Below are 144179 nucleotides of genomic sequence, written 5' to 3' on the forward strand. Positions count from 1 at the left end.
AGATGTTTTTAAACACAGCCCCACACACACACGATAAACCAGACTGACAGCGGATGTCCACGCACAAATACAGGCATCACACTCACACAGACATACACACACAGACACTCACACACAGTCACACATGCACACATACACAAACAAACAAACACACAAACACAACACTGTTCCACACAGTAAAATGTAAGCAGTTAGTTGAGTCGCCATGGTAACTTCTGAGGGCAGGCTGCCAATCAATCAGATCATTAGGGAGAGAGGAGTTCTGTGGCTTTCTGCACATGTACACGCAGACAGAGAGACCGTCAGACACACACACACACACACACACACACACACACACAGGTTTTCAGCTCACATTCATCAACCTCTCAATTATTTTATACTTTTGATGTAAACATCTCCAACAATTTATATTTTTCTCATGAATTTAAGTTCAGACGTTAAGTCTTTCCAACTCTATTAATAGTAGTACAATTACAGGTGGAGCCTGGGACATAGGACGCAGCTTTTAACATCTATCTATCTATCTATCTATCTATCTATCTATCTATCTATCTATCTATCTATCTATCTATCTATCTATCTATCTATCTATCTATCTATCTATCTATCTATCTATCTATAAACCCTTTGTCTCTTTTTTTCTCTCTTTTTCTTTCTTTCTTTTACTCCTTCATTTGTATTTTACATAACTTCTTTCTATCTTTCCCTCCCTATCCATCCATCCATCTACCTCTTTCTATCTATCATCCCCCTCTCTCTTTTTCTTCTTTCTTTCTTTCACCCCATTTCTTTTTACTTCTTTGTTTCTTTCTGTTTTTCTTTCTACTCCTTTTCTCTTTCTATGTTTCTACCCCATTTCTTTCTTTCTTTCTACTGCTCTCTGTATATCTCTCTCTTTCATTTATCCACCCCAATATCTTTCCTTCTTTCTTACTACTCCTCTGTCTCTTTCATTCATTCTCTATTCTCTTTATGTTCTATTATTCTGTTTTTCTTACCTTTTTCTTTCTCTATCTACCCTTCTCTCTGTGTCTTCTTTCTTTCTGTCCTTTTGTTCTTTCTTTCTTTCTCCATCTACCCTTCCCATTTTCTTTCTTTCCTTCTGTCCTTTTCTTCTTTCTTTCTTTCTTCAGCTCATTCAGCATTGTTTCAACAATTTCTTCAGCTCACTCAGCATTGCTTTCAGCATTCACACCATTTCCATTCTTGGAAATGTTTTTTCTAGTTATTTTTCCACTTCCGGCCGACTTTCGATTCGCTATGCAGGACATATTATATATCAAAACGTGCGGCTTGATCGGGATCGGTGTGCTATTACTTTTCTCAACAGTTTACGAATTTTTTGCGACGTAAGTCGCGAAAAACTGCGCAAAATTTTTGCATTGAAATCAATGGGACGGGCGGGAAAAAAAGACCAATCATTGGAGTTTAACAAACGTCTACTGCTCAGGCATACTTTCACCTAGAGACTCCATTTAAACTTTAAACAGTAGACACAAGTCTTGTGTATTGGCGTATTACTCCACGTTTTGATAGGTCATATAGTTTTTTTTTTTTTTTAAAGTATATTTTTTTGGGCTTTTATGCCTTTATAGATAGTACAGTTGAGACAGACAGGAAATGGGGAGGCAGAGAGAGGGGGGATGACATGCAGCAAATGGCGCCCGACGCGGGACTCGAACCGGGGCCGCAGCGAGGACTGTGCCTCTATACATGGGGCGCCCGCTCTAACCACTACGCCACGCGACGCCCCAGGTCATATAGTTTTTGATCAATCCATGATCAATGACCATGATCATTTTTGGAGAAATTATGAGATTATAATGGGTGTGTATTGCACGGAATGTTCGTGTCAGAGTGGGTGACATCATCGGTTAGAGTGGGAGAGATGCCAGAAAAACTCCAGATTTTTTCTCTATCCAAACTCCAAACGGCCACAATTTACACTCTACACACATAATTTCGGCCACGGTTGTAGACGAGCTCATCCTTGATCTCTTAATCTGCTCAAAATATCAGAGAGACTTACAGAATTTAAACTCTGAGCCTCTAAGTGCGGCCACGTCTGTCTCTGCTCCTCATTGAGTCCAATACAAATATTTTCTGAGAGAAGCAGAACGGCCTGATGTTTTAAAACTGCCAGCGTCGCCAAAATATTTACTGTAGAAACACCAAATCGTACCGAAATTTTCAGTAAGTCCTTAGAGCAACGTTGATCTGTGTTTTGTTCTGATAGGAGTTACCGTTTTCTCACCCTAAGCCTAAATGTGAGACCGGTGCAGAGGCAGAAAATGGCTCTTTTTCTCCACGTTTCTGTCTGTCTCAGCCTGCAGGGGCCCCTATCGCCGTGGTAACCTCTTTGATCCTCAGGCCAGAGCTCGTTAACTTCATAAACAATCCACCTGGCGCTCGTTTAAATGTTTATAAACACCGACACAGCTAAATCAGACTGACACAGGATGCAGCTACTAACTAACTATGTGTCAAGTCAGTCACACACACACACAGAGACTCTAGAGCCAGCTTCATGTGATTACAGTTACACACACACACACACACAGTTAACCTAATGTGGTTACAGCTCCTCCATATCAGTGCTTATAGAAAGATGATCATGTGTCTGTCCGATCAGCTCTGTCTTGACCTTAAGATCGTGGGTTTGATACCCATGTTGACAGAGATGGCACAACCCGCAGTAGCTCCCGTGGCCCATTCAAAATTTCCCGAGAGGAAATTTTCTAGTTTTGATTATTGTTGAGATCTTGCCCATGTTCTCTGAAGTGGGCTCGAATATCATCTTGCATGTGTGTTTAAAAAAAAACAAATTTTTTATCAAATATCTTCTTTGAGCTTGCTTCAATATTAATTCTGCATCATGGCAAATATTTGAACCTTGAAAACAATTCACTGCTACATCACAGGATCTGACTGAAACATTGTTTTTATTAAAGACTCATAAAAAAAAATCCAGCAAGACACACGGGTTCAATTTGCTTTTTTATTATTCAGAATTGAAGACATGAGCTCATGCAGATCCAACAAGAGGATGTGTGTGAATGGAAAAGCGATGGAGAACAGTCTTGAACGATTCCAATAAAATGAGGCTTCGGCCATCCGCTCGTCTAGATACAAATTTTTTTCCCCCTCTAAACCCCTTCTGATCAAATTCCCTTCAGACATCACTCTGCATCTTTTCGGTCACATCACAACAGCGTAAATACTGATTTGCAGATGTTAATGTTTTTGGAGGCTTGTATCATCCAGATGCGGGCGGCTGATCATATTAGAACCACTTAGCTACAGCATAGCACGGTAAAAGACGTAGAAAACACAAACACATCAGTTTGCAGTGAGCTCACGCTGACCTTAAAGTGCAATTTTCATTTTCGGCTTTGTTGGATTTGCAGAAGCGATGGTCATAATTCACACGGGGGCGATGATGAGGGGGGCCGACAGAGGGCTACATTATCAACTACAGTATTAGTATCAAACACTACCTCATGGTTTACATGTATTTCCAGGTCTAACAAGTTGTTGACTGCTCTATTGCATAGTCTGTAACTCATTTAATCTCTTTCTCTTCATAACAAATACTACTTGGGAATTACTGGAAAGAATAGGATTGTTATTTGTTCCATTATTATTTCTAATAATGCTCAACGATTGCCTAAACAGTTCTAGGCAAAAGACAAGCATTTCACACTGTCCACCTAGCTTCGTATACGGTTTATTGGGTTTGTGCTACTATGCAACGCTAAATCAATGCTTTTAAAATCCCCATCAATTTACTGTTAAAGTCAAAAATGTCACCAGCACAGGAAATATCTCAACATGATATCACTGCATGTGCAAAAAAGAAGAAAAAAGATGTTACTACATATAAAGGACCTAGAAGTTACATCATAATTTCACACAGAGCGCGCAGGCAAGCAGAAAACACACACACACACACAGACACACACACGCTCACAACCATAAACATAAACACGCACACAGTCTCTGCATGTACAGCAGCACGTCACGCTGTCTTTATAGGAAAATGCCCTCAGTCCAGCTAAGTTAGCTCAGCTCAAAAGATCAGATTATACACTATAATCCATGTAAAAAATAAAAATAAAACAATAAAGACACAGTCAATGCTGATGCATTCGCAACTCAGCGGGGACACAAGACAGACGTCTCAACTGAAACATATCCACTCATTAATGTTTACACATCAGACTTTTTTTTTTTTTTTTCAATATATGTATTGCCTTTTTGGATGTGAATGTGTAGTGTGTGTGAACGTGTAAAGCATTTTTCTGTCGCTGATGACTGCTTCACTGTCTTTTTGAGAGCTTGGAGCAGTTCAGGAAAAGGGGCAGGAAGGCAAACTGGAATAGATTGTGATTGAAGTCGATGGGTGAACAAGGTTTTTCACTGGCAGTCGACGGGTTGACAGGTTTTCACAGACAGACAGACAGACAGACAGTGTGTTACATGGATACAAAAGGAAGACGTCGTTATTGGTCAGGGAACCTTCTTTCGATTTCCTGCAGGACGAGCTACATCGGTTCACAGATGATATTTGATCACAACAGGACGACCTTTCACTATTCACTTCTTTTTCTCTCGGTTTTTACTGTTATACAAAAAAGTCATACAAAAATACCCCAACATTACATTCAATGAAGGAAATTTGTCAATTTCTGAAAAAAGTGCTCTTGCATAACTGATCACGTATGTCGCTTTCCTTCTCTCTCTCTCTCTCTCTCTCTGTCACTATCTCTCTTCAGGTAGTTTGTTTCTAGACAAAGACCACGAGGGAGATTCACAGTATTGGGGGTTAACAGTTGGTGGCCAGACCGGTGGGTGCACGTTTCACTCAAAGAAAAGTGCAAATTAAGTTGGGACAGAGTGTTCAGGGTGTGCGAGAGTTTAGATGCTGCCAGGGGGACAGCAGCTGCCAAGAGGGAGCGGTCTCAAAGTTGCTGCGATGCTGTCCTTCGAGGAGGACAGAGGAGACGAGAAGGGAGGAGGATACGTCACAACAACCAGGAGTGAGTGGCGGAAGGGGCAGAGTTGGTGGCGATACTGGCTCAGGGTGAGTCTAATCTAATCTAAGATTGGCAGGAATCATGTAAGACGTTGTTTTTCCTTGGTTTTTCAACATGGTCCAGCCAGAGTCCAGAGTCCTACTGTAGGAGACAGACGTGGGAGGCGTTTGGGGGAGTAGAGGGGTGTCTGGGGTATCGGGTCCAGCAGTGAGCGTGTATCTCACGCCTCCATATACTGAGGAGGAGGCTCCTTGGGTGGAATGGCAATGGCTTCCTCGTACGGTGGCAGCAGGACCTGAAATGTGACAGAACCAAAAAGGGGCTCAGTCCAAACTCAGAGAAACTCCGTTATGAGTTACACAGTTCAACTGGGACAATTTTAAACCATTGGATTTTCCTGAATTGGCCGCACATCCTCCACAACTACCTGTGATGAAACCATCAGCTATTGATGCTCAAAGATCCCCTTTTCTGAGATTTAAACTACATGGTAAGAGCAAATTAAACTGGTACCGATGGTAGCAAGTGGTGAAAATGTTTAAAGGGATCCAAAATCAATAATTCACCAATTTTCTACTCACCGTCATTCCAAGGAAGGGTTTGGAGGACTTTCGGGGTTATCAAAACGCTTTTGGAGTTCCAGGGGGGTTTCCATATAATGGCGGCGGATAGAGCTCACTTTTGAATCGTCCAAAACACACACCATGAAACATCCAAATACCTCCATACTGCTCATCCGTACTGACCCAAGTGTCCTGAAGCCACGACATGAAAAAATTAATTTGATCTCTGTTTTTAGCCTTGTTGTAGTAGTAGCTCCCAGTGGCGGCACGAGATGCACGAGATTTGCTACGAGATGTTCTCCCGTGTTTACCTCATACATCCAATGGTTTACAACAGCAAACAAACATCTCGCAGCAAATCTTGCGCATGTGCACAAACATCAACAGAGCTACTGGGAGTTACTGCTACAACAAGGATAAAAACAGATCAAATAAATTTTTTCGGAACAACTTTTTCATGTCGTGGCTTCAGGACACTTGGGTGAGTACGGACGAGCAGTATGGAGGTATCTGGATGTTTCATAGTGTGTGTTTTGGACGATTCAAAAGTGAACTCTATCCGCTGCCATTATATGAAAATCCTTTGCCAGCCGGACCGCCCTGGAACTCCTAAAGCGTTTTGCTAACTCCGAAAGTTCTCCAAACCCTTCCTTGGCATGATGGTGGTGAATTATCGATCATGGGTGAAGTATCCCTTTAATCAAAATGAAGATGTGGGAAACTGTGACTGACATCATTTTCATACTTTAAAAGTCATCTTGATTTATATTGTTCAATGACTTTTTCCCTGTTTAGTGTGCAGTTTAAACTTGTGATCAAAGAGGCTGCTGCTAAGCAAAAGTTATGTAGCCTCATGTTAAGCTGTGTCCAAAATAACTGCTGTGTTTAGTCATTCACTAATCCCTCTGTAATAGGGACAAAGTCGTCCATCAACGGTGAGCAGTGAAGGACAGTTGGGATGCTTGAAATCATAATTTTGTGTTTGAGTAGTTCACATGCTGATACTCTCACGTTGTGTAAACGTTTTCGGACAGTAAACTAGTTCATTGTATAGTCAACAGGAAGTGATTTCACACACAGCCTGAGTCACTGTTGCATGTTTCTGCCCGATTCCTCCCAGCCCTTTATGCTCCTCCATCCCTATAGAAGGCATTACTAGCTGGAAGGACAACATCCCTCTGCTCTGCAGGCCGCGCTGCCTCCTATCTACCAGAGGTCTTTCTCTGTAAATGGTGTTATAAAACCAGCCCTGCTGCTAATTCACTGAGAGAGAGAGAGAGAGAGAGAAAGTGAGAGAGAGAATATTCTCGGAGGGGATTGAATTGTGAAACAGTCAGGGAGGCCCGGCGAACACATCACGGGGAGGATTTGAAATGAAGCGGACAAGCAGACTGTTATGTAACGTGTCCAGAAGAGGAGAGAGAGAGAGGGGGGGGCAGAGATATATAGAGAGAGGAGAGAGGAAAGAGAAAGGGAGAGAGAGAGAGACGACCCTTGTGCATTTTAATGGCATTTATATAAAAGCGGGGCAGATAAGCAGCTGGGTACTTGATGTTCGAGGCTGTAAAAAGCCATTTAGACACACTGCTGGCTTTCTAATAGTAAAAATAGAAGGAGCACTTTATTCACTCTTCACTGTTTGTGGCGAGAGGAGCGTCATGATAAAACCATATCGTCACTGCTCAGGCCGATACGAGAGTCCTGAGCCCCAGATATTTGTTTTATGTAGATTCTATCTGTCCCCTGACACTTCTCTAATTAAAATTCACTCAGCTTATTCTGTGGCCTTCACTTTGACCCACTTACTTTCGCTGTTTGCTGTGTTCTGTTTTGTTTTTACATTATTGAAGTAGATTTTTTTAAAAACATGTATACTAACACTAAATTTCTGTTTTCATAAGCTACCGTATTTCCTCTAATAGTAGCCGGTATCTATTTAATAGCCGGGTCTGTTATAATGGCCGGGGGCGTGGTTTACACGAACAAATAAAGGCCGGCCCCAAATACAGGCCGGGTCAATGGGAAAAAAACAAACAAACAGAAAAAACCTGAATTTCAGTCACTGTGGATGCACTGGTCTCAGGCGGCCAAACACGGATGCAGTAACCCACAAGTGCCAGCAGATGGCAGTAGCTAGATCTGAAGTGCCACATGAACCCACGCTTCAAGGAAACAGTCACTGACAACTCGACCGAAGAGAGCTTTAGCAGCATGGCGTGTCACTACCCGATTTGCGACGCTACCCGATCTGTGACAAAACTGGTCTGCGCATGACATGGTGTTACTTTTATTTATTTATTCATTCATTCTGACCACTTGTGCTCCAGCGTTTATTAGCCTAATCCTGTCCAGCTGATCGCTGCTGTTGCGGTACCTGCTACAGTAATGTGTAAAAAAATATAATTAATTGTAGGCAGAATGAAAACTGAGCACGGTAACTGTCAAATTTGAGCACCAGCATGAAACAGAGGAAGAAATAATAGCCTCTCTCAAATATAAGCCGGTCTCCAATACAGGCCGGTTCCCCTGGGCAGCTAAAGTAAATAAAGGCCTCGGCCTCTATTAGAGGAAATACGGTAACTACACTGAAAAATGTTTTAATATATTAGTTTTAAAGAAAATTTGCTTTTTTGTTTTGTTTCGCTGTGTGTAATTTGATGATTTAAAATTCACCTTGGTGACAAATTTTATTTCTAATCCTAAAATTCACATTTAATTTCTAATCCCTATAAAAACCAGCCCAGACTCCTTCTTTATGGAGAACTGAAACCGCCAAATGGCAAATTCAAAGACTGGTAAAAATGTATGAATACATAAATAAAGCTCAGTGTCATTTTTGCAATTTTCTTTCTTTTCAAAAAACAGATTAGAAGTTTTGTTTTGTTATTTCTATTGTTGTTCCCTTGTTAGTTTTTTCATTCCAAAAAAAATCCAAGTTACATATTAAGATTTGTATTTTTTTTACTTTCCATTTTGATTATCTAATACTGTCTGGATCACATATTGGGCTGCTGCAGAGACTGACAGGGCTGCTAAAAACATTATGGATTTTTTTGGAAGTAGAGGCACGCACATCCCAAAAAAAGAAAAAAGAAAAAAAGCTGTCATTGGTGCTGGATCAGAAATCAACCTTAAGGCAAAGAGTCAGATGAAAGATCAGCACATGGTGCTAATAGCCACCCTGCTATTTTAATAAAGCAATGTTGTGGTCTACCAGAGATCTTAATCAGAAGGATCACCAAGCAGAACAAGCAGCAATAAAGAACAGGAAACCATTTGAAAACCCTGAGGGGTAGTTGAAAATAGTCGGTTTCACTTTAATTGTTAATCCATCTAGTTCTAATCGATTTTACAATTATAAAGTCCATCTAGTTTTAGTAAGTATTTTTTTCAACAGTTTTTTTGACTGACGAAAACAGGACTTCTTTCCCCCTCATGTCTGCTCTCCACCATACCTGCAGTGGACGAACCAGACCGGCACATATTCAGTATTTGTCAAAGGCCATATGATACACAACAGGATATCAGACCCTGCTGGATAAGCTCCTGCCTGTAGAGTCCGTTTCGTAAGGTGAAAAACGTCAGCAGTGAGCCGCGGCCGTGACAACACAAGGACAAAGTGACAGACAGATGAAGAGCTAGGCATTGAGACGGCAGCGGGTGTGAGACAGATTAATGTCTTATGTATCAGTGTGGAGGATTACAGACAGACAAATGGAAACCATGACTATGCTAAAGCCTCTGAGAAGCTTCGTGAGTCAACACTGAGGGATGAACGACACAGGCTACAACCAGCTGGCCAATCACACGTAGGGATGATGACCTACAGCACCTACTGCACTGACACCAACAAGTCTACGGTGACAACACTGGGAGATTTAACAGCTCCGCAGAAGGATCTGGACTGTTTACACTGCAGAGTCGGCACTACTCACTACTCTGTCGCTGTATGTAGAAACTGTGACATGACGCCTATTCTAGTAGCAGGACCACACTAACCTGAACCTCTTGGAAATTAAAGAGTTATTTGATGTGTGAAATGACCTGACTTTTTTTTTTTTTAGATTGGTACAAAAGAGATTTCAACATATATTCAGTTTGAGACTCTCTGATCTTTCTCTTTTTTCTTAATTTGAAACAGTCGATACAATTTTCGGCTGTGAGGTGAAGGTGGTGCTTTTCCATCTCTTATTAATGTGGCTTACGAATAACGAAAGCAACAGTTTAAGGTATATCTTATTACAGAAATTATTTCCCACACTGAATAGAAAACCATTCCCATCTTCTTGCGTTAAACGGATTCAGTGAACTCTTCAAGTAGGTTGAGGTTAATGCGGTTTGAGAATTTAAAAAATGAAAGATGTTTATTTTTCTGAGTCTAAATTGCTACTCTAAGCACAATTATGTAGCTATATGAAATATATTACATTACATTACAAGTTATACCTAGAATCCTTACCTTGTACATTTAGAGGTATCAACTCATTTAACTGCAATAACATGAAAAGTGAATATAGTCCTGTTTTAGTAGAGCTCTAGAGGTTGAGCCTTGCATTTGACACACAGAAGTTCAAGTTTAAGTGCTTCACATAGTGATGACAGTGACTTTTCCAAAGCTTTAGCTCTAATAAATTGAAAGCTTATAAGCCAAAACTGTATTAAAAAATCAATAGTGTGCAAATGCAATTATATCATGATCTGGGAAAGGGGGGGGGGTTCAGGATGTCCTTGAGGCGAGGAGCTGAGAGGTGCTGATGAGGAGTCGGACTCACCGTGGTGTCGTTCGTGGTGACATAAACCAGGACCTCTGTGGTGCCCCTGCCGCTCACGTATCTGTAGCAGTTCCACACGCAGCCAATCAGGTAAGCCTGTCCCGGTAGAAAAACAAAGAACACACACACAATGACCTTTAGCCACGTTGTCTCCACTTTTCATTATCACTGATGCTGCTCGCTATGATCTCATCCATTCACCAAGGTTAGGGATGATGACAGCAGAGATGCGTCATATCAATACCTCATAAAAAACGGTGATATAACAGTTATCTTTGGGAACGTTGAGATGGGTAAGGACACACAGCGATTCAATGTTTCCAGTATTTTACCAAAAGCAACTTAACAGGCATCTCCTGCTCCAGGGAGGCTGTGCCTTGCACTGAGGTTTAGGTTTGTCTGACTTGGCAGAAGAACAGGAGGTTCATTGTGTTTATGTGTGAGTAGCCTGCTGAGTCGGTACCTCTGCCAGCAGTAAGAGCAACCAACCAACCAGGACGCCACACAGACTGCCAGCCAATCACTTTACCATCTGCTGAGGTGACCTCCTCACTGTGACACCAACTCTTAACTGAGGTCAGCTTAACCACTATGCACCGCAGCGCTGCACAATTTTACCTTTAGAAACACGTTATGTTGCTAACACAGCAAACAGTAGGACCGAACCAGTTCAACTTGTTATTTTGATCAAATAAAACAGCGCATTTTTTCTTTTTTTTTAATCATTTTAAAATTAGGGTTCACTCTATAGTCATTTTTATTTTGTTTGGCTGACTGAACAGGTTGTATCTTGTATATTGATGCAATACCGGAGGAAAACATCACATTTTTGTTCTGTCCTTGAAGTAAAATGGTTATTTTGTTTGTGAGGTACAGTAACATTTTGTAGCAGAGGGGCTGTGCTGCACAGTCTGATCTTGGCTGTTTATATTCTACAGTACGTCATACCATCTCTCTTCATTCATTCATCCGAGCTCCAGTCTATTTACACCTTTGTATCTGCTGCATCCTCTCCCCTCCTATCTCGGCTCATTTCTCTCTTCAGCTCTACTTCCTTCTGTCTGTCTGCATCCGTCATTTTTGCCAAATGCAGCCGAGTAGAGGATTTTGGCTTTTGCAGGAAACTTCAGCAGGTGCTGCCTCTGTGCTGACAACCAGATGCGTCCTTGAGGTTTCAGATCTGGCCCCCCTCCCAGTCGACTCACTCAACTATCATCACTAAAGGCAACAGTAGCAGCAACTGTACTGAATATGCAGCCCATCAATAAAAACTGGGCTCTATTGATTTTGCTTGGCAAGGTCTTAGCAAGGACACATGTGGATTTAATCTTTAATTTTGTATTTTGGAGCGATGAGCAGTCCAACCACGCCACATATGCTGTGCAACAAAGCTCTGCGCGTCTGAGTGGTGACATTTATAACCCTTCTCTCTCTCTGCCAGTCCGGCAGTTTGTCTTCCAGTGGCTGCTTCCTATCATAAAACCCCGGCTCTGGCTTTGGATATCTGCCGAGAACATTTCCAATCTGAGCTTAAAGGAGAAACAACTTGATCTGATTGTACACATGACTGCAACTTCATATTCCATCTCGTTCCAGAGCCCCAGAGCGTAGCTGCGCCTGGAGAATCATCCATGCATTAAGGGGGAATTAGCTTGACGGGAGTTGGTTTCCTGTTGTCCCTGACCCGCCGCTCCCTAACTGCGTGATAATCTCGTGAAGAACATTGATAATGGAAAAGTTCACAGTGACAGATTCATTATACATGCCATATGGTTCATAGTGCGAGGAGATGTGCAAAACTATGTGAAACTTAATTGCTTTAATCACATTGCAATGTGATGAGCATATCTATAAACAAGACTAGATCAAACCCAGTATATGGCTGTAGCACGTCGTAGGCCAGTTGCATTTATCCCTTTGTCTGATTCTGCTTCTCTCTTCACTCTGTGCTCACATACACAGTATTTTAATACAGCTGGAGACAGGACTACTTTTTTTATGTGTGTCCTTTTAGAAGAGCCCATGTGTTTTTATCTCTTTGTGTCTAAAACAGTTATTTAACAATGAACCATTGTTGAATAGGATTGCATCAATGATTCATGGCTTTCATGCATCCTGAGAGTTACTTTTTTTTTTTTTTTTTAAACCTTCTACTTAACAAGTGAGAAAGTTAGAAGCTCATTCATGTCGGCTGTCAACTGACTCATGGGTGATCTCATGATCTCGGGATGGCAGCACTGACAGAAAGTAGCTCTGGTTTGTCCAAAAACAGAAACTAGATTTGTTGCTTTGCGGCTCACCTTGAAGGAGAGGATGCAGCCAATGAAGAGGAGGACTGCAAAAACTAGGCACATGTTGTTGGTGGACATGATGTCCTCTTTGTAAGGGAATGTCCCCGGCTGAAGGAAGACAGGTAGAGAGAGGAAAATGAAATAAATAGCTGTCAGATCATCAAAGAGAGTTATCAGACAAACTTTACTTTAAATGTGTTGAGTCAGTCTGCGTTTTGACTGTGAAGAGTGAAATGGTCCTCACCAGCTGCTGGAGGTAGTCCTGCACTGTGTTGGGATAAACCACCACGCTAATGGCTACCAGTGTGTTAAGAGCAAAGTCGAAGATTTGGTAGCAGAAGAATGGAATGATCCAAGCAGCGTGTTGCTTCAGAGGAGAGATAGAAAAAAACAAAGGTTGGGAGGAGAAAGGGTTTGTTTAACAAGTTCATAAAGCGGTTACTGATCATCAGTCCATCTTAAGGCTTTGCAAACATTTCTCATTTCTGTTTGTTTACCTTGTAAGCACCGTATGTTGCCATGCCACATATAAGAATCATAAGCAGGGATATTGCAGTGGCTATGCAGATATCTGCAGAGAGAAAAACACAAACACAACTGTGTGAGAACAGATAATCTAGTTTAGCAGTGAGAAAACAGCAGAAAACACGTAACTTCATTGGAACCTTGAATCCACTGATGTAATCAAATAGTCTTTATGGGGACATGGATTTATGAACAAAGCACCTTCAGTAACCTGACTATTTTTAGCGCCCAATCTGCCTTGGATAAAACATGATCGGCACGTGGGTAATTGTTATGCAAGAGGTGCTAAATTTGACTAAATTTCACACCCTTCTCACATTCACGTTGCAGCTGTGAGAACTGATGAGACCAAAGACAGGACGTTCGAACACGCACAGCTAAAGGAGCTCCAGATCATCGTCATGAAAACAACTTCCATGACGATTAAAGCGCCACACACACACACATCTAACAGTAATTATTACTGTACTGATAGACCAAGGAAATGATGACGTCCTTCTATCTTAATCCCCTTCCACACATCCTAAGCACATGTTCACACATGCACTACATGTGTAAACAATACGTGCACACAGATGATGCACTGCCATTCGCCTCAAAGGATGCAGCTGTATCATCTTAGTTTTAATTTCAGGATTTCTCTGCGTATGATCAAAGTGATGTTGGTGGGACTGACACCTGCCTATTTAAAAAACCATGACAACAGCTTAGCTCCATCCTCTCCCACTGTTTCACAATCTTTTGACTGACGCGGCACAAGCGACAACGCTTTCTAAAAAGGGGGGAGTCAGTCAAGATGGCCGTTTTAATCCGACGGAGAATTAGAGCAGTCATTTTTAATCAGAGTAGCCAGTGACAGGGTCTGTGGCGTTCCAGAGGCGACTCTGATGATGATAGCTGCCGGAGGGGAAGCACTCAAAATACACATGCACTCTGATTTGTTCACTATGGTGCAGAGCCTACTCAGCCATGTCTGTGCTGAGAGCAGCATTCTGGGAAAAGAAGTGCTGGGCAGAGAGGAGAGAGAGATTTTTTTTTTTTTTTTTTAAGAGATGAAGAAACACATGGGGTTTCATGGACATGCTGTTGTTTTTAACAAGCTCTCTCTGGCAGAGCACAGCTTGGAAATATTATATATATATATATATATATATAATATATCCAAATAATATTGTTACCAAGCCTTCAAACTGTATAATGATATTTTCAAGGACTCGGTCGATACAGTGTCTGGTTATAGCTTGAATGTTGACTGTGAGGAGGCATTTTTCCTTTTCAAACATTTTAACTCTGTTCAAGAAGCACGCAATACTATCTTTTATACATGTTGACAATGTGGTAGTGAGATTGAAACATGATCGTACTGGCTTCTTGTACTGTTTTCTAGCTCGTCACTTAGATGCATCAGCTGAATCTGTACTGGAAACAAATTAATGTCACAGTTTTGGTCTTTTTTTCTTGTTGTTTCAGCCACTTCAATATGTGTTTTAACCCTAGAGCGGCACTGAGAGGTTAGGTAAAATAAGATTTTTAAGTCTATCATCGAGAGGAAGCAATTTGCATTTAAAAAGATGCGACTGTCTAACCCCTAATCCTTCTAGATGAAATCTTAAAACTAGAAAATAAAGCAGACCTCCAAAGCAAATCTGCGGTGATTCATCTTTAATGGGTGTTTTGAACGGTAGAAAACAGCTGCAAGACACAAATGTTTTCATTCTTGATTTATCTGCTGATTATTTTCTCAAACATTGTCTGTCACCTCTTACAAAATAACAAAAACATAACCCATCACAGTTTCTGAGAGGCAGTGAAAGATAAACCAAAGGATAATGAGATTGCAGTGATATAAACAAAGACATCGCCACAAAATTTATCACACCAGTCGACAATTCATACCAAGTCGGACAGGTAACAATGAGGGGATGAGCTGCACTCACTTGCATCGTCCATGACATCAATGTCAGTCCCCAGCTCGGAGCTGGTAAGGTGGTAGCGGTACTGAATTGGGTCATTGAGAGCCGACAACAAGATGAGTAGAACCACTGCATTGATGAGCTGTAAGGAAATGAAAAATATTTTTGATAATAGTGAAGATTATTGGGTTGACCTTCAGATACTTTGTCCTATCTACATACTTTTAAAAAAATGTTTTCTATCTGTGGCAATTCTCTGACATAAGTACATAAAAAACAAAATAAATCTTATCATCATAATTCATGTAATTAACACAGATGTCAAATAAACACAAAACACCACTGAAGATCAAAATAAAAGCATCTATCAGTGCAAACTAGGAAGGTTAAGACTAAAGACTTTTAGTTACTCTTTAAAATGACACAGGTCTACTGCTGACAACAAAACATTATAATAGGGGCCATGGAGAATGATGACTTCTGTCCATCTGTCATTTAGTCTGCTCATTTTGGGCTTAAGAGTTTAGCCTCCAACATCAAAATAGACAGTTAATAGAGCCCAGGGTGACATTCAAATGGCTTGTACCTCCTAAAATGGACCAATCGGATCTAATACTGGCATAATATGAAGCACTGGTGCTGATGCAGGGTCATTGAAAGGGGTCACTGCATGCAGCATTTATCCAACCAACAACATTAAAGACAAAATTACTTAATGAGTTTTAGATTTCACCTAACGTCAGAACATCTTTATTTATAGAGGTATTTATTGCTTTTTCTGGCCTTTGCTCCATTTGATGGGACTTGTAGTTGTAGTAGTAGTAGGGTCAAAGACAGAGGGGGGGGGGGTGACGCTTACTAAAGGTCAGGGATTTACCAGGCTTACTGGACTATGTTTAAAACTTTAGGTTATCCCATGCGGGTAAAAACAGAAGCAAACCCCTATATTTAAACCGGTACAAATGTAGGACAGATCAAACAGGATGGACTGGTACAGTTATCAATTCAACATGAGGGGGGGAAAAAAGTGCAGCTTAAAGCCAGGGAAAGTAAAGGCATGGTTTTGTTAACACGATTAAATTTGATTAAAATGAGACAGAATAGAGATGAAACAAGTCTCCAGAGCTAATGCTGGTGACAAATAAACAGACACTGTGGTTTAAAAGTGCTACTTCACGTCTGTAACCGAGGACATCCTCAAAATGGCAATTCACAAATGAACCCACAAACAAAACAGAAAACAGCAGCTAGCTAACTTAGCTTTTCGCTGTTAAACTCACTGACGCTTCATATTTTGTGCACATTTCGCCGCACATACCACCATTTTTAGCCATTTGTGAAGACATACAGGCTTGACATCGAGTGATAAATATTGTAAAAATCGGACTTACCATATACCATATCCCCAGGATAATGGTGCCCGTCCGTACATGGCAGCAGAGGCAGCAGCTCGTCGAGTACCACCGGTCCCACGGCGAAATCATCTTTTTCTTTATAGCTAATATGTTATTATCCCGCACTGGATTTCAAAGCTGTTTCATGAATGCTGTCGAAATAATTTGTTCAAGTGGTGCGAGGTCCGGAAAAGAAAAGAAAGACGAGGGGGCAGCCAGTTGACGTCCTCGGTGCTGCTAGGACCGCCACATCCGAGGAGCCTGTAGTGTTTGTGTTTGAGCCGCTGTTTCGCCTGTTTCAGCAGCGAGTGGAGTGAAGCGCTCTGCTCGGCTCCCCTGGCAACCGCACAGAGCGCAGAGAGAGAGCCGTTAATCTGGCTCATCCCGAGTCACGTGACCACCGGAAGGTTTTTGACCAGGCTCCAGGGGCTGGATGGTGATGATGATGGACCTCAAAATGCTTCACAAACACACACATACACACACACACACACACACACACATATACATGCATACAAAATGTTTATGTTTTTAAAGTTTTCTCCTTTAATCACAGTGTCTGTTTTCTTGTTTTGTTTTTTTCTTATTGGATTTATCTTCGTTGTATGTTATTGCCAACAATAATTTTGAAAAAAACAACAACAACAAAACAGTCATGACAAATGTGTATTCACACTTGGTGTAGAAATATAGGCTACTTGAATGTACATTCATAAAAAAAACACACACACAAAAAAACTAAAGGTCCAGTAAAGTCCACAACAAACACAAACACACACACACACACACACACACACACACACACACACACACACACACACACAAAGACAAATCTCCGTTTTCGAATAAGGACCTGCACGTCTGTATGTCTTGTCCACCCCTGGATTTATCTCCTGTTTGGGCTCAGGGTAAAACTAGTAACTGGGCCCCCGCTGACCCCCTCACAATACAACACAGTTTCATTATTTATTTCCTTATCAATGCTGACCAGGCCAATTACTATAGGTTATTTTTTTGAAAAATTAATAAAATCATCAGTAATGTAGGCTACAGTGAGAGAGCTCAATGCACTGCAACTGAAGAAAACACTTTTAAAGATACAGTTGTGCTACAAATTCAGAAAACTGACTCTGCTCCCCTCTCCCCATAGTGATTGGCAGGTTATGGGAGGTCCAACTCCCCAAAATGTGGTCTGAAATACTGAACTCTGTGGATCTGTGATGGACTGGAGCCCCTTGGAGCACCATTAAGGCTTTCAAGCTAGGAGAGCATAACCACAGAGCTGAGGTAACAAGACCTCTCTTACCCTGCTCAGGTTTTATTGTGATCCATCCCCCCAGTGACTGAAGGTTGTGCTGCCACCAGCGAGAGCCCAGCCCACTAGAAATAGGTTATTTTAAATCATTTTGAAATTGTACTTTGGCTTTTTAACTGATGTCCTGTTTGGTCGTTTTGGCCTAATGTGGCTCCTAACTGGTCCAGGTTTTAGAACCTTTTAACTTTTAATTGCTGTGTTGTGACATTTCTTAGGACACACAAAAAAGTGAGAGACTGTGGGTCACACTTTTGTTGAATGTTTTTTGACTATTAAAGTTGTGAAGATGGTTGCCTGCGTTAGCGGTGTTAAGGAGTTTGGTTTATTATATCATCAGTATGGCACGGTTCTATTATTGCTAATATTTAGCTTTCTTTGTAAATTTCAAGTGATGGCAGATGAAAGTCAAATGCCAGTAAATGCAGCATTTAACAGGCAAACTGTCTGCTGCAGGTTTACTGCGTGGTTTGTTGGGTTGGGTTTGTGTTGATCTGATTGATAGTAAGTTAACTTATTCATATGCACTACAAATACACAAGACCTTCATATAATAATTAAATTAGACACATCCCTGCATTCAATTGTTGTTTACTCAAATGTATACAGGGCCATGTATTATTCTGGCATAACACTGCTTTACGCTCTGCACAGACCGGGGGGAGCACAAGGAGTCAGTGAGGCCTTCAGGCCCCCCTCACAGGCTCATCAGGCTGTGCTCCAATGCAGCTGTTTGAAGCCTTTTTATGAAGTGAGTCACAGCCTCCTGAAAGTAGGCCTTCAGTCAAATCCATTACAGAATGATACAGCCCAATTTATTCTTGAGATTTAGGAAGATGTCATGAATGTTTTTCATTTCAGAACTAGATCAAATAGCTGGAGATCGGTCTGTTTGTGGTGTTGGAACAAGAAACTCTCCCCATGTCCGTACAAACATCCTGAACCAAGCCTGACAGATGGACCAGTGACCACAGCTCTAAGCTCTGGTGGGTGGACTGCATCACCATCACATTAGGGGATTTTCCTCCCCTCGCCATGACTTAATAATGACGAGACTGCCACCTCTTTAAATGCTGGAGTGCAATCAGAACAGATGATGTCAAAGTGATTTTTCCTGTTTTAATGACAAGTCAAGTTGTATGTCATGTTGTCATTATTAAACAGACACATTTGTGTAGATATAGAAAAGGCTTTAATATAATGACCGGAAGTCTAAAGCCCTTTAATCTCAGACCTCAGGCGTGCTGGAGAACAATAAATCCCACTGCTAGGGTTTGGGTGCACTGATACATCAGTTTGGCTGTATAATGTCGCCACACTCCACTGACTTGTTTCACATCATAGGATTATGTGGGTTTTAGACACAGGGACTTTAGATGGATCTTTAAAAAAAAAAACACACAGGAAAAAAAAACGCATTAGCAAGTGATTCTCATAGCAGGGCTTTGAGCAAAGCGCAGTGCCATCCATTTCAGAGCGACCTTCATATCTGCCTTTCATACACACAAACCAGAAAAAACATTAATCATGACAATCCGCCAGCCAGTGAGGAATGGAAAAAACGTGATATCTCTGTGAAGTGAAGGTGAATGGAGAGCGAGCCAGAGATTGTGAGAGATTAAAAACTGGTAAATCCGAAATGAACTGAGAGATAAGGGATGGAGAGAGATGAGGCGAAGGAGGTCAGGCTCTGTAAGCGTGCCACGCGACTGCCTCACCACATTGACTGGGGCAGCGGTTTGGCCTCAGGAGGGTCACTGCAGCCGGAGCCTATCACAGGCCTGCTGACACAGATTGCACCAAAGAGCACCATGGTCAGATCTCATTGTATTAATCACAGATTTAGGATTAGTTTGACAGAAAACGTGAAATCAACATGTTAGTGGACAGGGAGAAAGCACCATCTACTATCAGTATTGCATATGGGGACTTGTGCTGAATGAATATGCCTATAATTCAGATGTAAGGTTAGCTAGGCATGAAAACATGATTCAAGAAAAACAAAAATATGCAAACCATAGTTGAAACAAAACAGAACTCTTAGGACAAGGTGATATCAAGCATTTCTTATTTATTTTTCATTTTAAACAAACAGACATAGAAATATCATATGTATCTCCTCAGTAAACAAAATGATTCACAAAAACCATTTCCTAGAGACAAGTATATAAATACATTGATTGAATCATCTTAATCATCATTAAAAAAATAACCCCCAAAAAAAGGTGCCTGAAGCCACAGCAACAAATCATTTTGTTCTAACATTTCTACTAACAATCATGTACCACCACCAGCTGATCAATACCATGATGCACTAGGGCTTTTTGCCTACCAGCAACATACATTGGATGACCACAGAAAAGCTGCAATTTGTCTCCTTAAAAAAAAAAAAACGAACAAAAAACTATTACACTATTTACACTGAGTGGTACTCCAGGACCAAGTACTAACAGTTAAAGCAAGAAATCATTCATTTAATTTCATGTACACAAGTACTATTATCAAAGTCATGCAAGATGAAATTTATTCTGACATCAAAACTTGCAATTAGATGGAAACTATAAAAAAGGACGGCAACGCTATATATCTACAAGTTAAGGCAATGGAATTAAATTCCTTTTAAATATGTGTAATTGTGTGTGTTGTTTGAAACCAACTTTGATATGGAATTAAAGCTGCTCCATTTCATATCTCTATATTATATGTTTTCAGCATCAATTTACATCAAAAAACATACCACCCTCCATCATATTAAATATCTTGGAAGTCAGGTACAAACCAAAAAAAGAAAAGAAAAAAAGAAAGGTACAGATTTCACATTCCGCAAAAAAGGTAGTAAAAAACAATTAATTGACATAAAAATCAATTTAACTTTTTGCACAGTGCAATCACAGAACTGGAAAAAGCCCTTACAATCTGTACATATGGCATGGCTTTTTCTAGCACAAAAACTGGAAGAAAATGTCTTTAAAAAATCATCACAGAAACCATTAAATCTCTAGAAAAGTCAACGCACAGTCTAGTCAGATACAGACGCGATCAGAATGCTAAAAGTAAAGGGACAATACTTAGCAGTGCTACTGATTTATGGAACAACAAACCCTCCTCCTTTTCTTCACATTACAGTGCCCCCTGGTGGTTCCTATCAGTTACTGTGCTCTCTACATAACAGTCTCAGTGTTGATCCAGAACTTTCTTACAGCACAACTTCTCAGGTGTCAGTTTATGGCTGAATAAGTAGCCTCAGTGTCTTACAAGTCTTCTCCTTAAACAACAATACTTTTTTTGACGTGGAACTCAACCTGTGTCCACAGCTGCCAAACCTTTACAAACTAAAGCCCATGCACTCAAATACAGTAGATTTTTTGTGAGTCTTACTTTCAAAGGTCAAGATTGTTTTTTGTGTGTGTCTTTTTTAAGGTCTTTCCACATGAGCTGTAGGTTGGGAGTATTAAAATGACTCTTGTTCATACTAGTGGTGTAGCAATACCTTTATAGCGCCAGCACTTCAGGAAACGGGTTACAAAATACACGGTGCATTCTAAAGTTCAGTCACAACTAACAGGATCGCTGTTGTCCTGGCAGTCACATGGAAGTTGATAACTTGTGTTTTGTCCGGCAGCGAACTTACATGCTACCATGGATCAGTAAGAAAATCGATCAATTTGGCAAAAAGTAACTTAACTGAAGACTATTAGCTTTGGCTGAAGTTCAGTGCATCTGCGCATAAACCCAAAGGTGTTTTGTCTCTTGTCTCTTCTGCTCTACAAAGCTATTACTTCACAGCCAGAATGAAGAGGGGAGATAATCACAGCAACTCCTTCTACTTATGCCAATAGAAATCAATAGAAATCAATTCAAAATAGTAACACAACAAACCTTTAAGGTGGATTTTCAAACCAGCAATGACAGCTTGTTCACACACATTTCTGTGGGCACCAGCAAGACAAACAAAACTACAATTACTGCCTTGCAGTTGTATGCCTCTGCCAATCACAAGGCCAAAACCATGTCCTTCACATGAACACCAAATTTGTGCCAAATTTGAAGACGTTGTGCCCAGGCATTACTGAAAAACAACGTCCGCAAGAATGGTACGTATGGATATACCAACGGACAATCTGAAAACGATAAAAACAAAAAATTCAGCTCTGGCCATCGCCAGTTTGGTGGCCTAACATTATAATAGTGCAACATATTGGGGAATAAAAATGTGTGTTACCATCCATCCATTATCTGTACTGTTTGTGTGTGCAAGGTTACAGGGAGCCAATCCCAGCTAACAAGGACGGGGCTGAAGTACAGACAAAGAATCCTAATACGCTCACATTGACATCTATGGGATATTTAGAGTCACCAATCAACCTACTTTGGACAGGAAGCTGGAGTAGCTGTAGAGAACCCACTCAGGCACAGGGAGAACATGCAAACTCCACCCAGAAAGGCCCCGGGCCCAGGAATTGAACCCAGAACCTTTTCGCTCAGCCACCCTTGTGATACCATTAAAACTTAAAATTTACTGAAAATAAAAATAAAGAAAAATCATCTATGTTTCTAAAAAATATGAACTTATATATACTAAAAAAAAAAAATAATAATAATTTGATGCCATTTGTTTTTTGAAAAATAATAACATAAACATGTACTTTCACTGCAGGTTTATCTGTCCTGAAACGCCACTCTCGTTGCAGTGTAGCAAATAGTGCAAATTAGTTAGGATTTCAGTCCACAGGACCACATTTCACCACTATATTCAGCCAAGCAGGTGATATCTACCGCTTGTTTCCGTTTTCGTTTCGGTAAATGATAAACTGTACTTGTATCAAATGTATGAAACAGAGTGTGTACCTGGTAATTATTGCATGTGACACATTTAACAATCATTTGCATATGTTTTGTTTGGACCTGTGATGTGACTTCATGTTTCTCTTCTGGCTTTCCTCTTCTGAGAGGGTTTCGGAGGATCCACAACCTGCTCCGGCTTCTCTGCAAGCAAATTCAAAAATAAAATTTAAAATAAAGAAAGTTGTATTTAGAACCATTTCCATATAAATCTCACAGTACAATCAGTATAGTGTCTGATTGAGCCCTGAAGAAAAGTATGAGAAAGTAAAAAGATTGACTACAGCTTGAAGTCATCATTATGAAACAGTTGGAACATTAACTTATTATCAAAGACTTTTGATTGAGAGATTGAGAGTCAGAACAGGTGAAACCTACTCTGAGAGACGCTGGGATTTTGTTTTTTAGAGGCCATCACTGGAGGTTCTTGGGGTTTGGGCACGGCATTGACCTGGGGTGCTGTGTTTACCACCTACAATCAAAAAAAGATATTAACAAAACTGGGTAACAATAATATGACAGTTTTTTTCTTTTTTAATGTAGTGCAATATACTAATGTAACTGAAATTTGTCTTCCTTGCCTGAGGCTCAGATGCAGCCTCCTCTTCTGTTTTCTTCTTCTTCTTTTTCTTCTTCTTGGATTTAGCAGCTCCTCCAGATGGATCCTCTGTGTCCTTCTCATCCTCTGATACCTGCCATAAAAAACAACATTGACATCATTTTAGTTGAAAACGAAGACTACCAGATTCTGGTAAAAGAAATGGCCACGACAGGAAGTAATCAAGAGGTACTCTAAGGATAAACACTGAAATACAGACTTGCTAAAGCCCATTTCACATGTCATTGACACTTCCAGGTCCTGATTTAAGACACTATGAGTACATATTTCTGTGTGGTTGCTCTGAGAGTTGATAACAACCTTGTTGGGGAGAGGCTGATCCTTCGGTGGAGAGGTGACGACCGTCATCGACACAGGAGGCTCTTCGTAGTTTCCCCAGTGCTCTGCTGGGGCATTCCAGTCAGAGCTGGGATCCGCTGCTGCCATCCCATCTGCAAAATTCACATCAAGATGTGTGTTCAGACAAATCCTGTATGGTGTTCCTCTCTTTTTGAACAAGCGGCGGGTTGTTAAGGAGGGTGTGGTACGAGGGAAGTTTTGCTGCAACACTTACTGAATGCAGACCATTGATCGTCAACATCTGGGGGGCCCGTACACTGCATCTCAACTGAAGTGGACACTCGTTCTATGAAAGACAGAAAGGAGGTGAATCAGCTAAACCAGCTACGACTGACAACAGATATAAAAAACCTTGAAGATGAGGTGATCAGCTGGCATTTATTCAAACCTGTGGTGTTGAGTCTTCGCATGGAGAAGGACACAGGGTTGAGTTCAGTCTTACGTCCTTCAATGCCACTCCATGCTACTGGAAACACAGATTTACATAGATTTAGCTGGAATACTGTCCTGGTAGTATTTATATTCATATCCCCAGATATCAAAACTGGAAGCATCACAGTAAACACAGAGTCTTAACTTGGTTGTTATAAACCCCCTGGGTGTGTCACTTTATAAATATTATATAAACAATTGATATTCAGTGTGTCATTTTGACCCAGCAGTTGTTATAATCTTATTAGGGTTTCATCACATACTAACACCGCCACCTTTTTAGTTTAAGTTTTAATAAAGCATCTTTAGAACTTCCTTTGCACATCGATCTTCATTTTCTTGCAGCACCAGTTCAACCCAGCAGATGGCTCAGTTGGACAGGCTCTTGTAAATGACTATGATCAGATTTTGTTTCCCCCGCTTTCTTTTAAAACATTTTTTTTTAACGTTTTTCATTTTGGCAGTCCCAATGGCACCATGTATTTGTTGTTTCTGTAGCCTGCTTTGACTTGAATTTAAATACAGTGAGAAGTAGGACTACACAGTCATAAAATTGACTATGAGGACTACACCGTTCACCTGAGGTGGATGTAGCTGCCTTCAAAACATCTTTAAATTCTAACTCATTGTTTCATTTCAAGTCCAATATGCTGAGTAGTGCCACAGCAGTAAATTTTACAATCTAATGTTTCCCTACTGTTCTGCTGTGTTATACTCTACTGCTGCTTTTTCTATTGATGTTTATTTATGTGGTGTAGAAAGGTCTGCCAATGTAATACCTTGCGTCTCCTGTGTCCAGTGCTGGGTCTCAGCTGCCCCCCTGTAACGTGAAGCTGTGGACATGTTACTCCACTTGGTTCCCTCCATTGCAGCCATCTGACCTAGGAGCTTCATGGAAATGTCAGGCCAGTTTACACCGTTGACTGACGGCTCCTCTCTCCAGCTGGAGGACACTGAGGAAGAAGACATACAGAGAGTCAGAGTGTCTAAGTTTCAGCAACAACCTTTAGGCCCCATTTACACGACAACAGTCATGTCCATTTCAACAGATGAAAACGGCAAAATATTTCATCGGATGTGCCTTTCGTTTAGACGGCGACGGCGTTTTTGGGGCTTGAAAACGCAAAAAACGCAGTCTCTGCCTCCCCGTTTCCTGTCTGTCTAAACTGTACTATCCATAAAGGCATAAATGCCCCAAAAAATATGCTAAAAAAAGAAAACACAAAAAAGTGAAACCACCCTCCAGAGTGGAAATCTTAAAAACACTCCGCCGCTGCGTCCCCATGTAGGGTGCAAACGCAAAAGTCTGCTCTGCGTTTTCATCAAATAACAACAAACATGTCGGATACCACAGACTTTTGCGTCACCGTATGCACGCAGATTTCCACCCCAAAAACGCTCATCTAAACGCAAAATAAAAAGTGAGAACACAGCGCCACTTTTGCGTTTTCTGTTCAGATCGTTTCCGTGTAAACATAGCCATAGTCAAACAAATTGTGCATTTTAATTAAAGTCAGCTTAATCAATTTTTTAAAAATCGCTAAACAATATCAACAAAGCCTCCTCAGTCACACAGTTTCAGCTCGGTTTTATTACCTCCACTGGTAGCATCCACCTTTCCGGTGGTTCTTGAAGGCTGTGACTCTGAAACAAAGTGGACATAACATTTTAATGATCCAAACTTTTGATCACTGCTCATATTCTCCTCTATATTTTAACATCAACAACATTATTGTGTTATTGTTAGATGAATACCATGGCTTCCTCTGTTCTTCTTTGTGTTTGTAGGTGCTGCGGTTACAGGTGCTATCACATGGCTTTTGGGGGCTTCCACACCTCCTGAGCTACCAGAGTCCTCGGGGCCCTTGTCCTTCCTGCGCTGCTGCCTCTTCTCTCGATTACTGACTTTGGTCTCCCACGCACCTGGTGGACACAAATAACTATTAACCGAGAACCTGGCCCACAGCTGAAGACGTCAACAGGTTGCAGAGACTGGGAAATGTGATGGGTATCCACTCACTGGGTATAAATAAACTGTCAGTTTGAAAATGAGAAGTTGTGAAATTTCCCTTGATAGTCTCACCATCATCAGGCTCCTTGGCATCAATTGTAGTCACAAACTGAGCCGGTTTCACGTCTGTTTTGGTTTTCTTCTTGTTCTTTTTCACCTGCGCTGGGGCCTGTACACCTTGCACCTGTGGACAGAGAGAAATAAAAGTAAAATGAAAGTGAAGGATGGGGTTATAAAAAGCTGATACTAATGGCAATCACGTAGCCTTGCCATACAGGAACAATTGACAAGGACGGATAGGCTTCCGTTATATTTCACTGAAAAGGAAACTGTCTCAAAAATTTTAAAGAAACCTGAGGATGACTCAGAAGTCTTTCTGGCAATGCTACCCACACCCAACACCCAACCGCCAACAGTTTGAGGCCCCCTTCATGTTGGCAGCAGAAGCTTGAACATACCTTCTCAGTTTTGATCTGAGGGGATGTCTTGGAAACCACCTCAGTCACTTTAACTTCCTCCTGAGCAACAGTCACAGGCTGCCCGTTGGACTGAGACTTCTGGAGGAGGAAGACAGACCGCAGATTAACCTCATGTTGCTGATGAAATCAGTTCACCCATATTACATTTTACTTTCAAGATTTTTACACTTATTTAAACACACTTTAATTCAATTGGTAGCAACATGATGCTGAAAAAAACAAACAGTTATATTAACTTTCATTTTTCAAGACTTTCACAATGAATCAGAGTTCACAAACCAACATTTGAACTGGAATGTTGATGTTTTACATGAATCAATAACTCTGCTCTAAAGACCACTAAAGACAGGAGTCAATCGGTGATCAATAACGTTAACCCTTGTGACACAGGAACTTCAAAACGGCTCTTGGACTCAAATGTAAACCAAATAACAGCATTTTCATACCAATCCTTTGTGTTGTGTTTGTGTGAAAACCTCGTGTCAGTCAATAAACAGTTCATCATCCACCAGAGCCAGACAGAGCTGCTGCTCCATCTTGTTTTAACTAACGTTAGTTAGCCTAAACTATAATTAGCGACTTGGCTTGTCAGTTGGTAACTAGTTAGCATGATAGCCACCGCTTTTCCACGAAGTATTATTTTCTTTCATCATCATATTTGTGATTTGGGTCTTTGGTTTGCTTCATTTCATAGCGTTTATAACAAGGCACACTGTAAGGTTTGTGTGAATTAATGTGTGTTAAGACAACCTAGTTAGCTAGCTAACCAACTAACTAACTAACGTTAACGTAACTAACTGGCGTAACCGTTGAACCGGTTCTCTCTGGATGTAAGTTAATAAATAATATTATAAACTGGGTTCAGTGAAACACTTGTGTTGTTTGTTTCTGGGCTCCGCCGAACAGACGCACTTGTTTTGACTGACACACCGTGACTCGACAGTCGGTCTGCTAACGCTGCCTGCTGCGGTACCTTTTCCTTTTCCACCGTTTTCTTTTTGTTCCTCTTCTTCTGCTGCTGCGGCTCCTCTTCTGGTTTCGTTGCTTTGACAGGACCGGCCTTGGCGACGGGCTCACCGCCGCTTTGGGTGACAGCAACCGGGGATCCTCGGCGCTTTTTCCCGACAAACAACAACAGACCGCCGCGGCCACAGACGGCGGCGGCCCAGGACAGACAGAGCAGCAGGAGCAGACCCACCGCGGCCGTGGACAGGATAACCCACGTCGGGTACAGCTCGGGCTTCAGTCCCAAATCCACCCCGAACTGGGCCTGGATGTACCCCTGCCCCGAAGACAGGAGCTCCTTCAGCCGGCTGGACAGCAGCTCGGCTTTCTCCAGCGCGAAACCTTCCCAGTCCCCAGCCATGTTTCCACCAGCTAGCTGTTAGCTACCATTGCCTGCATCCGTGTGCTAACGTTAACGGAGGAGTGGCTAATCTAATCTGTCTACTGGAGAAATCTCAGTTTAACTGCAGTTAGCCGCTGTATACGTACAAATACTGATTTACTGTGGCTGTTTATAAGTAAATACAATGGGATAGAACCAAGGACGTTGGGATTGCCAGCAATTAATTAAAAAACATTTTCATAATTTGTCACAAACGGTGGTGAATGTACAGAATGATTCCTCACAAATAAATGACAAGAATGACATCAATTTTATAAAATATTTTATTGTTACTTAAAAATGACAAAACGGAAACAAATCACTGTAGAAGGCAGTACCGTCATCTGCAGACTCAATAAAATATAACCTATATGTATCATCCCATCTGGCAAAAAGGTGTCAAACAATCTCTTTGTCACTGGATTTATATATATCCTTGCACCATACTTTCCAGGTCAAAATGGCCATAAGAAATCCCTCTATTCCACTTTGTAAACTACACTGGCTGCTAAAGTAACTCCCTAGTTAAATGTCGTTTCATCCTGCAGAGGTTTTTCTTTGCCAACTACAACATAAACCAAAAATAAATAAATAGTTCAAAAGTAACAGTATGTAACTTGAGTGTCATCTCTGTTTCAGAAGTCAGCATCCAATGTGAATTCACCGCCCATCACGCTTGACATAACTCCAAATCTCTGATACTCTGCCACTCGTTTCTCAAAAAAGTTGGTTTTCCCCTCTAGTGAAATGGACTCCATGAAGTCAAAGGGATTTTCCACTTGATAAACCTTGAAAAAGAGGAGAAAATAAATATTATTTCACACTACTAACCAAAAACCATTTGTCTAATCATAGTCATAGTAGCTAATTTGTGAGGGGATTTATCTTACACACCAAGGCTTCATGGGATCATGTTCTTCAATAGCATAGCTACCATAATATAAAGACATCAAGTTAAAAAGACCACATGGGTTCCAGTTAATTAACATTTAAATTACCTTGCCCAGTTTGAGGTCAGTGAGAAGACGGTCTGCCACAAACTCAATGTACCGTTTCATTAGACAACAGTTGATTCCAATGAGATCCACTGGCAACGCCTCTGTCAAAAACTCCTGCAACACCAAACAGGATGTTTACAGAAATGTTATGTCCTATGAAGATATCAGCCTTTTAAAGGGGAACTATGCAAGTCTGGTCGCTTTTCCGCTGTTTTGCTAACCCTTTTCTCAGCCATGTGCATTGTTTTCAACAAAGCTGGCGAGAAAACAATCCATGGAGCGGTGGATAACGTTATATATGATGTTACGACATGTATATTTGTGTGGTCTATTCTGTCATATACAAGAGATTACGGGTTACGTTTGCATTTGTGTTGCAGTGCTGCGGAGACACCGGAGCTGGGACACCGGGTCGGCAGCGCTGATCTTGCAAAGTTGGTTTTCAGCCAAATGACACTAGGTGGAAAGCAGAGAGCCTCCATTCTCACCGTAACAAGTTACAAGTCATTTATTTAACCATTACAGTTACTCCAAAGCTGTGTAATTGAGGTTAAAATGTAACATAGTTCCCCTTTAAAGTCACAAAGTACAATCAGAGAACAAACAAACAAACAAGCTTGTGAAAAATAAGCATAGCTGATGTATGCTTTGTGATGTGGTAGTGTGGGTTGAGTATCATACTTCCAACACTAGCTGACCTGCTCAATGCTAACAGCTTTGGTGATGATGTCCTTCACTCTGTCCTCTGATGGCTTGTTCACCAGGTAGCTGTACAGCAGGCAGGCAAAGTTACAGTGGAGGCCCTGGGAGACACATTGATACACATATCAGGGTAGGTGACATTGAAACAAGGAAGATCAACCTAGAAGCACTATAGCTACTTTGGTAATCTCTGTGACCTAAAGTAAACCGGAAAAACCTGCACTGCCAAACCTCAAGTGCTACACAAACTCAACAAAGAGATACAGTTCAGAACCATTTGCCACATCATTGTATGAGCAAAACATATCCAGGTTTATTTTAGTAAGTAATATTAGTGATTATCTAAATTTCACCCCAGCACCCAGCAATATGTAATGTAACCCGAGATCAAGTATCTATATATTATTGTTTTTTTTACACCTGTCTTTCAGCTCAGTGAGTTTGGTAGACATTTCAGTTCATTTTTTCATAGTTTGTGAGTCCCTCTCACCTCATCCCTGCTAATCAGCTCATTGGAGTAGGTAAGCCCAGGCATCAGGCCTCTCTTCTTTAGCCAATAGATGGCAGCGAATGAGCCGGAGAAGAAGATTCCCTCCACAGCTGCAAAAGCCACAAGTCGCTCCCCTGAGGACAGAAAGTCAGCGTCAAAACTACTGTTAATCCCCAGTAAACATGAAGCTCCCCTGGGCAAGAATTGTTCTTTATATTCACTCTATGATAGGATGTTTTTAAGATCATGTCTTTCTCACCAAATGTGGCTTTGTCGTCACTTATCCACTGTAGGGCCCAGTCCGCTTTTCTTTTTACACATGGCATGGTCTCAATAGCGTTAAACAAGTAGTCCCTAGGACACATACAAGTAATAAAAAATGTTAAAAACCTGAATGACCATGAACTATGAAAACTATTCACATGATATTGGAAGCCCATAGTCTTTTGCATATAACATATACTATGGCAGGACCTCTGAATGTGCACAATAAAAATAAAGGAAAAAAAGATGCATGTTGTACAACAAAATACATTCAGTGGATATAGTTTTTATAGACACTGTACAAAGCCTGCTCATGAATGAAACTGTTGTCGTCCTATTTTGGAGCCATGTCAAAGCTGAGGCAGCTGGGAGTGCAACAGAAATCCCCACAGAGTTTTGTAGGCTTATCCTGTGTTGCTCACAGGTGCAGGTCTTACAGTTTATGGTTGTACTACCTGCTCCAAGGAGACCAAGGCCTAATCTTTACCATCTAACCATTACACCATGCTGTCACATTTAATGTTTTCATCTATCACAGAAAATGCAAAAAAAAAAAAAATATATAAATTATACTATTATTATATAATAAACGAGATACAAAACTGCTTGAATCTTAAGTTAAAGTAAAGAGAAAGCCACTGTGCCACCCCAAGACAAATATGCAACTGACCTCTTCTTCAGGTCCCTAATGTAAGTGTTGAGGAGCATGCTGTACATCTCTGAGTGAACCGTCTCTATGAGGATCTGGAAGCTGTAGAAGGAGCGTGCTTCAGGTATCTGTACCTCCTGGCAGAACCTCTGCACCTGTTAGATGAAAGACAAAATGCAAAAATGTAACCTAACTATTTTAATTTGGCTGCCAATTGCATTTAACTGCCATGCTCTGAATCTTGGAGCAACCGTCTGGTGGGTGCACAAGCCACAGAGCAGCTGAGCGACATCTCACTCTCACCAGGTTCTCATTGACGATGCCATCGCTAGCAGCAAAGAAGGCAAGGACGTGGGAAATGAATCCCCTCTCTTCATCTTTCAATCTGTCCCAGTGTGCCAGGTCTTTGGATAGATCAACCTGGAAGACACAAAATGAGTTGAATATGTCTGCCTTGCAGATTGTTTTGGTTGGTCCAATGATGAGGTAAACATTGAATAAATAAATATGTGAGGAAATTCACCTGAAAAACATAAACATAACACATGCTTATCGCAATTTAATTTCTAATAATTTCACAACCAGAAATACCAAAAAATATTGAAACCTACCTCCTCCACTGTCCAGAAAGAGGCTTGTGCCTGCTTGTACATCTTCCAGATGTCAGGGTACTGGATGGGAAAGATGACAAACCGCCTGGGGTTTTCCCTGAGCAAAGGTTCGTCCTCTGTTTCTGAACCATTTCGACAGTCTGGATCTTTGTCTTTGACACCGTTCTGCAAAAGAGCCAGAGCCAAGTAAATAACCAGAAATATCTTCACCTCACTTTTTTTTTGTATTCTTCAAATGTATGTTTTATTGTTCAAAATTAAGCTTCAGTAGATAGATAGATATATAGATAGATAGCCTACTACACACCCTACAACTAATTGTCAGGTTGGGTATACAGCTTATTTACGGAAGGAACCTTTAAAACTCAACGCAGTCACTGCGCATGCGCATCGTCTCGTAACAACGAAGGATATTTCCTCCTTATCTATATAATATGGGCTTCTTAAAAATGAGTCTTCACACTGAAAGCTATCGTCTTATCACCAACACTTTGAGTCGTTCAAATTGGAGCAGTGTCAGTGATTGTGTTAAATTCAACATCGCCATAACGTCACTGAGTTAGCCACAAGCACACGAAGCTATATGTAATACTACGTTAGCGTTAGACACACACACTAAATGCTCTTGTACTTCAACACAGCGAAGCCAACCCCGCTAAATTAACCTCTTTAGTTTGAGGACAGGTTACTGACCGGTTGGGAAGTGACAAGTACACAAATATACTCGTTATTCTTGTTCAACTACCCACAGTCTTCGTGTGACTGATAACATGGTGGTTATAGCTGTGTATAATCTGCTGCTTACCATTTGGTTAAGGTCATTCGACGGACGATGTATGTTCAGGTCCGTGTCCATTTCACTGTTGGACATATTTTGTCTCTTTCAGCTCCTACTCTGTGCCATGACCTCACGAGGCTGTAGCTTGAGGCTTTGTTGGCGAGGCCATTTAAACTGACACACACCGAGCTACACACTCCGCCTCCAAGTGCTCATATGCAACATTGCAAAACCACAAAGAGAGGAAGGAGGAGACAGAAATGACTTTCACACATGCAGTCATTGTCATGGAGGAAAAAAAGAGTGAATGAAGTTAGATAGTCAGAGATTACACATTTACTTATAAATTCTTTTATTGGACAGGAATGTAATTTGGCATTTTTGTCCTTGTACAAACAGCATGCTTACAGATGTATTGTAAACATGTAGGAATGTTGTAATCATGTCTTCAGGGATGAGCCTAGCATGAATTCAGAGGTGGATCTCAATGTGTGTGTGTGTGTGTGTGTGTGTGTGTGTGTGAGCCAACAAAATAAGACGGCTACGCTGGGATGTTATGTATTCCCAACCGGAAGACGTCGTTTGTGCAAGCCCAGGCGCCGTTTTGGTTCTTCAGCATAAACACTTGATGGAAGGCCATAGGTGGATCATCATCAACCTGTGGAAGAAAATGTTGAGGAAACTGTTAATGCTACATAAGGCATTAATGTATTTTAATATACATGATGACATATTTCCTTGTGATAAAAAAAAAAAAGAAAGACCGTAGAGTACAAATGAGTCTGAGGTATAGAAAATATAAAGAAATTAGTCAACACAGTTGTACAGTTGAAGTCACAAGCATCTGTGAAGTCATCAAAACTCTTCCACAGATTTCATGCTGTCAAACTACAGTTTTGGCAAGTCGGTAAGGGAATCCATTTTATGGACAGTTTACAGACAGATCCACAGAAAACTATTTTGTTTGACTGTTTTGTCAGATTGTTTATTAATTGGTCCTAATGTTGTATTAATACCTTCCCAAATTTAAAGTTAAATAACCAAAAATATACCAGTACATAATATTTGTATGAACAGTCAAAAACTGTTTGTGTCCTTTGTTTCTATATAAAAAAACAACACCTGTGCCCCCTTAACTTGAGACTTTAAGAATCGCTGGCTCGCTCTTACTTGGCTCCCCCTGGCGTTTGGAGTAGCAGAGCACAACCAAATACATGGCTCTTGCAGTTCTTTCAGACTAAAACGGGTGACTCTTTCAACCTGAGGAATACCATCCCAACCATGAAGCACACAGGCATGGAAGCATCGTGTTTTGTGGATGCTTTGCTGCAGGAAAGGTTGGGGGGACATAAAAAAAACTGACAGCGATATGAGGAAAGAAAATTATTTGGATATATTGAACGGACATCTTAAAGGGATAATTCAACATTTTGGCAAATTGGCCCAATGCCACAATCCCTATAGTTTTAGGAGTAGGTTCGTTACCTTTAATTGTCGGTGCAAGCTATTTTTAGAACGGCAGAGCTGCTCAGAGCTACGCTACGGAGGCTAATGGGATTTCTTGGTTTCCCTCATCAAACACACAATCCAAGAACTCCAAAACGCCCTCGTGGACAAGTTGTGACCTGCACATTCACCACGCTATGAAATAATAACGGAACGTTACGAGTAGAGTTGTTTTGGCGGTAAATTCATGCAAAACCCCTGATGCGCGTTCCTGTCGGGGGCAGTTTTTCGGCAAGCAGTCTCTGCATTGGCCTCGAAAACTACTCTGTTCCGTTGTAGCATAAACCAGCCGCCTCGCTTTCACCCACCAGGTGTTTGCAACTCGGGGCCAAGGAGGAGAACCCCGGCTCGGTCTACGGAGCACCAAGACTGCTGACATTAGTAAGATCGAGCTGCCCCGTCTGCCTCGGCTATCTCCGGTGCGGAGGAGATTCTCACTCACTGCTGTGGCTGCAGCTGATGGATGACGTGGTGTTGTGCACCGTTTGTGTAGCGACAGCGATATTCGCATTTTCAGTGAAAAGAAAAAAACAACAACTTTGTCCCGACTGTGTCCCGGGTGTTATTATCATTCTATACATATTTTACGTCCGCGGGAGGACTTGAGATCTTGAGCCCTGTCGCGTGTGCCGTAAATCTTTTCATCCATGGTTTGACCCGACCACTGCCTCCCGGTTTCACTATTTAGAAATAATCTTCACACCGATGGGCTCATTTGCTGTTGCAGGTCACACAGAGACTTTTGCATATCCAGTTAAAAGTTCCTTGTAGGGGCTTTAAGACAGATGGTTATTATGAATAAATATTACGAATTGTGCATAGATGGAGTAAATTTATGACTTCAACTGGACATCTGTGGAGATTAAGTAAAATCTACCAACTTACCTGCAACTGTCCAAACACCATGATGAGGATACAACTATCTATCGTGGGCTGGAAGTCTTGCTCTGTGATAATGTGTTTGATACGCTTGAAAGGCAGGTTCTGTGGATTAGAAATAATATCATTGGAATATACAGCAACACCCAGCGACCATCATTATAATAAGAAAGACAAAAGAAAAGGTTGGATGGTGTTCCTATGCAGGAAAATGAGAAATGTTTTAGGTATGTTTGAACATACTGTATTTTGACACATCAGTGGAACAGAAAAACTGGAGGCCTATATTTCCATAGTTTCTTTGTGGACTGTAATGAATAACAACCATGTAAAGAAGAGATACTTACAGCTAGTTTGCCTGAGATGGGTTCTCTTCCTTGAAAAGGTGATCCTTCCCACGTCAAACAAGCATCAGCAGACTAAGAAAACAGGTTTGTTTACATCACATACATGAACACATTAAAAAAAAACATGCACTGTAGCATATTTAAAATGAACAGTAAAGCAACGTACATAAAGGTTTCCCAGTGCCATCCTGTTGGTATTGTCAAACTGGTTGTAATATTCTTGGACAAAGCCCTCTCCAATCTTCTGCCATATTTCTTTCTCACAAGCCATCTGTGAAGCCTTGGGTCTGAAAGAGTAAAGAGGTGTGTCATAGAAAGAGTTGTGGTACACAATCCATTCTCTAACGCTAAGATTTTCGAGCACCTGAGTTGACCTTATTTGTAGCGAGGGTTGGCTCAAATAGGTGCAGCAGCAGTTACTGGTGGGACTTTAAATGGCAACCTCAGCTCTCACTGCTGTAGGGAATATGCTGAGGACATGCCGGGACAGGTTTAGTATCATTTTAATTTAAATAGTTGCAACATAAGTGTAACTTAATTTTAATATTGTGGAGAAGGGGAAACTGCAATAACTCTGCTTTCAAAAGATCTCTACAGGTCATGCCAGTGGAGATGCCATGGTATCTGCAGAACCTATGAGCTTTTCCGCTGCAGGAGACACCAGATGACCAATCACTTATGAAGTTTGGGGTGACAGTCTATATTTTGTTTTTCCTAATGCATTATATAATATCTTCTATTTTTTTTTTTTAATGTTTTTGATATGTATATTGTGCATTTTAATTTGTACTTTCTACGTCTACACTAAACTATAAATCTATAAATAAGCAGACAAGTTTTTAATTTTTTATGGTATCATCTGACACGTCAATTTTTATAACGGGATTGAGGAGGACCGGCAGAAAGTCAGTGTGTCATTCATTAGTCATCTGAAGTACACAACAGCTGCAAATTCATATAGCAAATAGAATTGGTTTTGGCATGTTGCTTTAAATATATCATAAATTACAATTGATTTAACAGTAAAAATCCACAGCACAGGTCTATGCACTCATCTTAGGGCAGATTTCTCCAACACAGCACGTTATCACCCTCTAGTGGAGGCACTGCAACTTACTGTCAAAGTTAACACACTGACCAGTGACCACCTAGGAAAAAACTGACCTGCCAATTCACACAGTAAGAGCTGACAACCCCCTCGCGACCCCGTCAGGTGAAAAAAATAAATAAATGAAATGTAATAGCTTTGCATACCATTGTGATGTAGTCTTCATCTTCCATCAACAACACCACACATGGAAACTGAATAACTAAAATCATGTTTTACATAGCTCTGTATACTAGAGAGACACAGTGGGTAACGTTACAGCTATGTGCCACTTTGGGACTTCCTGTCTCTTTTCACTTTGTCTCTAGCGTCTGATTTAGAGCTGCAATAGTTAGTCAATTAATCGATCATTTCAATCGATTTTCAACCAGATACTCCAAACAATCACTCCTTAAACTCACTCATGCATTATTCTGACACTTTTCTTTGTCTCCTTTAGATCATAAACTGAATATTTTACGTTTTGGGGTTAGATACAATATGTACAATAACGTTAATTTCAATCCATCACATATAGGTTTTAAAAAACATAGGGGATACCCTTATCTGTTTTCTGACACTTAAAGAATCGATTATTCGAATAAACAACAAGAAGATCTATAAATAATGAAATAATAACTAGTCCTAGTTTTATTGCTGCGGTTAGGCCAAAGACAAACACAGAGATAACTCGTTTGTATCGATAAATTCGTATTGTGAAACTATCATGAAGTCATAGGACGAGTTGTCGATAATGGTTTCTATAGTTAGCCCATATATTATCTATCGATGTATTTTCCTATGAATGGGAAAGCTAAGATTAGAAACACTGGCCCGGGTGCATCAAAAGTTACCACAGACGGTTCAGCACCGGGGCCCCGTCGCCATAAGTTGACCAGAAACGTTAACTCACGGCTAACTTCACTGTTAGCTCACACACACACTTGGCTTTCGTTTACGTTGGACCGCTTTGTGAACTTTCACTAAACTCTCCGGACTAAACCCATGCTAGTACAACTAGGGGCATGTTAATAGCTTAAGAAAGAGTTAAAGCGAGAAGAAAAAAAGGAGAAAGCTTACTTTGTCAAGTTTTTATCTTAGTTTTTCAAGCAGCAGACAGGCCGGCGTGGAAATGGACAGAATCACACCGAGGTGGATGATGGTGTTCCCGCTTCCTCTGGGTTATGACAAACTCAACACGTCACCTTCCAACTGACCAATGAGGACCCTCCTTTCACGAGGCTACCCGCTGCCCAGAGTTTTGCCTGTCAGGACCTCTTCCTCCTTGACTCGGTACATGGATCTATGATAATATAATACATCAATGACTAGGTATCACCATGCCGCCATTGAAATCTACTAAGATCAACGTCTCTTAAGGACAGGTTGGTATTTACGTCTTGAAGTCGTGGGAGCGGGCTCAGAATTTGAAGGTAAGGGCTGCCCGAAAAACTAAACTCAGGGCTACAAATCGCGATAAATTCATACTATCAGAGAGAATGGGAAACCCTTTCAAACACAATCTATGCCATTGAGTAAATACCATAAACTGGTGATGGTGAATACCCGTGACCATGACTAGGAGAAATTGCAACAAAAATAAAAAAATTGGGCATGCAACAAAAAACCTTGTGTCAAATAAATCTTTAATGATTATATTAAAAACAGTAAAACAAAATCAACTTGTAAATGAAACATTTTATTCCTAACTATTTTGGCAAATAATGATTTGAATAACAAATCACAGCTGCGACCATTACTCCTTGAACTTTGTAGGAAGGGTCAGGACTACATCTCAACTGACTCCATCACAGCTTCATCACTGGCCCAGACTTTGACTAATGCAATTTATTAATAGTGTGCTTTTTTTTCTTTTCTTTCTTTTTTTTCCATAGGTGCCATTTAAAGATGTAGCCCCACATCAATAGGGCGACTGTCATCCATAGCCAGTAATGTCAGGCTTGCACTAGCGTAAATATTTTGATGTGGAAGACATTAAATCCGTAACTGGATGAGATCAATATTGCTCGGGGAGGGGGGACGAGATATTATAAACACAGATTAATTTAACTTTCAGCGTGCAGGTTTTTACAAACGCCAGTAACAGGAATGTAATTTATAAAAAAAAACGCTGGGTTAATTCCTTGGTGTAATACATCTTCAGATCTTTACAGCTCCTCCTGTTGTGCCTTCCTTGCAGTAGGATGACGTCCTCTTGACTTGTCACACTGAACAGCTGACATTTGTTTTCCTCACAACTGGTGAAAACAAGACTGACAGAAATGAGACCCATTTAGGCACTTTTAAAATCATTTTGCTACAATTCAGTGCTTGTTGCTGCCAGGAAAATGACACTCCAAAAAATGAAGAGTGTCTTCACGCTCTTGACTTCCAGTGACTTGTTCAGAAAGGCTACTATTGCTTTGTTGAGGCCGCTGTACCAACAGATCCGCTTGCAATGGATGGCAGTAAAAGTTGTCTCTACAGTTTCATTCAAACAGGCCTCTGAGGTTAGAACCACGTCAAGTTAAATGTTCTAGCGGGTCACTGTTCGGGCTGTGATGTGAAATAATCATCTGTCCGGAAAACACTGGGGACCTCTCGACGCTGATGTGGTGCTGGTCTTCTTGGGCTGGCCGGTTTCTGCAAATGAACAGACACAAATTAGTCTTATTTCCAATAATTGTAAAAAGTATATATCTGACTGTATCTATATGGTGGTCGTTCACTGTTTATGTCAATATTAAAGGGATAGTTCAACATTTTGGCAAATTCGCCAATTGCCATAATCCCTATAGTCATAGGAGTAGGTTCATTACTTTTAATTGTCAGTGCATGTTGTTTTGAGATCTGTGGGGCAGAGACGCGAGCTGCTCAGCGAACACAATTGAGATAACGGTGCTCGTCCCCTGTCCCTCATCAAACTCATCAAATACACAATCCAACAACTCCAAAATGCTCTCGTGGACAAATTGTGACTTGCACATTCACCACGCCATGAAATAATAATGTAACATTACGAGACAGAGTTGTTTTCTAGAAATGCAGCCCGAACTACATTCCAGACACGGCTGCTGGGTGGAGTGATTTCAAAAGCGCAAGTAGTTAATAATTATACATGATTATTTTATAGCGTGGTGAATGTGCAGGTCACAACTTCTCCATGAGAGCGTTTTGGAGTTGTTGGATTGTGTATTTGATGAGTTTTGAGGGACAGGGGACCTGTACCGTCCACCTACTCCTGTGACTGTAGGAATTATGGCGATAGGCGGATTTGCCAGAATGTTGAACTATCCCTTTAACATGTAAATGTACAATACATAGAACTTATGGGGCAAACTGATAATGTTAAAGTATTTTTTCACAAACACATTAAGGAGCTCTTACATTTAAGAAGCCTGGGACACTCATTGTGCGAAGGATCTTCTTGAAAGCACCAGGTAGCGTTCCTAGTTCTCCCTCTGCCTGTGTGACTTGCTCCTCCATGGCACTGACATTGGCTCCCACCATCTTTACAAAGGCCTGTAGGCACAGCAGGCAGGACATGGAAAGAAGCTCATGAAAGAAAGATTCCTAGCTAAATATATTATGTGAAAATAATATTCACAAAATGTAAATGTAAAAGTGTGTCACCGTGTAATGTATGTACGTAAAAGGCCCTTTACACGAGGAATGGAAAAATAAGAAATCTATCTCTGCATTCAATACCTCACCAAAAATTAGCTATTGGCTTTTGAAAGCGGCAGCATACTGCCCTCCAGGATCATTGTTTACTTCTGCTTTTGACGGAGGAAAAAAGGAAGTGACCAACCAGTAAAAAACCGACTTGGTCATACTGGCTCTATTACTTTCTCCTCTTGTGAAGATGGCATGTCATATAGCTTCTTAATATATAAAAAACATTTTGCACAAATCCCATTTCCATCCGATCACATTATAGGTTTAGTGTTACATTCATTTCACAGTCCTTATTGGAGTAGTTCACAATCTGCTTTGGTCACAGGATCCCATTCATTGGATCAAGTGTGCAGTGTTAACCCTTTCAGCCTCTGAAAATGAATACAGCCACTTACCTCTAACTTATCAATTCTTCTGTATATTTGTCTCATTTCATCAGACTTCTGCTGGATTTGAGGTAGGTTTTCATTCACTATCTGGGAAGTATCATTACGGATCTGGAGAAAAAACAATAATAAGTATGCAATAGACAAAATGAGACACAGTGCACTCATACCAAATCATTATAATGACACTTAATTTTTCATTATTTCACAGTGTGGCCTCACTTACCATGTCCAACATCCCAACAAACTCATCTACTCTGGTCAGCATTTCTTCCAAGCTCTTTTCCAAGCACAGAATCTAAATGATAAATCAATAAGAAAACACATAGTTAAAAGTTAGACATGCATACAAACTATGCAGAGCCTACAGTAAAAACACTGACTACGAATTAAATGAACTGAACCAGCTGGGGACTAGTTTCTCTGCACTTAAAATTCAGCCCAACGTTTCACTTTAAGCTGGAATTCGATAAAATCCCTTTAAATTGTGTCAGCAAGCACCACATGGCCAAACACAGAGGCCTCTGTCTTCCTACAGAGCCAGCTAGCTCACTTTATAAATTCCCTGGTATCATGCTTATCCAATTAATGTCAGCTCAGGAGTGACAGCGAGCTAGACAGTCGGCCAAAACACAGTTCAGTGACTGCCAATCCAAGACAACTGTCTTAAAGGTAACACTTTTTGAAGTTGACCAAGTTTGTATATGAGCTTGGACCCTTTATGTACGACGTGACATCAGAAACAAGTTGTATTTGACTATAGGGCACATGACTGTGACACAGAAAAAGTGTTGACAGAGGTCACATGGCCTGGATTCAAATCAGTTACAGAGTGAAATCTGACAACATGAAACTTAAAAAAAAAAAACCCAATTATCTGCGATTTCACTTGAACTTAAGCTTGGAACATGAGAAATTAATTTAAGCTTTGAATGTGCAGCGAATTATTTTTCTGACAATGGATAATACTTTGAATCAATCCAAAACCCTGCTTTAGTGACAATAGACAATAGTAAGATGAAATGTAACTTTTCAAATGAGATTGATCATCCAAAAATGAAAGGAAACAAACTAAACATTTAAAAGAGCACCCCACCAATGTATTGTTTTAATGGGCTCTTTGCACAGCTCCACTACTTCCTGAACTTAATGCTGCTCCTTCATTTCCTGTCTTACATTATTGGACAACCTGATTAATCCAGGTGTGTCTGACCATTGTGACTCAGACACACCTGGATTAATCAGGTTGTCCAATAATGTAAGACAGGAAATGAAGGAGCAGCATTAAGTTCAGGAAGTAGTGGAGCTGTGCAAAGAGCCCATTATCTAAAGACATTACACTCCCATTGATGGATTTCATAGAGTTTGACTAGCTGTTGATCTAACAGTTCCCAATTTCTTGTAGAATAAAGACTCTTACAATTGTGTCCTGTATTCAAATGCTGAGGTAATAACATGGCTGTGTGTTGATATTTAATAGTATGCTAATGTAGTTATACATGTTTAGTCCTTTCACACTTTGAAAGAGTGTCATAGCATTTTGCAGTTAACTTAATAGTGTGTCTGTTAATGTGAATAACTATTTATAACTGAATTTTATTCCAAATATCCTTTTTTTTTTAATAGGGAGGTGGTCCAACCAATGAGTTAAAGAACTATAACACCAACAAAGTGTTGTGCTAGAGGGGGTTTTCCACTATCTGGCAACCATGAAAAACTGTGATTAGCTTATAACGTTAAATACCTTATGTATAAAGGACTTATTAACCACAGATGAAGCACTTAATTACATACTGTAAAAGACTCTGTCGTCTAATCCGAGAGTAAAATCACAAAGGGGGCTAACGTAAAGTTGCCAGTTCGTCCACACATGACTTGTTGTATGTCTCTTGTAGCAGTATGTGTGTGTGTGTGTGTGTGTGTGTGTGTGTGTGTGTATAGTACACAAACAAACCTCCTCTCCGGCCGTGGCTCGGATGTAGCTGGAGTAGCTGAGGGCGGTGTGTCTCAGGTCCTCGTCGTCCTGCTCCGGGTCGTGCTGGTCTGTCCCGGGCTGTCTGTCTGCCTCCTCTGGGCTCGGAGGGTCGGCGTTAGCTGCTGCTGCTGCCGCTGCTGCGCCGAAGCTGGGGCTCTGCGACACCGACCCGCTGCTCAGGATCTCACTCACCATGGACAGGCTGCTGGCGCTCTGGGACACGATGCCGCTGTCCCTGCTGATCTCCGCGCTGGACTCCTCCAGAGGGGACAGGAGGCCCACCCTGTCAATCTGATGATGGTCCATGTCTCCTCTCTCTCTCTCTGATCTATCGCCTCTCTCTGCCGTGTTTTGCTCTGTCAACTGACTGCGAGGGTCACGTGTGTTGTGCAGCCGACGGCGGCTCGCAAGACTCAAAAACCTTGTACCGCGCAAGACAAAATTGGAAAACCTCAATTCATAGAGAGCCCATGCCACGGTAGACGGAAATATACTTTTTCATTATTCGTAGGATTTAAAAAATAAAATAAAAAGAAGACATGCCCATAAACCTTCAGCAAAGCAGCCACACAAAGTTCACAATCACAAACATTGGGATATAAATACACTGTAGCGCTGCATCATTAAAAATGAATTGAAGCACCATTGACAGGAAAGTCTTTCATTATTGTGCGTGAAAAACGTCCAACTAATAATTTATAATTTTTGATGTTTTTTTTTTTTTTTTTTTTTTCAGAACAGGCACATGATGATGGTGACATGTCTGATCATTTTGGAAAGTCGTTTCATATATAGTTTAAAAAATATATATTTACAATTCATGACAAACCAATTTGTGACTTGTGGTGGAAATAAATGTTGTTCAATCAATCATGAATACTGTGTGGCACTGAACTGATGTGCATTTCTTGTTTCATGGTAGATGTGCCATGGGCATCTTGGCCAGCAGATGGCAGCCAGACTTACTGCATGGACTCATACTGATGATCTGCACAGGTCTGATACAAACGCCATGACAACTTACAAAAATACCAGAAACACAAACATTTTGACATGGGGAAAAGAATCACAACTGTGGCATGGCAATGGCTGATCTGCTGGGGTATTTCTCCATTTGTTTTACAGTTCATTTTAAGTTGGCAAAGACTTTGTCAGTGTTAATTAGTCTGCCTTGAATCCCAGAACTGGCAGATCATCATCACTGAGCAACAAACAGGTAACTTTTCTAGCTAATTTTCTTACCTCATGAATGACGGCAAAGATTGAGTCATGAATTGTGGGTTTCCCTTTAAATCCACAAATGGCCGATTGTCTGTGCTGTGCATACTAGAACCAAAGCAGACCAGCTGGGTGTCATGATCTGTTAGCTGTTTAAGGTGTGTGGCATGCTGAGTAAACACAGCAGACACACATTCATTAGCAGAGAGGTGAAAGGAGAGCGTCGCTGCTGCAGGGCCTCTGACCCAGGACAAAGCTGCATTCCTCCCGCATGTCCAGGTCAGATGTATCAGCTGTATCCAGCAGCCAGGGGATGATAAAGGCTAGTTGTGTCTGAAAAGGGTTGAAATTTTCACCTTGTGATGACTAGAGCAAATGACTTTGTTTTGAAAATTGACCCGCCTTGTCTTTCCCACTTCCAGTCCTCCTGATTATAGCCTTCAAATGACATCAGTTTGTTGTATTAAACTGAAGATTTGAATGTTTGTGGTAAAGTGGCCATGAAAATATTCTTGTGATCTTGTTTGTCATTATTTTGGAAGTTATAAAAAAAAAAGAGAGTGTGATTTTACCGTGTTTGCTTTAGCACCGAGGTGAAAATATCTTCATAGCTTTTCATTAGCTGCAGTAGGGTAATAACACACCCAGTCATTTCCAAGAAAACCAAAGTCACGCCCCTTAAGACATATTTTATGGTTATGCATTCCTGGTCTCCAGATGCTGCTGCCACTGGTGAAGACATGGGACGTCAGTCAGTGCTGTGATTATTTCTTTTGTTGACAGTAGAGCGGCACTTCTAGCTTTTGTACCTGAGGCTCTGAAACCTAAAGCAGATGTCATGTGTTGTTCTAAATCCCATCAGGCATGAATTCAAACTGCAGCCATTGCATGTTGAATAGATAATGATTTTCTACACTGCATAAGTTTGGGGAAAAAAGGTGAAATTGGGTAACCTAATAGAGACAAACAGAATCACGCAAACATTATCTGCCAATGAAATAAAATTTGCACATGGACAGTAGCAAACATCTATTCTTGGCCCTCTGACATCAATTAATTTGTTTTAGAAATAGATATAGAAATAGAAATAGAAATACTAAATAATACGAAATAATTCTAGAAATAGAAATAGAGAAATAAACTATTATCTATATCCTTACGAGTTTAATAGTGTGACATAATTGTGGAAATAAAGGATAAATGGTTTTAAATGACATAACACAATCCAATAAATGCTGAACCCAAACACCACATCTCCAGTTTGCAAAATTGTGAGACAGAATAATTTATTGGAACAGATACAAGGATTTGATCACAATCATCAATGCATAAAATAACTATTAAAAAAATCATATTCTACACAGCATTTATCAGAATATAAGAAATATAGATTTACTCTTTAAAAACATCCATAAGCAACCCCAAGTTGGTCCCAGTAATAAGAATGAAAGGATCTTAATAAAAGTGGTCACTAACAGAAGATATCGGCTGTAGGCACATTCAGAACTCTAGGATACAGTGGACTCTCCTAAAAACAGTTATTTGTTCTGGTGCTTATTACATACATACGTACAAATCTTTTCATGTAAGACAAAAACAGCTTTAAAAATACAAGAAATATATACACAATACATTTTCCTTGTTTCCTGGCTTGCAGATTTCTGTTATCAAATTATCTTGTAAAAACAAACAGAAGTTACAAAATTAGTATCTGACGAAACTCACTTGCGTTCATACGTATCCGGCCTGCTGTTCCAGTTTAAGTCTCTGAGCAGTTTGGGATGTTTATGTCTCTGAGTGTGTGTTTATCAGTATTATAGGGTAATGACGGTGCCATCCTCCTCCACCCCTCCCCTGGGCAGCGCGAGACTGTGTCGTGGGTCCGTTTTCAGGGAGCTGAGGATTTTGTGCAGGCTGCCGTTGCTGTGGCGGAGGGCGGGGTTGCTACTGTGATGCGCGGGCTGAACGTGGTGGTGGTGGTGGTGGTGGCTGTGCGGGGACTGTTGGTGCGCGTTGTGCTGAAGGCTCAGGTCTCTGTGGAGCTGGTAGCTGAGGCTGCTGTGTTGCTGTTGGTGGTGGTGGTGGTGTTGGTGGTGCTGCTGGTGGTGGTGGTGGTGGGAGCCGCCGTTGAGGCTCGGCTGGGTGTGGAAGGAGGCGGTGGAGACGACGGATGAGGGACGCGTGGGGGGGCTGGGGGGCGCCGCCGGGCCTGAAGCCGTCGTGTTCGTCTGCTGGTGTGTGCGAGAAACGCTGGACGCCAGGGAGGCGTTGGACCTCTGCGACGGCCGCTTGATGCTGCTCTCTATGACGATATCCGTCTCCTCGTCGCTCTCCAGCTCATCTTGGTAACCGTGCGCTCCGGAGGACGCCACTCCCACCGAGGCCACCGACAGGCTCGGGTAACCGGTCGACCCGCTGCTGTCGGACGACTGGCCCGAGCTGCCCGAGATCCTGCTGCTGCGGACCACGTTGTTGCGCTGGTTCACCGGCTTGACCGTCACGATCAGGTTGTGGCTGTTGGCGATCATCATGTCCGTCACCTGATCCAAGGACTTCCCGGTCACCTCGATGCCGTTCACCTCCAGCACCTCGTCGTTAACCGCCAGCAGTCCGGTGCTCTCCGCCAACCCTCCGGGCACCAGGCGGGATATGAAGATGCCGGGGACTTTCTCCAGCCCGTGCGGCGTCACCCGTACGCTGGTCCCGTCTCGGATGTAAAAACCCAAGGGCTTGTCTGATCCGTGGCGATACAGCCGGACGCGGCGGTGGGACTCGGGGAGGATATCCACGTCGATGATGGAGGAGACTGGGCGGAAGTCCTGCGGCATGCCGATGCGGATTTGTGGCCTCTTGCGGTTGACGTCGTTGTTGCGCAGCGCAACCACTGCCTTCTTCTTGCGTGTTATTGTGTTCATGCCAAAGTTAGCATAGTCGGCCTCTTCTGCAAAGAAATGAAAGGAGACAGAGAACAGAAAACAATGAGTGCACACGTCTCAACACTGTTAATGTGCAACACAGGTGTTTTTGTTCCCTAATACCTGAAGGTACTAAATGTTTGAGCGAGTAGGATATGGAAAGTTAAAACAAACTGACAACAGATAAGTTTCCATACTAGAACTACAATGCTGTACACATGAACACACCTTTAAATCAAACCACCTGCCTCTCAGGCTCTTCAAACTATGCACAGATGTGCTTGAAAGGAATTTCCCTGCAGGAGACTTGTTAATCATTTATACAGATTTTATACCATGTGACATTAACACAGTTTGTATTTCTGTAGCCATAAACAAGACCCCAGTGCCTGCTGGTTTAGTGTTCGACTGTGTCCCGTTTAGAATGATGAGTCCGACTATGTATGAAAAATGACATGTGAGCATGTCAACTACAGTATATTCACATACTGCTACTACTGAGACACCCTGTGTGTGTGTGTGTGAGCATGTTTGGATAAAATGCTGAGTGTGCAGAGCATTCCTGTCTGTGCTGACAGAGGTGACCCACCCTTCTGCTACCAGGCAGCAGCTGTAGGGACTCCCAGTGCGCATTTCTGCTCTACAAAAAGGGACATACTGTATATTTACTATCTTTAGTACAAACAGAGGCCAAAAGATGAAGAATACTGACTGTGCTGTTCTTTTACACAATACTAGTGAGAAAGAGTCTCCAGTGCTCCTCCAGCTTAACACGAGAGTGAACTCAAAGGAGGACAAGACAATACACTGTGGAAAGACTGAGCTGTGAGGGAACATCAGTATGGTAATCTCAGTTTAAGCATGATGTGTCCAACCAGAGATTTAGAGCAATCAGTGAAACAATGAAAACGTTCATGGAGGAGCAGTACACCCTCACAATAAGAGAATGACTCCTTCATAACTACATATCCGCTGACAAACAAGCTCATGCACTCGCTTAGATTAGCTTAGATAAAAAAAAAAAAAGGGAGGGTAGATTGTGGTTTAGCAAAGCGTGGGCTGAAGTGAGGTGAAATAAAGTGTCACACTTGAGAAAACATGACTAAATGTGTTCTCTGAGTTGTGGTTCAGGCAAAACTAGTGGTCACATGTGTGCTTCTTGATGAAAAAACAACAACTTGATAGCTCTCTAATCTTCCCTTCTCAGGGCAGACAGGAAATCTGGACACAGCAAAGCCTGATGTGACAGGAAGTGAGGGTCCCCAGGCGGGAGCATCAGCTCCTGCACTTTCCATGGCAACAGGGATGAGTCATCTTTGCCCTACTGTGTGGGACACCTGCTTTATGAAATTATTGTGTGTGTGTGTGTTTGGGGAGGTGTGTGTCCATGCATGAGCACACTAATTCCAGGTCCTATCTTCAAAGGAGAGAACACTAAAACAAATATGGAGTCTGTGAGCACAGCCAGCTGGCCGCTCGACCCTCCAGCCTCACAGGAGTGCGGATGTCTGCCGCACAACTCCCTTTGCAATGCTGACTCGTTAATACATGTCGTCTTCATCCAGCACCTCCTCTTGTTCGCCCTGAGCCGAGTGTTGACTAAGCAGGAGTTGTGTTTTGTTACAGCTTTAGAGCAGAGATGGAATGAATCTGAGGGGGGGAAATGGTGTAAATTCTGGTATGTGCTTAATGTCTCAATGGTGTGAATCACTGCAAAGCTAGCTCTTGTGGCTCGTAGCTTGGCGGCGACACCGACCACAGTGCACATGGAGACATGGCAGTGACTGAAATGGGGAAAATGAGTGACATGACAAAAATAAAAATGATAAATGAGTGTTTGTGAAACACAAGATTGATGTCTCCTGGCACAACATGAAGCAGTGTTGTCGAGTGCTCAGTGACTTGGGCCAAACAGCTGGGCCAAACCTGATAAAGACATAGCCTGAAAAAGCCTCTTATCAACTTTTACTACTTTAAAATGATTTCATTTAAATCCTTCATTTCTTTTTGCTGAAGCGTCTGAGTATCATCAAACCTATAGCGCACGGTATCCTTAGTTTTCTATGCATGTCGTGGCAGAAGCTGATTTGATTGGATCCAGACAAGGCTTTTGCTTCAGCGCTGGAATTTCAGCCACAAGTGCAAGTGCGCCTGATGGGAACCATATTGGGAGGGAAAGTCTCATTACAGGTCTATGGTGCAACACCCTCCTCCTCCTTCCACACCCTTACCTCAGCCTGAAACCGACGGCACACCGCACAGCCCACCACATCACCAGCGTCTTAAGAAGAGCAGACGATCTTTCAGTCAGAAATCCTATGGATACAACTATAATTATGCTTTCGGCGTGTAATGTCTCACAGCTGTTTTGCAAAATCCCATAAGAATCCCATGCTGGTGTAATTTGTTGAAAGAAAGCTACAGATACAAAAACACGGGGTGGGGCATTTGATATATCCTGGGGCAACAGCTATACAGGCAGGAGTGAGATAAAGCTGGTTAAATATGGACACATGTGTTACAGCCCACCAGGAAAATTATATTTTAAAAGTCTTTGTGTGAATTCTTCTTTAGAAATGTCATTCAAATATTAACAAATAAACTATACATCTCCCCCACTGTGCTTATTCTTCTAAAAACAGTTGGACTTTGTTAGAAGAGCTGTTAACTGTACTAGAAACTTAGTTCAAGTCTTCATGTTCCCATCTACATATCTATATATGGATCAATCTATCACCAAGTCGCGTCACATAGTTCATGGAAGAATGTGAGTGCGAGCCAAGTAAGACAAAAAAGAGGCTTTCAGGCGTAAATGAACTCAGCCTCAGGTTCAGGAAACCCTGAAGTCATTTCATATTTCAAGGAAGCTAGAAGTGCACTAGAGCTAAAAATATAAAAAGTAGGCTAATCAGCAATTGTTTTGGTAGGCTAATTAATTGATCATTTCAATCCTCTTGAAATCAAAAACACCAAACATTAACTTGCTCCAAATTTGATAATTTGTTACTTTTACATTTCACATTTTTAGTTGTTTTGGAAAAACAAGCAGCCTGAGAATGTTGCCGTCTGGGTAATAGCGATTAGCATTTTTCACAAAGTGACTGATCGATTAACCAAGAAAACAATCATTTGATGAACTGATTATGGAAATTGCTAGTTGCAGCCATTATGTGCACTGTGCCTTCCATAACGAGTATATTCCCTTGGTCAGTAAAACCACTGGAGCATCATGGGATTACAGTAGTAGGAAGAGATGCCAAACAAATTAAAATGTCGAGTCATAGAATCAGGCTGTGGCAGAGAAATCCTGTCTGTCTGCAGGGTTGGGGTTTTATATCCTAGACCAGTGCATTCATCAACCTGAAAAGGGTTTTTTTCCATTGCAAAGTTACACATTATGTTCTCTGTTACTGATGCACTTATCCTTCTTGTAATATCCAATCTCATAAAGGTCATCAATTACTTCAAAGAAGCTAAGAATGAACTATCAGGTGTCAAAGCTCTGTAGACCAAACTAAACTCTGCCAAGTTTGGGACACACACACACACACACACACCCTGTCTGTGGCACAGAACTAGACTAAGTGAGCATGTTCCAGTCGATCTCACAAAGGTTATCGTAACAACTTCTGACAACCCTAATCCCTGCTACACTGAAGCATTATGGGTAAGCCAATGTGAACCCGTTGATCAAAGCCTGTCGGGTCACTGCCAGGCATCTGCAGGCTCAACAGCACCTCAGGACAAAAGCCTATTAGCAAAACCTTGTGTTTCAATTAGCCGTTAGTAATTTTTTCCATTGTTGTTTATTAGCGCACCTTATTTACTGAGCAGCGATAGAATATAAAATGCCGTAGCGTAGGCAAAGCGTAGGTGATGGCACAATCTGGGAACACCTAATGTGCATATAGTGCATATAAATGTGCATGCACACCCCAGCTGTTTGCATTTACCCTAAACCTCAGTTTGTTCTCAACTTAAGGTCAGGGAATTCCACCAAAAATCCAGCTAATAGCGAAGCTGGATGCTGACAGGGACGGAAAAACATCCACTCACTTAAATAACATTTAACATCTGTGGTAAAGAGTATCAGCGAGGGTAATGTGAGCGCTCTGACACAGCTTGGTGGATAAAGAAAGAAGGTCAGAAATTGACAGTGGGATTTCACCAGTTTTCCATACTGGAGCTGGACTGAAGCCAGACCCCCCCCCTCATAATAACCAGAACACACCACCTAATGTGGCTCCGATCCATAACCCACAGAGGGTCAGGGGGAAAGAGGTCAGAGGTGAAAAGACGGCTTCTGGGCGTCTCTTCATTCTACTGCCTGCTGTGTGGCAGTGTGTGAGTCTGTCCGTCTGTGTGTGTGTGTGTGTGTGTGTGCGCGCGTGTGCATGCATGTGCATGTGCACGAGACATCTCAGGAATGTGGAGGTAAATGTCATTGGAGATATCTCCTAACAGGTTGAAGAATTACATACGTTCACAAGACAGGCACAGACCGCTTTGAACCAGCGACTGGCTAACTGAAGCCTGCCAGGATACTGTTTGACAATATGCAAATTACACATCCCCTTTAGTTCATGACACCTTCACACCCCATACTAAATGTTAACGTCAACGAAAACTGACAATTATATTTAAATCGGTCAGGAAGGCTAATGTGCAGCATTTCCGTGTGATCGTGGTGCGTTCAAGGAGGAGAAAACTGGTTTCTTTGTGATTCTCAGTTGCTGTCGAACGCCCCATGCTGTTTTCAAAGCTTGCAAAGCAGAGGAATAAGTGGAAAAATAGTCTTTGTTCCACCAAAGCCCACCTCCAGTTAACCAAAGCTGTGAAAAGAAGGCCCCTTAAAAGTCCTACTGCTTTCCACCATTTCCCATAAAAAGGCAGGAATCTAAAGAGTTTTATGATCAGCCATTAAGGGCTCTGCACACTTGTTCCTGGCACGTCTTCTTACATTCACTACTGACTCAACACAACTGTAAACACACAGACACACACACACACACACACTGAAAAGACGATGGAAATGAACCAAAACAAAAACACTTCCATTTTTACACTGTGCCTCAAATCCTTTTTATGCTTAATTACACGTGTGAAGCAATGTGAGTAATACACAAAGAATACCATAATATTTATCAACAGGGAATTTCAATGATGTGTGTGTGTGTGGGCAATATGTGAGCACTGATCTGAAATGGTACACTGTCAAACACAAAAATGAGCTCCTGGCTCGACAACAGTAAGCTGTACCGTCGCAGCAACACAGACATCCAGACTAATGATGTTTGCAGAGGTGTGTGTGTGTGTGTGGAGGCAGCTTCATGTGTGATATTTCACACAGGGCTTTGTGAAAGTTGGGACACCGATGTATATTTGGTGTTTCTGTACTGGCAGGGGAAACATCATGCGGAGACCACAAGACGCTGGTGGAGCTAAATACAGAGATTATATTCTGTATGATTTGTGCTGCGTCTGTAGCATCAGCATGTGCCTGTGTATAAGAGTGTTAATATATACAAGATTGAAAATCTATGTGCTAAGTGGCCCGTACATATTGTATGTACCACTCCTGGCCTCTGATGGACTGAGTTACTGTCAATGCAGCTTTAGAAGTAATAAAAAGTAACATAGTATGAAACATAACAAGTAGCCTTTTAAAGTTCTGACTAAAGGAAATACACTGGTTTATTTGATTGCCATTCAAAGGCTATATTGTCAATTGTCTATTACTGTCTTCATCTGTGAAAAGCCTTGTTATTAAATGCAGTGAGACTTGGGGAAGAGGCAACAGCATCAACACCCTGCTAACAGCTTAAGCAGTGGCCCCTCAGGGCTGTGACCCCTCTGGTAATGATATTTTTACTCAGTGATCTGACCCAGACACTGGCAGTCCAGCTGAGGAACGTCACAAACACACAATCCTTTCAGACTGCTTCACAAGAACCAGTGACTGCTAGGGTGACAGCACACTATGCAAAGAACTCCACATTACAGTCGGGTATTGAGATATATGAAGCAAAGAAGCATGCATGAAATTCTGATTATATCACATACTAGACTTTGCATCTGCAGCGCCCATCAGCACAGAGTAGAGAGCAACTATGCAACCTCCAAATTTTGGATTTTTAACTTTCAGCTTAACAACAGGAAACTGAAGTGGCTGCTACACACTTAGCATGCAGACATGAAACCATATGTTCAAGTATTAAGATTAATAATTAATTTGAGGTTTCCTGACTTCTCATGTTAATAACTCATGGAAAAACCTACTCACAAAGATGATTGGCTGAGAGATTTTGGAGTTGTCACCATCCTCCTTCATCTATACATTCACTACTGTACGTTGAAACTACAGCCTACAACCTCTGGCCTGTTGCTATGTCTACAAAATATCCAGCTACAGCCCATCTATGCAAGTGACATTCCTGCACCCCAACAACCCCCCTCCCACACACGCTCCCAGCCCCCATCATGGTCTTTGGCCAAGCGTGACAAAGTGCTTAGTGACAGGACAGACCATAATCACTGGAGAGAGACGAGGTACAGAGAGAGAGGGAGAGAGAGAGAGAACAGTGAATAGTGCTCGACCCTGCTGCCTTTTGCATTAGGTCACTGGATGCTGTAGCAGTAGGCTTCATTCCTGGGCCCCACAGATTGACAAATGTACACGCACACACAGATGGAGGCTCCTCACTTTCAAAACCCATCAGGAATATACGTAGCATAAAGTAGAACGGGATGAAACAGCACATGACAGAGCAGGACGCGCAGGACGAAGCGAGGCAGCCCAGGACAATGCTGTACAGTAGGCATACGTGTCCACTCAAACATTTTTCTTTACCCTTTACTGACATTTTTGCATTTTTTGGTTGTGTTTGCATTAGAAAAGACATGATTTAATGAAATGCAGAGCGCTTTTGTGTTGCCTTCTCCTCATAGCGTGGGGTTCAGAAATAGCTGGGTTTCATGATGACTCTCCAGTGGTTTCATACAACAAATCCAAATACAGAAAAATGAGCTGAACAGCACTTTTCTCCATCTCTTTCCCATGTAACAGAACTGCAGCGAATGCTGAAGAAAAAAAAAAAAGAGGCATTTCTCTTCTAATGCTGTTCCACTTGCAGTTGCCAGGTCAAGTTTTCACCTTTGTCAAAATAAAATGCATGTAGAGCCCCCTTCCAATGAGACGCATGCATAGAAATGTATTGAATGAACCAAAACAATCAGTATTCTTGGACGTCTCCTCTCCTTCCCGGTTGGAGACAGCCGGGAAGTCTATCTGTGTGTTTAGGGGCCGACTGCTGCCAAGACGTTCAGCTAACACTAACATGGAAAAAAAATCCAGACAGAATAAAGAAGAACCTTTTTTTTTTTAAACATGCAAACATATTTCGCATTCTTTTAGGGATGGTTGAGGCAGCGCCCGGGTGGAAATTTGGAGAAGCTTGATAAACGTGCGTGGTTATAAATCGACAGCTGCTCTGAAGGTCTGAGTAGGAACTTAGTGGAAATATCTGTGATCTTGTGCATGCTCTGTTATAGTAGGCAAAAAAGAAAAGATCAGAGGAGCAGGGCTGAAAAGTCACAAAGTACATTTAGTCAAGTTGTGCACTTGAGCAGAGAGACTTTTGTATCTTACTTGTGGGTTTCAGTTTGAGGCTACTTAGCTACTTGTATTTCAACATATTTTAAAGAAAAGTTAACTTCATAACATCTTAACTAAATAAGAATTATTCATAATCTAAATATTTCTAACACCACAGTGCATCCTGCATAGGAATGAACACAAGTACAACTGCTTTTACTTTTAAGTCAACTGAGGAGTATGGTAGAAAAAAAAGGGCTTAAAGCCTTGATTTGTAATTGGTGCCGTGGCTTTAACAAAAAGAAAAAGGATGTGGATTATAAAAACTGTACAGGGAAATGAGGCAAAGCTCAAGCATACATACTGTACATGGGCTGGGTATCACTTTGCGTGCACTCCCTGCACTCATTTCACTAGCAGTTACTGCGGCACACAGAGGCCGAGCTGCACATCTGGGACAAGTTAAATGGAGCTGCCTCGTCTGCTCCGTGCTGGCTCGGTCTGTGTGGTGGTGGGGTTGGGTGGGGAGTCACACAGCACAGGTTTAGGATTCGCTACAGGTATCACCCCACCCCCCATAACACACACAGACACACACACACACAAACACACACTGGACCCCACACAGCTCCAGCAACTTTTATTCACCCACATGCAGATGCTTGGCCCAAATCACAAGGGGAACAGAGGTTAAGACTGAGAGAGGAGTATTTAAAGAAGAAGGGAGTAGAAGAGTGCATGTGCGTACATAAAGAGATTAACCTGTGTGTGTGTGTGTGTGTGTGTGTTGGGGGCTGACATGCAGCAGAGGAGGGAGCGGGTGAAACATCAAAGAGTGAGGAAGAGGAGAGCGATGGAGTAGACAGGTCTTGCATTCCTCAAAAGGAACAATCTACACTCCATCAACTGCACCCCACCACCCCTCCCTCCAAGAAAAAAAAAAAAAAAAGTGCCGGTGGGGGTTCAAACCTTCCTGCCTCCACCTCCTCCCTCTACTACTGCTGCTGCTGCTGCGGCTGCTGCTTCTAGTTTTAATCCAGCTGCCTCTCTGCTGATGTTTCCAACCAAGAAAACACATGCTGTTGATTTAAGTTCCACAAAGTCTCCGCTGCCATCTGGCCCACAGGTACCCGGGCTGCCTCCGCTGCTCACTACCCATGCAAAGATATAAATAAATGTCACTGTGGAATACAAAGTTAATGGAAATCTTGGACCCCCTTTCTTCACAAAAGATATACTGAGCAATAAACACGGGGGCAGATTTTCTCATTTCAAAGAGAACAACGAAGAGTCGGATTCAAGCGTAACCGTTAAAAAACAACAACAAAAAAAAAACGCTGCACAAGTCCTTGCGACCATATGACCAATGATACATTTCACAGCCATTCTGACAAAAGACGGGGGATAAGGGGGGGAAGCAGATTCTGGCAGCGTAGTGGCGACACAAGTCACAGCAGCAGACTTGGACTCAAGTCCTTGCCACCTGTTTGGCCTTCTGTTTGTGTGAGAAGAGTACATGTGAGCGATTAGGACGGTGTGTGTGTGTGTGTGTGTGTGTGTGTGAGAGAGAGAGGACAGACCGAGGGACAACACAGACAGAATGACCCCACAACTAGAGGGGAACATGAGATAATTCATCCTTGTGTAGACTGCTTCTCTTCCAGCATTCCTCCCGTCTCGTACACAGCCAGCTCTCTACTATGAGAAAGACATTCAGATAACAACATCACATAACAACAATGGCTGTATAAATCCTCCGCTCCTCTCCAACAATCACAAACCAGAACGTGAGCTTAGCCGCCCTCAACCTCTCCGACCATCAAATAGTGTTTAATGAGCCCCAGGATGAAAAGATTTGCCCTCTGTTGGATTCTCTCCGCATTGTTTAATGAAGAGAGCTGAATTTATAAGTCCTGTGTGAATATGATTCATGCCGGCCTGCTTCAGGAGCGAAGGAGAGGGAACATGGTTCATTTGCAGTAGCTTGTTGAGATACTTTTTATAGGAAAATCAATAAACCCACGTAATGCTGTAGCAGTGTCGGAATTAATCATGATATTTAAATGGCAGCAAACAGGTTGGGAGAATTAGGGAGAGCTAAAAATAATAAACCGACATGTAAAGAGGATGCAGCGGTTGTTGCTCTGGATGACTAGATGGACTGAAACATTACTTCACTACCACTATCACCATGATGTATAAACCACTGAAACCTGCAATAACATGTCTGGCCCTTTAGCTGTAACATGACCATAATATCATCTCTGTTTGGAAACTTTCACATCTAAATACTACACTGTGTACAGTGTCACAGCGCATCCATTTCTAAAAACCATTGTGCTATCTAGAGGTCTGGTCTGAAAAGCAAGAGTGGAAAACATGCACATTTTCATTCTTGAAAGGGAGAGAGAACAGATTTTAATAAACCAGCATTTAATTGGCCCCCAAACAGACACAACTAGAGGGACAAAAGCATTACATGCAATCAATAAGGCAGAGAATATTACCGTTATAGAAAAGTCATAGCAACTTATTTATGTACTTCAAAAGGTAATTTATAAAAACTATGGACAATCTATTTTCATGTGCACCAACAGCAGCTAAGTAGAGTGCAAAACTCACAGGCTGCTGATTTCCAAAAGACTAAAACATTTCTAGTGAGTTCATTTTGACATCTCACTGGAGCTAATGATGAGTATGCCCAGACCGTACCAGTCCACACACCTGGGACCTGTAGCAGTAAAAGATGACCACGCTATTATGTGACCAGATACAGTTGGGTCCTCGGTCGGGTCTCATTTCCTCCACTACTGCCCTTGTTTGCACCCTTTGTCCGAGTGAATCTCTTTGGCACCGACATGAACTGGAGTCACTTTCGAGCCTTTTATCGGCTGCAGGTGACAGACAACAAGCAGACTAGGAGGATTATGGTATACTGTATCTGGCTCTCTCTCTCTCTCTCACACACACACACACACAGACACACACACACACACACATACGCTGCAAGGAGATTAAGAACTGCTGGAGGATGTGACATTCAAGCAGACAGGTGAGGAAATGAGACAATCAAGGGAGCAGACAGATGTGGACTTGACAAACGGACAAATTTCCTTCTGTAAACAGGTAAAAAGAGAAACAAAGTCATTGTGCCGCCTGAGAGCCAATTTCAATTTCGCTTGTGGTAAACGGACGGTTTGGGGAGGGGTGGGGGGAGAGACTGTGTGTCTTCACAGAAGAGGTCTTGCTGTGAAGGTCTTACATCAGCCCACAGGAAAAGTGATCCTTTGTTATGAAGCTGCCTCTGGAGACATTCAGCTCATTCACACCATGGGCAAGAAAAATAATCCCTCACGATACAACTCGATTTATAAGTGGCCAGAAAAAATGTTGTCTCTGAATGCGAATGAGATAATTTTTTATCCTTATCCAAGCAGACAAAGACAAATACACACACACACACCATGTCTTCTGAGAAGCTCCGACACTCAAACGTGCATTGTTTTGCAACATCATGTGATAGTATTGGCTGAATACGGGCCTCTTGTCCACTTTAGGTGTTGGTTCCACTTCAGCATGTTCAATTCTTTGAAGAAGGATCCAGCATAACATTTCCACTGGTATGTGTTGGACCCTGCTGCTAGAGCGGGCCCCCCCCTCTGATCTCTATTCAGTCTTGGACAGGGGTCAATGAAAAACCCCTTTCCGTCCAGGTGAGGACCCCAAACCCCCCCCCCCCCCCCAAACCCTGATTCTTCGGATGAGATCGGGCAAATCCTCTGCAAGCTCGGACAGGCCTCATCCTCCCCTGCACCTGAACACACCAACACCCTCTCTTACACAACCACACAGCATAACAGAACACTTCCTGTGTGTGGTGACACAGATCCTTGCTTCTTCCTGCTCCTGCTTTGCTCCACTGACTCCATTTGTGGTTTAACTTCATCGAGTCTCTGCAGCCATATCATTGCTCCCTCTCCCTCTCCCTCTACTCCCTCTCTCTCTCTCTCTCACACACACACACACACACGCACGCGCACACAGAGCGTATCAAAACTATCTGTGGGAGAATTTCCACATGAGCTGTCAGTGTCCATTGTTTCTGCGAGTCTCTGGGACACAATTCATATCAGCACAAGAGTCAGGGCTCATTCCTCCCCTCCTCCATTCTTTTCCTTCCTCTCCCATCCTGAACTGCTGAGCTGGCCTGATTCAACCGCCGACTCGGGGGAGGTGGTGGTGGGGCTGAAGTGGGATAGGGGTGGGGGGGAGGGAGAAGGGGCAGTGTCTTCTCACGGTGTGTGTCTGTCTATTTCTGCCAGACATTTGTGAGTCAGCTCAGGAGTTTGTAAAACAGCATATTTTACCAAACAGTAGAGATTCAAGTACAAATGTTTTTCAGGACGGTTCTTTGATGAATGCACCAGTGCACCGTCCCGTTTAAAATGGGCTCATTGACAGAGAGTGAACCAGACAAGTCCACCTTTTTGTGACTATGACTAAAAGGTATGCAATAGGGGGTGTTTTTGTAATAAAATCAGAATTACTCACTTTGAGGCCTCCTCACCCCTCTTCTTAAGAGGATTTACTGTATATGAGGACACAGTGAGGAGACACTCTGTTGCAGATTGGACATCAAAGAGCTCTTGCCCAATTTCCTTTGGCATTAACACAGTGAATCCTGAATCACAGATGCATAAACAAAAAGTTGCTCAAAAAGCTACAAAGTGTAACTCTGAATCATTCAACTGATCACTGAAGACAGACCAACTCTTTTCTTTTAGTACAGCAAAGTAAAACACAAGTCAAATATGCAGTGACTAAATGAAAACTGCAGAAAAACTTCCAAGATCAAGAAATCACACCACAAACAAACCACAAATAAGACACGTGCTTTAGATCCACTTTGTTCCAGATTGATGTTAAATGAAGTTTGCAGTGGCTACTCTCAGACTCACTGGTCTGCTGATTTGTTCTAGCCAATCATAAACACTTCTGGTTTTGTTCTAGCCAATCAAAGCAGTTCAGTACATCTTATGGCTGAAGAATAGTCAGAGTGGTGAGGGGCACGACAGCTTGTCTCATTGTTTTAGTCTCATGACCTATATATGGCTATACTACTGGCTGTAATTGTTCTTTTAATTCCTCGAGCACACAACACCCACACACACACACACACACGCTGCATTAGTCCTCACAAATCAAGTGCATCATAATACACTAATACACTTAACTACCATTTGAAGGTAGAAAAAAAATCAGAATTCAATCCAATTCAGAAAATATGATAAATAACTCTGACATTCCTTTTTTTGGCTTAAAAAACAAAAAAAAACAGAAACAACAAAATGGCCTCAGATTTAGTCAGTGTGGTTTGGACCACTAGGGGATACCAGAAGAGTAAACAACCCTAAAGAAACAGTCAACTCCCTCTCAGCAGACCAGATCAGACCATTTCAAAGAAAAAACACATCCAGCATCTGCTTAACGGGTTGTGACACATAAACATTCCTCTTTAATGCTAGAGGCATGATCATCTGCTCATTGTGAACATGGAAAAACTGCATGTTGTCGTTTCAGTCCATATGTTGAACACACGTGGTACAAAAAAAAGTAGTGATACACAATAAAAAACATGCAGACAGAAGGACACAATCAAATGTTCATACACACACACACAGCCTATAGCAGCCATGTTTGCACAGGCTTTCAAGCTCAGTGGATTTAGTTATGGATGGTTCTTGCCTGGGGGACAGTGAACTTCTGAGCAGGGTCATCAAATGGGGAAAATAAATGACTTCACATGCTGCGAGGCCGACCACATCTGATTGGTTTCAGGGGGACAAGGAGTGCATTTGTGTGCATTTGCGATGTATAGTATTTATAGCAATGTGCGCTGCCAGCAGCGGTATATGACCAACAAACTCCACTCATTTCAAATCAGGAGGTTAAGTGCCTTTCTTTAAGTATAAACTAGGCGGGCTGATGGATTTATTATTGACGGTTAACCAGCAGTGAGTATGAGCTTTGTTTGTGTAGCCAAGACACCAACCTACAGTGAGCTGGGTGGCTCTGAACCTCGCCAGTGGTGAGTGTGTTTGCTGCAGATGAGCTGTCGAGAAGCAAAGTCAGTCCCTCCTTTGTAATTATGGACTCCCAAAATAACCCTGTGCAGAGGCAATGCTAGGTTAATGCAGTGCTACAGCTAGCTCTCAGGGCAAAACTTGCTTATGCCTTAAAGCGACATATTGCGTCAGAGGCAAGAAAAACAAAGTGGACGTAGGGCGATTGTTTAGAAGATAACAACTCGAGTGAGCGGTTTGGTGATTCAAAACTTTTTTTTAAATGTGACTTCCAGTGAAAAACAAGGAGGAAAACAGTACTTAAAGAATTTCAAACTGTGGGGAAGATGGTCAACAACCTCCCCCCTCCAAAAAAGAGTAAGCCAACCCAAAATAGATCCAGCATTTTGTTCTGGTCCGACATTGTATTCAAACAAACCTGAAGAGGTGATTTCCTCAAAGGACACAAATCCCTGGCTCATATGTGAATTAGTGTGAGTTTTCAGATGCACAGGCAGAGCGTGCCTGGCCTTGTCCTTCAGCAGAGCTGTAATTAAACAGGAACTGCAGCGAGCAGTCCCACAGCGAGCCGTCTCTGCACAAACCAGCAACTCCTCCCTCCCAAAACCCACTAACACCCACCCAGCGTCCATATTCCCCGCTCTCTCTAACCCCAAATCTTCACCCTCTTTCCTCACTTTGCTCGTGGCTCGGTTCTAAACTTGGCCTGGGAATTTTCCACTGCATTTTCTTATTCAACCAGTCTCAGTATTGTCTGGCTGAGGGAGGAAAAAACATTCCTTCACTGGTAGTTATCGTAACCTTATGATGTTTTATGCGTTACAGTAGGTATTTGTTGTGGTTGTTGACTTCTCAATGTGTCGTGCAACAGTCAGCTAATGACTTACTATATTTCTCAAAATTACACTCAGTCCTGCAGAACATAAGCAGCAGAGTTTCATGGAGGTGGGCAGAGTAAATTGCCACTGTGATAAAACTCATCTAGGGCTTATTACTCTCTCGTCTGTCAGGATGACTGCATGGCTGCGTATGATAAAATGGGTGAGTGGCCCTCTTGATGTAAAATGGAGACTCTAAAAACAGGCTTTGAAGGGGCTGGCAGCAAAAGGATGGTTCCTTAATTTGGAAAATGCACTGAGAAAGTTCATTTCAGCCCCATGTTTGTCTATTCAATGTAAAGTTACCAACCAGGAAGTTAAGTTTAGCATTACAGCTAAACTGGTTCTGTCCGATGGTGTTCAATTTGCTGCAATCTACTGCTAGCTGTGGCCATATATTGAACAGAAAGATAAGAGAGTAGTAGCATGTTTCCAAAAATACTGAACTAGTCCTTTCCTGTAATCCTGAAAAGATTAAGAATCACAACTTTTCTATTTGACATAACACTAAAGCACTATACAAACAATTTCTTATGGGAATAAAAAGGTGAAATGCTCCAAAATAAGGTAAAATGCTGCTGTGTAGATAAACAGCTGTCTTTATCTACATAGCTGTCCTGTCCTAAACTAGCTCTGCCCTTTATCCTTATGTCAGAAGACAAACTAACACATAAACAAAGAGGAAACCCTCACACTGTTTTGAAATTCAAGGTCATTGGAACTCATTCTGCTTTCCAGCCTGGAGAGAAATAATGCACTCGACTTGAGTATTTCAAGCTTGATTTCTCTCTTTGAAGGTTCATGCTGCTGAGGAGTGGCTGTAGTGGTGGTGGCGGCTTAGGAAGTTGTTTGTTTGTCCCTGAAGGACTGGCTATATTCATCACATCCAGCGTACAATTTCCAGAGCCTGCATCTCAGGGCTTATTTAGATGCAGGATGAGGTCAATTTCAACTCAGCCACTGGAGTTTTTGAGAGTTTTGAGAGCAGTCACAACTGAAGGACTGTCGAGGCCTTTCAGAATTGAGAGCAGCTGTGTGTATTGTTCATTTTTACCAAAATGAAGAACTGCAAATCAGTTGCATCCTTCAGGAAATTGGCACAAAGACTACAAAAATATTTAAGCGACTTGCGTTGTCTACTATCTTATTTGACAAGTTGTGACCACACAAAACCAAAAAATAGGGACCCGGCTGACTTGAGGTTTTAAATATGCTCAAGTAAATTCATCAAATGTTCATCAAAAAGCGAGGAGCAAATCAGAGGACAAACACCCCAACACAGACGCTCCTTGTCCCACACTGTCTGGAAACTTCATTGTGGGGGACTCAGTTCAAAGCCGGGGTCGTAAACCAAAATGAGAGCAGGGACTTAGGAAACACAAACACCAATATAGTTTTGCCAAACACAACATCCCCCTCAAGTTTAATTAAAACGCAGGACCTCCCCTCCGGAGCCGCTGGAACAGAGAGAAGAACTGAACATGTGTGTCAGCTGTGATTTGTGACGCAGAAGAACGAGCAATCATTAATGCATCCGCTATGAGGATATGCTTTGTTACAGTTAAAGCGAAAGACTGCTGGGGTGCAGTTACCATAAAATGACTCAGTTCACAAACACACATAAGTGTAAAGTGGATGTAATGGGACTTAGTGTGCGTGTGACCGTGTGTGCATGCTTGTATCTAGCTGCATGTTCAGAATGGGTGTGGATTTGTGCGTTTGTGCTCAGTCATGCACATGTTTGTCCCTTTTTTTGCATATATATGTGTGTGTGTGTGTGTGCCAGCTGACATGATTTACAGCATCATCCAAGCTGGTTCGCAGTGTCTTCACAGTCGGAGGCACAAAGAGAGGCAGCTCCCTGTCGGACATGGCTGCTGCTGCTCTGTCCCTCTCCTGGCATCTCCATCACACGTTAACTGTGGCTGGCATTGTGTGAAGACACGCAGTGAAAAGGCCACACACAGGTTTTATAGAGAAGCCCACACACACACACTACCTAAAAGGCTTTTATGGCAGGGAAATCTTTCCCATGTAGAGACAAGGGGCACATTTCCTACACTGGCTAGGCCTTAAACACCTCGTTTGATTGAGTGGAAGTATATGTTCAAACGGCGGTGCAGTTTCCCCACGCAGTTGCCCACACGTGTGTCATCAAAGTATCTACTGTAAATCTTACAAAAAAGCCCAAATAAAAGGCTTTTTGTCTCTTACTGTCTGTGACATTTGCTCGTGGCACCTCTGCTTGCACGGGTTTCCCCTCTTCCCCAGAAAAATTCCCGATTTCCGCTGGCTCAGACTGCAACAGGGGGATAGGAGCCAGACCACTGGATGGAGGTGGACTGAACCTGCCCACTCTTCCCTCCTTCCTCCCTTCTCCATGCTTGTCTGTCTTTCTTACTGTCAGGCTGACTCCCCACTGTCTGTGCAGCGGTTGTTTTTTTCTCCCTCGCCCTTGACAACTGAGTCATGCCTGGGCCTTAATGTGAAAAGAATGAGGATCAGTCTAAGCAGATACCTAAAACAGCATTCTTGAATTCAGCACTAGACGATTGGATGGATGGGTTGCTTGTTTGTTGAAGTCTGTCTGACAGGAATTGCTCACTGTCCTCAGGAAAAGGGAAAGCACAGAAGGGTGGAGATGTAACAAAGAAAACAAAAACACAAGAGGGAGGAAAAAAACCGAGATGTTTTTAAAAAAAAAATAAAGCTGCTGTCTTTCAAGGAGCAGTGGGCAGCACATAGGCTTGTTGCATCATGGAGATCCCTTTCACTTAAGCAGCTCTGTCGCTGCACAGCCTCAGGCCACTCTCTTGTGCCAAGCACAAAGGTAGGGGAAGCCTTGGAATAAAAGACCACACTCAAACTCACTCTTAATGACTGTGATGGTCAGTCTCCAGAGTCACAAAAGCTCACTAAGGCATGGCAATGAGGCAGTACCTTTCCATGACATAAATAGATACCGCTGGTATGAGGAAAAGGATGCTTTCTGCTCATCGTGGTGTTGGACTGAGCGGCTGGAATGCAAGTTATTCAGCCACCAAACAGCATCCAAAATACAAGATAGCAAAGATGACAAACTAGAAAACGACTGCATGATGGGCATAAATGAAATGAGAATTATCTATACCAATCAAGAGATATTTTATAATCTACTGACCGGGGACCAAATCAGCTTTGTGAGATCTGGCTGGGATAAAGAGCCAATGCTAATTACTGAGCTGGCTCTTTCTCTTGTCTACATGCATCAAATTGTGTGTGTGTGTGTGGTGGGGGGGTCACAGCTTTGACCTACAGCTACCATGACTGAGCACTGGCATGTTGACACATGTGCACAATCCCATCCAGTGGAGAGGGCCATGTGGGCAAAAGTACACACACACACAGACACAAAGACACACAGACACACACACCTCTCCACGTGTTCTCTGAGGCCCTGTGGCCATGGTGCGAGAGTGGCCAGATGTGCTGACAGGATTCCTGCAGTTAGCCAGTGTAAAATCACACAGACCGAGAGACAGAATAATATGTAAAATGGCTGCTTTACGCATCTCTATAGAAATATTTTGCATAAAGTCTCTGTAAATATGACACAGAGAAGACTATGTCTTCTGGAGCTTAGATTCCTACACTAAATATAACAAGAGTCAGCACCGAAAAATCTGCAAGTGAAAATAATGGGGGGGAAATGTAGATATTGAAAGTTAATGTTCCTAAGTTACAACAGATTCAGACATAAAATACAAATTCAACAAGTTGGAAGAACATGACAACTGGAAAAATGACATGTCTGCTTGCAATTGAATTATTTTATGAGAAGAAATAAGATTGTATGAAAATGTAAGTAAATTCAGTCCAGCAAAAATTACAAAACCAGACAAAAACCATACAAGCCCACCAAATTTCTCTCCATTTCAACATTTGGACTGTAACCACGTCAGGAACTAGACCAGAGTTTCTGTTTCTTGTACTTTCATGACTTTTCATTCAGGCCTGTTTTATCTTTTTCATACATGTCTTGCTATTTCTAATTTTAAAACTGCAGGTCAGGTCAAACTTTTGCTCATCCTACATATCCCCCCAACAACTCCATACACAGCCGACGGCTCAACAAACACAGCCACAGCTTCTTCTGAGGTGTAAGAAAACAACCGTCTCACTCATACTAAGTAGAGATAAAAAAGACTAGTCTGGATGTCAGCAATCTCCAGACAACGCACACAGACACCTTCTTGAGGTGATGACTAATACACTGAAACCATTGATGAACTTTTCACATCAGGCTGCATTCATTTTCCCTCCATAGTTTTGAGTGTAAACGACACCTTGGTATTCACAGCCTGCCAAGCTTTGTTCTGGTAACAACACATTTACGATTCAACTGATGCAAAAGAAAGAGAAAAAAAAAGCAGCAGAGCCAAGTGTGGAAAGTGCAGACAGTCAAGGCAGCCATGGCAATGTAATAATAATCGTATTTCTTTGATCTCCAGGCGACTGTGCGGTCCAAGTTGTTGAGAAACAAGCACTGGTCTGGATGTCTGCACTTTTTGAGTTTTAACTGGCAGCAGTTACTTTCTGCTGTTTTTTTCATTTATGCTGCGGTGCCACATCTCTCTTTAGTCTGGCTGCTGTTGATATCTGGCCCTCTAGTTTTTACAGGTGAGGAGAGCACAGCTGTTGCAACCCCGCCCCGCCCCGCCCCCACGTCCTCCCTGCACCCAACCATGTTAGATATGAAGCCACCCAACGCTCAACCTTGGCCCACATCGTCTAGCTCTATTTATTTAAACTTTTAGCCCTTTGCCAAACAGGGGTCTCTTCTTTTTGTCCAAAGTTTAGTCTGTGTGCACTGTGCAGGCAACTGGCACTGTCTACAAAAACAACTCCATTCCCCCCCTCAAAAAAAAAAAGAGTTGCAATAACAGGCCAGTGTTTTCTTTGGATGAAGACCGTTCTGATTTTTTTGCAGGCATAATTGCAGGTAACATTCAAATTAAATTTAACACAGCCTCATTTGAACCCAAATAGAGCTCAGCTGTACACGGACTATCATTAACATTACTACAGTAATTGCTGTAGTGTGGGAAGGCAGACTGTGTCAAAGTATGCCAGCTCTAAAACCCTTTAATCGCATTAAAAGCCTCATTCACAGGTTTTACTCCTCCAACAACTGATTCAAGGGACTAGATTAGATTAGGTTCTGTCCACTGTTTCTTTTTTTTTTTTAAACCCATTTCATTTACATTTTCTCTTCTTTTTAGATGGAGACAGGAGGAAATCCATGAACCCGGTGGCTGGTTTCCTGTCCAAGTTATCGTTGCCTGAAACGAATAATGGCCTCTTCCCTGAAATGCTTATCTAAACTCTAATTTGCATCATTTTGCACAAGAGCCATAATATGAATGAACAGTTAGTACTCACAGTAGTTTCCCTAGATAAACACGCAATAAACTCTTGACACAATGTCAGCCTGCCTAGATAAGTATTCGACATGCCTCTGCACACAGTGTGTCACAGCTGGCTGGATGGCTGACTGCAAGTTTTGAGGCAAACTTTGTCAGGAAGTATAGGGAACAAGTCGTCTGATCAAGATTTTGCAGTCAGATACTTCTCTCTCCATGATCACACGCAATCTAGAGAGCCGAAACGTCCGTGTGACCTCAATGTAGCATCTATCATCAGCTGTCCACACATGACTACACGACTACAATCCCACACCCACACATGTGACCAGACAGCGAGTCCACCTCCACACACACACTCACACACACTCACACAGAGCCGGTTCATTCACTCCTCTTTCGCCACAGATCTTTTGATGCGCCCCATTTCTTCCCGTCACTCGTTTGCCCCCTCCCCCCACCTGATTGTATTGAGCATGAGAAATGCTCAGTCAGTCAGTCCCAGCAGAAAACTTCCCGGTTTTGACATAATACAGCAAAGCTTTAAGGAGTGATGTTGATGATTTGGAGTGTGGGGTTGAAAAACAAGTGGAAGACTTTTGGCACAGTTTCATGCCAGTAAACATTTAAACTGAAAAAGTACAGACGGGCACTGACATGCGTAGTCCACACTGCACACGTTATCCCCTGTTGTTATTTATATACTGTACTGTAGCTGTCACTCAATAACCAACATCATTATTTACACTCGTTGTGCATGCTCATATATTCCTGCATGGCTCAGTGGCCCAAAGCGTGTTTTCTCTCAATCTAATTTCTTTGTGTTTACATTAGGAACACATTGCCTGTGGCTAAAGTTATTATGTAAATGACTGAAGACAAAAAGACTCCTCTCTGCTGCAGGCACCAAGAGAGAAAAGATGTTTTCTGGTTTTGAAGAAATAGCTCATCAATTTTCATTTTAATGAATGAAGTGAAGTGAAAAATGATACAGCTTAATGCAGTTAGTTTTGCATTGCTGACAATACTGTAATACGGACTGTGGATGCATATGTTCGACTTTTTAAGGATTTCTCTGTTTGATACAGTGAAATAATTATAAAAGCAAAGAGAAAACCAAAGTTAAGCTTCATGTGTACTCTGAAATGGATTCCACAGATGTTAAAAGTTGCTGGAGCAAGATAATCAGAGCAAACAGCTTCTTGTCATGTGGGAAAATTAGCCCTTAAATCTGAAATGTGACTGTGCGCAGACACAACCAGGGCTAACAAAGAGACGAGGAGCCGCACAGATGACTTAAAAATACCAATGAGTGTTAGTTATTCCAAAAGGGGACTGGGCCATTGAAACTGCAACAATGCCTTTGTCTGTTTTGGAGCAACTCTGGCCTTATATGTTTTAAATATCAGTGGATTTCCTGATTGAAAAGACAACTAGAATGACGCCTCACTGTCGTGCGCCTGTGCCAAGATGCAGGAAATACGGTCACAATCTCTGCTTCCTGAGTTACTGCATTGAATAATGGCCAGAAGTGTTTTTGCAGAACATTATGATGTCACAGTGTAATTGACCTTTCACCATCTGGACAGAAAATGTCATCACTTCATCATTTTATCCCATTAGATATTTGTGTAAATTGTGTCAGCGTGTGGATCCGTGGGTCGCGGCCTTGACCGTGTTATGTGAGGTCACAGTGACATTTTGAAGAATTTGGCCGACAAAGTCTAATCAGCTCATCCTTGAGTCCGAGTGAATGTTTGTGCAAAATCTGAAGATTGAGCTCACGGTTGGAGAAACATGAAACATGAAAACATAAAGCCTCCGTCTCTGGCTGTTGCAGGTGCAGAGGCACAAAAACATCACAGGTAGAATAGAAACCACAAAATCTAAACAGCTATTCTGCAGTCAGAGGTCGTCATTAAGATGAGCTGCAGCGTTTTTGCCCAAAGGGTGAAAACATCAGGTTTCATCGGGAGGATTATCACTGTATTGCCACACAACTGGTGCACGTGCTCAAGTGATCTCAGCAACAATGGCGACCTAAGCCCGGAAGGGGGGTGTCAGGTAGATAAAAGACACACACACGAAGGGAGAAAGTATCCGCACACAAAGAGGCACAAGGACGGTCATAGAACTGGTCTTGTCGTGGGGGGACAGAGGGCTGTGTGTGTGTGCACAACTTTGATGTACCGCTGGACTTTCCTTTGCTCTGACTCAGCCTTGGAGACCCCTCCTCTTCTAGTCCTCCTTTTATTTCTTCCACGTTCCCTCGCGTCCCCCTTTGTGTTTTATCTTTAACTCTGATGAGAGCCTTCAGAAACAAAACACTTATTGTACAATGTCTTAACATATCCATGAACGTTTTGAACACTTTGTTCCATGTGGCAGCCTGCACTCAAAGGCAACTTTCACACATTGTAACAACTTCTTTGTCCTAGTGAGATCTATTAATTTTCTTGCCTTTAAACTTTGTTGGCTGAGCTGGCTGGGGGAGCAGTCCAATTAAATGTTGCTTTTTCCTTTTTTTTTTTTTTACACTCATATCCATATGAAAGGCCAGTCCAGTTAAAGCTACGCAGAATGTCTCTGCTATCGCTGAAGGGTGAGTCACACTGTCTCTAAATGTGTGTCTATGTGAAGCCCGTTCTTTCATCTGGGGTGGTCTGCTGGAGGGTCTGACACCGTGACAACAAGAGCTCCCTCACTGATGACCTGTGCTAACAAGCTGGTACTGACTGATACAGTCATCACACAGACATGTACACTTTCTCGTGCGTGTACCACACTGGGTGTATGGAGAGCCCTTCTGAGACATGAGGTACTCACTCTGTCATACACAAAGACACACTACACACACACACACACACACCTCTTTGTCTGGCAGCGAACAATAGACTGCAGTGAGGCCTTAAAACGCTCATATGGCTGCAGCATCGGTCACAACAGTGCACATTCCCCTAAACCACATCACCATGTCAGCGTTGTGTTTACACCACAACAGTACAAAATAAGCTCCTTCCTTCTTAAGTGCAACCACATCTCATCGCAAAATCCCCTCTGGTGTTTTATGGGATTTCTCCAGGCCGACTCTGGAGCACCGGCAGAGAGTGAGGATGGGATGTGAAGAGAATGTGACAAAGGTTGTGAGACAGAAATGCTTGTTATACACACGATCTCATTGAAGTGAGACGTGCTGTCTGGACTTTAATGGTGTCAGGCAGGACAGGACAGAGATGAGTGAAGAGAGGAGAGCGGTGACATCTTGCTACAAATGCTGGGAGCTGGGATGTTTAAGCCACCAGGATTTCAATTACAAGCCTCAGGAATTAATTGTGATGATGCGTAACATTAATTAACAAAATGCCTTAACTTGTGATTTGCAAACATTACACACTCAGGGTTTCACACATTGTCTTGCAGCAGAGGGCGGAGGTAGGCCATCATCAACATTCATTTGTTGCCAAAGTTGGTGGATAGTTAAAAAAAGGCCTGTAAACCAACACTAAAGAATTTCATCTTTACATGACACATCTTTGGCAAATGTCTTATCGGCAGCAGACAATGAGCGAATTCAGCTGCAACCATAGGAATGTTCAAGACAGCGAGTTGCACAATAGAGGAGCCCGGTGGGGCCTCGTGAATATTCAAACTTTAATTCTTACGAGAAATCTGCGACAAGATAATTCAACGCACCGTGGTTAGCTTTTGTATCCGAGCCTCCACACGACAATTTAAACAATACCTTGGAGTGTACGTGTTCATTACACAAACCGAGCGAGGGGGCATTCCACGAAGGATTGAGGGTATGAATAGATGTGAATGGTGATAGATTCATTTGTATGCTCGCTGGCTGGCGGGCTGGCAATCAAGACCCCACTCCAGCGTTGGGATCAATGAGAAATAAGGAGACTGGGACTTGGGCTACTATTCAGCGTGCCGTGGTGTTGTCTTTGTACAAATACACACTCGCATGCGCGCACGCACACACAAACGGAGGGAGCTCAGTAAGGAGTCTCTTCTTTCATACAGATCTTTTGTCTCTCTGTAATGTGTGGTATGTCGGGATACAGGCTTTGCTCAATGACCTGATTTCTATGGGGCTGCCGAGGCACTGGCTTGTGTGTGTGTGTGTGTGTGTGTGTGTGTGTGTGTGTGTGTGTGTGTGTGTGTGTGTGTGTGTGTGTGTGAGTGTATGTGAGTGTGTTCATCTGCCTGCGAGCCCTTCCTCTGGATAAGACACAGGACTTAGCCAGGCAGACAGACACAGGCTGAGAGCGATTCAGCCAATAAGAGAGCCTCGCAAGAAGTAAACAAAAAGGCCTCGAGTTCCCATAGCGGGAAGACAGACATAATTGGATGAGGAAATATTCAAGCTTGCACAATAATTGAAGCCTGTTAATGTAATAGATGGTTGTTTTATAGATTTAACAGTTGCAAGATATTTGGAAAGGAGTCTCCATCCAGTGGTTGTTACAACCTGTAGGATCCTGAAGAAGGAGAAGACAAGAGGACGTGGTGTTGTCTTAACCTACCTTGTCTCTGTATGAAGATCCTGAGGAGAGGGTGAGCCGTTGACACCGCCTTGCAGAAGTTGTCGTCGTTGTTGATCGGCAGCAGGTCTCCGTGGATGTCGGCGTAGCCAATCATCACCTCCATGTTGGCGATGCGGTGAATGTGCAGAATGAGTTTGTAGAACTCCTCAAACTTGCCGGGCTTGACCCGGTCCACTGAGAACCGGCGGAACTCGGCGCCATACTGCAGGAGAAAAACAAAGACCAGAAAGACAAGGAGAGAGGACATTAGCAGGACAGTCGACTCGGCATGACAGCCAAACAGGAAGAGGAAACCGGGATGTCCGACCTCGTGCGTTTATCTAAAAACATCGGACTGGCACACAGAACTGACGGGGTGGAAGTGCACTGAGCTCTGTCACCGCTGTGGCCCTGACCTGATGTAAAACATGACGCAGGGGAAGTAGTTGCTGCCAAAACAAGGTCATTTTCTCAACATTCACATTACACTCATAAAGCTAATGATAGCATAGCGAATGTTTAATCAACATGCACCTGGGCTCATCTGGTGAAAAAACCTTAAATCAATAATTTAGGCTGCCTTGTCTAAAACACGTCTGCTAACATCATAAAAACACTTTTCATCATCAGATGGAATATTTATCTTTTTTTCCGAGACGAGATCATCAACAACACTTTCATGTCTGCGCTGTAACTGTGAGTGAACCAGTAGCTGTTTCTCAAACAGGTGGGAAGCAGCAGGGATGACTCAATCTCTGCATCAGCACCTCTGAGGCTCAATTAATCAACACTTTAAAATATGTTGTTTGTTCAAAAGCGAACACAAATGTTTCCCGAACAGCGACAAGACGAGACGCATCAGGATCTGTGTCGCTCTGCTGCCACCTCAGCATGAATGATTTCCTCGAGGAAGCCCTGCAGCTTTGTGTCACTGGAAGATTGCGTCATTGCAAAAAAATAAACTTCAGTCGCACATCACTTGTTGCTTTAACCACAGAAAACCAGGAAAAAGGAGGGGTGAGGGGGGGCTTGTTGTACAATAGAACAATACAGGTAGATGAGTAAGCTGTCGTCGTGGCATAAATAAATGACAGTGGCGGCTCAGTTGTGCCTCCCACCCTCCCCACAGTTTACACACAACAGTGCAGACTTTGGGACAATTGTGTCACAGCTTTCCCGGCTAGATGGCCGAGCATCCAATGAGAGCATCGGCTAAGGGTCGCGGTGGGGTCATTGTGTGAGTCAAAGACAAGCTGTGGACGTGAGGAGGAGGAGGAGCAGGAGGAGAGAGATACGACCGAGGCGCACACACACACACAAAAAAAAGGCTCACAGCTCAATAAAGCACACAAACACACAACGGCTGTGGCACCAGCGCCCGAATCACAGTGGTAATTTGTAGACTAAAGATGCTGCTTGTTACTGTAATCATCGGCTCACGGCGGAGGGAAGCTGACAGCGGAGGAGAAGAAGTGGAGAGATGATCTGAGGGGAGGAGGGCGAAGGGAAGGGGTGGTGGAAAAGTGCTGACAGAGGAGCAGAAGAGAGTAGCAGTGCACCGACTGGGAGGAGAGAGGAAGAGTGGGGGATACATTAAGCAGCTCTGTAATTAGAAGATGACATATGAATTCAAGAGGGGGCATGTTAGGAGACTGGGGGGGGTTGCTGGCTGGGTGGGTGTGTAGTTACTGTAGGCAATAGAAACATACTTCATGTATGCTCTCCTGCGTTTTCAAAGTGTGGCATCAAACTTGGATTCCAGCTCCTAAAACTCAACTCAACCTAAATTCAAAGACGACTGGAGAAGCTGACAAACAGGTTTGTCTGAGTCCAACAGGTGTAGCTGACGTTTCAGAAAGTGAAACCTGCGCACAAATGAACTGAAATTAACAAAAAAAAGTAAGAACTTCATCGTGTTACACTTCATTTGACCAAATAATAATTACACGTCAGCGTATCAGCGAGCTCAGTCATCTGAATCTGAACCTTCACTCCACGTAGCGATCCGTCTGAACAGTCTGTTTTCACGAGGCAGAACTTGGCCCTCAGGCGCGAGCAAGTCTGAACACGGGGTGATTAATCACAGGCTTAAAACCCCAAACCTAAGAATACATCACTATGAACGTGACTTCACCTGTCCCGTCGGCCTATCAGAGCAGAGCGAGGTCAACAGGTTGAAACACGTCGGGAAGACTCCAAACTCTGACACAGTTGAGAAAATGGAAGATAACCGACATCTGTGTTTCACCAGCGTTGGTTGGTTGTGTGTCCTTGCGTAATTTTCTGTCTATCAGGGACAACTCATCTCCAAGATCTACAGACTGGCTCTCAGCATTGTAGAAGACGCATACATGGAAAAACATCATCATTTACTGTAAGTGAGCGACAAAAGATCTGCTGAGGAGGTTAGGCTACTTTTCAGAAATGAAAAGAATTTGAATATCTGGTAAGGTCAATGCAAAAAAAATCCCACCCAGCCCCCGCTCTCCCTATGAACTGTCTCTGTCTGTGATAAGAGCTTCAAGTGAGTGAAACCAGCTCCTGGCTGAGGCTCCAGGACAAGCAGCCAGACACCTCCAGTGTTATCCCTGATAAGCTTATCACTGGAACAGTTTCCCCCCTAGAAAACCAAACGTGGACCAACGAGAACCAGACACATAAAACGCCTCAGGCTGACAAGAGATCTGGATGTCTATTTTATTTAACTACTGTTGTTCACCTCTTTTCAGTTTTCCACAGTTTGACAAAAGTGGGGGTTTGATTTTCCTCATCTTTTAACGTACCTCTTGATTAATCGATTAATGGTTTGGTCTATAGAAAGTATTTACTAAAAAAGTTGCTCACAATCCATCTTAAAATGTCTTATTTGCAGTCTTAGATATTCAGCTTTGAATCATATAGGACTAGAAAAGACCAAATGTTTACATTTAAGATGCAGGAACCAGATATTAAATGCAAAATGATACATTGATTGTCTAATAATTGCTGTTTAGTTTTCTGTCAAACAACTAATCTTATGTGAAGCTGGTGTTAATTAGTGTGTTTTTATAGCTGGATTGGAGTTAACGGTTTCAATCAGTCATCAGCTAATCATCCGACACACACGTCAGCTCATGGAGTGAGATGAACTGTTCAGAGTGGGATCTGACTGTAATTATGAAAAGTCCTTCTCTTGAGAGTGACACGACGAGCCGCTCATAACAAAACCTAGAGGCAACAGACGCAAATGACGTATGAAGAGCGATGAGCTCTGCGACGTGATCCAAAAAGGGAAACATGTGACGTTGTCGTTGTATGACAGTGAGTCAGCTCTGCAGCCTCGGATGCAACGAGGCTGTTAAACCTGCCCGTTCTCACTGAGCAGCCCCAGGCCTCAACAGTCCCACCCACAAACAAACCCTTGGTACTGTAACTACGAGGTGGTGGTGGTGGTGACCACTCCTGTCTCTGTGAAACAAAAAGCTGGGACTGCCCCTGCTTCGGAGCAAACAAAAAACAAAAACTCATGACTGATAATCGATGTGTCATCTTTAATGACGTATGAACAGTAATGGTATGTGTACGGGACATACTTTGGATGAGCATCCTAGAATAGATACCATGTCACCACCTGCCATCACACACCATCACTGTGTCTGACTGTTATCCCCTGTCACAAACAGTCCCAGGCCACTGCCCCTCCTCTCCCCTCCCCTCCCCTCCCCGCCGGCCCACTGACACTGGACAGCCTAAACTAAAACTAAAAGTGAGTCTGTGATTCTTGTCCATCTTAATCTGGGATGTCATCAGTGACTCATCCTCTCACGTTCACATATATGTCCAGAAACACTGGTGTGAAAATGCACATTTACAAACAGCCTATATCACTACATGTTGTCACCAGGAAAATGTTAGTTACAAGAAATCATTGAGAGGCACTGTGGCACAGTCATTATTATCACTGTGGACACAGTGGCACGTGTGTGTATGTACAATACCTCAGTGTAGTTAGACTTATTACACACCAAACTAGGCCTATTAGAAAACTTTTTTTTTTGGGATTGCAGCCATTTAGCTCAACTAAACCTCCAGGATAATATGTATAATCAACATCTAATTGCTCTATGTTAACTTCTATAAAACCTGGTGCTCCCCATTACATAAGCATGAGACTGTAGTGATTTACTTGCTGGTTAAGTTGATTTATGCAGCTGTTACACTGTCAGCCACTCACAAACTAGTCTAAACAACGTGTGGGGCTGAAACTATGTAGCACACAACAAAAAAGCCCCCATCAAACCCGCAGTGAATGCAACTATTGTTACAAATCCTCCACATTTATCAGATCAAATGTTGTTATTGTAACAAATAGTCAAGAGCTGGGGTTGATCTAAAAAAAAAAAAACACACACACACCAAAAAGGAAAAACAATGTCAAACCAGTTTTTTCCCCCCCAGCAGCTTCGTGACACGGAGGGAAAGAGTCAAATCAGCACAATCTGCATTCAGTCGGAAGTAAGAGGAAAATAATCACTGCAAATTACACAAACATCCACAAACTGCTGCGTTCACGTCCCGTTTCGAGAGCGAGATACGCGTTTTAGTCACCGCGAGGGCAAAAATATGTGTGGTTAGCTGCAGAGAGTTGGTCCGACCAGCTCCAGCTCCAGCTCCGTTACGGGACGACCATGTGAACTCTTTTTTAAATTTCTATTTTCTCCCCAAATTCACATTGTGAAAAAACACAGCCAGCCCTCGACACTCACCTTGCTTTTCACTTCCACGGCGTTAGACTCCACATTTCGCAGAGGTTGTGACTTATTAAAGCTCCTATTCATTTTTGCGGTCGCAGTTTAAAAGAAAAAAAAAATGAAAAAAAAACACCCAGCCGCCTTTGCCCGCAGAAAGAGGGGCTCTCTGGTCCCGGGGTTTCTGCTGCTAAAAAAAATCCTTCTGCTCCGTTTCCAGCAGAGAAGTTCGTATTTTTCTTTGGTTTGATTAACCTCCTGAAGTTTCTCAACGAGCTGGTCCCGACGAGAGGGAGGACTTTACTGGAGAAGAAGAGGTGAGAGACTCGCCGCCTTCACTTAGGAGAGTGAGTTAAGTTTTGAAATGACATCAGCCCTCCTAAAAAATGGGATCTAACGATGCGTTCAAGGGCTGCTCGTAATCTCCAGCTCCTTACTGTTGGACCCTGCAGTAGCCCATCGTTAGAGATGACTAGACTTTAAAAAAAAATAAAAATAAAATAAAATAATAAAACAGTGAATAAATATACAATTCTACTAATACGCATATATAATATAATGACAACTAGCATAATACAGTGTGGGCGGAAATTAAGTAAACAAATCAGCCATTCTTCCAACTTCTTTTATAGGCTATGTGGCATAGAAATTACCACTATTTCCCAAGGCATGTCTATTAATTGATATAAACCAAGACTTACATTTCTGCAACCCCGTCTATAATCGAGTTATCTGTTTATGTTTGGGTCGTTTTTGACACTTTCCCCACAAGATAAACCGTTCCTGACAGCACCTGAAGGTAGCACCATGCACGCTGGTCCTCCGGTGCGCCAGAGGACGCATGTGTTAACACAATTACACCTATCTGACACAAACTACAGACAGGTGACGTGAACAACGTAGATTACACGCAAGGGAAAAGTATAAATTTGCTGTTTCTGTGAAAAATAGGAAACAATTTGATCTGAGCGACTTTGACAAGGACTGAACTGTGTTGGCAAAGGTCACTGGGTCAGAGCATCTCCCTGAGACAGCAGGTCCTGTGGGCTGCTGCTGCTGCTGCTGCTGCTGCTGGTACTGGTCCAAGGAAAAGCCCCAAGACTTTGTTCATTATGTTCAAACAGGGAAAGAAAGCAGACACTTATAATTCCCATTCAATATGACACATCAACTCCTGATGATAGTGGTGAGTAGTGGTCAGTGTTTTTCTTGGATGACTTCATATGATGTGAAGATAACAGCTATTTATTAAAATTTTATTTATCATAATTATCATTCATCAATATTATCTACTGCTATCTGCACAATTATCCACACAGACTAGGTGGCTATGTAATTGAATTAAAGTTGATTACCGTGCTCTGTTCATATAGGCTACATACAATCGTTTGTGCACATGATGCACTGTCCTCTCTGACTTAATGAGCCAATCTAAATATCTTTGATTTTTCAAAATGCCACTAACCAGCTGTCACCAAAACATTTCTTATACATGTTAATGTTGATTCCTTTGAGGCCTCACTCTTTCTGGTGGTGGACACCCCAAACCGTAACCAACACCCTCAGTGTAAAGCTCCATGATGTGTATATCTCTGACTGCTGTCCTGCTTTACTACATTCCTGGGCCCCTGAAGCCGCCTGTACACAACAGCTGCAGATTACATTGCCCCCCACGAACTGCAGCTACTGCTTGTTTACTCACTACAGGAATGTGTTGACTAAGTTACAAACCCTCTAGGTACACTGGAGGCTTTCATTGTGCCTGTACCAGAGTGCCCCATGTAGTGGTAGTTTGGTCTCTGTGTTCTGGATCCAGTGATATAGCACAGTGATGGTAGGGGTCAGGGTTAGACTTGGGCTCGTTGTTGGGAATACATTATTTTTTACTGAGCAAAAACATTGTGTTGAAGCATTTTTGTTTTACATTTCCTAAAGGTAAGTAATAATGGTGTATAAATGGAAATAATGCTCATATTTGATGTGATCATACGATCAACAGTTTTTCAAGTGGAAAACATGCGTTTTTCAGCTTTATGATGAATGGACTGAAAGCAGTGTGATTACTGCATACATAATTAAATTACCAATGTTATATTTTCATGTGTTAAAGTTGTTATTATTGCTCACTAGTTGAAGGCCTAAACAGCCACTTGTTCGAAAGGTACCGCTTTAACACATGAGGCTCATAATTTTAGACATGATATCAGTTGGTGATTTGGGATTACAACGAATGAAATGTGAAGAAAATGCATTAACGCTAATATGTATGAAACATTGTCCATGGTGCACGCTGAGTAGAAATTAGGTAAACAAGCTTATAGCGCCAACCTTAGGCCTGCATGTGGTATTGCATTATATGTCCACTTGCATGCTTTGAAAAGGGAGGTGTTCAAACCTCCCTTTTCAAAGCATGCAAGTGGACATATAATGCAATTTTTTGTGCCAGAAAATTAATGCGAGGTAACATTTTGTTCTTCTGACAGACAGTATTTTCTCAGTTATTTCAATGATGCTGATTCAAGCAGGTTTGCACAGTTAAAGGGCCAATTAGTAATATTTGAATTGTAAATACTACCGATCAGTCAGTTGGATAAAGTTAACCTATAGGATAAAGTTAGGCAGGGTTGCAGTGAATGCAGAGTGGAGATGTTTCATACTCTTACTGCAGACTAGAAGAAGTAGATATGCCTTTGCTTTTGATTTGAAAATTGATTGAAACCAAGTTCTAGTTTCTCTGACACCGACAGTCTCACAGAGATTGATGGCCAGGGAACACACAGATGAAAAATATTCTACAGCAGATACCCTAACCCTTTTGATCAGAACTTCTTGCTGTGCTGTAAACATCTCCCCAAGGTTGTAGCCGCTCGTTTGATTAAAAGTTGTAAGTAATTTGAATCACTTGTACCTTTGAGCCAAGGGGATCTGGTAGAAGAAAAAAAAAGAAAAAGAAACTCAAATCCCAGTCCCAGTCAAACATACACAAAGAGGTATCAGCTTTTTGTTTCAGTCATTCATGTGTCCCAATAATGCATGAAGTAGACATGAGAGTGTCTAACACTTCACAGTTCTACTCCCAGGGTCCTATATTCACTATAGTAATATACACACATAATGGGGCCTGGAAAAGATGTTGTAAAGATGTATTTGGACTGTAAATTTGGAATGTATACCTGAAACACTGATACACACCTGGTCACAACATTACAGGGAAAATAAATAGAAATAAAATCATGCCATCAGATAAAATACAACATTCAAAACTAACAGTGAATTTGAAACTACTACACAACTTTGAAACTCTACACAAGAGTAATCAATTTCAGTACAGTGCACAATCATAATCAGACAGGGGGCGGGCTTAATTAGATTTTAGATTAACAAAGTCCAGACAAGCATTCATTCAGTATGACTGCAAATCTTTTATAATTGCTTTAAAACATGACACAAGAGACTGTAGTTGCAGCAACAGTGTTACTTCACTTTGCAATGATAGAAGTCTGAGCTGTGATGGTAATACGCCCAACATATATGTATTAATAAATCTAAACCGAGGATATTACAGGGTTTTTGATGGTTAACAAGAAGAATAAATATGATTCTTAATTAAATTGTCCCTGGGTAATTTTGTCACTTTTCCTTTACCTAATGAAGTGTACCCACAAATGACCAGCAGAGGTCATCATATACCCACACAAAGCTAAAACTGTAGGTCTCAATGTAAAGGGCTTTGTCAGACATAGAGCGCTGACATAACAATTACAGCATGATTTTTTGTTTTGCTTTGCTTGCTCTGAATCACATGTGACCACGCAGCACGTAGACTATATGTGTGACTAAGGTGAACGTCCAGTGTATTGTTTCCTTAGTACAAACAAGAACCTGCACTTTTCACCAAAAATCTGACTTGGCAATTAAAAGCAGAGACAACAGATAATTCAGTCAGAGCAAATATTTCTCTTGAATCTGAAAAGAGAGATGATCAAAAACAATCATAATGAGCTGAACCAATGGAAGATAAATGTGAGGCGTGGGGTTTTGTGAAAGAGTGGTTTACCAATCAAATCCTTTCATTTCCATCATGAATGTCCCTCCTGCTTTTAAGTACTGATCCTAAATCGATGGGAATATGAACGAGTGAATACATGACCTGAGCTCATTAATGCTGTAATGAGAGACAAAGGCAAGGAAGGTACAGAGAAGGACAGGGGTGAGAGGAGGAAAAGGAAACAAAGAATTGATGGAAGACAGCAAAAAATATTTTCAAGCAAAGCAAATGAGTCAGAAAAACAGAAATAAAAGGAAAAGTAAATGTCAAGAGGAGAGTGAAGAGGAAAGGCGAGTGAAAATATAAAGAGAGGCTGAGTGAGTCATTGCATTCAGTCAGGAACTCTCACTTTCCTCTTAAGATGCTGTGTGTGCTGCTGAGGAGCCCGGCACACAGTCACTTTATACTCCGAACTCGCAGCACTGTGTGGTTTTAATCCAGCTCCACATGTCTGAATTCAGGTGGTCCTCCCGTGGAAATGTGAGAGGAGAAGATTACAGTGAGATGAAGAGATACTCGTGGTAATCCATCCTCTGTGCAGAGACAGAGAAACATCAGGAGCTGGTTACGGGCGGTATTTAGACGGCAACAATGCCAGCCTAAAGTCGGCCAGACCGAGGGAAAGGCCCCTGATTCAACCCTCTGCTCTGTTCTGCTCCACTCACTCTCTGATTAAAGAGAAAGGAGGAAACACACACACACACATACACACACACACACACACACACACACATAAATACTGGCTTCACATGGATCTCAGGGTGATCTCAGCATTCAGGTTGTATTGAACAGACACTGTGGTCGTGTTGTAGCGTAAACAGAGCTGCGGCGTTTCCTCCTGATAACACTGAGTCATGACACGCCGTCACAGTCTCCAGCCGTGCCCTCTGACTCGTCTACTCAGTGGACAAAATGAAATGCAGGCACAGAGCGAGTTGCAAAATGGAAAAGCAATCTTTTTGCTTTTTTCATCACTCTGGCTTTCTCTCCCGCTGCGGAGCACTCGAAGTGTATATGTCTGAGTGTTAGACGGAGAGAGGGAGTAGGAAGAGAAAAAAGAGGTGGAAGAGGATGGTGAGAGTCTGCGGAGGAGGCAGAGAGAGAGAGAGAGAGGCAGTGAAATGAACACATGCAGCGTTGTTGGCAGAAGCTTTCTACAAGGCTGTCACCTCTGTTATGGGGGCAGATTGAGTAAGTGGTGCTGGCCATACATCTGCTGCCATTGGGTTTGTAGAAGGAAAAAAAATCTATACATCTGTTGTTGGTGACAACTACGTTCTGGTACAAGAGAGCCTCAAACTGCACACAGCAATTTTCTGAAATTCTTCACATAAACTCTGTTTGGATGGCCGAATCCTGTCCTCAAAAGCTACTTGAAGACCTTTCTCTTCTGACATTCATTCTCTGCCTCTGATGAAATTGAAATTTCAGTTCCAGTGCACTTGTGTTTTATTTCATGCACCTGCAGCCTTGTGGCACTTGTGTCAGGTGGGATTTGAAGCTGAGCGATGGGGCGTCATCACAGCTTCTGCTTGGTTTGCTCAGGTTCAGCTCACACCTATTAAATCCTTGCTTGGAACAGAAATGGATGTTAAATGAAAATGGATGTAAATTTAAAAAAAATTCAACATCTTTTGCCATTAAACTTTTATAGAGAAGCTCTCTCATGCTGATGTCCAAATACGGTGTGCTCAAAGGCTTATTATCAAGGCCACATTTCCTTTAACTGAATATTTGCATGCTCCAGGGGACTTTATTTTCAAAATAGAATATGAACGTACACTTCTTTGCTGATGATATTCCGCTGTATGTACACTATCAAATACCAACTGGTAAGCTAGATATTCAACCTTTACGCAACTAGATCTGAGAAATTATGAAATAAGTGAAATAAGTGCTATCAGAGTCAACTCGGTTTTGATACTCAGTCACTTAATTTTCAATTTCAAGGCTAAACTTCGTGTGACCAAACACTTGTTTTTGAGCCATTATCAACCACCTCCTAACCTGAAGTGCTCTGACAAGGGTCTGGTGCTCCTCGATCCAGGAGCCTTTGCTGTCACTGCTTTGAAATGCCTTTTTAATACGACTGCAGCCTCCATTTTCACCATTTTTCTTTTTGTCTCCATCATTTTTTTTTACCTCAGGTGCTCAGATGTTTTAAGGAGGGGAGTTTCTTTTCTGTATTAGTTGGGAAGCACGAGCAAGCAAGTATACATCCTCTCCTGCAACCTGCGTCTGCCACTGTCATATGGCACAGGCTGTGAAACCTCCACTGCTTTCAGTCATTACCCCAATTTTTTTTTTCATACACACACACACACACGTGCACTTACCCACACAAGTTTCACACAATGCCACCTCTCACACGTTGCCACCTGTTTAGTTTCAATCCTGTAAAGACGTCGTCTCTTGTCCATACGCTGTGATTTGTGGAATCTTTTGAAGTGTAAAGTGGCTACGACCTGCAGCTTGATCTGGACTTTGTCACAGTTTCTGGAGTCAGCAAAGTCTGCAGGCCAGTGGGAGAAGTGAGAGTGTGTGAGGGCAATTTCACACCAGCAATTTAGCTGCAACACTCCACTCATAAATTTGGTTATATGAATTCTTTTTTGACACTTGTATGAAAGGTGAGAAAATCTACTTGAGTGTCATTGGACATTAAAAAAAATTGGTACTAATCTGTATCCCATTGGTTCCCTGAGAATATATCTTTCTTCACAAATAGGCTGTCTGATTCAGCAATACTTCTATCAGATCCCCTGTCGATGCACAAACACCTCCATCATCCACCAACACTCTCGTCCTCCTTCCCTTCCTGTGACGCTGGGCAATGTGGTTCATTTCTTCTCCCTCCAGTATGAAAACATCAGCCATCTGGTCGAGGGGTGAAAGGTCAAATCTCAGGCTGGTAATGAGGATGGCGTCGCTAGGGGGATGTAGGAGGGGTGGCAGTATTTGTGTGTGTGTGTGTTTGTGTGTGTGTGTGTGTGTGTCTGTGTGTGTGCAAGCCTGGCTGAGCATGTCTGCTTCCTGAGTGAGCATTAAACATTAACGAGTGCGCTCTGTGAGTCTGGAGAGAGGACAGGAGATGTGAGTGGAGGGAAAGAGACAGCGCATGGACAAAGTCACTTCACAGAGAGGAGAGGAGAAAAATGTGCAGGTAGATACCTGAATGCACGCGCGCACGTGCACACACATTTAACAAATGCACAGAAAGATGGACTGCTTGTGGATACATTTTCAGTCAGTCTCTCCTCAAAAAGCTTTCCCTCTTGTTTATTGACTCAGCCTTCCAACATTCAGTACATCAATAGCTCTGGTCGATGAGAAAGAAAAAAGGCACAGAGGCTACTGCTGTGGCGGAGGTCTCTGTGTGTGTGTGTGTGTCATGTGCCTGCATGTTCGCCAATCTTACCTTCCACCCAAAGCCGTTTCATCCAACACATCCCATAATTTGTTTCAGTTATTTTCCACCATTATAATTTCCTCTGCAATTGTACTGGTGGTAACTATAATGCGCAGCCCTATAATAGGTAAGGTGTTAGATAATAGTAACAGGTCTCATCTGGCCTGTGCACCACTGCTGCCTAATTAGATCAAAATCACAATGGGCCGCCGGTGAGACTCAACAGTGGAGACAAGTACAGGGAGCTCACAAGTAAACCGAGTTATACTCACTTCCTTTTATGTTCTTTAGAGACTATTCCTGTATGCGTGTGCCTGTGTGCGCGCGTGTGTGTGTGAGTTTGTCAGTGTAGTTGCCATGGAGATGCAAAAGTAATGGAATACCCGTATCCTCAGTGGTAAACCCACCTCTCGCTCTATACCGGTAACCTTTGGGTGTGATGTTTTAGTCTCTGTCCCAGACCGCAGAGCAGTTTAATCATACGATAGGTCTAATATATGGACAGCAGCGGCTCCCTACATACATTACACATGTTAGTGCAAATAGTGATACATGTAGTGTGAGCACAGTCGCCCTCAGGGGGTGTGCATGGGTGGTTAAGGCTGGGGCAGAAATCTCATTCATCTCAGGCATCGTCTTGCAACAGCTGGTCGTGTTATACTAATGGAAAATTAACACAAATTTAAAAAGACTGAAACTAAATACTGTACAGCCATTGGAAACACCATGCTGCAGATATATACAGTTCTGTAACAGGTCGATGTCCACAGATCCCTCTATGGCTGTTCTTCATGTTTTCATTCTTCTGAGAATGCATTTATTTTATATATTTCAGGTATTTAAAAAGAAATACTAAATTCTCATGCTTTGAAGCAACACCTAACTCTGAATGTCATTTGAAAAAAAAATTCAACAACATGGATTTGAACAGGTTATAGCACTACACTTGCAAACCTTAGTCATAAAATCTATATGTAGATGAATGGGTAAAGTTTGAATAAGAGTGAGGCGGATGCAAAACAAGCAACTGACACAGCTTTAAATCAATGAGAGCACTACATCTTGAACTATGGCCTCAGTATAATTAAACAACAGTTTACCATGAAGTCACATGCCAGAATAAACTAATTAGACGTATACAATTTGTCTTTATAGGGACATTTGGAAATTCCCTTTAATTCTACTCTATTTAAAGCTCTATTTTATCTACTGTTTCCTTTCTCACTGAATGACAGGATATACGGATTTAACTGTTTATCTCCTTTGCAAAAGTCCTGTGTGCACGTTGATGACATTCAGGTGATGTATGGATCTTTCTCATTTCTCATGAGTCGATTTTTTTCCTCTTAAACAGCAGAAACTCTGCATACCGTTCACGGATGCACCAGCACCAGTGTTTAATATTTTCACCTTCAATGTCCCGTTGGTATCTTTAGGTATAAAATATCAGAGAAGAGAGGAACTGGACTGGAACATTAGTGTGTATGATGTGTGTAGTGTATTGATTATTTATCTCTTAAAAAAGTGCAAGCGTGAATCTTTCACACATGGGAAAACTGGTGAGTTTATGCTTCTTCTGTGCCTTGAAGGCTGGATATGTACAATTTGTCTTGGTGGATACTTGGGACGGCCAGGGGAAATTAAAGATATAATTCACAACGTATTAACAGAACATGTTCTGGTGGACTCTTGTTTTTACAGTATAGAAGCCTGGAGGACACAGTCTAGTCTGCTGAATGATTTCTGCCTGTAGACAAATGTCTCATAGCCTTGGCTTGTCTTTGTGTATGTGTGTGTGTGTGTGTGTGTGTGTTACCATGAGGGCCTAATCCAAACTGCAGCAGACCGGGTTCGAGGTCAGTCCATGGCCCTGTGTGTAAAATTATTCTCTCTTTCTCTCACTCTCTCTAACTTTTCTGTATCTCTCCCTACTCTGACCATCAAAATCAAGGCTAAAAGATAACTTTAAAAAGCAATAAACCCGCTGGAATGCTCTTACTATTCAATGCTTTGGACTTCAAAAGTCACAATTTGGCATTGAATTGTAGTTCCAAGGCAGATTCATCATTTTTTAGTGTCCCCTGGAAACACTTCAGGGGACACTGAAGTTTTGAGCTCTTTGGCCCACCATACATTCTCTGTATATCCATGTGTACCTTGTCTGGTTATTTAACACTTAAATTCAGTTTGGAGGTGAGAGTTACATACACAGTTAGATACACCATGCAGACTGAAGGGGGCGCTGACTGTCATGAGTCGGCCAGGCTGATAGCTGGTTTGATGGGAACATGTGTTGCACCAGTGACAAAGGCCTCTGTGGAGTGTAGCTCACGCTTTCTTCCCTTTAACCCATATTCAGGGGAAAAAAACAGTTGCGTGCCTTGTAACTTCACATCCTAGAGCTGGCAGATCTGATCCATTCTTCTGTATTTGGCTCTGGTCTGTAGTAACACTGAGTCCTTTTAACTTTTCTGGCCTGATTTAACCTCAGATTTCCAAAGAGGCACTATCATGAGACCATGCTTGCTTAATGTGCTGCTCATTTGTTTCTGTGGAGGAATACAAGACAAACCAATAAAAAAAATTGGAATTTTTATTTTATTTTTTATAGCTCTCTACAAAGTGTTTCCTTCACAGAAAGCAGAAAATAAAATTTAATTACAAGAACAAAATCGACAATGCAAAATATCTGTGTAAAATCTAAGATGAACAGTGTATAAAACCAAATGTGTTATACAGAAATGTAAATGTATACAGTGAGTGTGACAGTGCTGAAAATGAGATTCACCATGCGTAGGTGCATTTTAATTGAAAACATGCCCATGCAGCATGGTTTTGCCAGGGCTCTGAGACAGTGTGAAACATGTTTGCAGCATGAAGGTTTCTGTCAGTGGCTGAAAAGATCCCAACACGGACACGGAGACAGAGACAGTCTGATGCAGACACAGTGTCTCGGCCTGTCCTCCTCCCTACTCTAGCAGTAAAGAGTGTTTATGTGAGCAGTCTGCAGCGTGAGTGCGTCCCACACGGCTCCTTGATTGAAAGAAAACAACATCAATCTAGCGCAGGCCCCAAGGCCTTTAAATAACTGGCAGGCTATTTAGATCAGAGATCCCGTTCGTTCCCTCCCTGCTGCTGCTGCTGCTGACTCTGGACACACACACAAACACTGACCTGCACAAAACACACACGTACTCGATCGCACACATTTTGTTTGGCCACAGATAAATTAATCTAAATATGAATGCGTATATAGACAAACAGATCCGTCTCTCTCTGCTGCTCCGTCACCATTTATACCTCGATCGCCCCTCATCATCTTCCCCACCAGTTCCTCCTCCTCCCCCTCCACCCTCCGTCCTCCGCCCCTTCCCGAGTGTATTGTGGTCATTTTCATTCATCGCCCCCATGATGCTAAAGTGTCAAGGTTAGAGTGTGCCAGTTCTCACACACACACACACACACACACACACACACACACACACATGAATACAAGAATTAGTCAAGCATGCATATTCCTTCTTCTCCCTTTCTTTGCCTCTCTCGATCCTCTGCTGCCCCCTCTCTTTGTTGGCAGGGACCTTTGGTGTGTGTGTGTGTGTGTGTGTGTGTGTGTGTGTGTGTGTGTGTGTGTGTGTGTGCATACGTGAGGGGGGGTGTTGGGGCTGAGGGGTTGCTGGCAGCATGAGGGGGCTTTCGAAGGTGTAGGTTTGGGTGGTGTTATGCTGTGCCAATGTTTAGCTGCATGTACTTGATCTGAATGGTGTAAACTGACTAACTTCCTGAGCATGATCTCATTTATTGAGTTTTTTTTCTTTATATTTTACTTCCTTTTTTGAGGACTGGTTTGAGATGAGAATGTGATACCAACTTCAACAAACAGGCACATTCATCAGCCATCGTTTGTATGGCAGGTGAATATTTATTCCTCAGTCATATAGAGCTACTAGACTATGATGTAAGAGGTGTGAGAGTAAAAAAAAAAAAAAAGAGCTGTGAAATGTGTGATTGTCAGCGGAAGTGATGAACACATGCAGAATGGTCTGTAGTGCATGTGTTTCCCCATCTTTCATTGAACCATTAAAAGAAGAGAAAGAAAAAGAAAAGAGGCAGTAGAGGACAACACAGTTTTAACATCTCCTTAAATATCTAATTTTCCACCCCCCCCCCTCCTCCTCCTCCTCTTTACATCCTACCCTAAACTCCCCATCCTTCTTTGGAAGAACCTCCCCTCTTACCCCGGTGAGGCCGCTCCCGCCAACCCTAAAGCAGTGGCCCCTGAGAACAGAGGTAAACATGCCCCCCCCCCACCTCCACCATCTCCTCCTCCTCCTCCTCCCTCTTCTCTTCACCTCCCTCCTCCTTCTCTTTCTCTCTCCGCTGGTTTGCCAACGGGCTGCTTTCTGGACTTTTTGTTCAGTATTACGAAACATCAAACTCAGGTCACGCTTTGAAGATGCTGCAGTAAAAATAAGGCAAGACAATGATGCAGATCGATGTGTAGTGTTAGGGGAACAACTGTGGATATCTTCTATGTGTTTGGAGCTCAATGGGCTGACGGTTGCCTCTCTGCCGATACATCCAGCTATAGTTGCCTCATTTTCAGGCTGTTTTTTTTTTTTTTTTTTTACATTTGTCTTACTAAACTAAAGAAAAGACTGAATAATAGCTGACAGGAAAATGAATAAATTAAATGTTAAAACAGAGCCAATAGTTGAGTCCTTGTTCACAAAATCAACAAGCTGTTTCTTGAAACAGTGACTTGCATCATTTACATCGTGAAGAAAATATTCAACATTCACTCCAGTTATTTTTCCTTGAGGGACTGTGATTACCAAGTCTGGTCTTTCTTTTTTTTTTTAAATAGCTCACATGTTTACTGTATGTTCACGCAATGTTGGAGTAGAGACTGTGTAGGAGGTAAAAGTGAGCGTGGGAGAGACAAGCGAAGAGGAAGGAGAACTGCTGTTGAGGCTATGTTGGTGTATAAGGATGTGTGTGTGTGTGTGTGTGTGTGTGCATTTCTTCCCTGCAGTGCAATAGCAAGACATAGAAGAATAATTTGTTAAATGAGTTGGTCCACTATTACAACATAAGAGGAACCAATAAAGTAGCAAACTGTTGTGGTTTTAGTCCAAACTTCATTTACATTTCAGCCGTTCAGCAAAGAGCCACATGTGGGAAAAATAAACCAGGAGTTTGGAGCTGAAGTCCTGAGCTTATCTACTTCTCTGAGAAAAGAAGAACAACTCTCTTTTCACAAGCTTCGAACCAATTTGCAACTTATCCATCTCCACTGCACCCCCCCCCCCCCCCCCTCCTCCCCATCCCCCTCCCTCACCACCACCACCACCACCTTCACTCCAGATGTGGAGATGGATGAGGCTTCGTCGTGCATCTCTGTCACCCAGTAATGCAGTCCGCTGGGTCACCTGGTAAAACAGCGCATATGGCGGTAGGTTTTTGATAACCCACGCACACTCACACACACACACCGCACACACATAAACACACTCACACACACACCCACACATATATATGTACATGTGCATGCACATCCTGGGCAAGTGAAGGGGAGAGGCTGCAGACTCTGCAGAAAGTGCCTCCTCCTCCTCCTTTTTCTTTTTTTTTTTTTAAAAACGAAATGTGATGCAGACCAGTCCCCACCTCCTCCTACACACACACACACACACACACACACACACACACACACACACACACACACACACACACACACACACACACACACACACACACACACACACACACTTATGAGGTGTTGCTGGTTGAAGACAGACGAGGCAGGTCTGGTTAGGATTAGTTCACTACAACCCTATAGCCTTGTCCCAACAGTCTAGACTTGGCTTCCTTGTCTTACTATCTTTCTTCCACACCTGTTCCAGTACTGATTTGTACAGTAGCTTTCTCAACACTCAGCTATTACATTTCCTTTGAAACCCCATTTTTATTTCACGTGTGGATATTTTGTGGCAGCAGATACACAACAGGGATTCGGAGCATTAGAATTTAACACTTATCTGCTGCTGAGAAGTTACAGGAGCTCGGTGAGAACGCTATGTGCCCTTCAAAGGTCCCTGCAGGCTGAATTTATTTGCTTCAGAGCCTCCAGGAAACAATCTCCATTGTTCTAAAGGTTTCCCTCCTGAAAGGCTCTGGGGGTACGCTACCTCATAAAAGAGACTGTTAATGTACTCTGACCTGGGGTGGGATTATTATTTTGACAATCTCTTGGCACACGGGGAGGATTCAGCTCAGTGTACGTCCTGCCTGGCTGGATCATTCAGAGCAGGTTGGACAAGGTGCCATCGAAACACAGATGTGCGATCAGCTATCAAAGAAAGCTAACTAGGTGTTTTGGCTGAGCTTGTGACACACCACATGAGCGGTGGAGCAGTGGAAATGAAACAAAGGAAATATGTACAAAGGCAGCCTGACGGTTTTGCACATTGCACACATAAATAGCTACAGAATGTGTACATGCTCAGAATCACGCAGACAACGGTTTTCTCAAGTCTGCTGTTTCTGACTCCACTTTTGTTAAAAAGGTGCTTACTGGAAGAACTTCTTCTGACGTTCAGAGTAGACCAAAGCCTATATGTCGTCTCTGCACACACAACATATAAATCTACAACAGTTTGCAGCCGGCTTGCCTCTGTTGAGTGCACCATGTAAAACCCAAGTGAAAAAAAAAAGTAATGTGCATTGCTTTTGCCATTATTATTATTTTTTTTTCAAATTTGGGGCTTTTTCATGCCTTTTGTTTGATAGTACAGTCGAGAGAGACAGGAAATGGGGAGGCAGAAAGAGGGGGAATGACAAACAGGAAAGGGCCGCCCGATGCGGAATTCGAACCGTGCACCAGGACCATAGCCTCAACACATGGTGCGCCCACTCAACCCACTGCGCCCCTGCTTTTGCTATAATTATGTCATATTAAAAAAACACTGGCAGTTTTTTTTTTAAAGGAAAACGATATGAGTAGGGTCGACGAACCTGCAGAGTTATCACACAAATCTCCAGCTCTTCTAAACTTTATATTGCATTTCAGCTCTAATGTGTAACTATGATAGTTACATAATAAATTGATCTATATTTGGTGAAAAGGTTTTTAAAAACCCTCTCAGCACCAATATTTCTCTAGTTGTTGGTGAACATAGTGCAGCAGGAGTTGGTAGAGGCCAAAAACAGAGCTAAAAAGACTGAATATAGATTGACCACATCAACCAGGTGACCAGACACATGACTGTATGTCACTGTATAACTGTTAAATGAGGAACAATGCACCTGTTCAGTCATCATATCAGCTCAAAGATGACGATATGAGAGTTCACAATGTGCTTCTCCTTCCGCAAAGTGGCAAAAAAGTTGTTGTTTTTTTTTCCTTTTGAAAAATCTTGGTAATGTTGGTGTGTGTGATATTTTATTCCACTTTGAAGCAGTGTAAAAAAAAAAATCAAATGCTAGAAAAGGCCCATTGTGTTTGAACCCTTCATTTGTACCCTTGGGGCAATCACATACTACTGGTAAACAAACTCTTTCAGACATAATTCAAACATTAAATTGAGCTTCAGACCTGTAAAAAGTTATGTTGAGGTGAGGCCTCAATGTCTGAACTCTCTTAACACCAAGCACAAATCCTGGTTAAAACCAATACACAAATCAGCCACTCTGCTGTTAACAACTACTAAGAGAAGGTAGTACATAACATATATATTCTGCTTTTAATGGCTTAGCACTTAATTGTCTGTCTGGACTCAGTGTATTCACCAGGCTGCTCTGCTCGTTGCTGCAGGACTTCAATACTAAATCAAACAAAGCAAACAATGTGATATACAACACACATTGTTGTGTGCTTTTCTACCTCTGAATGCATTATTTATCTGTGTCTATGTAGGTGTGTGTATATACTATATATAGGGTATTGCATTCATTTTATGTTATTTTTTTCTGTTGGCATTTCAAACCTCCCATATTTGTCAGACAGTCCTGAGACGAAAAGGCAAATCAAGCTTCTTCTGTGAAATCCCCTGAATATTACAAGAGTTTGCCACTCTCAGTGAGCCAATCGATTTCTATATTTACGGTAAATATCTGCTTTGACAAAGTGCCTTTTTACATTAATTTCTCTTTTTGTTTGGGTTTCTCAATTTAATATATGTTCTGTCGGCCTAATGATTAATACATAGGATTAAAAGATTTCTCATTGTGCAAACATGAGGGGGTGTGTATAGAAAGAAATGTAATAAAATCAGTTAGGAAACTATGTTTTTCATTTGATGCTTTAGAGACTTTGATCAGTTATTTCAGTTTATGGTTTATGCTTCTGTACATACGTGTTTATGCTCTTCTGCAGGTTTGTGTGAGTCATCTACACCTTGGCTCACGTATGTATCTCATCTCACACTGCTTCATGTAGCTTCTGGTGCACCTCGCCACATAGACATGCACTCACACTCGAGGTGGCCCTTGAGGAAGTGGTTTAAGGCTTTCTGGTTTCACATATCTTATTCAGTGTGTGTGTGTGTGCGTTTGTGTGTGTGAGTGTTGCGCGTGCATGGCAGGGATTAAGAGAGGCCCAGCTCAAGGTAAAAACGACAGACGCGGTCACTTCTTCCTTTGTCTCTCTCTTCTGTTCTCTTTCTCTCTCCACTTCACAATCTTTTCCTCCCGTCCTCTCTCTTTTCTCCATCTCTTTCCCCAGTGGCACAGTGATGGATGGCAGACTGCAGGGGTGAAGGTGGAGGAGTGTGTGATCAACAGCCAGGCCTCAGTGTGTTCCTTTGTGTGTGTGTGTGTGTGTGAAAATCTCTCCGGGAACGGTTGTGTACGCAGGTAAGCATGTGTGGTGTGTGGTATGAAGGCTGTAATGATGAAATGAGTCACTAATCACAGTGATTAGCGGGTTGATGAGGGGGAGGCAGCGACTGGTCTGGGATGGTGCTGCTTTTAAACACAAGCACATACATGAACAAAAGCACACAGATGAAAAACACACACGGAGCTCTGCCCACTGAAGTGCAAACGCACACACACAGCGGTTAAATATGCACAGACAAGTGTATGTCCTCCAAAGATTTAACCATTTAGACACACACGTGTGTTCGCACACACACATGTGCTTGCATAAAATTAATTCATTGAGCTCATTTAATGGTCTGTGGGCTTTATGCTCTCACGTGTCACCATCACTTACAATGGAAATAAAACCTGAGCACATTATACTTCAATTAGCCGTTTAATACGTCCCATTAAATGACTCCTATTTCAACTGGTGTATGATAACAGTTTGAAAAGTGATATAGGATTTTATGGGCTATCCTCAGTAAATCTATATGTTAACGGGGGCCAAGGTGGCCAGCCTGACTGTGGTGAAATTGAGCAGCAATGATATGATGAAGAATCATAGACTAAATGTTGGTGAACTTGACTAACTCATCATCAAATACTGGAGCAGCACAACTAAAAAGAGCTCCTCTAATAGGTCACATTTACCAAGAACATACTCTTGAATACTCCAAGGTCTCAGAAAGAGCTGCTATTTGCAAATTTATAAAATACTTTTTGTTAAGACTAGTGAGAAAGAAACAGGATTTGTTATGAAGACTCTGAGAGTAGAGAGATTAAGGCCTTTGCCTCTGGAGTAGAAAGGCTCAGAAGTAATAGACTGAATTACAATAATTTGGGTAGATTAAAAGGAATGCTAATAAATTATTTAACCTTTAATTTTCTGTAATTATATTTAAGTACAATTTGTGTTTTTGAGTTTTCTCTTATTTATAACTCAATGACATTACCAGTATCTTTATACAAAAATGTATGCAAAGACCACATTGACCATTTAAATGCATCATGTTTTGACAAAACATGATGCATTTATGCAGACATTGTATGATGCACACAGACATTATAATGTCACATTACAGTCCAATTTTTCACAGCTGTACAAATAGAGATCATAGGACAACTGAGTTAGGAGAGTTGCAGAGTTTTGAAAGTAAAACCAGTGAGTGTTGTGAATTCAATGTATAATGCAGTTTTGTATTTTGTATGTAGTGTGTAAACTAAATAACATTTTTCCTGACTTTACTAATACTAAAACTAATGATACTAATAATGTTATACTATTTCTATTCTTTCACATCTTTACCTCAGTGACCCACACTGTAAAACATTTGTTTCACCTCAACCAGCAACATAAAAAAAAAAAAGTTTTTATGATGCATTTACTTGAGAATACTTCAGTACATTTTACAGATAATACCTGGACCCCTACTTAAATATAACTTACGGTAGTGAATAGAAGACTTACAGTTATATAATGACAGTTTATACAAAAGTGCATACTCTGCAGCTGTGGAAGTCCTTTATTGTTTATGCATTACAAATGTGCACTGGTTCATAAACTCTTATGGGAACCTTTCTGTCACCTCTCCTACTGTTAGACATGTTTTTAGACAACTTGTAAAATGCATGTAAACACCTTCATCTTCCACAGGCTGCACCTTACATCCTGTGTGTGTGATCACACAGCGGAATATATGTCAAACCACTGCGGTGTCTTACCCACACCTTGAACACACATGTTTCTTTGCAGATGCACAAAACGCACACACGCGCTCGTGCACAAGGCACACAACCAATCGTGCAACCATGTAAGCAGCATGCAAAACGAGCCCAGCCAGCCGCCAGCAGAACCGCGATGAGGCCTCACTGTTCAACAAGGCACAAACACTCCTTTCAAATGCCAGGCAGAAAATAAGCAGCTATGAAGATACACGCTTCTGCCAAAACACTGACTCTGGTTCGCTCCCTGCTCGTTGTACTGATGTCTGGATCTTAGAAGCCAAACAAATGAGAACCATGTCCTAAAAAAAAAAGTGCATTGCTAAACGATGATCAGTATAATTCTTCATGTCTATCTGTTTGAAAACTGGCGTCACAGCACAATTTATAATTCCCACTGCGTGTGTAGATGCGGGTTTGTGTGTTAATGCTTGATTTTACATTTGTGCATGTCTCTGCTGGTGATTTGTCATGCACCTACAAGCCTTTATGTATATATCTGTGTGTACTTTTGTGCGGGTGTGTGTGTGTGTGTGTGTGTGTGTGGAAACAAAACAGCAGTGAGGAAACTGTGATCAATCGATGATTGCCTGCAGGCTATATTTATTAACATCTCCATCTCAGTGTAAATCTAGCCCATATTCTCAAGTGCACACACACACACACACACACACACACACACACACACCTAGAAGAGAGGACAAGACAGAAGGAGTGGGTGTGAAAGTGAGAGAAAATAGGCTGATTATCTGACCATCTCACACTATAATCACCCACCGTTGTGCAAATCAGCTCAGTGGTTTCTGTTTCCGATATCAATTTAGCCTGAATTAGAGCATTTCCCACACATTAAGTTTCCTCTGCCAGGAAAGTCACACTCTATAATCAATACGTCGTGTCACTCCAACCACTCCCACACAATTATGTCGTTATCAATGCTTCTGTGAATTAATTTAAAAGGTTGTTTGTTTTAGACAGTTAAATACGACATTGTAGCACTTGATCTTGTCCTGGTTTAACATATCAGGTCAAATGAGCCACTGTTACAAATCAACTCTGGGCCGAAACAAAGACAGACAGTTTGCAAACACACAAAAATGAAAAACATATACTTGGATTTCTGTGGTAAACCATGTTTTGAAGCGAGGCAGGACAGATGTGCCTAATCTGGGGATCTTGTTTTCTTTTCTTTTTTTTTTTAATATCTTACCCACACAGACAAAGACACTGTTGCATACAGACATAAATATCCCACGCACGCACGCATGCACGCACACCAACGCAGGCATACACACATGCGGGCAAGGAAGGGATCCAACACCAGAGGCAAACCTGCCATGCTGTCCCATGCTTGAATGGCATCAGATGGATTATGAGCGTACCTCAGCTATACCTGCAGGTAGCGAAGGAATCCATTTTGGGACAGACGGTCAAGCGTAAAGTTTTATTTCGCTCATCAATGAAAAGGCGCTGCTAATGCATCCATCTTGGCTTCCATGCAGCGCTGCAAGCGAAGAGAGTCAGAGACGATAGCTATCTGCAGCGGCTGAGCTAAACAATTGGGGGAAAAAAGTGGGAAAAAAAAGTGGGAAAAAAAAAGAGATAAGAATGGGGGCCTTGTGGAGGCTGGTGCAGCGAGCAGCACAGTAATGGACTGTGTTTGATGTAATTTGGTAATAAGATACCAGAGTGAATGTATGGAAACATAAGGATGCTGTCAGGAGAGAAGAAGACTCCTAACCTGTCAAAAACTTCCAGAGCTGAAAGAATTGTGAGTCTGTGAAACCACCTGCAGGAACCCAGAGGAGCAGTTCTCTCCTCATGACAACGTGTTCACCATGTTGCTCTGAGCTGTTTGTGGCATATGATATTAAAAAATAACAAAACACCCCCACAGCCCTCCCAACCCCCACTTTATTTATTGAATATGACTCACCTTCACTTGAGTAAATCAAACAGGGCATCTTTGTTTCTGTGACTGGACTGATTCCAGTGTTTTTGCATGATGTTTGCTTAAATAAACATCGAGCACACCTGCATATCAAATTATTCTGATCGAGCAACTCAGAGTCACAGGAAGGAGATAAGAACAGAGGGAACTGGTGTTTCTGGTGACCTCCGGGATCAGGTACACACACGCGCACACACACACACACACACACACACACACACACACACACACACACACACACACACTGCTGTGAGTTTACAGTCGGAGCAGCTGGTTACGTTGGCTGCTCTGTGGTGAATCAACATGGATTCCACAAAAGGCCCAGAGGTCAAATTCCTGCAGATGATGAGAGGTTAAAGTTGGCTTCTCTATCTCTTTAAACGCTCTACTATATATAGTATATAAAAAAAAAACCCAGTGAAATGTAAACTAAAACCAGTGTGAAAAGAGCTGCTTGGTGACTGTACAGCAACTGCACAAACCACTACCACTACTAAACAACTAAACACAACAACGGAAAACAACAAGTCGTACAACCTGCACAACCAAGTTGGTCACTTTTCTCCCCTCTCATTTAGACCTACATAGTGAGTGTTTCCTGACATATGGCACCATGGCTAATGGACCTTTGTTGTCATGGTTACCATAATAAACACACGATTGTACCAGTGTATCAATGGTCACCAGGGTAACTAAAGTAAGAGTCATGATGGTTTAGGGGCTTGAACTACTTGGTCAGGATGATGAAAGATCACGATCTTGATGAACAGTTGCACTAGTTTTATGGGGGAATCAAACCTCACTCCTGTTAAAGTGAAGTCCTGTGTTTGATTGACCCACCCATCCAGGTCTGGCACCTCCTGATATGGACTTTGGTGGTCTTTGCATTCTGTAATCGCACTTCTCCCTCTGCTCCTGCCATAACCACTACGGCCACTAGGTGTCACCTTCAAAACAAAACGTAATCTTTATCATTGTTTTTTACTAAAGGAAAGCAACTCCCTTATAATCCTTCATATTTTCTGCGTACACCTAAAGGTTATATGTTTGACATTGAGAAGCACAACTGAAAAAAATGACTCTTGTCTTAAATGATCAACCGACAAAGCAAACAAACAACCTCAGACCCATGCTAGGCACAGTGATATGCTAATGTTACATTTCAGCTTCTTTTTGTAGCCAGTTGTGTAACAGTTTCTGAGTCCTATAGCTGCCTGTAGGGCTCTCCATCCCATAAAAAACCAAACCAATATTGGCTGTGGTCCGCAGTCGAACTGGGAAATGCTGAATGCAGACTTGAACTCATCCACCACAACAAAGACCAGAGGAATTTGGAGTGCAACAAATGCAATGTTATTTCATTCTCTACTCATTTCCATCCTGTTATTCCTCTTCATACAAAATTGTGGTTTGCAACACTACATTATTGTTTCAAATCTCGTCTACACTCCACAGTATATAAGCTTTAAGTCAAATTCAGTATCAAATCCCACCTCCTTGACTTTACTGTTAAAAATATTAGGCTACTTAAAAATATTATTGTTTAGAAATTCTTCATCATAACATTTATCAGCTACACACGAACACAATATAACAACTTCAGCTGATCTGACTTTATTCTAAACTCCAGAGGCAGAGAGGAACAGTTTCCTGCAGCTGCTTTCTGTATGTGTCCTTCAGTGTCCTGCAGACATTTACCAGCTCACTGACAACACTCACTATTTTCCTCAGGATTTATGCCCTGTCGTTGGCAGACATAAAAAGTTTAAAATGATGGATATGGCAGTGTATTACCTATGCTGCACTTGTCAAATGTGATCTCGCCGCCCTGTATTTGTTGATGAAAGACTGATGCTGGCGGAGGGAAGTAAATCTAATTCCTGCTTAAATTGAGGAGACTGTCAGAGCAAAGCGGAGCTGACACAGTCACAGGAAAAGCCCATCAGATCCACTTCTAGGCAGAGAGAGCAAGCCAAATGTGTCTGTGTATTTAACAAATCTGACAGGCACAAACACAAATCGGCATGTAAACACAATAGATAGAAGCTACATCACTTTCTATGTTTACGTAAAATAGAATCCCAATAGTTTTGTTTAGCTGGACATTAATATGCCTCAAATTTTAGAGATACACATATTTCAAAGTTAGAAGGTCAGCAGAGCTAATGCTGCAGAGCACACACACACACACACACACACACACACACACACACACACACACACACACACACACACACACACACACACACACACACAAAGTCAATTACATGAAAACATTACCTTCCCTGATGGCACATGCTACATGCAATTATTCAATTTGCTTGGTTTGCAGATTACCGCTGTGCAGAAGAATCTGCCTCTCCTCCACTCGTCCACTCCTCTTCCCTTGAGAGAGAGAGAGAGAGAGAGAGAGGACAGAAGTGGTGTGGTGGGTTCTTATCCTGGTGCTGTAATATTAATGAATTTTAATTAATAACATGCATTTAATGAAGCAATAACGCTTAAAAGAAAAAAAAAATCTCTTCCATTGTCACGTAACCGTGAGAGAATAAATGTAGCTGTAACTGCATTTAGTGGTGAACCAACTCTGATACCGATATATACACACAGCTTATACAGACTGTGTGTATGGGTAGATGGAGAGGCCTGTGACAGATCTGTTTGGGTTTGCAGTTTAATCAGTAACAGGGAGACAAGACAAAAAAAAAAAAAACCCTTTCTGACATGTTTTTACAATACCAGACTTCTGTTGGTTTCCTAAAACCATACAACTCTCTCCGCAGGCTTGAAAACATTTGTACATTTCCCCTGTTTTGTTTTGTGCTGTCTGGTTTGAAGTTGATATCAAGTTGCTGTTGAGTTCTCCTTTTTCTTTGGCCTGGTTAAGTTTTATGTTGCCAGTCAGCCAGTGAAACATATCTCATTTGCAAAGACATGTGGTTACATGTCAGTTTTTTTAAGTGCCGCTTTAATCCAGTCGTCAATTCAACCAAGTATCGTGGATAACATGAGAAAATGTCAACCAAAGTGGCTCCTGATCAAATCTGCAAGTCATTTTCCCACTTTTCATGAGGCCAGTGTTCTCACTTCAAACAAACCACTGCAGATTTTCACTTAAAACAGTCAAGACCTCCCTTTTCCCAGGCAAAGTTTTTGGCAGAAATGTGTATTTGCTTAGCTTTTTCTAAGCTTTTTCCCAGCAGAAAAAAAAAAGAAAAAAAAAAAGTATGAATATATACTGTAGATACAGGAGGGTTGTTTCACCTTAAAGCGTCCTAGAAACGTGCCTGTTTGTCATCCTGCAGGTCTTATCTTCGCTGTGTCAACCTTCCACATCAAATGCTCTGCTATCTGATCTTCTTATCACATGCATGCTATGAATCTTTTCTACATGTCACCTTGCGTTAAAGGAATGTTTTTTTTTTTTAATCAGCAGTCTTCATTTCTCTTATCAAAAGTTTGGCTCAATTCAAACCAGAACTGCCTTTTTTAGTAGGTCCCTTCCTAATTCTGCAAAATCTGACTGTAGAGAAGACCACATTACAACATGGGGTGGGGAATATAATTGCACATAAACATAGCATACTGTCATAAAAACATGTTATCTCTTCCTCATTTATATTTTTTTGTTTCCTGCTTGTAGTGTCACCTGCATGTGAGCACCTTGCAAATCACATTTGCGCCTTTCTCTGTGTCATTTCTCCAACACAATGTCACCTCTGTCGCCCAGGTTGCACTCTGCATCGCACCACTGTCAACCCAAACGCTCCCTTGAAGACACCTTTGTATCACCTGTTAGTCTGACACGTCTGCGGCACAGTTTGGGGTCTCATGTTACCGTGGCAAGAAGGAGAGGAGATAGGAAAGTCCTTCCTTCTTCCCTTTGTTTCTCCGCGCCTCGCTAGACTCTGTCCTACGCACCCCCCACTGTGTCCATCTGTTCATCTCTCAGTGGAGCAGGGTGAGGAGGAGGTGAGACATGCATACGCAAGCACACAAATACTTACATGGGCTGTAAACACGTACTCTCTGCAGGCACGCACAGTCGCACACACACAAACTGCATTCACACACATACACACACACACACACATTCACACAAAGAGGCTACAGGCAAAGTCCAGCAAATCAGTCAATCAATCTGTTCGTATCTATATATGGTCGATTTTCATTTGAACATCAGTTTAAGGTATAACATTTTATCCATCCATTAAGTGTAATAACATTAAATATTTAAACACAGTTATACCTGTTTTTACAGTTTTTGCATCAACACAGAAAAGGCTAGCGAGGATGGAGTTCTATCTATAACTTTGCTCACTAGTGATGACACCATATGATGACTAAATGATCTGTTTTCTTTCCCCCCATTTGTTTACAGAAACTAAACTGGGCGACAGTTGGTGCTCTCTCTGAAGTCAGCAAACTCACTTTGGATACGGATCAACATCTTTTTCATTTAAGCTTCTCAGGCTGTTTACACGCAAGTTAAATATTGCTTGGCTGGCTAGTTAATAAGTAACAGGGATGAAATACTTAAATAGCCATCTTTAAACACCATGGGATGGATGCCTGTGAAGCTGCTAACACATGTCTATCGTGAAACTTTTCTTCAGTTGTGAGAGTCACAACAGTAATGGCCGATAAAATGATTACGAATGTTTAAAATTAGCTACACCCTGTTCACCACAAGAATGAAACAAGTTGGATTAAAGGTGCTATATGTAATTACAGAGCCAATGTTGACATCAATAGTTTTAACTTAATTACTTTGTTAGAGCTGCCTCCAGTAGTGAAAAGCAATATTTAATTCTTGTTTGCCTTTCTTTCTATCACTTATTTCCTTATATTGAGGTTATCATGCTAAATAGCTAGCTCTGGTCAATCCAGACTTTCTCCTCACTTTCCGATACCGAGTCAATCTGTCCTAAATCAGCAGAGCTGCTCAAAGGGCATAATCTCTTTTAGTGTAAACATATTGACTGAAGCTCTTGGCAAGCAACCATCATCTCCACCTGCTCCCAGCAAGAAACAAACCATGTTCAACATCTAATCCAAACTTGTGCACTGTGTCTTTCAGATGGCCATTTAGAAACTTTCTTGTCCACAATCACACGGCTTAAATTTAAGACAAAACAAGTACATTTGTCCAGAGGTCAAGCTCAGACCCTCAAAAATAACACCAAGACACACATGCAGTAAGCTATAATAAAAAACATTTTCACATTTTGAGGGGCACTTGCTGTGAGACTTACGCTGTACACATTTTCAAAACAACTTTACAAGTGATGATGCGTCACTAGTTAGATTTAGTAACCTCATGCTGGTGGGAATCTTCCCCCTGAGAACGGTGTTACCACGGTGATAAGGCCATGCCCTTTGCACTATGGCCCCTGCCCTTTGCTACCCTTGAGGGGGCATGTGCCGCTAGCACTGAAAAAAGGACCCCCGCTCACGGTGTCAAGAGAGATCCCCTGATAAAAAAGGATGGTGCTGAGAGTGTGTGTGCGTGTGTGTGTGCTCTCCTGCATTCATTTTGCATCATGTAGGTGTGTACATGTGTACAGATTCCTTTTAATGTGTATGAGTGTCTGTGTATATGTGTGTGTGTGTGTGTGTGTGTGTGTGTGTGTGTGTGTGTGTGTGCATGAACACACACGACTGCAAATGTGCACAATAAGAACGGGAAGGAAAATGCAAATATTTGATCAATTGACAGCTGCTTTAATCTGTGAGCCAGCAGCCAGGCAGCAGAGGAACACTTCCTTTGTACAATGAGATTCTCATTTCCTTTGCACACAATTGTTTTTCCTCTGTCAGGCAAGGCCCGGCGTCATATAGACTGTTGCTCTACTTACAGCACACACTGTGGGTAATTTGAGCATAAATCACAGAAAATACACCATTAACATTTTTTTTCTTTAATGCAGAGACTAGAGATATTTTATATAACACTCATCATGGTTGATAAGCTGACGCTGTCACTGGGAAAAAGCAGTCATATCAGAGAGACTTCAGTAGATCACAGGATAATACTGATCAATCATAGTTGTTCTGAAACATTATAATACTTTTGCTTGCCTACTTGGTGCAGAAACAAAAGCAGCCTTCAATATTAAATCATATAATACACTCAAACTAGCCAAGTAATATGACAGTTTATTTTGTGAGATGGTATTTTTTCCACAACCACATTAAATGGGATCAAATACACCACAATCTGGGATCATTTTCAATCAGTGTTATTTGTCATTTAAAATGATGTAATTCTCAAATTGTAACAACTTTGCTCACCACATTGGTAAACCAAACTGCTTCTTTATGTATATATGTTTTCATATTCAAACAACCATTACTTTCCCTTTTTATTAGCACATCATTTTAGTCTCAGCACACACACATTTCAACAGGCCCCTATTTACTTAATTTGTAACTTTCAAAAGTAAATAAAAAAGGGATCAAATGAGACTGAAAAGTGCAGTGCAGCAAGCAAAAATGAAAACAGGAAATATTGATAACAAAACAAAACAAAACAAAACAAAACAAAACAAAACAAAACAAAACAAAACAAAACATAAAAGAGCACTGTTAAAAGTCTTTTAATGTGAGTATTTATTTTTTAATTGGAGAAACAAATCGATGCTTGACCATCCTATTTGAATTGTATACCTCATAGGTGGCCATGTTGGCAGCTGAAAAACAGGTTGGAGTTAGGATTATCATTGTGTTATTAAGGAAAAATATGTGTTTGTGTTTTACTCTCCCTTTCTCTGTTATCTTTATCTGTCTTTAAACGTCCAGTCTGTCCATTTCTGTACATATTTGTACAACAATGCTCAGTATTTGACCATGAGAAAGGTATTTGTAGCTACTGCAGCAGCGTTACTGCATTTTCCTCTTGGAAACTTGAACACACAAAAGCACAGGGCTATATCACACCGCAAATGAAGCAGTAGAATATAATAAATTAATATAATGGCCTGCAGTAGCTCTGTAATTTAGTCTTTACTTGTTTGTTTTTATTGTAGTTTATGTGTGTCTGTGCAGCAGATTTTGAAAGAGAAATTGATTGAGAGGGAAAACATTGTTCATATGTTTTTGTGTTTGTTTATTTATTTGCCTGCTCGTAACGAATCATGGTGCTGCTCCTAATTTTGTTGTCAAACACACATGCTCATGGAAACGGAGCCTGCGTGTTTGGTAATGAGCACACACCACTCGACCACTCCTGCTATGGCACTAGCTGGAAGTGCGTGTATAATAAGTGTGAAAAATCTCATTAATGCAGTGCGGCTGCTGAGCCGCGGCTGCAGCTAAGTCCCTTGTATTGTCACTTTTCTCCAGGGCCCCTGAGCGCGAGCTAGCTAACTAGCATCATTGCCATGGAGACCCTGGCAGCTATGCCTCCCCACTCATCCTCAGCACTTTCACCCTTACACTATGTACACGCACACACACACACACACACACCCAAACACACACACACCTTCACTCTCTTCCCCCTTCCCTGCCTCGCTCTCCCTTTTTGTCCTCTGACAAAGCTTGACAAACCGCATGTGACTTGGAGGGCTTAGCACCGGGGAATTGTCACAGTTCCCCCCCTCTCCAATTCACACACAGTTCAAACTCTAAATAAGCAGCCATATTGATTTTTAATGATGCCAGCCAGTGGAAACCCCTCTCTGCTGGTAGAGGGATGGAGGGATGGGAGTTCAGAGGAGTGGTTGAGCTGGGTCACTTTCTTACTATTGGTTCTTTGCGCAAATTGAAACAACCACAAAAATGATTTGTGGCGGCTTTTTCTGAAATAGGTTTTCAGCGACTGTCCTGCACAAAATGAGCTCACGGGTCATCGGTGCAAGCAGCTTATTATGACCCATAGTTAGGTTTTATTGCTAGGTGACCTCTAGTGGCTGTCGCAAGGAGATGGTCTGGCGACATAGCAGAGCGACAAACTCCACGTCAGGAGGAGGTTGGGGTGGACGAAACACAGAACTTTCTCATAGGAGACGGATGAAACCAACAATATTATTTTTTTTATTTTTTGTTATCAATGTGCTTTTTCAGCCTTAGCCATAGATTTATTATCGTAACCATGACAGCAAGTGTCCTCTAACATTATTCAAGTAGCCTGCTTTTTCCGGCCTAAACCTAGTTGTTAATCTAACCTAACTGGAACCTACAGTGGTCTGGTAAAGACGGCTGCTGTAAGGATGCTATAATCAGAGGATTCAGGCAAACAACCAATACTATGCATGTTTAGGTTGGAAAACTATATTCATCACACATTATTATTTATTTTTGTCTTATTTTCTGGTTCTCCTCACAGTTTATGAATTATTAAAGTTCCATTCAAACATCCAGAGATCAGCAGCAAGGGCAGCATGACGAGTAGCTGAAATCTGAGCCTATGCAGTCTTTAAATACAAAGCATTAAATACAAAGCACATGCATTAGCAGTCAGAGTCACTATGACGCCTTCAGTCTCACGGCTTCTGTTCCAGTTGCTGTAAAATCATGTTTTCTAGAAGAGGTCATTCATTTAGGAAATATGAAGTTGTTGTTTTTTTTTAAGTGGAACTGACCCACCAGTGCTCATATCCGTCATGTAGTCTCCTTCCTGCAAACTACCTCGGTACTAAAGACATAGCTGGCTACGCATATGGAGGTGATTTCATAGATCAAAGTGTCGCCACAGCTAATTAATCTATATCAATGTTAATTAATCAACTTAACCTCAGGCTTTACAGACAACCCCTAATCAGTGGTGTGTGTGTGTGTGTGTGTGTGTGCGTGCGTGTGGTGGCATACCTCTGCAGCCTGGAACAGGGTTTTTAACGACTAACACACACATTGTCTTTTCACACTCCTCCATAGTTGTGAATGGCTTGAGCCCTCAGGAGGTTCAGAAATACAGGTGGGCTATCAAACAGGCGACATGTCTCCTTTAACACACTCTCTGTTATATTTTTGTTCAGAAATACTAAGGGGTAGCGATCGCAATGCTGTATTTACAATATAAGCCTAATTGTCAATTGACAACATTACATGATATGTTCAATATATTTTGTCAGAGCACGATGCATAAATGTTAAACACAGCATAGTTGGGATCTCTTTTTGAAAGACATCAAGAAACATCAAGAAACCCAGTCTGTGTTCATCACAGACAGCTCGCCTGCAGGCTGTGGAGGCCTCCTCTTTGATGTGTGGACATCGGCCTCTTGACAATTTGTAAAAGACAATTACACAAGCAGTTTAGAAGTTATATAATAAAAGAGGACCTTGCATGAAAATGTTTAATGTGTGTGTGTGAGAGAGAGTCAGCATATACACAAGGACTGCTGTAAGACGTTAAACAAAATCATCAGCTTTCTAAATGCAGAATGCAAATAGATATAAATTGCAATTGAAGAGAGATTGCAAGCAAGATTAAATACAGGGCAGAGTAAAAGAATGACCACATACATGAGTGTGTTACAGACAAAGACTGTGAGCGCAGTGAGGAAGGAAAAAAAACACTTTCCTGAAAGAGGAGAAGGGGGAAAATGATTAACCTCTGAGACATTTACCTAATTAATTCTGTCCGTGCTTTAAATGAAGTGAACAACCTTGGAGCAGTAGCCGGTCTGTGGAACTCATGTAAAATGTATGTCACCCTATATTATCCTGTGCAGAACAAGAGCTGCTGCTACTTAATATAATGACACATGTAATCTTTATTCAACTTGCACCCTGGAGGCGCACAGCTTTGTTGCAGACAAGGAAACAGCTAACCCTGTAACCCAAAGCTAAAGCTAAATAAACTGACAGTCTATTGACACAGGTGGGAGCCTATAAAACCATGTTTGCATGTAATTATGAGTGTTTATGTTGGTATTAATGATCAGTGTTAATGAGGGCTAACACAGAAATCATGGCTTCAAGGAGGGGAATTATGTTGGAGATGCCTGTTCTTACTTTTGACTTTTCATTGAATTTGTGCAGACAATGTCAAGACTTTCAACATTTAACCACTTTTATAATTTTGGACTTTTTGTAAAAGCAACAGAAAGTGGAAAAACATCAACAAAAAAAATCACAATCCAAAAAGACAAAGTTACCAGTGAGTACCTCTCACATTTGGTTAATGAATCAAATAATTAAAAAAAAAAAGAAAGACAATCAATATAATAATTTAGGTTGATTATGAAAATTCTTCATTTTATAATAAAAAAAATGGATGGTTTGTTTGACAAACTGCACAGTTTGAAAAATATTACCTGGGGCTTCCAGTTTTTTAATTTTGGGGAGATTTAATTAAAAAATTAATTAAGTGCAAAAACAATCAATGGACTAAAGGATAATGAACAAAAAGAAAAAAATCAGTCAAATCCTACACTCACTACTGACAACAGTCTTCAGTAGATAGTTGAAGTTTGTCAAAACAGTTGCTAAAGGTCTGAAAATGAAAACGGTTGTAGTCGTGCTGTGGATATACCAAGGGAAAAATACAATTATGTAGTTTCAGTCAGTCAGTCAGTCAGTCAGTCAGTCAGTCAGTCAGTCAGTCAGGCAGTACTGTGTGTTTCTTCATTTTCCAGACTTTTACTGTATACAAGTCTAGAAAATGAAGAAACACACATTCACTGACAAACACACACACACATTCACACTTGGGATTGTGGAATTCAGATGAGAGTTTCCTTCAAAGGGTCGAGCTGCTCTCAAGACCGTCGAAGAAGCTGCCTGAGCATTCCTGTGGTTTAACACCATGCTTTGAAAAACAAGGCCGTACCAAGGCCCCGGACCCCTCCCCTCCTCACACACACACACACACACACACACACACACACACACACACACCCACACACACTCCACACCACCGCATGTGATAAAAATATCAGAGTGATGCCAACCCTCTTGCGCCCCCTCCCCCACCAGAAAAGAAAGTGAGGGGAAGGAAGTTTCGAGGGCACATGAGGAGAGGGCACATGTGTTGGGGCTCATGCATACATGCAGCGACACATGCACACATGACATAAAGCGAAAAACATAAACAGTTTGATTTGAGATTGTTGGACAGGTGTCCCACTCCCCTCCCACCTGGCCTGGTGAAAATGAAACAGCTTTTCAGACTGGTCGCACAAATATGGAGCAGAATCTGTTGTCAAGCCCTGTTGTCATGACCTTTCCATGATACTGGATGAATTTGATGTGGGCAACACAGGAAGATTTGCATATAATTAACATATGTATGACCGTGGCAGGTGTAACTTTCGACTCACTGCACAGGGTTTGTGAGCAGCATTCAGTGTTTTGACACACATCAAAACGCAGAATCTATTCTAAACTGTCCTGTTGCCTAATATAAAAATATATTACAGAGATATATATATTACAGTATAGATTCAGCTTCTCATTAACAGAACAATACAGCCAAATTAGGAAAACCTCATAAAAGCATTTCCATCGCTGTATTGTCAAGTGTTATGATTTTCTGAGTGTGTATCTTTAGCACAGAGTGCACATGAGGACACTGTGGTGATACCTCAGCTGACTGCCAGCTGTGTGTGACCATAAAAGAGCTGGCAGCTGTGGGCCAAAGGACCCTAAACAAGAGTAAATAAATAAATAAGCATGCTTGTAACCCACTCTGCTTTGCTGCCATGGACATCTGTTATGTTTTGAGTGATTATAGAGTTTTGCTGTTTGCCACCAAATTGAAACAACTTGCTGAATGTGAGCGTTCATGCCTGACCTGGGGTGTGGTAATCTGATAAATTAATGTCACCGGCCTCTTCCAAAAAATAACATAAGTTTATTTTTTTCTCATATAATCAATAGAGGAAACTTAATCTTGGTAAATTGATAGTTCAGAAACAGACCATCTGCTGAGCTGATAACAGACTGTGGTTATCAATGAAGTTCACTCAGCCTTGTTCAGTGGTTTCATCAGTAGTTTCTCTCTGTGTCACCTGGCTGTTACGATAGAGTGCGTGTTTTACTTTCAGATCCTGATAAGGGACGATATCATAGCAGAAAACTGTCACTAATAGTTTGTGTTGTCAGGTCAACAGTTCACACCCTTACTTCTGTTTCACACGACACATCTGCCAAATGTGAGAAGCGCCACTCGCCACAGCTGCACGTCGGTGGTTTCTGAACGCTGCTCTGAAGTGACATTTTAATCTGACAAATTCTTCTGAATTACATTCAACTTGGCAGCACCATTAACTCCCATCTGTTCCACACAAACACCCGCGAAAAGGATGCGTAAGACATGCAGTGATGACAAACTATTTGTGGGTGTGTTTGTTTGTGCACTTCAAGTGTGTACGTGTAGCTTTATGCATATGTATGCAGAAGGAACTCAACAACACTGGGGGAAAATGCATCTCAATGCTTTCATGGAAATCAGATAATTGTGAACAGAATATACAAAAATGATGTCCATTTTGAGCTGAATATTGACCTTAAACTTTGAAGCAGTTTACCACCAATGGCTGTTCTTTCTCAGATTAGGCCTGAAATCAGTTTTGCATCTGTAGTAATGTTCCCAAATCAGCTAACACTGTGCAAGAGCATTTGTTGCCCCAGGGGAGGTCTGCCTTTGTTTCTACTGTCGGAGAACATCTGTCAAAAAATGTTTTTTCCTTTTCATAAAAACATGTCTATTATTTTCACCAACAACCCATACAACCATTCTTCCAAAAATAAACCATTTCTTTCCTTTTTTTGTTGTTGCTTTGTCTTCGTTTGTTGTTCACTCAGTATCCTACAAATTACAGCCACATTTGACATCAAAGACTTATGAGATCTTTCCCTGTGTTCAACTGTGAGTCTTTTAGTTGCTTAACCTTAACCACAGTTTAATCATTATTTATTTGCAATAACCACTATCTTCCACTAGCCTCAAGCACGCTGTAGTTAAGCAAATATTGATAAAAGAATTTAAAAAATGTGTTGTAAAAAACATTTACAGGGGTTTTGATGTTCTTGCCTGGTGGGAGTGTAATTTTATTTGAATCCTGTCTAATTTAATTCCAATCAGTGGGAGCAGATTTCATTATTTATTCATGAAGTGTTTGTTTTTACTGCAGCCACATAATGTCAGGTAGCACACGTCTTTATTGGTAATTGTGGCACACTGGAAGATGCATGTGTGCTATTTTAGTATTCAATACTGTCAGAAGAAAAATATCCACGTCTGTAAACTCTAGAGGTGTTGACAGAAAAGAACGACAGCTTACGATATGAAATAAGCTGAACTTGACCTGCGGAATCAGCAGCATTATGAACAACTCTCTGCTGACCTTGGACCGATGATGAAACGCGCTCAGACCTGTCAGGTCCGAAGGAGAACTGACTGATGTGCAGCCTTCCAGCACAATGAACGCTGCGATTCCTGTGCGAAAGTTCTTTTGTGTTTTCAATGGAGGAGACGCGATCTGCAGAAATGCACAATAAAAGCTGATTGTGGGTATTAAACCGATGTGGGCCAACTGCGCCACTCAGAACCAGACAACCTCCATCAAAGGCTTGCATGCTGTGAAGCTGCCGTGTCGCCTGCCGCAGGGGTTGGCATGGAGGTTGAAATGTCATGTACAAGGCCTCCTCTGCCAAAGCAAATGACAAAAAAAAAAAAAAAAAATGTGTTCAGTTTGACAAAAGAGGTGGGATATACTCTGTGGCGCTCTGCTGCCAAGCCTGCAGTGGCAGAATAATTCACAGAAAAATGGAAATGTTCGTTGATACAATCTACTGGATAATTTTGGTGCAAATTAATCTGCTTTCCTCTCACTGTGCTTTGCTGAATTATCTTCCAGTGTGGGGTGCACGCTGGTTTCTTCTGGTTCTGGTCAGACCGTGGTATTCTAATTTGATTTAACGGTATTACATATTTAGGAGCCGCTGCACGCCTGCTTGAGGAGATTTCAAGCTGCCTTGCACCTTCGGATTAGTGGCATTATATTTACATTACAGAGACATTAGATTTCCTTATATGACTTTCAGTGGCAGTGATAAAAGCCATTTCAGAATATATACGCGGCGTTATCCCGAAATCAATCGGCTGATTTCCATTTTTTGGACGGGTACACAGCCCGTCCAATATTTATTCAGGTCAGGCCATCGTGTTTTCCCACATGCTATGAATTCATTTGGAGTGGGTTAGAAATGTGCTTATATATCTCAAGAGTGTGGTGTTTTTTTTCTCCCCTAACACACACAAAGACTCTCACAGACACAACATAATGGCATTTTATACCAGTTGTGCACTGGCTAATTGTTATGTCTGGCCTGCTTCTCTGAATATGAGCGGGCAGGTGGCAGGTTATGTTTTATTTTTCTGCAAATCTAAACAACATTAAGTGTTGGAGACAGACAACTTCCCCAATTGAGCAGCCTGCAGGAGTCGGTAAAGCACAAAAGCTTTATTGCTTGTTAGGAAGGAAAAAGAGGAAAGGGGGACGGGGGAGAGGGGAGGGAAGGAGGGAGAGAAAACAAGGAGGAAAGTGGGAGATGAAAATAGACAGCATTTGTGTGTGTGTGTGTGTGTGTATGGTTGGACCCCTAGTCTAATCCGCGCTCCAATCTCAGGCCATAATGGAGGCGTTTGGTCTCCCAAAGCCAGAGGCAACGTCCACTTCACTCAGGGGTTCGTGGGTGCAGAGCTGAGGTCAAAGGTCATCATCTGGATAGTTTTAGTTATTTGGGAACGTCCCCTTTAGCGCTGATTGAGGTCATGCAGTGTGGCCTCAAAACCTGTGACCCTTAATCCCCCTCCACCATCATCTGGCTGTTGGCATAGAGTTTCCACACACAGGCAAAAAAAAAAAATGCAAATAACCAAGAACCTCACAAATGAAACCTGAGGAGATTTAATGTTTTTCTTTATTGGACAAAGATGTACCACCACATTTACTTCAGCTGTCTCAGAGAAACTGCAGGGGAATACTTTATTTCCTTTGTGACATGATGTTTTCTTTTTGTTGCAGCAAATCTATTTTGAATCACAATAAGTTTTGACAGAAAATGTTTCGTGCTCAAAAGAATCAAAGTATGTGGCATCGTATACAACAACAAAATAAGGCATACACTTCAGATGCCTTTTCCATACATCCTTAACTGATGGCATATGCATCTGGCTTATAAAGGATTGAAAATAAAGGACTGAGACTGAAAAGATGCACTAATTACCCAAACAAATTAATGTGCATTTACAGAGAATGACCGACCAGCACTGGCCTGAATTCCCTGCTTACATCAGCCAGTGACTGATTGAGCTTTTGGTGTCACTTTATCCAATATACTTTTATGTGCTCCCACTGTGTTAATAACATGAAGTTTATGGAGTGTGCTCTGTAATTAAATAATGCAGGATGACTTTGAGGGGGAACACGGTGGATTTTCTTTTTTTCATGCGTTTTGCATCGCGGCCCTCTTGTGGCTCTAATGGGATACAGATGGTGGCCAGAGGTTGGCCGACAGGCGGTCGGCACTGCAGACTGAGACCAGCGGGGAGTGTCCTGAAACTTGTTCACCACATTACTGTGCCCCACATGCCATGCCTGGGGCCACTGAGTGTGAGTGTGTCGGCCTGTGTGTGTGTGTATATATATATATATATATACTATATGTGCGTGTGTGTATGCATGTGTCCAGGACAAAGAAAAACAGGAGAGACTTTAATTCTGTCAAACACCTGAAACAGAAAAAAGAAAAAAGAACTCAAGTGTCACATTATAATTCTTTATTGTTAAAAAATGTCATATAGTGGCTTAGGAACCATAATTTCGTCATGACATTTCATTAGTCACCTTATCAATTACCCTTTTCTTATTGCATTTGTAGATTTTTTCACTGATAAATCTCAGTTTTTATGAATAAATAATGACCCCCCCCCCCCAACTACATGTAACTCTGTTCTTTACCAGACTCCCTCCAACTGCATCTAACCTCCCTGGCCTGGAGCGAGGCTAGACCATTAAAATATATTGCCACAGAAGCATCTGTTGGGTGGAAGGCATTAAATACAAACAACTCGACAGTAAAAAAGCCAATTTATCCCGAGTCCAGGCTGCCCCTGCTACTGGGACACAAACTGAGCTGCAGCAGCAGAACACTCTCTAATTTTTAACCTCTGACTCCCACAGGTTATGTTGAGATTAGTCAGACTGTGAACACTTTGGTTAGCTTTTGATGAATACCATACAAGTAGCACATAATATATGCAGTCATTAGCCTAAAGAGCTTCTGAGTGTAATTTGTTCATGTTTGAGGATCACTTTTTGAAATAATTTTATTCTATCATGCTGGATCTAGGCTACCTGTAAATGATTATGGCAGTGTTCTTCATTAGGCTGCTCTTAAAACGGCCAGGGTTGTTTTTGTTAGAAAAACCCTACAATGGTTTTAATTTTTTATTTTTTATTTTGCAAAACTGAATCTGAAACTGAATAACCACAAGAACAATCTGACTGTTTCTGAAGAGCCACATTCCCTAAATAACACCAGTAGGTGCTACCATCTGTATCTGGGAGTGTTTATGAGGTTTCCTGTAATTGTTTCTCTCTTTCACAACCTACATTTATTCAGTAACAAGGATGAACCCACAAGTGTCGTTGAGGCATGAAGTTAATTTGCAGCGTTGACTTCACTCTGTGTCTTGTGAAGGAGTCACAGAGTGGGACGGTGCTTAGTTTGGGACACTGGAGGGGGGGTTGATTTGCTGTGGGAGGGATTAATCATACAAATCCTCCCCAGAATGCTCCAGAGGACTGATGGGATGTGGCGTTTCAAAAGATCCCTGGGTCAAAGAGCCTTTGAACTTTGACCCTTGAACCGTGGCTCTCTCACAAAGGCCGGAGACAAAGGGGGTTGAGCAAAAGTTGCGCCTCCTGAGCTGCACAGCATGAGCATCATGGAATACAAGAAATCTGAGGAGAGAAGGAATAGAGTAAAATCAGGTCCGATAAAAGCAGCGCTATAAGTTTTGACATTCACACTTTGATGGGATTAGATTGCTAATTGGTGTGACCATAAAAAAAACATATCCCATTAGGAAATGCCATGCACGTAAATTGTGTAGGTTAGACGTCTTGAATAAATAAAGACAGAGAAAATGAGAGAGTGCAGGACAGCTAGAGGAAACCGTTGAGGGCTGGCAGCCCTACTGTTTGATTAGCCATTAGCCTCTGTGATGGGAGTCACAGTCAGAGCACCACTCCCTTTGATTACAGCGCAGGAGAACGCTGGAAGTACACATCTCCCCAGCCAATACATATCACTTCAGGGGGCTGATTTGACGTGTTGCTTTCACACTCCCTCTCATGTTGTAATCAGACGTGCTGTCATTGTGAAGAAAAAAACAACAGATTCATAGTCATACATAAACATAATAAGTACAGTCAGAACTTTTGAGAGGAAGAGGGGGTTGAGAGATGCCCGAATCCAAAATGCATCTTAATGAGTTGATCAATTTCTTCAAACTGTTTTTTTAGAGGACTATCCAGAGAGCTGAAATTGACAGATAGTTTTACACGCCAGGGGTAATCTTCACGCAGGGAAGGCAAGCGGCATAAATTAAAAGTCAGGAGGGTGAAAAAAGAGGGCAGGCCTAAACAACAAAGTAGATGAGCTTTTAGGACCGCCCCTGCTTGGAGCGACATGCTATACAACATTTTTATGATGCCAAGGACTTAATAAAGCCTCCTCTCAAGGAAAGAGAATTACTTTTGCCAGTGTTACACGGGGTCAGACAGTGAAAACAGCTGATTACTTTTAGCACAATAACGAGAGCTGCTTTCAAGAGCAGGGAACTTTCTCTCAAGGCTCTGGCTTCAGATGTCGCTGACAAAATGCATCCACGCTGTTGACACGTCCTTGAAGATGACTAAAACTCCCAGGGCTCATTTTACTGGACGAACTCCGAAAAGAAAAAAAGAAGAATCTCCTCAGGGCATCAACGGAATATTAGCCAAGCTTATATCACAGATGCCTAAATGAAAACATGTTGCAATTCAGTTTTGTTTTGACAGACACGCACAAATAAGATCGCGGTAAGTGGTTCATAAATGATGCATCAACACTGACAGCACCTGAAGTAAATCTTGGGCATGTGATCCAGTCCAAGATGGATTTTTTGGCATTCTTTACCCCAGGAGAAGTGCAGCGCTGAGCACAACAGCTGGCAGTTCATACCCCCTGCTATTTTCTCTCCAACACACCCCTAATTTCTTTTCGGGCTCCCCCTCCCCTGCTTTCATGGTTGACTTGCAGCAGCTTTTGTCCAGTGGCAGAGGAGCTCGTCAGTGGGGGGTGGGATGGATGGAGGTGTTGGGGCCCTGTGGCTGCACCGGGGACTGCTCAAGGAAGCTTCCTGGTGCTGCCAACTACATCTTCAGATGTGCAATCAATCTTCCGAGTCATCCCGTTTTCCTTGTTTATACGGGGGTATCCTCTCCTCCCCAGTCGCCCCTGCTACTGCAATGAATTCACACTAAAACAAATCAAATGGGTGCTGAATCACTGCTCCACTTCTGTCCCTTAAGAGTCCCTGATGTGCATGCTTACATGTGAGTGAGCGTGTGTGTGAAATAATAGCCTTAGGGCTACAAGGCTGACCAGCAACTAACTCCCTAGACCTCCTGCATTGGCGTCTTCAAGAGTGAAACCTGCTAAACTTGGATCTAGAGGACTGGATGAAATGGGGACTCTAGTCACCGAAAAAACGTTGTTAGTGAATAGTGATAATCTTTCACTAAAAGCAAATAACAGCTAACTTTTTTTGGTGTTCTTTTTGTTGCCACCACATCAATTAAATTGAATTCCCTCAGTGATAATCCATTTATTTACAACAGGATTTACCCAGGAAACATGAATCAATTAATGTTTTAAGTCAGCGACAATAACGCCAACTTGGTAACATGCTGACATTTACAATTGTAGGATCAACCGTCACAGTTTTAGCTTATTAGCATGATGACATTTGCTTATAATCACTTATCATCACAAATGTAACTGTTGCTGATGGGAATGTTTATCGTTTTTATTTTTTGTTGGCCATAAACCAAAGGAGAGAACATTTTGATGTGATGATGGAGGAAAAGTCAGGAGCTGGCCAAAGTCAGTAGGATACATCATGTGGGAACCATTAATGTCTGTATATAGCTTTGCACCAATCCATCTTGTAGTTGTTGAGCTATTTCACAAAAGAAGGGAAAAGTCTGATCTGTTAGTGGTGAAAGAGGTGGTGTTAGGGAATCAATAAAGTCTTCAGGATTCATCCTCTGGGGACCAGGAATATTTACAGCAATTTTCATTGCATTCAATCCTGCACCTACACAAGAGTTCCCAGCATTTACATCGTATTACATTACATTAGTCATTTGGCAGAGGCTTTTATCCAGAGGAACATACATGTGAGGATTTATTTCAGTCTGGAACAAAGTCGCGGACCAACTGACCGACGTGCCAATCTTAAAGCCATGCAGGCCACCAGCACAGCTAAGAAACACATTAAAAGAAAAGACGGCTACAAGGGGGTTGGGGGCTAGACAGAAGGAATGGTTGGGCGTTTGCTGGCCTGCTCGTATTAGGGAGTGTTAGAGTCAAACGAGACTGTAAAAATGCCAGTCTTAACAGGCTGCAGCAGGATGTGTGGCTATTAAAGGAGAGCAGCCAGGTACACACATGCAGAGCAGCACACACACACACAGCTGTACCGACACACACTGAAAACGCAGATTGCATGCAAATGGGCCAACACATCACACTTTCTAATCAGACTTTACACTCCCTCCCTCCCACAGCAGGCCGGCCACGTGCTTCGTCCCCACAGCATTGTGGCTAATTCTGCCATTGACAGCCAGTGCCGCGCGCTAAGCCGTTACTAGATGGTGGAAATTGATTAGTGTGCAGAAGAGTCCCCCATGGTAATGAAGTTAGAGCTCAATCAGCTAATTATAAAGCATGTGACATATGTGTGTGCTTGTGTGTACGTATGTGTATATGTTTACACGGATGCACACAGATGGGTGGATGCTGGCAAACACTGCATGTGCAGACATGTTGGTGTACACATGTGCGCTTGGACGGGTACGCACCAGCATGTAAACATAAAAAGGTTTACAGGCAACACGATAGTGGCTGAAGAGATTCATGTAAGGGCAGCGCAGCAGGTTCAAAGTCTCGTCTGCTTTCATTGTGTATTTATCCACAAATCTCTCGCTCTTTTTTTCTCCTCTCTCCTTGTATGTCTACATCCCTCTCTTTCCCCATTGGTCCTTCTTTTTCCTCCTAAGCACAGACCTGGCTGTCCATCTCCAGTATTTTAAGCCAGTCAGCCATGCAGGCGTTCCACACATCTTTAATGAGCTCACAGGGGGATGTGACGTGACTATGGCGACAAGTGCCCACCGCTTCCCAAAAAATCAGCATCCAGCTGCTAGCGTCTAATTGTCAAGTAAGTGGCAAATCATTGTAATGTGGCAGACAGTGGGGAATCCAGAATTTTACAGGTAAGGACACACACACTGATACACACATACATGCACACAAATAAAAAAAAGACTTAAAAGAGCTCCTGTTTCCTTGATTATTTTGTTCTCAAGTCAATTTATTCACAAGTTCAAACTGAACAATATTTTTTTGCTCAATTGCAACAACGGCAGCACGTTTGGATACGGTTACATCACTGTCTTCGGATGTAATGTGTAGGCTATGTTTCAGCAACACACAAACACACAAACACACACACACATACAAGAACATCATTAAAATATAGTTTATTCATTTTAACTTAATTCAAGAACAGAACTGACATTAGACTGTTGCATTAGTCAAGCTGCCCTGCTTCATTAATGCTGGGTGTTTTTTTTTGCTGGATGCCAGCTATGAGTGTACCGGTCTCCATAGCAACACAGTCATAATTTATCATAACCAAGTGGCTAATATGCCTATAAGCACTCTGTGATCTTTGACCCCACTCTCACTGGCTGAAACACTTAATATTCCCATTCCATTGTCTGCTAATTCCCCCCCCCCCCCCTCACTCTCTCTCTCACTCACCGGCTCTCGTTAAACGCATGTAATTGCCTAATTCAACATGCATTAGAAATGTAGTGTTTAAGTAATCATCTCAGATAAGATTGGGATAACATTTCAATTACCTTGTCGGTGCGTTATCTTTGCCGCAGTGTACATAACAATTAAATAATCAGCACAGCTTGACAGCAACAGCTGTTCTGTATACATAGCATGTACTCACATATTCATAAATCTCATTTAATACAACAACACTTAAGCATGTTTTTGTGTGAAGCGGGGGGGGGAAAGTGAAGTTTGAATTGTGTAAACTGTCTATCAGCATGACAGAGAAAGTGCATGTGCGCCATGTGCTGCAGATTGTGGATGAAACAGGGCTTTTAATTCATCTGCATGTTTGTGCAGAGCTAACTAACTATAACCCGCAAATCACTAATGGTCACAACTAAGCAAACAAACAACACATGAATTTCCTTCAGATAATCTTAAACAGAGAGAATCAATTAATTTCCTGCAGATGAAGATGTGTTTTTTTTTTTCCTCCAAAAATTTAGTTTCCAATGAGCCTCATGGTGGAAAGTTGCGCAGATGACTGGCAGAAACGCTGGCAGATGTTTTGTGTTAAGAAGGGTTCCCCTAAAGTAAGCTTGGGTTGCCACTTCCACTCCCTCCCTGCCCCAGCAACACATTTTTTTATTAAAAACCATGTGAGGAATGTTAGCCATTAACTTCCTCACTGAGTCTTGTGGTTTTCTAGGTGAATGCTACTGTGTATGTGTGTGCTGTTGTTACTGTTATCAACCAGTAGCTACCAGAAATGCTGCTGCCAATCAGTTCTCTCCTCTGTTCTCTGTCTACATCCACAGCTGAGCCACCTGCAGATGTTGATATCAACAGCTGGAACTTTTGATAAGTCGACAATTAACCCCTGGCCCATTACACTCACACTTTTCAATGTTTCCCTTATGTGACTCAGGTTAAAAGGCTGGAATGGAAAACAGGAGAAACGCAGGAAAGTATAGAGATAAAGGCATCAATGTGATGCTATAAGCCCTGTGTTTATGCTGGTATGATAAAACCTGCTCGTACTCTAAAATAATTCATTTTTTCTGACATGTGGGTTGGGACAGTTACAGCCGGATATCCACTTCTGCTTCAAAAGTTGTTTTTCACTGCCTGAGACTGATAGTCATCTGAAACTGCTCACTTGCAACTTCAAAGTTGCTGGGGTTGGCATGAGATTTGTGATGTTTATCCATTCTGTAAAGTTCAGCTGGCTTGTCTTTCAGCGTGGTGTGGCAAATCGGGCTCCAGCACCAGCCTGGTCATCTGCATCTGCTCTGAAGAAAATGCTCATGAAAACAAAACTGGAAATAGATAGCCTACATACATACATACTGGAAGAGCGGGAAGACAGAGGAGGCTGAACACTAGTTTTACTGTTGGAGACTTGGGCTGGTGGTCTCACTACAAATTGGTAAAAAGCCAGTAAGGAAGTTCTATTTATAAAGGCCGGGTGTTGAAAAACACGATATATGAAAATGTGAATCATATCTTTATGTTTGTGGGGAAATAATCTGATTTCACAAGACGGTATCACACATGACATCAGGGACAATAAGAGCTCTCACAGGACATTAGCTGAAAATAAATAATCCATCGTTAGCTTTATTACTATGTTGTTTACACAGAACAATAAAGAATTTATGGGGAAAACCATTTAATCAACAAACATACAAATGATGATAACAAGAAACAGAGGATGCCCAGAAGATGAAAATATGTAAATGTTTTTCTGCCCTCAGTAGGAGTCCTTTGAGTTTGTTTTTTACATTATGAATTCTAATTTATATTTAAACAATACTATCCTCCCTGAAAACGAGTTTAATTTTATCTTTGCCTTCGCCGAGCTTAGCACACAATGACTTTGAGCAAGCATTAGCATTAATAAAGACAAAGACTTCATTTAAGAATAGATAGGTAAAAGAAGGTGTCACAACATTTTCTGTGTTTATGAGTAAATGTGGCCTTTTGGCTACTTACGAGTGTCAGCTTAGAAAAAACATACTTGATACAGACACACAGCAGTTAGTGGGTCCGACCACAAACTTATATTTAGATCAGGGAAACCACAATGTCTTGTTTCTCAACCGTCTTTTCACTTCTGTCACATGCACCATGGAAAGAAATGTGCCGTTCGATTCATCACAGCACTCTTTATCTCTGCCTGCCTCAATCCCTCCCTCTCTGTTTATCTTTTTTTTTCCTTCTCACGCATTCCACCTCTTTTGTTCTCTCACCTTTAAACGCTGCCTCACTTGACTCTCTATGTCCTGCGCCTCACATCTTTGTTTCATTTTTGCCTCTCTCACTTGCTCTGCCTTTCACTCGTTCTCTCATCCGCTTTCTCTTATTTCCTTCACGGGCTGTCTTCTCTCCCCCTCAGGTCCTCATTCTTTCTCCATCTCACTGGGCTTTGTCCCCCTATATTCTTCCTCTTCATCTGCAGCTGCGTCTGAATTGAGCTGAGCACAACTGCCTCCGGAGAAGCCTTAAAAAAACAGAAAAAAACAACAACAACAAAAAAACGACAAAGTACAATACTCAAGAGCCATGGCCCCCGAGGGTTCATCACAACCTAGACAGAAAGCATGAAGGGCCTTCGCCTTGAAAACCTATTGTTCTCAAGCCTGTTTGGGGGGAAAAGTGTGTGGAGAGAATCAGGCAGCTTTGCCATGTACCTAAGGCACGGAGGCTGAAAGACGAAAGGCTTCATGGGAGTGTGTTACCTTAAAAGGAGGCAAATCAGACTTGTTTGACCTGTGTGGAGGTGTACTGAAAAGAATGTCCACAGTTGGTAGATAAACCTTTAAGACCTTTTCGTTCTGTCAACCTGCCTGCTGCCTCTCATTTTGTCGGGGTCATCAAGGCCTGAGCAGAACAAATAGGCTATGCAACAGTGCAATGTGATGATTTTCAAAAAGGGGGTGAGAGATGGCAAGAGGGGGGAGGCAGGGATGGCTGGGGGAGGGAGGGAGGGAGGAATGCACATCCAGAGATCCCATGATTTGCTCGCAGACAAGCCCTCTATAGCTGTTTTCAACACTGGCACAATGAGCACTCTATCGAGGAGCTAACCAGCCATGTCAAGCCATTGCTTGTTTGATTAAAAGGCAAGAAAGAGGGGCTTTATCTGCTAATGATTGGGGGGAAGAACAAAACTTATTCTGTTTTCGATTGGTATGGCTAGGAGGAGGACTTTCCTGTGCAGATTTTTCTAGTCATGCATAAGGAGAAAATGTCAATTCTTGACCCGCTGTTTAGGTGGAAGGATATCGTGGCTTATCCAGGCAGAGGTCAGTGAGCCCAAGAAATGTCAATATCAGATACTGAGATATATGCAGGCATTCAGGCTTAAGGAAACATGCTACAGTGCAGACAAACACAAAGCCCTCTGAGCACACAGTTGCATCCTGTCTCACTGTCTCCCCTTTAGTTTTTCCTTCTCTAATCAATATGAACCAGAACATAATGTTTACACCATTGACGTGAGAGTAATCACATGCACCACTCCAGGCTAACAGCCTGGCAGCATAAGGGTTTGTAGCCTACTCCCAAAGTCTTCTTCATTCATGTCTTGTGCTAATCTTAACTTCATAATAATATGATATTTTACTGACTTTAATTACACTAAACAACATATTCAACAGCTGAAAAGGTGTTTAAGGAGCTACCATATTTGTTAGATGTGCTATTGCTACATAGTTAATATTAACACATTTTAATTACTAGGCTACTCCTGAAATGTTGCAAGTTCAACATCAAACCTCATTCCTTTTCTACACTGCTGTTTCTGTTTGTGTATCTTCTATTGTTGCACTGTTAGCATGCTAACCAGCAAGCTCCAGCCCAGTTGGAGACACGCCACTTTCCGATACCGAGTCACTGTTGCGCCCAGGCTGCCCTGAAGGAGTGGCCTTTCTTAGATTACACATTAAAATCTGTTCTGGCAATGATTGACATTTTTGCCAAAACATCTAAGTAAACTGTCACTGTGGCAACAACACATAATTCCCTTCTTTGACATAAAGAATAAAGCTCCTGTCAGATTATAAAAGGCATATTTAATTAAACAGTAAAACACAGGTGTAAATAATAAAAATGAATTATGTCAGAATTCCAATTAGCTGCTTCAGTTTCATGGTAATGGTATTTGCACACTGACCAAGTGTCACATGTCATGGGACGCTGGGATGTTGTTAGTAACAGTACCACTAATACTATGTCTGCTGGAGATAGTACTCTGCAGAGCTTTCTCTGTGTTATGATCTGACATTTTGCCTCTCGTCATGAGCGTTAAATCTTTGTGTTTAAGGACCTGTTAATTGTGAGATCTCTAATCCTAATGGGACTCTTAATTAGCGGCTCATTAAAGACAGGTGCACTGGAAAGGTCAAACATTTAGATACTTAACATCAGTTGTAAGACAAATATACAGTTGTCTGCTGCAGATGTCTAATTGGAGTGATCAAGAGCGAGGCCATTGTTAATTAAATCCTGATATTCTGATTAAAATAATACCTCCCTTCCTCACCTGTTCCTCACGTAGTTTGGGTATTTATAATAAGCACACTGTGTGACCAGTATGAACAGACGCTGTGTTTGCAAGAATTATAGGTATGGTTTATGGAAGCTTCACATACACACACAAAAAAGTGTACACGGAGTAAAAACAAAATGCCAACATAGGCTTTTCCAGAACAACCTGAAGAGCACTGAACTTGAAAAGTGCTGCGACCCATCTGCATGAAATATTAAAGCCACTCTTACCATAATGAGTCCCTTTGCTCTTCAATCAGTCTGCAGAGTCACTCCTCTTCTTTTGTCATCGACTAAAATGCCATCTCCTTAGTCTGGAAACCACAGTCACTGACCTTCATCCTTCACACTCCTCCTACATACATTTCACTGTGCACTTAAGTTTCCCCCACTCATACAAGAGAAGCACTCAGTATAAGCTACGCACATAATTATCATTAAAACATCCCGACTCCTTTATTTTAGCTTGTGCCTTGATAAATGTCTTGAAAGTGAAGTAAAAAGCTCTGTATTGTTCATTTTAGTGGTCTATCTATAAGAAAATGTACGAAAACATCCATTTCCTCTCTCCGGGTGCAGGAACTGGGTGTTTTGTGTCTCTGAGGCTCTCTTCTGATTGGCTGACACCTATAGGTAATAGATTTTAGCCTTCTACTGGATTTTGGTATGACTCACCTGTAAAAGGCGATTGTCAATCACCGGTAGGTAAATAAATACATAGATAGAGGCATCTGTTTGTTCCATTAAACGGTACGCTGTCTCTTCTCTCAGGGCATGCTGGGAAAACCCACCAACTGTGAGGCTTAAATCATATCACTCCTGTCAAAGGCTCCAGTGTGTCTTAGAGAGTCTGTATGTGGCCTGTGTATTTGTGTGTGGGTGAGCATATCGTTTATAGTTCAGTGGTGCAGTGGGCTGCTTAGGCCATAATTCATGGTCCACACACACACACACACACACACACACACACACACACACACACACACACACACACACACACACACACACACACACACACACACACCTATTTATGTCAGACGAATTCAACCTTGTCGACGTTGATTCCATAGAACAATAATATTTAATGGTGTCATATCATGTGATGAAACACACAGGACACATCAAGCAATATGTCTTGCTACATGCGCATAAATGTGTGTGTGCATGCAAGAGCATGTTTGTGTATGTGACTGTATCTTAGGCTGGCCTAGCATAACATTTTCCCTCAGTTTATGTATCAGTGAGTGGCATGTCGAGGGAGTCCTAAAAACAAGGCAGTTTTCAAAAAGCCTGTTTGCCATTGGGCTGCTATGATAGCCATAGCAGATGTATAAACACTCCCACTGACTTCCTACTGAGTGTTAAATGTTGGGACATCACACCAGTGTGTGACTAATGATATAACATCTGAACATACAAACTTTGCAGGCAAAGATTTGTTTGGAAGTTTGGAAAGTGAGAGATATAGGTCAGAGGATCATGAGGGAAAAGCAGTGCAATTAAAATACACAGTTCACACATAAGAGGATGAAGAAGTACATATTCCAACTTCCTGTCTTGCAAATGCAACAATGGCTGAAGGTGTTGGCACTCAACCACCGCCGCCACCACCCGCTCCTGGTAGCAAATGTCATTCAGCAGCAGAGAAAGCATACATACAAGTAGCACCTTTCATAATCACAAGGTATTTTAAACAAGGAGAACAATTGTCCTGCCAGCATTTGCTACACTGGCACAGCAGGGAGATGATACATTACGGCCATTTGCTTTGCCTCAGCTGGTCAGGGATTTCTAACTTAGTAAAAAACATTGTGCTTGTGTGCTCTCTGATCATTTCCTCCAGTCACCTGCCCCTGCCTCAGCCTGTGTCCCCATCTCCTGGCCTCAGCCTGCTCAGCCCTCTTATCCTGCTCTCAACAAACTCCCGTTTTGATTCATACTCACCTCTTGTCTCCTGAGTGCTACATGTCCTCCTGACTTGCCCTAACAGTAATTCTCACGAAACAAAACACTAGTATAACCACATTTGGGCAAATAATCAATTTTATAATATAGCAGCACTGTGTCACATCATGAAGCCCAAAGGGTAGAACATCAAGTAAACCTAACTGCTTGGCTAATATGCCTCAGTGTATTCATAGACTAGTACCATTGAAAAAGAGCTCACTTTTCTTCATGATATGGTTGAGTGGTTTCAGGAGGCCATGTGGTTCTGCAGCCGCTGGTTAGTGGGTGTATCTTTTGAATGAAGCCATAGGGTGCTATATTTTACAAGCTGTGCCACTGGAGAAAGTTTTTGTGAGGAACAGAGCAGGTCATTTGCATTTGAAACAGCTTTGCCCTGCCCCTTTTTCTGCCTCTCGCCCTGCCTCCATGGCCCCGGGCTAATGCTCTCTTTTCCGTCCAGAGCAGGCCTGTGCACCTGTGGATTTTACTCACACACACACATCCGCACACGCACACACACTCGTGCACGCTCTTCCAGGGTCCAGCTGTGGACTGGAGTGGACCGCTTGCTCTAGCAAAGCTAGTAGTCCAGGCCTAATGATGCACGACTGGCCATCTGTGAGCCTCTGCTTCTGCCTCTGCATGATAGGGAAGACATGGAGGAGTGCAACTTGTCTTCTACTTCATTTAAAGTTGCACCACTAATGAGAAACAGCTGCCAAACACAGCATACGTCTCTGATAAATCCAGCTTTAGACTAAATCCACATGATCTTTACACTACTTCTTTGTGTGACATGTACATGAGCTTATGAATGTCATGAATGGTAACTCTGAACGGAATAAGATCTGGTTCCCGTCTGTTTGTCAAGTATCTTATCTTTGACATCCTGAAAAAATCATTCTGGCATTGGTCCCACAGAAAAATCATTTGCTTTGTGCAAACGTAATTTCACACCTCGAAAGAGTAGAGTGGATGAATTGAATTTATTGGTAACCTGAGCAGAATTAGGTTTCAGGCAGAACAGTGTGCAGGAGTATAAACTGAGAAAAAAAATTAATTCATTAGTTTACTTGAAGTGGGGGGAGGCAATGCAACAGATGTGACGGATATGTGGCATCGAGCTGAAGCTTGCATGCAGCCCCTGTCTGTGGGTAGGGTTTTAAATATAAGATTAAAACGGCCAAATTATACATTTAAAACATTTATACCAGAAACAGAATCAGTACAAAAAAAATATTGCATAGATTAACAGACTTGTGCCTGTATGTGGGTTTGTCCACTGTATGTGATTGTTTATACACTCTCAGGTTTATACACTCTCAGGTGTGATAGTGTGGGTGGAAGTACAGTGCAAGTTTTTATAATTTGGGTTTCTATAAATACCGCACTCTTTCTATTTCTTCTGTGTGTGTGTTATGTTCATGTTTAATGTATTCATGATTTAATCTCAAATTAAAGTGTTCAACTCAACTGTTTTAGTTTTAGAGACGTGTTTACATCATTGTTCAGTTGTGTTGTGGGAGATGTTTCTAATATTTAGACCTCACTGAGATTTAAAGACGTTCACAACATATTAGAGACAACTCTCAGTGGGACAACATAATATAATTCAACAGCACAAAACAAAGATGAATCAACAAAAACAGAGCATTTTAACCTTTTAGGTGTAAACTGGCAACTGAGTGTAAAATTCAACTCAGTGATACTAAATATAAAAATAGAATTGTCACAGTGATCGCTGCTGAAATGTTCAAGGGTAACAAAATAGTTTGTGGACATTTTCACATTGTCTCTCTTTTGTTTTGGTTTTGACAGGCCTTTCTTTGGCAGAATGGGCCCAAGCCAGATTTATCAAGGCCATTAAAACACAAGCTCTCTGGTTCGTACTGTCAAAATGAAGGCATTCGCTGGAATGCAAGTGGTATCTGTGTCATGTGTGTGCTTTTTTTGTACTTTTTCCTCACTGACACTAATGTAATTCAGGGGACCACCTCGCCGTGCCAGTTGTCCTTGTGCCAGGCAGATTGGCACTTGGGGCACTTAACCATTTAGGGCATTGGCATGGCACCTGTACAAGGCCTCTCATCCATACATCTTGGCGTCTGCTGCCACTTGAGGAAGCCAAAACACAGAAGCCCGCTTCTCAAGATGGTGTTTCTGCTCCAATCCATTTAAGGAGAGATTTTTCAGAGCTTTCATCCACAAAAACAGGGACAGAAATCTGTCCTTGCACTTTTCTGACTGAATCCCTGAAGCCTTTGCATCTCTATCATTTCCTCTACATCCTATCTCCATTTAAATTGTGCTTTAGTTGGTGGGTCAATGGTGGTTTAATTTATTTATAAATACACTTGCTTATTCTTTCATTATTCTTCAGAATAAGTATAGAAGGTAATGCTTCTAACATAGTGTAAGTACTTGTAATTTTTTTTCTTTTCTTTTCTTTAAAAAAAAAACAGCAACAACAAAAGATTACCTCTCTCTTACACCATCCTCTTTTATTCATTGCTGACTGTTGAAAAAATCAATGTCTTTACAGATGGCTGTTAAAGGAAAGCTTGGCCAGATGTGGAATAATTTACAAGAGTCAATGCGGCCTTTGATGTAGAGTCAAGGAAGGTCAATTGGTTTCCATGTATGGCATGATCATCGACTGGATTCCTGTAACATGCCTGTATGAAACATGCAGCATTCACAGCCTGATAAAAACCCAGCCCGCACCGTACTAGGATAATGACTGTGGGCTGGGGAATATCTACCACATGTACACACTATTGCATGCTGACACACGCATGCATGCACACACACGCGCACACCACACAGGCTCACATCTACTTCATCTTTTCTCTGTCACTCTACTGGCAGAACACAGTGTTTCTACATTTCAGACAGTCGATATCCGAGTGCTTACACATTCTATAGCAACAGAGCAGGCCTGGATTGATGAATGCTGCCTAAGTGAGACAGCGGCACAACCATATAGGGATCCCGGCCCCTGAGGGGAAGTTAGGCCACTGTTGGGGGTAAGACAGGAATCTGCTGCTGCTTTACTGAGGCATCACTTCTGTTTTTTTTTTTTTAGTCTGTGAAACATCAACACCCAAAGTAAAAGTCCAGGAGATGAATTTGACAATGCCTCTGGAACCTAAAGCAAATTACCCTAAAATATCCCAACAGATTTCCCTTGATTTACTGGCCTAAATATAAATTTTAAAATTATGTCTTTTTTTTTTTTTGGATAATGGGTTAGGGGAATTTGAGACTGGATTTAGATATGTGGAAATAAATCTTTTAACATTTTTCATGGTGTTTGAATGACACTTTATGATGCTATACAGTATGTGCATGCAAAGCCAGAACTGCAAGAACTTCGGTCAAGAGGATCCTCCAGAACCAGAAGTTTGAAATATGCTGCTGCTTTGATCTACTGGTGACGAAGTCATGATACTACACAAGTCGTTAGCATTCATGGAAATAAAGCATGGATGTTTGTATCAAATTTCAATGTATTCAAATAGTTGTTGAGACAATTCACCAGTAGAGTTGCCACACTGCTTCACCAAAGCAGTGTGGCCTTCACCAAAGTCAAAGTTCATTTGCAGAAAATATGGTCACAATAGCCAGAAATGTTTTTGAATATTATTATTTCACAGTGATGTTGACCTTTGACCTTTTGGATGTAAAATTTCATCACTACATAATCCGACATGTGTTAAATTGCAAGATAGTTAGTGTATGAATGTATTCTGATGATGACTTCATCCTTTTGTTCAGGTTTCACATGATAAGAATAAGATGGATGGGACGTATGGAGGTACCAATGGACATCTCCACTTACGGCTGTGTCCTGCGTGGAGACATAAATTCAGAAAAACTACAACCTCAATGTGGCTCTTAAGATAAGCTTCAGCCTCTGGACACTATGAATGTATGAACACAATTTCACACCCAATTTGAACTATGGTATTGGACCAAGCAACAGTTGTAGCAGTTGGCTTGTCCCCTTTACGAGACAAGTTAAGAGAACAAGCCAACTACTACTCCTTCTCTCCTATCATTTTGGACCAATTATGCAGAGAACCTGGAAGTGAAGTGGCACTATAGTTTAAGCTGCCATCAGTCGACAGGTCTTAATCTGTTGAGTCCTGCTCAGTATTCCTCTGGGACAGAAAGCCTATTAAATTTCACTGATCTGATCTCTCTTGGTAACAGAAATACCAACTGGCCAAGTGGGATTTCCAAAAGAAGAAGTAGAAGGAGAAGTCTTTTACATTCCCAGACATGTGCACAAACACATTGATTCATGCACATATATTCATGTGTGAAAAGTTGCACATTGACGAGCTGGCATGTTACAACTGAACAGCTGTACTTAAATGACAGATTTTTTACTTGTGTTTTACAAGCGGGGAACTCTGAAGGATCATTTCTGCTTTAATGATCTATGCACCGTGGCCTTACCAAGTGTATATGAAGTGCAGAGCTCTTATTGCAGTCATGCATGAAAAGCCGTCGCTTCAGATCTAAATGAGGGTCTGATGTGTATCGGCTTACACTTCCTGCCTTCGGCCCAGTGGTCATCCAACCACCAACCTAATCCCAAACCCAAAAAGCCTCGCCTGCTCCCTTTAGGGAAGGTCACAGGTCAGGAATCATTCATGCAAGACACAAACAAGAGCAGTTTGTTTCTGCTTAACTACCACCTCTCTAGGCTACAACAAGTCCTTTTTGATATGTTTGTTTTTGCCAGTGGTTAACAGAAACACTGACCAGAAAACATAAAATTAGCAGAGTATGGTTGATGAATAATAAAAATGAAAATATTTTGGTTCCCCCACCTCCGTATGCTCCGTCTCATTTGCATCTCTCCCCCATTGGCCTGTCACAAAGACCAATGAAACTGAATGCGGGCGTGTCAGCAGGACAATGCAGACCAGAGTCCATTTATCTCCATACGTCAACAGGGCTGGTAGAAGAGAGGCTTTCAGCCAGTCACATTATGGTCAGTTTAAAGAGTCTGCTCCACCAGACATGAGTTAATGGGCTACTGATGGACATTCAAAAGCAGGTGCTGTTTTTGTTGGCCAAAGCTTTGCACAAAAAGCCAGAGGCTACACTCCTTGACTTAAAGCTCAAGTGTCTACAAAGCACAGCGCAATCTGGGGAAGCAGCAAGTGATAAATTTTAATTTTAAAAAGTTGTTATTGATTTCTTCATAGGTGACACAGCAGGATCAATCTAACTAGCCAGGATTCAAATTAAAATGAAGTCCAGGATGGTCTGACACCCTACAAGTTCTGGTCCAGGTATCCCTACTTCCTTTTGAAATCATAGAGTTGTTTTTTTTGTTTGTTTCAGCAGCACTTGTTTGTTCCTATATAGACCGTTCCCACATCTCATAATTAAAACATAACAGAGGTAATTATATTTCATTTAACCAAATGTGTCAGGCACAATAAAGAAGTTGAAGCAGAGAGGGAGACCAACCAAACGGAAACAGTAGATGAAAATACATTCAAAAGTTTTGTAACAATGTTGTAACAATGTGTAACATTTTCTTTTTCGTATTTTCAGGTTGCATGCCTGTTTTTCTCAGGCTCCTTTATATTCTGCAATAATAGTTTAAGCATTTCTAATATGTATTTGGGTTGATATTTCTATCTGTCTTCCGTTGTATCTAACATGTGATACATGATGATAAATGTGATTACAGTATTTAATATAATGAAACATCATCCATTTCAATATCATGTCTATGCATCTGGATTAAATTGAGTAATAATTAAAGCAACTTGTGTGTTGTCATAATGTGTGGCAGTGAGGCGTCCATGTTGTGGCAGTGGCCTTGGAAATGTGGTATAGGCCAGTTTGTACCACGTTGTCCTCTCAGGAGCTCAAACACTATGGCTTTTACACTGCTTCTGTAACTGTAGTGAAAACTACATGTAAGATGAGTGACAGGCCATGAGAATATATCCACAGATTCTCTGATTGCACATCACAGTCAATCATACAGTTACGCAATGCGATAAAACTCAATCCAAGATGAAACAAGGAAACTGCCAAGACAATTTGCTAACAAAGACCTGGGGAGACTAACAGACACTGATTTACAACAGAGAGAACAATTAGTGATGAAAAGGCTCCAATTAAAATGACTCCCTTTGATCAGCAGAGGGAACGGGGCTTTACCGTGCACACCATCTGCGATAGCGCAGTCAGATCAATCTGAAATGAAATAATTATGGCAAATTAATGGGTGTAAAAGTCACCAATTGATACGCCGAGGATGATTTCATATGTCTAATTGGGAGAGGGAGGAGGATGTGCCCGAACAGTGAGCTGTTTTACAGGATTAAGGAGATGGAGGGGGAGAGACTTCAAGAGATAGACTGACAAGAGACAAAAGAAGAGAATGAAAGAAAGAAAGCTCAGGTTTTGACATCTGCATCACTCTCCTCCTCCCGGAAATGACTGTCGACAGAACGTTAAAGCCCACGAATCCTGCCACAGCGAAATTCCATAAAGGTGCAATAAATTCATTATGGATTCAAGAGAGGCTGTAATGCTTTCAAATCATTCCCAATACGGATGCGATCAAAACCAACACCCACAAATCAAATTTGGACCAAATAACTGTCAGGTGTTGTAGATTAATGAACGCAATACAAGTGTTTTGACGTGAAATGATACCGCGTGAGAGTTGAGGCTGGAAAATATGTGTTCATATTGAGATTGGAAAACAAAAGAAAAATACAGCAGCTGCCAAGGACTGTTATTGGATTGTATATTTCTGCCTCTGCGCTCACCTGAAAGCTGTGTGACAGTCCTGGTCGATATTCAAATGCAGACGCTCAAGCATCCTGCGAAGGAGAAAAAAGAGAATAACTGAATAGCTAATGTACCTGACAATGGTGTTGACTTGTTTTGTTGCCTGCTTTAGACGGAGAGAAAAGAAAGTCTAAAAAAAAATATGGGTAGAAACAGCTATGAAAAGAATGAACGCAGGATGAAATCAAACCATTCAGACGGTGGAAAATCGGCAATTTAAAGCATATTTGTACAGTGTATTTACATTGAATGCATTCCTATCATTTCTGATCAAATTACTTCGGTCTCAGATTCCTACGCTTCCTATTTCTGGAATTTTCTCTGTGTGTGTTTTTTTTCCCTCCCCTCCTCAGCAGAGATGACTGGAACACCTGCTGACTGAACAGGTGTGACGATCTTCCAGGAGAAAAAAACAGGCTCCTGCACGCTTCCTCTGAGGAAACCCAAACACCCCGAGTAACTGAGGTGTTAATTAAAAAGAAAAGGGAGAATGTTAAAACAGTGAGAAAAACGCCTGCTCCCCCTCAAGTTCAGCTTGGCTTGGCAGACGGCTGAGCCGGGACGAGAGGTTCATGCTAATTGTCGTGGCCTTTCATTTCGAGGGGAAAGCACGTCAGAATCCTCAGCGGAGGCTAATTTGTAACTTTCCCTCTGAGTACGTTCAGTCTCTCCTGTTTTTTGTCATGTCAGATATGCCTTCTCCTGATATGCCTCCCTCTCCATTTCCACAAATAGCCCAAAGAGAGCCCTGATGTGTGACGTTCATAAAGAAATGGGAAATTCTAATAAGGCGCAACGTTTTTAACCGTTTCAGACATCGAAAACCTGCCAGAATCTCCATGAAGACAACAGCTGCTTCCCTCCAGCTTCATCATTTTTGATAAATCACCTCAACGTATTATTTTCAAGCCAAAAAAAAAAAAAAAAAAAATGCAGCGTATGCTATGTGCAACAGCGGTGACAACGAACTGCTTAGATTGCGAAAGTGCCTCACATGGTAGAGCCGCGTCCATCTGTCAGATTGTTTATCAAGTCATTTGTGGTGTTGAATGTGGGAGGGGGAAAAATATGAAGAATTTTGTGGAAGGTAAAAATTAAAAGAGAAAGTTTTAGGCAGCTGTGATGAAATGACGCCCGTGAATAAATGAGGCATCTGAGGATGTGTGTGGGTAAAAGGGAGGGGGTGGAGGGAAGTGCCCACAGTCACGTTTTCCTGCTGACATCACCAACACCAGCTGGATCGGAGAGCATGATGAGGACGGAGAGCCTGCCACGTTCCTCTGCTGCAGGACTCTGACTCTGTTTCATTCATTTGACTACGCAGATGAACACACACACACACACACACACGCATACAGTCACTCACACACACGCAAGTCCTCCATTAAAGGAGCTCCATCATCAACGATGTGGGAGGTTGGTGGATGTGCATGTGGGGTTGTGGTGAGCTGACTCACACACACACAGATACACACACACACACCAACAACACACGCACACACAGGTACAATATGGGGACATTGGAAAAAGAAAGATAAAGAGGGACTCTCATTTTTGTGAGGACCGGCCAAAATGTCCTCACAATGATGGTTCCAAACCACGCAACAATAGAAAGACACGCACACATGCACTTAAACACGCACATAGTGAGTGTTATAGTGTAGTTAAATTGTGGTCGTCGGGCACCCCTCATCCCCCTCCCCTCCCCTCCCCTTCTCTGTCTGCCTCCTGTTTACTTTAAGCACATGTTTTCCTTTGTGGCTTGTTTGAAGGGGGGTGAGGTCTGGCTGCAGAGCTTCACTATTCTCCCAGGAGCATGTCTGTGTTGTGGCCTGCCATCCATGTGCGTGTGTTTACGTGTGTGTGCGTGCCGTGCGTGCGTGTGTATGTCTATATGTCTGTGTGTGTGTGTGTGTGTGTGTGTGTGTGTGTGTGTGTGTGTGTGTGAATATGGTGGCTGTAAACGGGGTATAAACATTACCTCAAATGATTTTTTTCAGTGTGTCGGAGTGTGTTGACTCTCCTGTGCTCTGTCTTCGGTCATCTTTAAAGAGAAGTCTGAGGATGAGATGTGTCATTTAATCCTCACGTTTGAGTATTAATACAGATGGATGTATTTAGACAAACACAAATGTGATGCTGTGAGGCTGCTCACGCAAATAAAAACATGCTCTTGTTTCCAGTTTGGGAGTCACTCCCTGACTCCACCTGGACAAATACCCATGTATGATACAGCTCTTTGTGTTTCTCCATTAATAATGAACCTGAACTATGATTATTCAAAAGCACATGTAACATTCAAATGCAAGGTTTCATTTGCTTTGTAGATGAGATTAAAATATCTTTGGAGAATCATATTTCAACTAATAAATGGAGACAGTTTAAACCTTTTTAGACCCATGTTAGTTCATAGGAGTGTTTTCATTTCAATGTAGGTAAACCTGTTAGAATCGACTCCTTTTACACACACACACACACACACACACACACAACTGCAGGGAGCAATGTCACCACATGTGTTCACGGAGCAAACACACAGATGTAGACACACAGGTGTGTTATATCTGATCACAACTGGAGTCGATGAACACCAAGGTTTACTGCAGAGTCATTCAACCTGGTAGGAAAATTGCTTTTCCTCTTTTCCGTTGTTCAGAAACACCAGAAGTTTGTAGGTTTTTTTGACCGGTGTAAAAGTTCACATCCGCTATCCAATCTGTGGTTAGATTTCTGCAACAAAACCACTTTGCACATCAATTAAAAAAGATGAAAACATTGTGTTTGAGTGTGAGTTGCATATAATCAGCTTTTTGGAATCTAGTAACCCTAGTCACTGGATTGCACTCACTGAAAACACATTTTCTTTTCAATTTTAAAGTTAATTAAACTCCTGCACAGTGTGACAATCATTAAACAGCAACCTTTGTCAGATCTTGAGAGAGGAAGCAATGGTTACCACAGGTTCTTCAAAATAAGATTCATGTGCCACTGCATAGTTTCACCAATGTCATTAATCCAGTACAATCAATACATCAGCAAATGACTGAAATAGAACTATGTCTCATTTATCATCAATACAGATTAACAGAATGTAAATTGTTATTTAGTTATGTATCTTCTAGAGTCATTCAGGATAAACAATGTTTCTCATTTGTTTTTTTCTGAGTGCTCTACCCATGCGTAATAGAAACAGGTGTTATCTGTTGTCAATAATTACTATGTATACCTCTTCCTCTAACGACTTGGTGTATGTGTGTGTGTTCCCATATGGTTTTGATGGGTATTTGGACAGGCAACAACATGTCAAAAACTTGAAAAGAACACAACAGACCTGACGAATTCCCTCGTTCCCTGATGATTGTTTGTGCCAGCAGATGAAATCTCTCCATCAAACCAGGTTGTTCTCTTACACATTGTGGGCTTTTTCAGTGGTTTGGCTTCACCACAGAGACACATCACACTGTACTGTTTGCCTTGCTCTCTCACTGTTTATCTCTGTGTAGTGTGCATGCATGTTTGATTGTGTTGTGCGTCTCTAAATAGTACGACGGTGCCAAGAAGTCACAATCCGCTCGTGCAACTCAATGCAAACTGAGCTACAATTCCTGCTTTTCATGCACTGAATACAAGGTGACATCAAGGCTCCTAACATGCAACTGCATTCACCGAGAAGAATGCACTCTTTGTGATCGCTTTAGCAGAAATATCCTTTAATTCCTTCAGATGTCAATAAAACTAAGTATTTCATTTGGTAGGTCTTTGTAAAAGCACAAACAGGTAACTAACTGAAAAGCCATTTGCTTTTCAACTCAGATGGTTGTACTGTAAGCATGCCCACTCAACAAGTCTACCACAAGCATCCCAAAAGGACATTGAGCTCTGCATGCTGCACTTTGAATTGAGAGCAACTTTTTTTTATGGTTTTGCATTGTGCTTCAATGTTCAGACTTCCTGTAGTAGTCCCTCCAAAACAAAGGCAACAATGCTTCGCTGGTGCAACCCCACCTCCGCCTTCCACGTGTAACAAATACTTCCCCAGCGGACTCTCCCCCCGGTGAACACAATCAAATAAACAATACGGCTTCTTTTACTGAAAACCAGAGTGCCTATTAGAGAGAGCAAACGACCTGATTGTTGATTGTGTTAGCATGTCTGAGTGCCTCACTAAATTGCCCACAAGGGTTGAATGCAGGAGAGAGTGGGGGGTGGGGGGGGGAGAAGGAGAGGAGGAGGGGGGGGAAAAAAAAGAAAAAACAAAACTCTTGACTTCTAGATGAGAGGGGAATAAAATGAACGCTCGTTTTCGAGACACAGGAATAGATAAGCTGGGGTTCTGGGGTAGGAGCGTGATTACAGAGCTATTGTTGTTGTTGGAATATATCATATCGCAGCGTCTCCTGCAGCCTTGGCTAAATAAATCTGTCGTAATCCCCCTGGTGAGCCCCGGCGGCTTCGCACGCGCCTACTTAACCAGGCTAATTAAAACTCTTCCTTGTCTTGCTTTCCCCCAAATTTACATGCCAGCTTCTGTCTGTGAGGTTGCAGAGGCTCCATTGGTGGGATGCATCTTCTTTCCCTCTCTCCTCCACACACAGTACACACACACACACACACACACACACACACACACACACACAAAAAAGTGTGCGGGGGAGCAGAGGGACAATGTGAAAACTTGCCAGGAAATGTGTGTAGGAATTGTCCTTGTGTGATCTAAATATGGGGCATTTTATTGATGACCCACTTTATCAGGAGGCACGAGAAAGAATGAGGAGAGCTGGGAAAAGTGACTTCACACACACACATGCACACACATGCACACACACACACACACACACACACACACACACACACACACACACACACACTGCACTCAGCTTTATCAGCTCAACAATTATTGTCACCGGGCTAATTATGAAAGGCAATTAGTACTGCTTACATGGCAGGGGAAAGAAAGATGGAGAGAGAGAGAAAAAGAGAGAGAGACAGGGGCATGTTTTTTTTTCTTCCTCAGCACAACATTTTAAGATTTGCATCTTGAAAATTGGATAGAGGGGAAGCGTTGGGGTTTCCTGGGAAATAAAGCGTCCTCACGAGGGAGTGCTTGTCACTTAATCATCTGGATTTGTTCAAGGTGACATGGTGATGCACTTGGGAGCCTACGGTCCAATTCCTCCTCTGGGGTGGAGGAGCTTAATGAATGGATGTGTCCTCGGGCGACCCGCGGTTCCACTCCTCGTGGTGTGAAAGATGGATGAGAAATTTTATGACATTTTTTTTTTTTAACGTTATTACATTGGGTACAGTGGAGGACAGAGGGCTGATGGGAGATAAAGATGATGATGTGTGGTCAAGGATGTGAGTCTGGTTTAAATCCATTGACATAAAGCCACAGGAACAAGGGTATGGGAAATGTCATAGATTTTGTGACAATAATGGATATTTTATGGACCATTTTGACATGAGCTGGTGGATTTAGTGGCCTGCTAAAGAACCCTTCTTCAACCCAATTTTGATATGAACTTTAAAATAAAGATCATGGACAAGAACAACAGTGGGAACCCTAACCCTAATGTTATACTAGTGCTACCTTTTTCATCATTGCGAAGTCCTCTGGAACACACACACACACACACACACACACACACACACACACACACACACACACACACACACACACACACACACACACACACACACACACACACACACACACACACACACACACACACACACACAACCTGCATAACCTGCTGAGACCAAGTTTATTATCCAGCCATTAACTCTCACCGTGCATACTAACAACCACCGAGTGCAGCTCCACACAGTCATCCCACTGCATGTTTTGTCTTGATGTAGTTGGTTTTGTAAAAGCCTTAGGAGTTGGGCTCGCATGTCATCATAAAAGAGTCACATGAAACCAAAATCTGAGCTGATCCACCTGGAAGCAGTGTTACATCCCTTTCCTTTCTTCTTTTAATCATCCATAGTTCTTTCTTTCTTTCTTTCTTTCTTTCTTACACACGGCCACACAACTTCAATTAATTAGGGATTGTGCTCATACTGATGACAGAACAATTAAATACCCCATTAGATTATTAGGTTATTTACAGCCACATCCGCGCTACATGCATGTAAATGATTGCTTGCAGGGGTATTAAATATAAACACAGACAACTTTTTCCCCCCTGGTGTTACTATCTGAGCTAAGACAACCTCAATCCTTCCTCTCAATAACCTGAATAACGACTATTTGTTTACTCAATATACTACAGTTCTACTGTAGTGAAAGACAAATGCTGAGAATACATTAGAAACCTGCAGCCCTGATGCGTCAACGTCCAAATGTTCAGAGTCCATGAGGACTCAGCAGTGAACTTGTCCTTCAGTTTGATTCCAGCTACGCACCTGTAAAGTTTCATGACTGTCTGACATGTAAACGCCTGCCAAAGTACTCAAAACCACCTCTGTAGAGGTTCCTGTTACAGTCTGCCATGATTTTACACACATGCGCGCACGCACACACACACACACACACACACACACACACACACACACACACAGGTATTGTTTACTTTTCGCGCAGTGAAACAATATCTGTCTCGCTATTGTGGCCGATAATGACAATCTTGATTGATTGGTCTATACATCCTTTGCTCCCTGCTGACACTTCATGTGTCCGCCTCCATTGTGTTTAAGAAGCCATAATGTGCCACAGTGCTGCAGACAAAACACCATTCAGCGTCTGATCTGAGAGGAGAGGGGGCGTGGGGGGGAATAAAATAAATAAAAAAGTAAAAAGCTGGACAGGACTAATGGAGGACTGCTGTGCCTCACTGGAGCTACTGGCCTAATTGGAGCAATTGGAGATGGACACTCGCTGCCATCAATCACAACACCTCAAATGGGTTTTGGAAGGATTTCAACAAGGGGGGGAAGGGGGGTGGGGGGCAGAGACAGACTTAGGCAAAGCATGGGCAGTCAGGTGTGCACTTCAGTGTGTGCAGAATTTGTGGGGTTGGTGGGGGTGGGGGGATTTGACGTCCTGCCAAAGTAGGATTTTCCCCGGGTGAAACCTGAGGCATTTGAAACAGCAGGCTGCAGAGTCGGCAGGCCGAGGGTTTAGGGTGGTGGTGCTCGTGGAGGTGGAGGTGGTGGTGGTGGTGGTGGTGGTGGTGGTGGTGGTGGTGGGGGATGACTTGTCATCTGTAATGGAGGAATGTGGGGCCGTCTCACTGGGGCAGGGTATTCCCTTTCACTCTCGGGCAGAAAAGAGAAAGAAGTGCAGCAGGAGAGGGAAGGGCTGGGTGGAGCTGGGCCTCTTTCTCAGACTTTTTGAGGGCTGGACGTCGTGTTCCAGTGGCCTATTTTCAATTCCTAGAAACTCTGCAAGGTAACATTGCTGAACAAGCTCCTGACTAATGCAATCTGAGCCGCAAATACACCTTCACTTCAATCCATTACGGCAGATTTAGTAAATTAAAACCAGTTCAGCTCATTCTACCCTAATCAAGTTTAGTCAAACCTGATTAATCATATGTTATCCAATCACATTCGTTCCACGCAGACAAATCCAGACAGCTGCACCCGAGTGTGGTCCGCTTTAATAAAAGAAACATTTTTGTAATCAATCCAAAACCAACTGATTGCAATAATGATTTAACCACATTAATAGAGGAATTATTTTGGAGCAGGCGATCATGGAATATTTAATTTGTTCAATCTCATGCAACCTAGGAAGTACCGTGAACGTTTAATAAATACCCCTGCAGGAAAAATCGACAGTGCTGCAGCAGCCGACACACTGGTAAAGGGTGAGAGAGGGTCATGCTCTTCAGACAGAGCTGAACTGTCTGTGCTTTCCCAAAGACACAACTTCTCATTTCTTGGTAGTCACTTCAGAATCTCTAAAACATACACAGACTCAGCTCAGCTGCTGCTACGGGACAGTGAAAGTGCAGCTCAAGACTTCTGAAAGATGTCCCGCAGATGTGAGCCCACATGTGTGTATGTGTATGTGTGTGTGTGTGTGTGTGTGTTTTTCCTGAAGGATGTGGAAGCACGGACAGCGATGGATAAGCTCCAAATGTGGAATGCCATTAACAAGATCAATGCCTTCCTCTGTGAATATGCTGTGTTTTCATGTTTTATGGTTACGGGTTTGAAGATGGAAGCGGTGATGTCAGGTTGAGTGCCAGGTTGGAGCTGGGTTCATCTGTGGTTCACTTCACTTGAGGCTTCCTCCAGCGTGAGCGGCTTGGCGTGACTCTTGTAGGTGTGTGTGTGTGTGTGTGTGTGTAAATGTTTGCAAGTCTGTATGCGTCTGGCTGTGGGTGTGTGAAGTATCTAAACCGTGATTCACTGTTATCTGTTGATCCTGTGTATCTCGATATGCCCACTCTCGCTTTGTAACCTACACAACACTGCATACACGCACGCTCACACACACCTTTCTCTCCTTTAATCATGCTTTTTTTTTACTCCCTCATGATTAATTTTCCCTTTTAGCTTGAAATAAAAAAGTCAGGGAACATACTGTATTTGCACAATGAAACAATTAGGAACACATTTTGGCAAGTGTTTGGAAAAGAAAACAACAACATAAGAAACTCATGTCCTTTCAGATTGGAGACCTGCTCTTACCGCCTTTGCCCCTGGCATCTGTCACCAACATCAAATGGAGAACTTAAAAAAAACAACAACAACACGCACGCACACACATATACACACACACACAACTGAGTTGTATTTATTTTGGTGTAATCATTAGGATTAAGCCGGTGCAGAAACGCATTAATTCTTAATCCTTCCCGTGTCCCCTCTCCCTATCCCATCTTCTCCCTTGTTCCCCCCACCTCTCTCCTCTCCTTTCTTCCCTCCCTCCCTCCCTCCCTCCCTCACCCCCATGCTTTACAGCACCAAACGCTTTTAATTTGTCAGGGGGGGTGTGTGTGGAGGAGTTCGGGGTAGGGGGGGTTAGTTAGAGGCACTCGTTCAGAGCAGCTTTGAGCCTCTGCCAAGCTCTCGTTCGCATTGTGCTGCTTACAGCTGGGGTTGCCCTCCTTCCCTGCTCTCTCCCTCTTTCTCTGCTCTGTTCTCTGTCTCTCTTTCTGTTTTTTTTCCTCTTTTCTCTTTTTGTGCGTGTATGTGTGTGTGCGCATGTGTGTGTGTGTGTGTAGCACTGTCTGCTTTTCTTAATGGTTTCTGCTACAGGGAGTTAGAGAAGAAGGGGGTCACTTGTCATGGGGCCAACTTTCGGGGTTTCCATCCCCTCCTGCACGGACACACACACACACACACACACACACACACACACACACACACACACACACACACACACACACACACACACACACACACACACACACACACACACACACACACACACACACACTAGTGGCAATAAACACCAGGGAGGCAAGATGGGGAGGAGGGACAAGGGTTGAGGAGAGAGACAGAAGGGGGAAGAGGGAGGTGAAGGGGGCAACATGGCACACTCTTTTGAGGCAACCTCACAGCTCTGCTTTCTTTCTTTCTTTCTTTCTTTCTTTCTTTCTTTCTTTCTTTCTTTCTTTCTTTCTTTCTTTCTTTCTTTCTTTCTTTCTTTCTTTCTTTCCTCAGTTCTCTTTCCAGGTTTTACAGAAGTGTAGAAGACCAAAAAAAAGAACCTAACCCTCTTATTACAGTTTTTCTCAGTTGCTAAAACACTAAACCCTGTTGTCTGAACCAAATTCTCAGTTGCCTGAACCCACTGATTGAAACAGTCACTCTTTTGGCAAAACCATCAGCACTTTTCACCTGTTTAGACACAACTTACCAACACATTTTCATTGTGATGCACCTGTGTTGCAAAATGCTGAGCACAGGTGGCAAAAGTCAAACACAAGTAAAGCACAAGTTTCACCGGTTGAACACAACAACTCAAAATTGATAACACTTATGTCCAATGATGTGAGGGCACATATACTGTAAGATAGTTCAGGATGAAGTCCTGTGGCCTGATCCAGTACAGAGAAATTACGCTGTGGCTGAGTTATGCACTTCTCATTTCTATTTTTTTGTACTTTATTTTTACATAGGCTTACTGTATACAAGTGCTAAATGCACAAGATTTCTGTTTGTCTTTGTACTATACAAGTGCTACGTGTAAATGCACAAGATTTCTGGTTTTTGTACTTCTTTTTTTCTTTTTTCTTTTTTACAGTACTATGTACAAGTGCTAAATGCACAGGTTTTTTGTTTTGCAAGAGGAGAATATGAGAGACGACAGGGTGAAGGAAGAAAGGATGAGGGAGGGAGGGAGGGAGGGATGAACTGGGAAGAAAAAATAAGAAGGAAGGAAAAGGGATGAAATGGATGGATGGGAAATGGATGTGGAGAGGGAAGGAGGAGGGTGAAAGAAAGGGAAGGAGAGAAGTGCTACAGTGTAAATGCACAGGTTTTTTGTTTTGCAACATGCATTTAGCCTACAGTGAACGATAAACATTTATTTCTACAGCTTCATGTGCTGAGCGTTGTGTTTTCTATTTTTCTATGTAGTGTTTAGTGACTGCTCAGTAGTGTTTTTAATTTTGATTGACTCGGGGCACGATTTGACAACACAGTTCAGTTTTGGGCACAGATTGAACTGTTTTGAGGTGAAAGTTTGGTTTTGCAAGAAGAGTCTGAGGTTTTGTGAATGTAGCTTGAAAATTGGGGTTTGTGTTCACAGTTTAGAGAAAATGAGAGAAGCTTTCGAGAAATGTGTCTTAGCAATCGAGAAAAACTGTAAGTCAGAGCTGAACTAAAACACAGTCCACGAAAGACATGATCAATGGATGAAATAGAGTGAGAGACAGAATAAAAGAGGCCGTTTCAGAGATAGCAGGCACGAACGCTGCGGAAGAAAAGACAGAGATAGAGAGAAAAGAGGGAGGCAGATGAAATGAGAGAGATAAAGAGGGGCAAAGCGAGACAGGGAGGCAGCAGAGAAACTCCAATAAAGGCACAGATCAGATAACAGCGTCTCTGAGGACTTCCAAATGTCCCTTTATCTCGGCAAGAAATGCTGATATTAAAAACCAGACAAAGATAGCGCGCCATCATTTGCCTTTACCGAGCAGTGACTTATTACTGTAAATTGGATCTGAAAATACTCATCGAAGCTCATCTCCAACACACTTAGTGACTAAAGTTTCCTCTTCCGACGTCTCATTGTGCCGCTCCGACAACACGCTGAGAAGCTTTGGAGGAAAGAGGCCTGACACATTCGTTGGGTAAAAACCACACTTAGTCAGGGCTTACTGACTCATCCTGTGGGCTGCTTTGCTACCAGTCATGTTATCCCACAGTATCAGGTGAGTACTTGGATGCCAGATGTCGCCTACATTATGTGAGAGTTACATTTAGTTCTGTTTGAATGGAGAAGAATAGAGGTTGTCAGAATGGGGGATCGGTCCTGTTGTCCCAGTTTACTGAAAAATGCTGTAGTTTTGTTGTTGGTTAATGGTGTAATAGGTGAGTAATGGTTGAGTTAGTGCTGACTGAATCAGAGACGCATCAGTCATTGAAGAATGAATGTATTTTGTGAATGGGGTGGAAGCTCATGTGACGACATCTGCTCTAACGGACACGTCGCACTGTGAACGTTCTCACGATGATGCAAAACATTTTATGCACTTTTTCTTGCACAAAGCAGTGAAAACAGATGACTAAGAAACAGGAAAATGCTGACAGAAACATGATGACTGGAGCTCTGTCATCCCGACTAATGAAATACCTAAATGAAACATCTTCACAACCATCAACTGGTGCCGTATACATATCGCATAGAGAAGTGGGGCTGCCAAAGTAGAAAAAAACTCACATTTAATTTGAATAACAAATGAATCCTTTTAGTGGGAGTGCTGCAATTTTCCTCAACATGTGGATAATGATCTGACTTCCAAAGGGATCAGACTGAGTAAAGGTAAAGGTTGCATTACCATGACAACTTGAAGAGGAGGCAGTTGATGGAGGATGGGGAGGTGAGGTGGTGTTTCACTGAGTAGTACTGAAGGACTGTGTGGATTTACCTGCAGCTCAGTGTCAGTCCAGACCAGAGACTTCATCGTCACAATACAGAGAATCATGAGTGGGTATGTCAGTCTTTACCTCACACTTTTAACAATGTGAGTTATAGCAGAGGCAGCACAGAGGCCTAATCAGCTATGTAGTGAGCACACACTCTAAATGAAACAATGTGCTCAGGATGTACTCAGCGGCGGCACACACATGTAAATTTGATTTCGGCTCGGCTCGGATCGACTCAGCTCACGGCGGTTCGACCCTCTTCAGCTCTCCACCTCCAGCCTCTTAAAAGCGCAGGAGGAAACATGACCGCGCGGTGACTCCTCCAGGCTTACACTTCGCTCTAATCGCCTGGGAAAACAGGAAATTGCGGTCTTGGAAAATGTAATGTTTATAGTTAGGTCACATTTACACGAGCGACCCTCCCCCACCCCGGCCCTCCTTTTGTTATTTGGTTTTCCTATTCTTCTTGTTCTTGTCATTTATTATTATTTTTTTTTTACAACCCCACAAAAGTGGCTGTAAACCTGATTTAAAGGGCAATGAAAGGGCATAAGTTTGATAGCGGCAGTCGCATCTAACAGCAACTTTGCAGAGGAAATCAAATCATCCCCGGAAACTCTGCTTTTAAATAAGTTAAAAACACAGCGTCCCACAGCTCGAGCAAACTGAAACCCAAAAAACACAGGCGTGAGGTGATTGATGCGTCGGTGAGGTGCCAGGGGCTCAAATTTTCATGCAAACTTAACATTTGTCAACGGAACATGATTCAAACCCATCGCTCAGCATTACCATCCATGAAAGGCTTCAACTACCGTGGCCGGAGCTGGCTCACATCCAGTCATGTGCTCGCTGGGTTTCTCTGTCACTCCGCCCTTCACTCCTCACTTCAGCTCTCACCAAAGCTTTTTTGCAATCTCCACAAAAACACTTGATATTTGACTCTTTCCAGCAGAGCCAGAAAGACACTGGACTCGAGACACTAAAGTCGGACAGACGTTAGAGTCATTGCTCATGTCGTACGTCAGGATGGAGCCGGCACGAGACGTTTGGAAGCTTGAACTTTGGAGACTTGATAAAACTTATTTAAACTTTACTTAAAAGACCTTTATTGTCCGTTACAGAAGGATTGAAAACCAACAAAATATCAACAACAACTGTCGTCAGTGTTGTACATCCAACTGACATCGGCATTAGACGTTGAAAGACGATGACTTAGAATCAGCCGCTTATCCAAGTCTAAGTTCTTGTTGTGTCTTCAAGAGAAGTCTTTTTACATTTGCTTGTTTTCATGTCTTCCCCCACGTTGTTGCTCGTAACTCCGCCCACATCCCGCGGCTACCTGTAACACTACCTGCACGACTTCCTGATCCCTGCCATCAATCATGCCGCTCCCTTCCTCTCCGCAGCTTTCATACTGGCCTAAAGCCCTTACTCCCCATTTCATGGATCATGGACCTCCTGCATACTTGCATCCACTGTTGTGTGTGTAGTGGTGTGTGTGTGTGTGTGTGTTTGGAGGAATGATGAGAAACAGAGAAGTGTAACTCAATCTCTGGACATCTTGAGTGCCTTCCCTCTGTTTCGTTTGGGATGCGAATGGCAGACAGGTGAACGCACCTGGAGCCCTGAGGCGCCTGGTGCGTGCAGACCTACACAAAGACCCACACACACACACACACAAATACAAACACACAAGCACACACACACACAGTCTCCATTCCCAAGCCTGCTCTAATGCCTCTCTTAATGCCCTGGAGTTAAGGGGCAAGTCTCTTTGGTGTCTCTTTTACAGGGTTGTGAAGTGTTGACATTTGCACATTATGGAGACAAATTGAGGCCCTGAGTTTAGCGCGTCTCCAGACGTCGTAGATGGATGTTTCAAAACACTCTGAGGATAATCTAGATGGAATCTCAGACTTTTTTTGGGGAGAAATCTCTGCCGTCTTGGCTCACAGCGTGCTGGAATGACAAATGAGGACGCTGATACAAAAAACCTCCAAATGATTTTTCTTCCCCCCCTATGTTCTATCAGTGCAACAGAAAATACCAAAAGTGATGCAGAGCGTAGAAATGACAAGAGTGGGCAGAAAAAGGAGAAGCAGTGAAGAGAGGG

General features: G+C 42.1%; 6 protein-coding genes and 1 long non-coding RNA gene across 9 annotated transcripts; all 7 read right to left on the reverse strand.

The window, feature by feature from the left end:
- Positions 1–2987: 2987 nt before the first annotated feature.
- Positions 2988–16801, reverse strand: laptm4b (lysosomal protein transmembrane 4 beta). The gene is made up of 7 exons (XM_085791557.1): positions 16495–16801; positions 15128–15245; positions 13163–13236; positions 12910–13032; positions 12675–12773; positions 10375–10470; positions 2988–5334 (listed from the first exon to the last, which is right to left on the reverse strand). The coding sequence occupies exons 1-7, from the start codon at positions 16585–16587 to the stop codon at positions 5260–5262; spliced, it is 678 nt and encodes a 225-aa protein (XP_085647683.1). The 5' UTR covers positions 16588–16801; the 3' UTR covers positions 2988–5259.
- A 3059-nt stretch (positions 16802–19860) lies between these two features.
- On the reverse strand, positions 19861–28013 carry mtdha (metadherin a). 3 transcript variants are annotated; one of them, XM_085791566.1, is made up of 12 exons: positions 27511–28013; positions 26511–26609; positions 26125–26236; positions 25797–25964; positions 25638–25685; positions 24821–24994; positions 23998–24075; positions 23824–23895; positions 23571–23701; positions 23233–23343; positions 23030–23123; positions 19861–22795 (listed from the first exon to the last, which is right to left on the reverse strand). In XM_085791566.1, exons 1-12 carry the CDS (start codon positions 27895–27897, stop codon positions 22728–22730), a joined length of 1542 nt encoding a protein of 513 aa, XP_085647692.1. In that variant the 5' UTR covers positions 27898–28013; the 3' UTR covers positions 19861–22727. The 3 variants fall into 3 exon arrangements, with proteins under 3 accessions (XP_085647692.1, XP_085647690.1, XP_085647691.1); XM_085791564.1 differs by having other exon boundaries at positions 27505–28012; XM_085791565.1 differs by having other exon boundaries at positions 23998–24072; positions 27505–28011.
- A 176-nt stretch (positions 28014–28189) lies between these two features.
- On the reverse strand, positions 28190–32637 carry rrm2b (ribonucleotide reductase M2 b). The gene is made up of 9 exons (XM_085791568.1): positions 32438–32637; positions 31633–31797; positions 31325–31441; positions 31043–31176; positions 30368–30462; positions 30109–30242; positions 29615–29719; positions 28917–29030; positions 28190–28706 (listed from the first exon to the last, which is right to left on the reverse strand). The coding sequence occupies exons 1-9, from the start codon at positions 32501–32503 to the stop codon at positions 28554–28556; spliced, it is 1083 nt and encodes a 360-aa protein (XP_085647694.1). The 5' UTR covers positions 32504–32637; the 3' UTR covers positions 28190–28553.
- Positions 32638–32738: 101 nt separating this feature from the next.
- LOC146978700 (nuclear transport factor 2-like) lies at positions 32739–35438 on the reverse strand. The gene is made up of 4 exons (XM_085791570.1): positions 35309–35438; positions 35143–35214; positions 34802–34900; positions 32739–33068 (listed from the first exon to the last, which is right to left on the reverse strand). Exons 1-4 carry the CDS (start codon positions 35411–35413, stop codon positions 32952–32954), a joined length of 393 nt encoding a protein of 130 aa, XP_085647696.1. The 5' UTR covers positions 35414–35438; the 3' UTR covers positions 32739–32951.
- Positions 35439–37858: 2420 nt separating this feature from the next.
- bloc1s4 (biogenesis of lysosomal organelles complex-1, subunit 4, cappuccino) lies at positions 37859–42653 on the reverse strand. Its single transcript, XM_085791569.1, has 5 exons — positions 42248–42653; positions 40520–40591; positions 40303–40404; positions 39617–39751; positions 37859–38872 (listed from the first exon to the last, which is right to left on the reverse strand). The coding sequence occupies exons 1-5, from the start codon at positions 42572–42574 to the stop codon at positions 38774–38776; spliced, it is 735 nt and encodes a 244-aa protein (XP_085647695.1). The 5' UTR covers positions 42575–42653; the 3' UTR covers positions 37859–38773.
- Positions 42654–44755: 2102 nt separating this feature from the next.
- On the reverse strand, positions 44756–76003 carry pard6gb (par-6 family cell polarity regulator gamma b). Its single transcript, XM_085791559.1, has 3 exons — positions 75636–76003; positions 70891–71113; positions 44756–46427 (listed from the first exon to the last, which is right to left on the reverse strand). The coding sequence occupies exons 1-3, from the start codon at positions 75705–75707 to the stop codon at positions 45301–45303; spliced, it is 1422 nt and encodes a 473-aa protein (XP_085647685.1). The 5' UTR covers positions 75708–76003; the 3' UTR covers positions 44756–45300.
- Positions 76004–129149: 53146 nt separating this feature from the next.
- On the reverse strand, positions 129150–130194 carry LOC146978703 (uncharacterized). Its single transcript, XR_015036975.1, has 2 exons — positions 129994–130194; positions 129150–129412 (listed from the first exon to the last, which is right to left on the reverse strand). It is a non-coding gene; the product is annotated as an uncharacterized LOC146978703 (long non-coding RNA).
- Positions 130195–144179: the final 13985 nt, after the last annotated feature.

The sequence above is a fragment of the Trachurus japonicus genome, chromosome 11, assembly GCF_045865225.1.
Source record: "Trachurus japonicus isolate A0001 chromosome 11, Traja_1.0".
NCBI classification, from domain to species: domain Eukaryota; kingdom Metazoa; phylum Chordata; class Actinopteri; order Carangiformes; family Carangidae; genus Trachurus; species Trachurus japonicus.

Bases quoted from the DNA above. Each gene is read 5' to 3' on its own strand.
- pard6gb (XM_085791559.1), bottom strand. From the start codon at position 75,707: ATGAATAGGAGCTTTAATAAGTCACAACCTCTGCGAAATGTGGAGTCT. The intron at 71,114-75,635 runs GTGAGTGTCGAG...TTTCTCCTGCAG, and splicing joins CCGTGGAAGTGAAAAGCAAG to TATGGCGCCGAGTTCCGCCG. The intron at 46,428-70,890 runs GTAGGTTAAGAC...ATTTCTTTGCAG, and splicing joins GATCTTCATACAGAGACAAG to AAGAGGCCGACTATGCTAAC.
- bloc1s4 (XM_085791569.1), bottom strand. From the start codon at position 42,574: ATGGACCATCATCAGATTGACAGGGTGGGCCTCCTGTCCCCTCTGGAG. The intron at 40,405-40,519 runs GTAAGTGAGGCC...TTTTTTCTCCAG, and splicing joins TTGTTGGGATGTTGGACATG to ATCCGTAATGATACTTCCCA. The intron at 38,873-39,616 runs GTAAGAGCTCCT...GTTCATTTGCAG, and splicing joins GTGTCCCAGGCTTCTTAAAT to AAACCGGCCAGCCCAAGAAG.
- rrm2b (XM_085791568.1), bottom strand. From the start codon at position 32,503: ATGTCCAACAGTGAAATGGACACGGACCTGAACATACATCGTCCGTCG. The intron at 31,177-31,324 runs GTGAGAGTGAGA...TTCATCTAACAG, and splicing joins GCATCGTCAATGAGAACCTG to GTGCAGAGGTTCTGCCAGGA. The intron at 28,707-28,916 runs GTAATTTAAATG...CTCTTTTTCAAG, and splicing joins CTGACCTCAAACTGGGCAAG to GTTTATCAAGTGGAAAATCC.
- LOC146978700 (XM_085791570.1), bottom strand. From the start codon at position 35,413: ATGGCTTGTGAGAAAGAAATATGGCAGAAGATTGGAGAGGGCTTTGTC. The intron at 35,215-35,308 runs GTACGTTGCTTT...CTGTTTTCTTAG, and splicing joins TGGCACTGGGAAACCTTTAT to TCTGCTGATGCTTGTTTGAC. The intron at 33,069-34,801 runs GTAAGTTGGTAG...TTTCTTCCACAG, and splicing joins TGGTGTTTGGACAGTTGCAG to GTTGATGATGATCCACCTAT.
- mtdha (XM_085791564.1), bottom strand. From the start codon at position 27,897: ATGGCTGGGGACTGGGAAGGTTTCGCGCTGGAGAAAGCCGAGCTGCTG. The intron at 25,965-26,124 runs GTGAGACTATCA...TGTGTCCACCAG, and splicing joins TGCCAAGGAGCCTGATGATG to GTGCGTGGGAGACCAAAGTC. The intron at 22,796-23,029 runs GTAGGTTTCACC...ATTTGCTTGCAG, and splicing joins AAATCCCAGCGTCTCTCAGA to AGAAGCCGGAGCAGGTTGTG.
- laptm4b (XM_085791557.1), bottom strand. From the start codon at position 16,587: ATGATTTCGCCGTGGGACCGGTGGTACTCGACGAGCTGCTGCCTCTGC. The intron at 12,774-12,909 runs GTGAGGACCATT...GTCTTCCTTCAG, and splicing joins AGGACTACCTCCAGCAGCTG to CCGGGGACATTCCCTTACAA. The intron at 10,471-12,674 runs GTGAGCCGCAAA...CTACCGGGACAG, and splicing joins GCTGCATCCTCTCCTTCAAG to GCTTACCTGATTGGCTGCGT.